Here is a 143820-nt window from a genome sequence, read left to right on the forward strand (position 1 = left end):
AGCCAAGCTCTGTGCCTTCTGCTGGTGCTCTTGACCTTCACCTCACAGCCATCTTTCCTTCACTGATGGAACAATATCCGCACCTCAGCAATTGTGCCTTCCCTGACAGCGCTCACACTTGCCAAGCATGACTGTCAAAGCCTGAATGCAGGAGCAGAGCTGTATGATGCATATTCAGGCACAGGATGCATACAGGCACAGTTAAGTGTACATGGTGCAAGACATCAATGTACATTCCCTTTGATACCATATATCTGTGCACTGACTTAGGGTTTTCAGAATATAAGTAAATACAAGCCAAGTACAATACATTTAGCCCGTGGGCAAAAGAGATGGCAAAAGACTCACCACTGGGCAAAAGCTTGAAAGGCAGTATTATTTACTACACTCTCTGGCTGGGTATGTAATTATGTCAGTGTTCAGTCTGAGTGTTGTGCTACTTTTTGTAAACAGTTGGCAGAAATACTCCTACTGAGATGAGGGGCTGGGTTGCTTCTCCAGTGCTGAGAGGAGCAGGCTGAAGAGGACATGGTCTACTTAGGGAGAAAGAAACTGAGGTGAAAGAATGGATTAAGAAGGAAAAGATGAAGTAGAAGCTGAAGAGTGAAGTGGGAGAGGTGGCAACCGACAGACAAAGAAGAAAGAGGAAACGAGAAAGAACAGAAGGAGAAAAGCTGTATGATGCACACTTACAAAGAGAAGCTCCAGAAGCAAGGAAAAGCAGTAGCATCCCAGTGCTAAGCATGTGGACAATACATCTGTGTATCCCCATGCACTGAGCTCCGCTGTGCGCGGCAAACCAGTAGGAGATTCCAGAGGAAAGGATGCAGCCTCCGGCCAAGCATGTGCCAAGGAGGTCATGGTGCAGCCGCAACCCCCCCAGCTGCCCAAAGCTCTCTTGGAAAAGAGCAGGAGCATCGGCTCATGCACTCCTCCATCTGTGCACGCATGTGAGCGCACTGCAGGGCACCCTGCCACCACAGGCACAGGCTGAAGGGGAGGCTGGCAAACACAACAGCATCACCACCTCAAAACAGCCCAAAATCCTTTATCCTCCAGGGTAAAGAGAAAGTTAAGACACTACAGAAAGGAGAGGACTTGCCTGAACCACACGTAGCATCCTCTAGTTGTAGGCTGGACCTGTCTTGCCACCTGTTATTTATCTTCTTCACACTCCCCACAAGGAAGCTAAAGAGGACCAGAGATGAGGGAGCAAACCTGCTGCTGCCTTCAGAACAACTCAGGTGAGCTTGCTCTTGCTGGGGCTGAGTGGCTGTTCAGAGCCTCACCAAAGGGTCCCAGCTCTCTCTTTCTGCCTGAGGACGCTGCTGTGTTTGCAGCCAGACAGCAGCAGATACAGGGGATAGACTATGGATGCAGTTGTCCAGGGAAATGAACTATTTGTTCAATTATACTTCTCTTGCCCAGATGAGAATTGTTCTGGCAGAAGGCAGTGTGAGGAACAATGGATTAAATGTTGCAGCGCGGACTGTCTAATGCTTAATTGTATTATGCTACTTCTCAGTCCTAGTAACTCGGGGGGGAGGAGGAAAGATCTGGAGCCTTTTTTCCCCTCTCTCCCACCCCCCCCGACACAGCATCAGTGCCTATTAGGCCTGGCTGCAGGATTCAGGAGGAAACTTGACTTGACTTTAGTATACAGCTCTCCCTGCTCAGCCCTTTCCCTTCATTCACCTTTCGGCTGTAGCATTATCCTCATACAGACATTTTCTATCACAGCCGCTTACACCTATCTCCACTCTCCAGCCGGCAGTACCAGGCAGGCGGGCTGCAGCCCTGGGAGTCCCCAGAGCAGGGGGACCCCTGCCCGGCTCGGGCGGCCGCTCTGCTCCGGAGGGGCACGGTCCGGAGTTGCTGCGGAAGCAGAGATGCTCCGACTCTCCCGAACCCTCATCCCTGGGGGATGCCAGCAGGGACGAGCCGCTGCTCCCCGCATTGTTCACTGGCCCTTTGACAACAACCGGCGGGCAGCGCAGCGCCCGGGAGCCCCATCCCCGTCCGGGTGGTCCTCGCTGCCTCCCGCTTCCCATTAACCCCGGGCAGGGCGGGTACCCGCCTTTCGGTGCAGCCGCCGGGGCGGCGCGGGGAGACTCCGGGGGAGCCAGGACGCGAACCGCCGCCCCGCCCGCACTCACCGCCGCGTCGGCTGCCCCAGAGGAGCCCGGTCGGAGCCCGCTGCGCTCCTCGGGGCTGCGTGCCCCGAGCCGCCGTGCCGGGCTGCCGCCGCCTGCGCTTCTGCGGCCGCGGAGAGGGAGGGAGGGAGAGAGCGAGAGCGCGATGGAGGGAGGGAAACAGCATCCCCCCGCCTTCCTCCTCCTCCTCCCCGCGCCCCGGAGGAGGATTTACCCACCCGCTTTGTGCGGAGCTGCCCTCCCCGCAGCGCGGCTCGCTGCCGCCCTCCCCTCCCCAGTCTGGGGCCACCACCCCAAGCGGTGCCCCACGGCCCTTCGACAAACCCCCGGCCATGCAGAATCCTTCTTGCGCAGGAGGCTGAGCACGGCTGGCTGCTCCCAGCTTCTACCTGTTGAAGGAGGGGGAGAGCTCTCCATGGCGCTGGTGCTCTGAAGGGAGATGGCAAGCAGCCCGAGAGGTACTCTGTACCCCAGCTCCTGCCAACCTCCTCGCTGCAAGGCCTGGCCGAATCCCAGATCTGCCAGCGGAGCAGGGAAGTTTGGCCTGCAACTTCGAATTGCCAAGATTTATATCACAATAAGAAAGCACACAGAGGAAAATAAATGCGGGGGAAGGGGAGGAGGGAGGAAGAGAGGTTAAAACGCACTAAGAAGTAGGCAGTGAACTCAAGGACACATTCAGCGTGGCAATGTAGGGATCCCAAGAAAGTGTGATGCAAGATACACTGGACAGAGCTGGCTGGGCTTTGGGTGCTTTGCGGAGCCACACACCAGTGAAGCTGGGAAGGCAAAAGCTGACAGTGAGGCGCACTCAAAATATATTGTCCCTGCAGAGCTCTCCCTATTGCACACACACTGCAAGACTCAGCCGCAGCTCTGACTCCAAGGTACATAACCATTCCTTCATCCCTGAGGACGCAGGAGGACATAAAAGATCATAACTGCAGGCATTATTGACCACCCAAAAATCCCTTTTAAATACTTTTGTTTCTGAATACTTACAATAACATGCTAACATACTTCAGGGAAAATGTCCTCAAGGCATGAGTGGTTAAATTCAATTTAACTGTAAGTTCTCTGCATTTTGATATCAGAAAGTGATCCAGTTCTTGTTTCCAGGAGAAAGTTTAGGGTAATCGCTGTTCTACCTTAATCCTACAGACCACAACTCATCCCAGTTTTGGTGAGATAGAAGTATTCATCATGACTTGTTCCTGCACAATAGGAAGAGAACTTAGGCTCTCTTCCAGAGCAAAATTTCAGCTCCCTATGATCTGAGCATGGTCTCTACTAATACAAGCATCAAGACTTGTATCTGTTCAAATGCTGGTGAGTTCTTCTTTCCTCTGCTGGACAGGAGTCATAGGCAAGACCTCACATGATCTGAAGGCCAATGTCTTAAGCAAAACTTGAGCTTTGTCCAACACAGTGCCCCCTCACTCAAACCTGGCATCTCTTAGACCAGAGGAGGAAGACTCCTTAGTGTTACTGCAAGACTTGGCTCTCTTCAGAAACTTTGTGGCTGCCACAAACCATGAGTAATCAAAGTAAGTTCCTCTAGCCCTCAAGACCACATCCAAGCCTACTTGATGGAGAGTAAATGCTCACAGGACAGTTTTAAATCATCAGCTGAGTCTTCAAGTTACTATTTTCTGATCTCCAAAAGGCATTTTTGTCTGTACTGCAAGGACCTTACTTTTGAGATCTCACATGGATAGCTAGAATTTTAGTTGCCCTTAGACTGCTCATACATGAATAACAGCAACCAGTACATGGTGTTGGGCTGTTCCTGTTTTAAGAAGTATAAATCCCTCTGCTGTAATCTAAAGTATCACTCAAGACAACAGGGGTGTGTGTGTGCCAGCAGAGGAGGGCTTTTGCTGGTCTCCACAACTGGGGAAAATCATAGGATCTTTGGAAAATTCACATTGGAAGACATTTCAGGACATCATCAAGTCCAAACTCCTATTTCCAAGCATGGTCAGCTAAGGAAAAGTGACGTGAGCAGCACATGTTGGCCATGGTGAGACATTGGCACAGATTGCCCAGAGATATTGTGGATGTCCCATGGAAGTGTTCAAGGTCAGGCTGGATGGGGCTTGGAGCAATGTGGTCTAGTGGAAGGTGTCCCTGTCCATGCCAGGGGGTTGGAACTGGATAAGCTTTAAGGTCCCTTCCAATCCAAACCATGCTGTGATTCTATGATACTCACACTAAATTTCTGCTTCCATCTAAGGTTCCTCCAAAGCACATCTTCCATTCCTGATTTACATGCTTGCAAACACAGGAGTGTTGGCAAGGGAATGAGGAAGAGCTCAGGGAGTCACAAGGCACAGCCATTCACTTAACAAAAAGCCCTAAGGATCTGGTCCAACATCTCACTGGAGGGCAATTCTCCATTGGAGAATATCACCAAGACGACCATGCCAAGAGGTGGGATGAGATACAGGACCTGGCTGACTGAAGAACATTGGTTGCCTAGAGGCTGAGAGAAGAAGAGGCCCTAATACTTGCTCTTCCTCCTTTCCAAACTGACTCAGCTTTCTGGCATGAACTGCCTTGGATATAAGAGGCATGAAACAGAATCGGAGACACAAGCATATCCGGAGACAGAAATTACTCAGGATTTTTAAATGGCTCATATTGAAGAACATTCCAACATTTACAGATTTAAGTAGTGCTAACAATAGTCACAGGCAATGGAAACCATGCTTTTCCTGGGGCTTGTTCATCCATGAGCAACAACGATACAGACTTCCCCAGGAGCATCTCACCCCACTCTGAGATGCCTTCTCAAAAGACTGCCTCCTCCACTCAGAGATCTCCTCTGACAGTGCCAGCAGCGTGAAAGAGTCTTGGGCATGAGGCCCTTTATTGGAGAAGTTTTCCCAAGAATATAAATATCAAATGAAATCCCTCCCCTTTTAGCCACACCACAAGTTCTCCTTACAAAAGTATGGGAAGTGGCCATAATTGGGGTCAGACAAGAAAGAAAGCACAAGGTAAGGAATTAAAAGGGTGTAGCCATATGAACAACGAGTTGTTAAAAGCAGAACAAGAGCTACAGAAACTAGAACGCGCCCTAAATGCGGAGTTCTGTGGACATGTACATTGCAGCCCTTCCCACCCCTCCAGATGTGCTGATCCACACCATAACAGCTCATGCAAATCCTGGGCAGAGCAGGGCACCTGTGCACCACAGCAGGGCCTGCTTCTAGCTGCCAAACAGCAACAACCAAGATCTCCACCAGTCAAATCCCTCCTAGATCATAGACGCTGCTGCACCAGACAGACTCCAAAGCCTTGCATGATCTGTGCTCCTTATGGTTTGGGTGCAACAGCAAGGGCTGGCTGGCTCACTCCACCAGCTAGCCCTGCAGGGACATCAAGGGAGGCAGTGGAAGTCCTTCTTCATCCCAGCCAGTGCCTAAAGCCAGCTGACCCATAAGGAAGGGGAGTACTCCTACCATCTGGATAGTGCATGATGACAGAGTTAAAGACACAAGGACTATTCACCAGTAACACAGGGTGGTTTTGAGCATGGGATGCTGTCATGGTCGGGAGGCTTTGACCAGGGAAGGAGGCAGCTCAGGCAATCCAGCTTTAGACAATCTTTTCTCTGGAGGGTAGGGTTATCTATAGGTGGCATTAGCTAGCTGGAACTGTTTTGATATCTGCTCTGTCCGGAAGGAAAGGGAGCCCTGCGCTATGAGCATCAGTCTCTGTGGATACATCCATCAACTCAGGAGGCATAAAAACATCTTGTGAAACTTGTAAGCAATTATCTTTTAATGCATCACTCCATCATAAGGCTTTTTATTTCTTTCTTTAAATACATAAGCTTCCACCTCCCTTAACCTGCTGGAACACCTGCCTGAACTCTGGCTCGCTCCAGGCTGATGGCTTTCAGGCAAAGCCTTCTTATGGTGATCAAGGTTAAAATATGGCTGTCACCATATTACGGAGGAGTAATCTCTCAAAATGGAAGTACAGCAGCTTAGGAATATCTCACTAATAATTAGCTAAGCCTTCCCCTCCCATCACCCTACCCAACTAGCCAGAGTAAAAGCAGGCTTAGTATTAGGTCCATGCTACAGTGCCCTTGAACTGAATGGGATTGCAGTTTAAAATTCTGCTAGCAAAGCAGAGCAGGTCCATTCTGAAGGTGCAAGCTGGAGCAAGAACTTAGTCATGTGCAGAATAGCTCCAATACACCCATCTCTTTGGAGGCAAGTCCGTGCCATCCCCATTCATCCCACCCAACACCCATACATTTAAAAGAGCTGGCTGCAGTTACATTGCAATGGCTGGGATGGAGGACCAAGTAAAGAAGAGGTGACCTTCCCCAGTGCTGAAAGGTAGAAGGGCAGCATGTCAAGGGAGACATGCTCCAGTAACACACCGTTTCACAGGGTGGTGCAGACCTGCTCTGAGGCTGAAGGCACATAAGCACAGGGCTTGCAGTTAGAAAGGTTCTGACTGCTTGTGTGCAGGCATCTGCCTTGGAATGGAGCAGGTCCAGTTTTCCCTGCACATAAGCCAACACTAAGCACTGCAGTGCCCTTTGCACCAGTCCTGCCTGAAGCAACCTCTGGAAGCTGGCATCCACATTTCTTTCCCTCTCATGCTGCTGGGGGAATCAGCAAGCCTACAGTCACTAAGCAGACAGATGGCTGATATAGGCAGTAGACCAAGACAAAAGACACTTCAGCTGCAAAGGATTCCAACCCCTTCTCTGAAAGCTGTTGGTCCCACTTACCACCAAGGAGGACCATGCTGACACCCTCCTTCCAAAGAGCTGAGAGAAGAGACTCTCTTCTCCCATCATCCCTTCCTTTCTCAAAGCACCCTCAACAGCCCTACAGACCCAAGTCCTGTCCCACTTTCCTGGTGCTACCCTGTTCTCACTCTCCATCCCCACCAGCCTGCTTCTTGCAACCGTAGCAGTGTCAGAGCCGGCTGCTGCCTGGTACTTTATTAACCCATCTCCATGGCAACTTGTCTACAGCTTAACTCAGAGACCCCTGTCTCGCCTTGGCTATAAATCAGCCACCCGCCTGCATCCTGGGTTGGAGATGGGGGTTTTCGCTCACGGTGCGTGATGCTGGGAGCCCTACTGCCACCATCCTATCCTCACATATATATACAGAGCTGCTGTTTGCCCTCTGCAGCACCATGTTTGCACCCCTCAAGCAATGAGCTTGTGGTCTTACTCCATTGGGAAGGGAGCAGAACCCTGGGCCAGCCCCCAGCAGATAGGAATAGCATCGGGCTGAGGCAGAAAGATACCTCCTTCCCCCATGGTAAGGCATACCCCTCCCATCCTTGTCCATGGTGAAACCCTCAAAGCCTGCTAGGAGGGAGCAAAGAGCCACCTAAAAAGCTGTGCTGTCCCTGCTATCCAGAAACAGTTCAAGAGCAACCTTTCCCCTAGCTCAGTTTAAATGCAAGGCTACCCTTCAAAGTGTTTTCTCATCTGGACTGTCCTTTGGGCACCACCTCACCGGTAAACCCACTGTTATTGCCCATGTGCTGGTGAGTTAAAGGTACGTGATTGGTAACGATCTGCTGGTGTCCACAAGAGCAGACTTTTCCCACATGTTTTTTCCCCTATGGCATTGGGAAGGGGCTGCAGGACACAGTGCTCTTTTCACCCTCTCCAATACACAGCGAAAGGTGCTCTTGCTGCTGAAACTGTCCACCTCTAACACTTAGAAAATAGGGGGAGCTTTTACTTTGTATTCGATATAGAACCACTTAGGTTGGAAAAGACCTTTAAGATCATTGATTCCAACTGTTAACCCATCACTGTCAAGCCACAACTAAACCGTATCCCTATTGTGCACTAGTGGAAAAGATGTTATTTTTTCCTCTACTTTCCACATTCCCTGAGAAGTACTGATACACGCATATAACCCCAAGGGATGCTTGAGGCACAATGTGGTGTTTCTGTACAAGATCACATAATCCTTGCCACTTTAGATAAGGGCTCCAGCATATCTGGGGGTTTATCCATAGCTTAGACACGCCCAAGGAAATCCAGAAGTGGGCACGGGGGTAGCTATATAGCTTCATTTTACATAGATGCTCAGCATGTACACTCACGCAACAGCTCAAAGAGCTAAATCACCCTTCCTGCAGGACACTGCAGAGCTCAAGGTCTATATGTCAGCAGATCCTGACAAAGCAAAGAGCTGGAGCCTTGCTTCTATGACAAATGTCCATCTGGATCTCCAGAAGCCAGGTCCAACTACATGGAGAAGTACCAGAGCTCTCTTAGCAGAGATGGCTCTCTTGAATTTCAAAACCTATATGCTGGCAGAGGAACAAATTCATAAAAGCTAATGGGCCTGAAAGGTACTGTATCTGTCCTGCAGTCCCTTGGCAAGAGCAAAAATAAACCTGGAGAGAAAGACCTGTTCACATATTCTTTCTTCTCTCTTCTGCAGTTACAATAGCAGCATCAGTTCAAAAATGCCCCTGTGGAGCCATAAGGTTTTGGATGCCTCAGCATTTCTGTTTCTAACATTGCGCATGCTTGTCAAGACCAGATATACTTAAGCAGTTTAGGTACCTAACACTCATCTAAATCAAGTGCTTAGGAAGGCTGGCTTTAAGAGTCCTGCTTGATTGCTTTTCTGATGCAAGGTCCTTCTCAGCTTGCCTCTGCACCCACAAAGCTGTGAGCTCATTTTTTGTTTCAGAAGGAAGTGGAGTGGCATGAAGACAAAATCTGGAACTTGAAACAGGGCCAAATACAATGAGTTTCACATTAGAAATTGCAGGAGTTGATAACACTAGCTGAAGTGTTTGGAAAACGCCCCATGTTCGTATTACATGGAGTATATTATTACAGGACTTCCCTCCGCTCTAGATACCTTCCTCAGCTTTCTTTGTCATCCCAAAGATGTCCCTGGTCTCACCATACCTTGATAACTGGGCTCAGTTTATAGCTGCACACCAAATAACAGTGAGCCTTCTGGCACAAAGATGTTGATGATTTCAGGTGCAAAGGTGATTAGGAGAATAAATACCAAGGGAAGTATGAACCCTGGTGCACTCAGAGACCTACCACACCTGGAGACTAACTGTACAGACCGTTCTTCAAAATAGCAATTTTAGGATCAAGACGGGTAGTTAGCCACATAGTACGAATGTGGATAGAGCCTGTCAGCATGAAAGCAGAAGGTTCCTATAGGCTTCAGCTGAACCTGCTACTTTAACAGGAGCTTCAAATGTCACCACGTTGCCTGTGCTATGGTCCCTGAAAGGATTAATATCTTGTCGTGTTTGGTAAACTTTACAAGGACCACAGGAAGCTGAGGGACAAGCAAGTGTCTAACACAGAGTGGATCTCATCAGCTCTAATTAGCTGAAACAAAACAGCAGAGACCCAAATACTAAGAACTCTTCATGATATTAAGGTGAGTGGTGGCTGCAGGAGACAGGACACTCCAACCGCTGGCTCCCAAAGGCAGCCTTGTGGGAAGCTGAGGCTGAGACAGAAGCTCAGTAGTCAATAAAAGGAGGAACTGTTCAGAAATGTTCATATGTTCATGTTGTCCTGGCATGCTGCTGGGCACAGAAAAAAAGGGCAGTTCAAAGCCCAAAGGCTGTCTCCCTGTCACTCACACAGCTTCTTACGCACACAGCATCTGCACAGGTAGTGCCAGGGATGGAAGCATGCTTATCCATCAGTCCAGGTCCTGCCCATCTGTCCTGGGTTTAGCAGTAGCAGTCATTTTTTTCTCCTTCTTAGTAGCTGGTGCAGCACTGTGTTTTTGACTTTCCACCTGGGGATAATACTGATAAAACCTATGTTTTTAGTTGCTGGTCAGAATGTTTACTCTGACCAAGGACTTTGTGAGTCTCGTGCTTTGCCAGGGAGGAGGGGAAGCCAGGAGGAAGCAGGGACAGGACACCTGACCCAAACTAACCAAAGAGGCATTCCATACCACAGCACGTCATGCCCAGGATGTAGAACTGAGAGTTCCCAGAATGGCTAGATTACTGCTGGGTGGGGGCGAGGTATCGGTCGGTGGGTGGTGAGCGGTTGTATTCTCCTCCCTTGTTCTTTCCTTTATCATTATTATTATTGGTGGTAGCAGTAATGACTTGTGTTATACCTTAGTTATTAAACTGTTCTTATCTCAACCCGTGGGAGTTGCATTCTTTTGATTCTCCTCCCCATCCCTCCAGGAGCGGGGGGAAGAAAGGGTGGAGGGGGAAAGTGGACTGTGTGGTTCTAATTTACGGCCTAGGCTTAAACCACGACACCATCCCTAACTTCATTAGGATTGACAGTGACCCCCACTCTCAGAGACACCTTCAGACACACGCATTGGAAACCACTACAGCAGCTGTCTGCCAGAACTGATCCACCACTGAAGCAGACATTAGCCTATGGGACCCAAGGCAGGCATCTGGGACTCCTTCCTGGCACAGTGCTTTGGAGAATCCAGCTGTAGTTTTGCCTACAAACATACCACCAATAACCAATGCTCTCCCAGGGCCTGTCTGCTTCAAGAGGGGTTTTTAGTGTAAACAGATGAGAGGCAAACAGCAAGAGGAGTTGTGCATTTGATGATAGGAAGGCACAGGGCAGAGCAAAGCAGCTAGGCACAAGAGGAAGAGCCACAGGGCAGAGACAGGCAGATGTTCTACTGCTGCTATCAGCTGTCTGGCAATGGGACATGGATCCTTTGGAAATGCAGTCAACCTCAGCCAAATAGGAAAACACAAGATTAGGGAATTAGAGGACACTCAAGATGAGAAAAGAGATGATGTAATCGGGAAATTTGAAACAGCAACTCTTCCTAAGTGTTCTCCCTCTCATGCCAGCTGAAAACAGGCAGAACAAGACAGTCCTACAATGGCTTGGTCAAACACCTACCAAAGATTCAGGTTAGTTATTTCCTTCATAGGCCTCCCTAGTCCCAGGTCCTGTGCAGCAGCCAGTCAGAGCCAGCGTTACCCTCTGTTACTCTGAGTTACCCCCAGTGCTGGTAAACTTCATGTGCAGGGCTGGACTTGGGCCCCAGTTGTTAGAAGGCAGCAGCTGCAGCACCCAAGCATCAAACTTTGCAAGATTTACCATAGAAAGCTTTACATTGTTCCAACTGATTGGAAGGGACAGGATAATAATTAGCAGGATCCATTCCTGTTTTCCTAGTCCAGCCAGCCCCACCATTAAAGAGGGGAGCTTCTCCTGTCTGGGAGCCACTGCACATGCCACCCTCTTGATTTATAATTAGTGGAATAAGACTGCTCAGTCAGCTGGGAAATCTGCCTGAGTAAATGACATCCTCAAGTGCTTTCTAATCTGAGGAAGGCAGCCTCTCACTTCACTGCTAATGGGCTGCAGTGGGGAGCACCAAAGTTTCTGCTGTGGACCCACATGCACCCAGGAACACTTCCTTAGCTCATTCACGCCAGGATGCATGCCAGCCACCTGGGAGAACCTGCTAGGTCTTGCCAAGAGCTTGTGTCAGTAATTAAACTGCCTCAGTATCACAGCATTTGCTCCTTCTTCAAGGCACATACTGCTTAAAGAAATAGTTCAGGCAGAAAGGTCAAGGAATAGGGGAGGTATGGAAAGCCCAGAGCCAGGTTCAAGGACAACTGCCGTGCTATTTCCGTGGGCTTTAGAAGTGAAAGAATAGTGATTACTGCTCAAGACAGAAGCTGCACAGCACCTGGCAAGTCACACACTGGAATATTAACTAAACCTTCTGCCTCATCTCTTTTACATTCAGATGCACAAGGGAATCCATCAAGGTAATTTATGGTGTGTAGCTGCTGATATGCCAATCAAAGGAAGCCCAGAGTTACAAGTGTGTTAAAAGAGACCTCATTGATCGTTATCTCCACAAACACAGGCTTAATTCCTTCAATCCCAGTTAATCAGGCTACTTTGTTATATTTCTTATACAAAAGGGTAAGTGATCAGTGGGAAGCATTAGATATGCAACCCCCAGATAGCTTCCCTTGTCTGGAGGGAGGCTGTGGAGGTGGTGTTTAGAATGTGTTTAGGTGGTGTTTAGTAGGGCACATGTTCTGTAGCAATTCTGAAAGGGCCCCAGCCAGAGGTTTTCAATAGGACATTTGTTTCTTTCCTAAGTGGAAATTTCTCCATGTACAAGGCCCCAAGATTTTGATGGAAACCTGACAATTTGCAGTCCTAGAGACCATAATTAAGAAGGCAGAAAGAAAAGAGCTTTGCTAAATTCCAAAGGCCCACAGTCAGCTTCCACAGAGGGAGCAGGCTCAGCAGCAGCAGAGTGAACCTTTCTCTATGGATTGCAGATCTGGAGCCATTCAAGGTGCCAGGAGCTGCGGCAGGAAAAGTACCATTACAGCAGCTTCTCTTTCTGTTTAACAGCATACAGAGGTCTCTTTCTAGGTCTGATACTTTTGTTCTTTGCTTGAAAACCAGATTGGTAGGGACCTTCTTGCATGGAGTGATGTGCTACTGCATTGCTGTAACATCATGGCAAACTGCAACGTGTTGAGAGAGCAGGAGGTAATACATACTTCAGGACTAGATCTTAAATGCAATAATTACTGATTTGGAAGTGGGAATAAGCATCACATTAATTAAGATTGAAGAGGATCTGAAACAGGAGCTGCCAATAACAGAATTGAAAGAAGCATATAAAGAGGAGGGACAGAAAATCAGGTGCGGAGAAAGCAGAACCCATCAGCAAAGGAGAAGACACCAAAGAAAGGCTGGGCAGGAGGGGTTCACCCCTACCTCACGCCTCAATAGCCTCACAAGTCCCTTGCTTATCTCTATCTTTTTCCACAAAGACAAAGCAGCCCCAAGGCAGAAAGGGCTTCTGTGCATCACTGTAGGCAGTCCTCCCAAGTACTATTAGGAGAGAATGATGGAAGCTTTGTCCCCAGGTAAGATGGGAAACTCATACACACTTTTAGGTAAGGATCATTATGGAAACCTGAAAAGACTCACCCAAATTCAAGTCTCTTGCAGCAGGGCGTGCCAACAAAGCACAGCATCCAGCCTCACACATAGACCAACACAAGGTCCTTGCAAAACTTCACCACTTCCTAAGGATAAAAATGGGGAGGTTTGGGGTTTTTTTGAGGGGGTTCTTCAAGAAGTTCAGAAGCTACAAAAAGCTTTTAGCAAAACAGTTTTCGGATGCCAAGGAAACCAGGGCAAGGCTGCAGTGCTGAGCAGCAGCATAAATGGATGACTTTTCCACCTCTACAGGACAGAGATGCACTCAGAAAGCCCAGGTGACTACCCTCAGAGAGGCACAGACATGCACTCCTCTATCAAGCTGCAAAACAAAAGGGGACCAACAGTGGCAGCATGTCCAGCTCTGCTATGGCTGTCTTAAAGTTGCTGCACATTATAAACTTTCATGCAGATTACTTTGTTGAAGACTATAACTCCATCCAAGGGTGATGTTTCAGCGAACAGGATGACATCACCACTAATGGATCAGCAGCTTCTGTCCTGGGCACTTCCCAAGCTCCCTGAATTCAAAGCACAGCAATCAGTCATGTATACCAGCAGGAAATGCCACCTTTTTCTCTTGCATTCCCTTTCCCATTTCTTGCTTGCACACATGCTCTGTAGTTGTGTTGCATCCATCCACAAGGAAAATAATCACATGGCATTTCCTGAAGTTCGTATTTGCCTTGCCCATCATTACCCCTGATAGTATGTTGGCCAACATCAATATTAACAAAAGCAGAAATGCAAAGGACAAAGAAATAAGTATCTCTCATACTCCAGCACAGAGCTGGACTCCACTCAGCTCCCAAGCAACCTTTCTTAATGCCCTTCGAAAAGCAAGGTCATGAGCACAAATTGAACATGTACAATAGGAATTACAAATTAAGAGGGACAAGAGGGAGAGTTCGATGGCTGACAGCTCTTTCTGTCTAGTCAGGGATGTTGGGTCTGGCTGGGCGGGTAGGAACAGCTGAGATAAGGCCACATCGGTCAAACGCTGGACTGAAGACATAAGACCCTGGACCATAACGAGCAGCCAAAGCATGTGGGGAGGGAACCATAGCCCATAAACACTGCTGTATCCCCGAGCATCTGCTGCTAACAGTCCGTGAAGCCTCTTCAGAAGCAATACCCACAAGGTTGTAGAGTCAAGCACTCAATCAGGAGCACTAGAATTCAGAGCAGCCCTGATGCCCTTACATACAGATAAAAGGGCAGCAAATTTGGTAGTGTTTAATTTTATAATCCTATTACTTCACTACAGGACTTCCAGCTCTTTCAGCCAGCCAGATGCATCTATCCCAGACTGAATTAGCACAATGAAGTAGCAGCAGTTCCTGTTTACAGGGAACTGCTATTTGTTGCCCCTAATGAGGGACAAATAAAGCTGCAGAGAGATAGAGGATGCTCATCTTGTGAGGGCACATTGTGGGAGCAGGTGCTGCCTCTGGCTCTTACAGAGCACCAACAGAACCACTCAAGCCCAAGTTTCCATAGGGAGCCACTTTGGTTCCCAGTTATATGAGATCTCCTGGGTCTGCCTTACAGATGTGCCAGTCACCCACTACAGTTAGTCAGGAGCAGCTGCACTGCAGAGAGCCCCCTGGGGTTAAGCATTCCGAAATCATGACCCTAGATATCTTCGGTTTGACAGCCAAAAGCATTCACTGCTTTTCTGCTTGAAGCTCTGCATGTGAATTCTCACAGATTTAAAGAGAGGATAAAAATAACCTGTCTTCCAGTAGCGGTGGTGTGAAATTAAATTCATTACCATGTGTGATGCAGTCTGATACAATAGTGATGAGTACTACTGTGCAGCAAAGCAGCAGATCCTACAATAGGCAAAAGAGAAAACCTAAAAGCCACATGGAACGCAAGCACTGGGTGTCCTGTGCACTCAATGAGGCAGAGGTGCTTCAAGAGAAGATCCAAGGGGATCAGGTAATTGGGCTGTATTGATGCATATGCACAGCATGGGGTGAGGTAAGGTAAAAAGAGACAGATTCAGCTTCAATATCCCAACTCCTCAACATCAGGCTTCACTAACAGCACATGATCATGAACATACATAAAAGCTTGGTTCAGAGGAGAAGGTTAAAACGAAGCTAAGAAAAGAAAAATGTTTGGCTTAAAAGACTAATGAAATCAAGGCGGACAAAACCAGGGCTGCAAAAATGCTTGGCTGCTTACAAGGAAACACAACTTCTTGAAAAGTCTGCTCTAAGAGCCAGGGCTTCATTCAGTCTATATAAACCATAGCTACAAAGAATAACTATACTGTAGAGGTCACAGGAAAGGGAAGGTGGGCAGGTTTGCATCTCTCAATGGGAAGGCACACACAAGAGCCTTTTTCTGCCTGGCAAGAGGGGAGGTACAACTGTCCCGTTTTTCCCCTCCTCAATCTGAGTTTCCACACTGAAGCTTAGATGAGTTTTTGGTCTAAGTTTCACCTTGCCTTCACTCCAAAGCACCTCCATGGGGCATGGCACTGAAGCAGCTCTCCTGATGCTTTTGGGGCATGCGGACAAGGCCAACAGGAAAGGGTGCTCCAAATCTCTTTGAAGGAGAGAGCAAGGGAATTCGGAGGAGGAGACACGGTACAAAGGCACAATGGAGATGAGGAGCTACTGCCAAGAACCAAACAGACCTCATTGCCCATCAGCTGCATCAGGCTTCAGCACCGCTCTGCTAGGAAGAACCAGAGTTACAAGGATGTGATGTTGGCAGCCTTTTAAAGTGGCTTCTACTGAATTTTCTACCTTTTTGAAAAAACAACTTTAAAAATGTAAAATGAAACTTTGAAAAACTACATTTTTATTCAAGGTCTTACATTTCCACTTTAAGCTCTCTACCAGCCAGAACAGCAGCAAGATAGATAAATTTTTCAAAGGAAACAGAACAATCTCAGTTCTTTTCTCCTCTTTATCCTTCTATCTTCACCCAAGTGAAAGAGAAACCAGAATATTTGAACAAGTAGCTAATGCCTTAGTCCCTTTTTTCACTCCTATTTTACCCACAAGAAAAGCGATGAGAGGTTTCCATCACTTTGAGGGAGGTGGAAAGGCCTGATAAGCTTTCCCAATAGGAAATAAAAAATTAAACCAGAACAAAAAAGCTTTGTTAGGTGCAAATGGATGAGAACACTCAAAGAAAGAGAAGGTCCTCACCAAGGAACCACCAATTTGAACCAGCTTCAACTCTTGAGCTAAGACACTTCTCAAAGTGGAGTTTTTGCTAAGCAAAGCCCTGTGATGAGGTAGTAAACAGAAACAGTAAAGCTGCCTTCAGCCCTTCACAGACAAACCTCAGAGCCTCCAGAGCCAGGCAGCGCTGTACACTGATTGCCATGCTGCAAGGAACAGACCCAGACCTGGTCCTGACCATGAGGACGGGGCCAAGGGATACCACCGCAATCTGCAAGAGGTGTTTTGCAGTGGGATTAAACACCCATGAAGGTTACTCAGGTACTGGGAGATTATAACCTGCATGAGAATAACTGCACCTTTTCCTAGAACACTGAAGGAAAGAAAGCCACAACTGGGGTGATGCTGGCTGTGCAGATCAAGATCTCTTTCTAAAAGGGACTGTTGTCCTTCAGCAATGACTAGCACCCAAATATGCTGGTTTGGGAGACCTAGAAAGAGGCATTCATAAAAAGGAGGTTACAGAGGGATTCCCTCAGCTATTCACACATGGAGATATTTGGCACAACACTCACTCTGGAAACTGCAAAGATACAGATGCTGTGCAAGCTCCCTCTGGGGCTTTTAAGAAGTGTCTGACTCAAATGAAAATCAATGAGAGGCTGGAGTCAACTACTCTGGAGAGAAAAAGCTCCATCCAGAGCCAAGCCCAGGCCAGTCCCTTTGCACTGCCCTGCACAAGAGGCAGGGTCCTAGGCTGGTGGTGAGGAAGCAGCACACCAAGGAAAGCCCAGGGGTTTGCACCAGGACCTTCTCTTCACCACAGCACTGAGCTCCCCCCCACCCCTCAGTTCACCTCCCTTCTGCACTTTATTTTCTCAGTCCCTACCCACAGCCTGCGCTGGTCGCACTCCCATCCCTGTGCCTGTGGCCAGCAACCTGCAGTGGTGTCAGCAGAGCTCCTCCTGGGCATCAGTGCACAGACTGACCAAGGGCTGGGAGATTTGTTTTACCAAAACCAACCACTTCCCTCCCATGCCCAGAGAAGGCTGGAAGCGGGGATTACTTGTAGTGCAGGGAAAGCTGTATCAGGAGCCATGCTAGGAGGGTTAGCCAGTCCTGCAGTTATACAATCACAGAATGGTTTGGGTTAGAAGGGACTTTCAAAGTCCATCTAGTTCCAAGCCCTCTGCTGATTGCCAACATGGGACAGAAATACATTTGCTCCAGCTGAAATCCTGCTGTTTTCTGTAGCTACAGACCAGCAGAAGGCTCACTGCAGACAGCACAGACCCTCTCAGCGGGCACAGGGATGAGGGCAAGAGGCATTGCTGGCAGCAGCAACATCTGCCTACAGGACTGCCCAGGGAAGGAGCCTGGATGAGCCCAGTGGATGAGCCAGACCGGGCTAAGGCACCAGCCTGATCCTGACCCTGTTCCCACCGCCACTGCACAATTGCCTCCGCACCTAACCCGGGCTCGCAGCCTGTTCCGCGGCTTCTGCTGCCCTCTGCCAGTCACGGGAGGGAAGCGCCGCTGCTACCGGGCCGGGATCCCGGGGACTCCGGGACCGGACATGGAACGCATCCCTCTCACTAAACCAGAGCGGACCCTCAGAGCAGCACCCTGAAGGGAGACACGCACCCATGTTCTCACCCGTCCTGCCAGTGCTGGAGCTTGGAGAGAACCAGCCTCAGCCCGGCCACAAGCACTCATGTGGTTTTCAGATAGAAGTCTCTGCACCTCCACCAGTGGTAGCAGATTGCCAGATGAGCACTGCAGCGCAGAAGCAGCAGCAGTCTGGGTGCACAGAAGTACGGCTTGTTTTATTTATGCATATTTATTCCTGCAAAGAGCGATCAAACAGCAGGCGGGGAGCTCCCTGGGAATTTCTGTGTACACCAGCACCTGGTTCCTAAGGAGAATGGTTCAAAAGCCACTCTCTGGACCCCAGCAAAATCCAAGCAGCTCTCTAGTTAGATGGACACAGTCCTGTCTTCTCAGAGGCTTCCCTCCATCCTTTTACACAGCCTTCTAGCAGCCCTTAATGTGTTGTTCCTGCAGGGTCTTCACTAGGCTAAGCTGCTCACATGCTAAGAAAACCTGTAAAGCAACAATAGTGTCACTGGCAGACATGTGCCACAGCCTTTCAAGTCAACCAGTGCGTTTCTGATAAGTGGACATGTCCACGGGAGACCTCTGCTTTCCCAGATGAATTTCCATTTTAAACTGAAGCTTATTCAAGCATTTGCATTCCAGTGAAGCATAAAAATGCCCTTCTGCAGGTAAGTGACTGTAAGATGGCATTTTAGTGTCTCTGGGCTTTTTTCTAAGTTGAGCTATGGATAGTAACTGAGTCACTGCTTTTCAGTAGAGCTTGTGTTTGAGCTTCCAGCTCTACTGCACCAGACAGGCCCCAGCCTGTAAACCTACCCAACAAGGTAAGGAACAAAGCCATGGGGCTAAACCCCTACCCAGCAGGTGCCAATCTGCAGGAGCTCCCTGTCTACACAACTGTCCCAGTTGGACATATGAGGAAACACTGGGTTTGGTTTAGAGGGATCAGGAGTTCAGGCTCCCTGCACCTTTGTTAACATCCCATGGACAAGCTGGCAGCTCCTCTCACCCTGGCTCTGGTGGAAGAAAGAGCTTCAGCACAAACAAGCTTCATCCCTGCAACTCCCAGCCATAGCCAGGAACCAAGCATTTGCCAGCTTATGCTACTGCAGACACACAATGGGCTCACTGCAACAGGCTCATGCCTCTCCTTCAAACTCCCCTTGCCAAGCAGGCAGCAAGGCCCATCACAAGACAAGTCAGTTCACAGCCCTCAGGGTAGTCCCCCACCAACCCACTGGGGACCTGTTTGCACCCACCACAAGCCACAGAGGCACAAGCCCTCTCTGCCATGCAGTGCTATGAGCTCTGGAAAGGCTCCATAAAACAATGCGGTTTGCTTTTCTTTCCAATTAGAACTTCTTGGCTAGTTACAGCTTGTGGGCAAGCAGGTTGAAGAACAAGGAAGATCAGCTTTTAAGACACTGTTCAGACAAAGTGTGACATAACAGCTTATCTGTTTCTTCAAAAAATCTGCTTCCCTGCATTTGTTTGAAGTCTGACCTGATTATTCTTGCAATTGTATTTTTAATGCTCATCAGGTATCCTTAGAGGAATTGATATTCACTTTTTTTTAGATCATGCATATGCAATCAAACAAAATATAGCTCACCTGCCTTGTTCTTCCCCTTTAGAGCGAAAAGCACAACCTTCACAATTGCTCCAGTGAAAGCAATAGCTAGTTAGATGGGACAGAGCACCAGTTTCTGATTTGCCCTGGGCACATGCACCAGAAGTGCCATCTGCCTTCATTGTAGGGACAAATAGTTACCCTTATAGTGGAATAAACCAAAGAAAGTTGTTTGCTTGTCACCCATGCAGTTGTCCAACTCATGTTAGGAGTCCATGCATACTGTGTCTTCCTCTAGTATTGCTCACACATGTTTGTACAAGTTTAGCTAGACTTTTAAATTGGGAAGTTCAGCTCCATGAGTACTTTTATTCCTGTTTTATACAGCCTATTAACCATTGCCTAGACAAGACAGAGGCAGGGAGAAGGTACTTTGCAGTAGTGACCTTGTCATGAATGTGCTACTAAAAAAGAGGCGCACGAATTCAGTAGATGATGCAGCATCAATTCAGCACTTCGTGGCTGGTGAGATGCCACTCGCATAAGCTGGATAACACACCCCCTACCTCCCCCAACAATATAACATTGGAACTGAGGTAATGAGGAATTAAAGCTGGAATACCTACTGAGAAGGCAATCACAGCAGCTCAGCCAGCCCATCCCACAGTGTGAACCTGGGACATCAGCTCCAACTTGTGGGCACACCCCAAGCCCCTCTGGTCTCTGAGGCTTGGCAAGTGTTTCAGTTTTAGGGCACACAAGACCCATAGGCAGCTCCTGACGTCAGGAAACACCATCTCATTCAGCTGCCTGATCAGCTTGGCCCCCAATCCTTGGTGAGCCATGGCCAAGGCTTCATCTCTCACCTTTGCTTTTGAGCAGCTGCTCTGCCAGAGATCAACTTTCCTTCTCAATTCCTGCCTCAGCACTCCCAGCATTCTTTTTGCTGCTATTAAGCCTCCCAACCAGGCAGGTTTGGGATTGGGGTCAGCAAGCCTGGGGTACAGGGGAGCTCCACACACCAGCTTCAGCAGCAGGAGCCATGGGAACACCCTCTGAGGCCTGAGTTGGAGGCAGAAAGTTTGAGATGCTTCAGAGTGCTGCCATAAGCAGAAAACATGGACACAGACAGCCTCTAAATCTCATACATCATCAGGAGGGGGCAGAGAATTAGCCACCATTTCATCAGTTAATTACAACTGTTAATCATATTTTCATTAACCTGAAATGAAACTGCCAGCATCCCCATTATTTCTACCCCATGCCCCAAGTCCCATTTCTCAGATGGTGATCCTCTGTCAGGCAGGACACATGCTGTCCTCTGCAACATGCATCTGGCCAGCTGCCTACATATAGTAATTTCTAGATCCTGCTATCTTGCCTCTTTTCCGCATCTGCGTATGCACCCCTCAGCAGGCACACATACTGCTTTTGCTGTACAGGTAGTAGGTTTAATCCTCTTATACTCTCCTAACCCTGCTCCATGTAACCTCGTAGCTCTGCTTAGGATGGCAAAAGCCTTCAAGGTCCATATTCCTGACTGTCATGATAACATATTGATCATGATGCTATAGTAGCATGCCTCAGTTTCCCCTACTTTTTAAAAAGGGCTGTTGCTGTAAGCCTGCTCCTGTAAAGCATTTTTAGTTCTCCTTGGATACTTGTAAATTGAGCTGCTCATGCCAGGTATCCCATGGGATAGACAAGAGGGACAGGGAAGCCTTCACCCTCTTCACTCTGCTGGGGATGAAAAGCAGAGTCCTTAGCTCATCAGTAATCTTGCAAGTCAGGTCTTCCTCCTCCATGGATACAGCAATGTGCTGCAAAGCTCAGTGCCCCTCCTGCAGTCACAGCAGCTTCCATCAGAGGCTCTGCTCCCCTGTCAGCTTCCACTCATGGCTCCCCATGAGAAGGGATATTGATTAATATTAATTAGAGACTTCAGGTGCTACATCTTTCCCCAGGGCTCAGAGACATAGCAAGCAGCACGGCATTTGAGATCCCCTTTGCCTATGCAGATACAGCAGTGTGCCTCAGCCCTGCTTGAGGCAACAACTCACCTCTGGGGCAAGACGGGGATTCAGCATTCACATGCCTTAACTGCTCTCCCTTCTCTGCTCCAGCACTCAGCCCCAGGCGTGGAAAACTCCTTCCAGGCTGAGGTATCACATCCCTCATGTCTTTCTGCTCCTGGGAAAGCAGCCTCTGAGCAGAGCCCAAACACTTCCCAGAGAATCAGTGCTATCTCCAGCCCTTCTGAGCATAGCGCACCACAGCAGTGAAGCAGCACTTACTGCTGGTGGAGGAGAGGAAGGACATGGAAACAATCCCAGAGCTTAAAGCTTCTTGCTAAGCTTGCTCTGGTTCAGTCTTAGTCTGAATAGATGCCTTGAGAGAAAGTGGGGACCACCTTGGTCCAAAACAAGCCCTACAGGAAGCAGGACAGCACTCCCTCGCCTCCAGAGCTATCCCAGACTTCTTAGATGGGGATGTTGCACTTCTTCCTTCATTTGCTTCATCTCTTCATCCACTCCTAACATTCAAGAGTTAACTCAAGTCTTTGCTTGCTTTACTACCTGTGGGGCTTGAAAGGAGGTCAGAAAGTGAGCCAGGAAAGGGAGGAGAGCTTCATTAGACACCAGGACCAGAGGCTCCAAACTCTGTAGTTACATTTGCCTCCCTCTCCTCTCTCACACCCTCCAGGAGCCTCAGATGTGTTAAGCAGCCTGTAAAGGTGTTATTGGGGAACGTATCACCTCTGTCACAATTGCAATGCAGCATGGCACCCAGCACAGAAACGAGATATAAAAAGTGTACTTACTCTCCCAGTGTGAAAACTGCTGGGTTAAATATAACAGAGGCTTGCTGGCTCCGGGAAACATAGCTGATCTCTTCATTTGATGACAGAGTGCTTACTTTGCCAAACAGCCCTCAATCTCCATGAAGCAGGGGATTTCTCTTGTGTTAAATGTGTATGTACATTACCAGGTATGACAGAGGTGCATAAATTGCCCTTGTTACATATATTTCCATGGGAAGTGTCACAACACCATGTCTCACCAGTCAAGCCCCGTTTTTTTGTTCAGTGAAGCTTTATTAGGCCCTAGTGGTACTGGTTTCTGCAGATGCATCACTTAATTAAAGAGGTGTGCTGCAAAGAGGGATCAGCAAGCCTTCCTGGCAACCTCAAGCTGAGACACAGCAAACAGGACACAAGGTTGCAACCAGTCAGGATTTGCCTTGAATCATCTTCTGCCTTCCAGTTAGAGCTTTAGCCACAGATTTCTTCTCCTCTTTGTGCTTACCTGACCCATTAGGTCCCAGGCAGTAAGAAGTCCCTTGGAGTAAGGATAAGCTGCATTTATAATACACCATCACACTGACAGCACAGACTACTTTGCATTCACATTAGGTCTTCCAGAGGATCATCTGTAAACTCAAGTCCAACACAGGACATCCTTATCAGCTACCACTGAGGAGAGCTTAAATGCCAAATAAACATTCCCATGAGTTACGACCTGCTTTCCCAGCTAAGCTGCTCCCGCACCTTGCACCCACATTAGGAGATTGCAGGTACTCACCGTCATCAAAAACGAAGCTTCAAATGCAAACCCTTCCAAATTCAGCAATAAACTGAGTTAGTTTAGCCATGGGGAAGTAGGTGAGAAACAAGACTTGAGTCTGCTTGCTTCTAAAATCACCTTCAGAGTTTGAAATTAAGCCAGAGTTAAACCAAACACTTCTAATGGCAAGGGTAATTAAGTATTGCATTCCCTGCAACTATATTCCTTGTCTGTTAGGTTGCATAGGAGCTTCTGTTTACAGGAGGTCTACAAGTCAAAATACCACCCTTCTAACAAGCTGGCCTTGCCAAACACCTACTCTGCATTCATCCAGCTGAAGTTACTGGGCCCATCAGCTGAGGGGTGTTAACTAGCTGAAACTTCAGGACATCCCAGATAGAACAACTAATCAAATAACAATTCTGGCCTCAAACTCAGAGAGCTCAAACCCTCATCAAAAGTTAAGGCACTATAAGCCATTTCTTATACCAGACAAGCTAACTGCTAGAAACATAAGAACACACCACCCACCTTAAAGTCAGCATTAATATTTATTAACTGAATGCAAACTACATAACAGCTCTTATCTGTGCTGCTTATCTGTGCCAGGTTTAAAAGCAGCCCAATAAAGGCATGTGAGCAAGGCTTCTTTTTTTGAAACGGGTGCCAAGGGATCTTCTTGTAAGCAAAGATCTTTGAGGAAAGTGAAGAGATTCATTGCATTAAGTGCATGGCATAAAACTGGGTTAGACAGGACTGCTTTCCTGAGGGAGCTGGCTTTGCCAGTCACCCTGGGGGGAAGTATCTTTTAGAGAGAAAACCAGACAATCTTCAGTATTACCCAATGCATTTAAGATCACGTCCGTTACCAACCCAGTTTTCCTTCTCAGCTGGGAGCTGGGTGGATGGCACCATCAGCCCCCTCTGTGCATTACCCTAGCTGGGTGAGGGTGTACCACTACAAAAGGCATAAAGCTACCACCCTGCTAACTCCCCTGCCACAGTCCACATCCTCATGGCAGCCACAGCTTTAGCATCACCTTTGCAGTATGTCAAGCTAATCCAGGTCATTGTCCATAGAAACTCTGAAGCTGCTAATACCTCCCGCCCTATTTTCAAGGGAAGCCCACACACAGGGTTTGCCAGCTCTCTCATATCTAGGATAATTTTATATCACTTCATTTTATTACCTAGGCACAGTAACACAGAACAGTGCAGGCTGCAGCTGGAACACCATGCCCAAGTTTGCAGCAGCATCTAAGACTGTAGACTCACTGACAGGAGAGCTGAAAAGCAAGAGACTTATTAGCCTTGTTTCTTCAAGCTGAAAGAAGTGCTTTGAAGACACAGGCAACAAAGGGGGAAGTTTCAACTCACCTGAAGCATTTTGCTAAAAATAGCTACTCTATCCCCATCACAGGCTTGTGTTAGACTGTTATAGTATTTTAAAAGAAAGGTTATACATACAGCTTTCTCTCACCTCACTAAATTCATGCTCAGCAGCTGCAGCACACACACACAATACAGTATGTACAGCACCCTGGCAATCATTCTGCCTTTAGGGTTCATCAGGTATTAAGTCCAGCTCAACAGGCAAAACCTAACACATTTGCTATGGGGCAGTAATTGCCCAGGTCCCTTCAACACTTTGCAGAGGAACCACAACACTCAGCAGCTCACTGGAGAAGGAAGGTGGCTAAAACAAAAGGTAGAAGCAAGAAATAGTACCTAATCAGGGCAGAGACTAAACAAATACCAGAACAGGCTCTGCAGTGCCTCAGACCCCTGTCTGTCAGGACATCTGGTTTCACTGTTGACGCTAGATCCTTCACCAAGGTCCAGAGCACTCTGCCCGAAGAATGAACCAAGTCCAACCACAGGAACATGCCCCCAGCAGTCTGTATATTGGGATGTGCAGGTGATGAGTTGCAGATTCCCCTGCAGTCTGTGGGGTGGATGCAGGGGCTCCTTGCAGTACCACAGGGGGGAATGATTTACTGTTGGAGGCTGGCACCTCCCCGTGGCTGGAGAGAAGAGGGATGCTGACAGCAGTGCCAAGGCTGCTGCTCCCCGGCTCAGGTTTTGCTCCTGCTCAGACTGGGAGTGCCCTTGGTGAACACGGCACTCTGCGAAGGTAATCAGTGCTTAGAATAATTCCTCAGCAAGCATCCCACCTGGAGAGCAAAGTCTTCCTGTCTAATGCCCTGGTTTTGCAACAAGATGTTTTTGCAGGAAGGTTTTAAAGTCATCTAGTCTGCTACAGATCACCAGTGAGAGATGATGCTCAGGCTAATGTTCAACTACATCTCCTAGGGCAAAGGCCAGGAAGAAATACTGCAGGAGAGTGGAGAGGGAGGGAGCGGAATTCCCTTAGCAGAAATTATTTTGAGCAGAGAGAGCTGCAGAGCGGTGTGGAGTGAGGCAGAAGAGATGCAGGAGAGGGAGGTGGCTGTGCAGCGGGAGACAAAGAACAGAGGAGAGAGGAAACTCCAAAGGTTCCTCTGGGGAGGATGAGGGAGGTAGGGTGCTGCTCACTGAGGCTCTATAGAGGATCCCTGTCAGGAGCTGGCTAGGCTCAGCAGTGCTTCCCCCTGCAAAGGGATTCCCTCTACCACCCGCTATTGGTCCTGGCGCAGTGACGAGCTGCTGGAGTGGATGTCTCATCCCTGCATATGTGGTAGAGGTATAGGAAAACAGCAGCCCCATCCCCCTTCACAGCAGCAGGATTCCTTCCTCTGCCATTGCTGGATGCTCTGCACCAGCACTCGCACAAAGCCACACAACCTGTTCTCAAGGAAGTCCATGGGTTTGTGCTCAACCTGTCCACAGGCTACAGAGGGAAAAGGTTGTTGTGCTAGCAGGGCACTGGAGAAGGGACTCAAAAAGCTCAGTATCTGGTGAGAAGCAAGGTATCATCTGATGCTGGCACCCCCCCAACCACACAGCCATGCTGGGGTCCTGTCTGTCCACACAGAAACAGACACAAATTGGTCTTGCAAAGCTGTTGTGCTCTTGCATGTGCAGAAGGTGCAAGCAAAGCAGCCTGGATGTGGGACATGGGCTGATGCTGACCATTCTGCCATTGTTCTTTTTCCATTTGCAAAAAAGGGACACAACTGCCTACCCACCTATTCAGGAGCACGCCCAACCATACCTGAATGCAAGACAATGCCTAAAACCCTACCTTAAGTTAAAGGTAAATTTTAGTGACAAAGCATTGATTTGACATAAACCTCCTAAGTGACCTTAGGACACTCCTTTTGCCAAAGGAAAGACCTTCACTTATTGCCTCAACAGATGCTTAGGAGCGGGAGCTGGCTCCTTCTCTGCCCAATTCCATAGAAGGCTCTGCCAAGCTAGGAGGTACTGCAAGAGAAACTACAGCATAGAGAACTCAACTAGTATCTTCTTTCCAGGAGTAAAGCTGCTATCTGCCTTCCTGCTTCGATATCAGTTACAGAAGGTCCTCAGAGAGCTGCTACCATTGAGTGCTAGGGAAGAAGTAAGAGCAGAGCTGCTCCATGGAGCAAGCCAGGAGCCAAAAGCAATCACAGTACACATAGTGTCTTTACCAACCTGGGCGCAGCCCCACTGTACCTGAACATGGTCTCCCACGCAAAGCAAAGCAACAGACCAAATCCTGGTAGTCCAGATCCAAGCTAGGTGTGACAGACCCAGTAACAACACAGCCCTAACCACTGTGGGACTGAGCTTAAATGGAATCACAGCCCAATGGTTGGGTGGCTGTCGGTAGAGAGACCAGGGTGGAGCTGATAGGGGCAATTGGGGTCTGGTGGTTCACTCAGGGGCCTGACACAGCTGCAGAATCATACCGCAGAACTCTCCAATGTGGTTGTCCTGATGGTTGGGTAGTTTTAGGTGTTACAGGTGGCTTTGCTTCTCATCACATGTTGCTTTGTGCTGTTTGTGGTTTGCTTTTTTTAACCCTTCTATCTCTTCACTCCCCTTTGCTCCTTAGGGAGCACTTTGCATGGTTTCTAATAATAAACAAGAATTACCTAATGCTTGACAAGCCCAGGATCTTAAGCCATTAAAAGCCCTATCAGAGTCATCCTCTCCGTCCTGTACTGAGAAGGGTAAAAGCAGTCCAGAATGATGATGAGATTCATGGAATATCATGGCACAAACAGAGCCTGGGTCTCCTGCTTGCACCCCACATCCCTGTCCACCGCCTGTCTTTGCCTCCCCAGGGAGAGATGTTGGGAAAAAAAAATGAGGGGATATCACGAAGCAAAGTGGTTAAACCCTTTGTAACCCCTGTCCCTGGCAGCCGGGGCACAGATTACACTGTTTTCTCCCACCACAATAACATCGTTATTCAACTTGGCAGCACAAGGTGGAGTGAGTGAGTGCGAGAGGGAGGGTGCGTGCTGTTGGTGTTTTTTAATCTATCAAACGTTTCCCATTCTGCCATTGCAAACTCCTGCCCGGCCGTCCCCGCCGCAGCATCCCGCGTTGCCATGTCAACAGCGCTGTCATCACTGTACTGGGAAGGAGCGCTCCGCTATCCTGGGGGCTGGCGATGGAGGGATGTGCATATGCCTGGCTGATGCTGACCCCTAACCGGGACGGCTTGGGGTAATTTTCCCCCAGAGCTTCCACTGCTGGGAGATGATTTACCCCTCATCAGCCCCTTTACGATGTCATCATCAGTGCTTGACTTAATCAGGACATCTTGGCATGAAAAACAGCCTCCTGACCCCTGCTCTTCCACTGTGAACTAAGTATAATAAAGCAAACAGCTTTTCCACTCCCCACAATGCCTGGCTGCTTTCCTGACCTCACTGCTACTGCAGGGAAGCAGGCAAGGCTGGAGGAAGCTCATAGACCAGGCTGGGCTGTAATGCCGTTGCCCACTTATTTCCTCTATGGGAGCTAAAGCACGGCAGAGGAGCCCCGTGCTACCATGATTTCTTTTAGAGTGTATTTAAAGCCCCAGCTTCCCAGGAAGATGTCCTGCAGGGCTGGTCAGGAAGCAAAGAAGAGAAAGTCTGATGAGCATTGCTTCTTTCTGCCAGGATGAAGATGCTTGTGGAAGAGTTGTGGATGTAAATGTGAGTGCCACCACCAGGAGATAACTGCCTCCCCCAGGGTGATGGCTGATTCCAAGGACAGGGAAGCAGTGGATCTGCTGCCTGGACATTCTCCCTTCTGTCCCTGAGGTCATTATAGTGGTGGGAAGGGGTACAGGGCTTGTGCTGGAAGAGAATGCTATGGCATGTCAACCGGCATTTACTGAAGACTGGGAAAACAAGAATCCCCTTGGATCAAGAGTGCTGCCTGCTTTGCCTGCTGGTTGCAAGGTGTGGATGGCTTGCAGTGTGAGGGGAAGTTGGACTAGATTGATCTCCAGAGCTCCTTTGGAAGCAATGTTTCTATGCTTGAATCTCTGGGTATCACCAACATGTTGGTTCCGTTTTCTCTGCAGAACTGAGCAGACATTGCTGAAAGATTTGTTAAATTGGTGGTCTGGAAAACAACCTCACAGGCAGAAGCTGGAACAGGAGGCTGGGAAGCAGGCTGGGAAGTTGCTGCTTCTCCTGTGCGGTTGCTGGCTGAGGCACTGAGGCTAAGGTGCAGGTTTCCCGGGGACACAGGCATCCAGCTCTGTCTCTGCTCCTGGGTTTGCCTCTGGTTATGTCTTATCTTGTCCCTTATGGTTGTGTCTACAAAGTGCTTTGTCCTTTCCAGCTGTGGAAGAAAAGTGGTCCCTGCTCTGGGAAACAGAGACTAGAGGAAGGTGATAGCAGAAATACAGGTCACCTCACTCCAGTGTGAGTAGCAGTGTGTTACGTCCTCCTTTTTAGAAGACACAAGAAGATATGAAGGTCAGGATTTAGCTTGAGCTGAGGGTTATTTAGGCTTTGCTGTGGACTTCCACTGGGTCCCCCAGGGAAATGCATCAGTTGGATTTGGTTTTATCCAATTAAAGAAGAAAACAATATGCACCACTGATATCTTCAAGCCCCACAAGCCTAGCCGCTGACTTTGGAAAATCCAAATTCCCATTCATAAAGGAAACTGCCTTTCCCTTTTGGAGGAGGTTTGTTCTGAGCAGCATTGCAGGAATGGTTTATACTTCCCCTTCTAGTTTTGTTCTCTTGCCTCCCTGCAGTTTCCTTGGAAAAGCAAATTTTCCCTGTGGATTTTAGATGGAAACATTTCCCCTCAATGAATTTGGCAAGCACAGAAAACACCCATTTGGAACCTGAATGGAAACAAGTTAAAGCATCTTGTTGAAGGAAAAATGGGCATGCACTGATGTTGCGATTTAAATCCTGCTGAACTCAGGACAACTGAGAAAGCTTGCACCCCTATATCCGTGCCTCAGTTTACAGTAGACATGAGATACAGCCTAAATTTATGTCCATAGCTTTCCAGAAGCTCTTGTGCTAGCTTCAACTCACTTTCTACTACCTCCTGCAACAGCTGGCACCAGCATAAAGCAAATGTAACGTGCTATCAAAGTGTTATGTCTTTGCAGTCACTTTAGGCTGGTGCTAGCTGCAGCAGGAGATGTTGGCTGGTGGAAAATCGGATGTTTCAGCTATTGCTTCAATTATAGACAGGCCTTCCTGAGAAAAGACTCTTCTGCCCAATAAAAAGACAGTGGAGAGAGAGGGACAGCAGCCCAGCACAAGGACAGATGAGGAAGGCTTCAGAGCTCCTCTCCACCCTGCACAGGGAACACGCTTGTAACCCTCTTCTCTGTCAAGATTGCTGGGTATTGCTCTTAAAAAACCCCACATTCTTTTCCTTACAAAGCTCAGGCTATGGCAAGGACAGCCACGGTTATCAGCATAGCTGACACAGGCAAACTCAGTGCAATCAGGGCAAGTCCTGGTCTCGCAGCTGCTTCACCCTGTGTGCACCAGCCCCAAGGAACGCTGCCTCCGCTTGTGCCCTCAGATGCAGCGCTGAACCTGAATTTTTAAAGAGAAAGCAATAGATTAATTTTCTCAGAAAACACAGTACAAAATGGACATGTTCTGCGAGGGGTTATTTTTTCCTCAATACTCACAATAAAAGATTGTAATAGACTTTGTTCTAATAAGTGCTGCAGTCCTTATCAGTTTAAATTTAGTATCGCCTCATATTGGAAATGGAAAGAAAGGTACAGCTAAAACAAAACTTTATCCCAACATCTCAGTAACAGCTGTACTTAGGAAAAGCATTTTGCTCATCTTTCCAGATCAGGATAAATCTATTGCTGGATTTGAGGTTTTCTGCCGGGTTGAAGTCCTGTTGCAGCACTGTCTTCTGTGCTATCTTCCAGGCTGGGTGGAAAAGCATCAAGATGGAAAGAACTGAGCTAAAAGGTTTACCTTAATTATTAAGACTCTAGAGCTGAGCATGGGGAAACCGCAGTCTATTGCAACCCTACTACTCCATCACTGTGTGAGTGTGAACAAGATACCTTGTTTTATGTGTCCCAGAGGCAGCATGGATGAATGCCTCCTCCTGAGGACACTGCGAGATAGCGCGGTTACTCTAAAAAAGCAAAAGGGGAAGGCAGAGATGGCCAAAGAGATGGACGATGTCCTTTTGACAATGTTCAGGGATAGTTAAAGGTAGAGGAAATGACATTAGACTGACACCCTCTGTACTGACCATGCCTGACCCCTTAGTTGGAGTGTGGTCTGCTTGGAATAGATGAACTGGGAGTGCTATCCTTTCAAGTGGTGTTATTCACTCTGCAGTCTTCTGTGGAAGCTCCTTTTGCAGAAAATCTCCCTTAGCCCAAATCAGTGCAATTAGTTTCAAAACTTGTCTGAGGTCTCCTGGGGTTGTAAGGGCAGCAGGACCATGTGAATCCATCACAGGTGAAGAAATACTGCTAGCACTTAGTGGAAAACTGCATTTTCCTGCAGTAATTGGAGTCAAAGCTTGGACATATCTGAAGAAAGACAGCGTCTCTCCCTGGGTGATAAAAGCCATGAGCCTTTGCAGCTCAGTGGCTGCCCAGATGTCTTCCAAGTTCTTTCCTTTCCTCTTCCCCTCTCTGACTTCTCTTCCTTTACCCTCAGTCTTTCATCTCCCTCTTGGTTATTCTCACATTTTTGTGCCTGTGCCTTTACTCCAAGAAATGTCCCTCTTTGCTGGATCACGCTCCCCTTCTCTCTGCTAAGTGCGCACACACAGAGGCACTGTGGATGGAGATGATCCTCTCCAGCTCAGCCCTGGAGAAGACTTACCCTGTGCTCCATCACTCCCGGCCTGTTGCCAGGCAACACAGCATCACATAGATTTCACTCCTATGCTCTAAAATAAACTGTATATACAGGGGATTTTCCTTCTTTTCCTCCAAAGAGGGACCTCACAGACATGGGGACTGGCAGGGCTGAGGGATCTCCAGCAGTCCCTACTGACTTTGCTATGGTGCTGCTCTGCCTGGAGCAGGAAAGCTGGGACAGAGAGGGGTGGTGAAGGCAGAAAGGAGAAACCTGTAAGTCTGACTGGGACCAGCCATGGTTTCCTTGTCCCTCCTGTGCAGCTTGCTCACTCTTGACATCCACCTCCCACGCTGCAGCCACAGGGGATGGACAACAAGACTTGAGCCAACCTGTAGGACCAGTGCTGTGTTTTCTGTAATTCTGAAGGCAGTTTCTTACCACTGTAAGAGGGAACACCGAGATCATCTCAGTTGGTTTCTATTCCAAGGCAGAGGCACAGGTAGCACACAATTCCTGCCTTTACCTTCCCAGTTCTGCACCTGGGAAGTCCCACACCGAGTTTTGTTTTAAGGTAACAGCTTCCTCTGGGCACAGCCCCACAGGCTGGAAGCCGGACACTTGGGAGCAGTAGGAAACACTGGAATGATCGTTGTTTCCCAAGAGGATTTGTTTAACAAGTACCCTGCCTTCAGCCTGCACAGGACTTGCAAGCTGCTGGCTTTCATTTGGTACTCTGCACACTTGCACAGGAGTTCGATTTTCACATCTGAAGAGTGAACACTAAAATGACTTCAGAAGTCGAGGCATGACCTGCGCTTGCTTGTTGTCAGCAGCCTGATGGACTGTCAGACCTATTTCAGGAGCAAGACACACATCTCACTGTCTTACATCCTATAATGTACAAATTTCATTTCATGACAGCCATATAACACTCCTGAGAGCAAATTTCAGCACAATTATCACCTTTTTCAGGTCGTAAAAGTCACTCAGCTCTCCGTCACCTGTTTTAGAGCTGTCAGCCACTGCAGTGGTTAAACACCATGGGAAAGCACACACAAATTATCTCACATAAAATTCTGAGTTTAGGAGCACACATCCTGTTCCCAGTGAGAATGTATTGCAAATACCTTGTCCCAGGCAGGAAGAATCCTAGAGGAAGTAATTGCCTTTCCCAAAGCAGCATGTGCCTTCAGAAAGCACATTTCCAATGTGTCCTCTCACATTTCCACACTAAAAACTGGACTTGATATACTGGCTCCATCATGGAAACAAGGCTTAGGTGTTCAGTCAAAACTAAGAGAGACCAAATCTGGAAAGTCAGAGGCATCCCAAATGGAAATACGGCACTAGCACTACCAGTGTGGACCTCTTGATCCAGCATGAAATTTGGGGGTCCTGGTCTACTCAGGAACTGAGCAGTGTGGCTTCCTGGCATGGTGCGACACTGGAAAGCTGTAGGTTGACAGCGCTGCTATCAAGACTTTCTGCTGTCAGAATGTCCCTGGCCCTGCCTGCAGGGCTGTACTGTGCTAAACGCTCTACAGACACTGGGACACAGGAACCCAAGCGCCTTCCCTGAAGAGGGGCAACTGTGGTGCAAGTCCCTTTGGAGGGAACAGTCTTTGGGATTGGTGATGCCAAGGGAGTTTTTCCACCCGGTTTTTCAGTCCCACATAAATAATCACTCATTAAGGGTCTCTGTAGCTCCGAACAAAATCAGGGCCTTTCTGAGGACCCAGGCATGGCAAACCCAAACTGGTGACCCAACCGGCCCCTGCTGAGCAGGAAAGTCATGGGAGAGAGCCTCAGCTGTCTCCAGACACCCAGGGGGAGACATGGAGGACACCACAATGAGCTTTGCCGTGGGATATAATACAGACAAGGACTCATCTTCTCCTACGTGCCTGGGACACAGGAGATGTGGGCTTGACCTCCCTGAGGCTGATGGGGGGATGGAGTGCAGGTGCCCCAGGGTGTGCGGGAACAATCTCTTCTGTCACATTGGCTGTGGCCCCTCAGTGCAGGTGTTGTGTGCTGCAGTGCTTGGGAGGACACAGCTCCAGGTGGCACTTGCTACGAGAACACATCGTGCCCATGGCCAGCAGGGGCCAGCAACTGGATGACAGTGTTGAGCCCTGACCCTCCTCGGAGCAGAAAAGTTGCAGGGACAGAGGGGAAGGAGGAGCTGGAGCCATCCATACCTCCGTGTGGTGGAATTTTTTACCTAGGACCTTGCAACCCGTTTCACTGCTGCTTCGAGCAGTTTTTGTTGGATCTCCTTGGAGCTGGGCAAACAAAGAGCTTTGCCTTAGAAGAGGACTTCTCTGCTGGCGTAAAGGGAATCAACATCCATAGGAGCAAAAGTTGCTATACCCTCTGAAACAGAGATGCCTCATGAGAGACATGGGCTCAACAAACACACTCTGTGTCAGAGCAGATCTCCATCATTAACAATAATTAACAGGGAGGCACTTTTTGGCACTTCAGAACTGTTTGCAGGGGCTGAAGGGCCTTTTCCTTCCCTTGTGCCCTTCACACTGCCAGTCATAATAGATCAGAAATGCCAGTCCCAAAGGCCATTGCTGCTGCTCCTAACCACCGTCGTGGAAATGATAAACTTGGGGCCTTTCGTGTGCTAAGCTCAAACCTGAGCAGGCCTTTGCCACAGCTCAAGAGTTTGTGTTTACAGCCCCAAGGTGAAATGTGCAAGCGGGTAAGTAGATGACACACCATTACAGTAAGCAGGGCTGAGCAAGATGACACCATAGAGGAGTTGACCCCCATCTCCATGTCAGTCTGTGACCAGGGCACGCACAGCCAAACATGCAAGCATGACTAAGGCTCTTACATCCCTCAACATGCATGCAGGAACAAATTCACACCTCCCGGGGTACCACAGCTCCTTTGTGGACTCATGTCAGCCCTAAGGCTGCCTTGCAGACCCAACTCACCTGCCTTACTCATCACTAGCCTTCAGGTATGGCTGGAGGAGATTGTCCCTGTGCCACAAGCTCAGCAGCTTGTCTGCGCATGGCAGAAGAAGGCTGTGGCATGAGAAGCTGTTCTTGCATTGAAGAGATGGGACAATCACAGCTGTCACAGCCTCATAATCAAAGGGCCTTCATTTGGCCATACCATTTTTCAAGTGATAGAAGCCCAAACTTAGACTGTGTCTGCAACCTCACAAGCTAAAAGACAGGTTAGAATGGGAGCTACTGCATGAACCCATTTCCAAAGACAATCCTTTCTCCTTTCCCTCCACAATCTCCATCCTCTAGTTAAAGAGATTTGGGCACAGAGAAGGTACATGACTGCGTGCAAAGCTCTGCTCACCAGATCATCCATTCATGGTTCCTAAGAATGGTCAATATTCCCACTTCCTCTGAAGAAGTCTGCACTATCCTGGAACATGATGAAGGATCTTAACTGAGAAAAGATGGGAAACCCTGTATATCCACTATGTCTTTGGAATATTTCCTCAGGAACATATAACATTTAGCATATAGTGTGCTGAAGCAGGAGGGGCTTCCAGTCTAATACATTAGAAGTGAGTCAGAAGACACGGAGTTGCTGAAATGCCAGCACCCTCTGTCCAAGGAGCTGCTGTCCAAGGTGGCTGTCATTCCATCAGTACATTGGGATGGCAAGTTGTGGTCTCCTCCTGTCAGCACCCAAAGGTGGTTAGGTGGCCCTGTAACTGCTGATGGAGCATTTGTCCCATGGGATAGCTTGAGGGAAAACCTTTCCTGCTGGAACATAGAGATGGAAATGTGAAGGCCCTGTGGTTTGCTGAGTTCAGTTGCAGCAAGAGACAGCAGCTGTTTGCTACACCAGGTGGGAAAACTTCTATTCCACCTCTCTTTCCACCTCATGAAGGTACACTTCATTTACTTTCAGGGTGTTTTCCACCTTCCACACAGAAATGCTGGCTCCAAGACTGTTCTCCCTTCCTGCTGGGCTGTTATTAAACTTTAGTGCCTGGTTTGTTTTGCTTTCCCTTCTCTTTTCTCATTCTTTTTTTGCTTAAGAAGAAAAACCATCTTCTGCTGTGAGTTGCTGGGTTGGCAGAAGAGCCACCCTGCCAGCAGGGAGAGGTGACCAGAAAGATTTTACACCTTGATGGTAAGCCCTTGGTAAAAGTAGCACTTAGTGACAATCGTGATGGCAAGGGAAAGAGCTCCTCATTCCCTCCTTCAGCAAGAGGAACACATGAAACCTCCTGGGGCAGGAAGCAACACAGCTAAGTGGTACTGGTACGCCTGTGTTCTGGGTGCTCCCTAGCACTAGTTCCAATTATGGTATTTCCTAATGTTAGATACTTTCTACTGAAATCTATTTGCTGAGTGCATCTGAATGCTTGGAGAGGAGGTTTAAAGCATCCTTTGGTGCTGGTAAAGCTCAGCCTTCCTCTTTCCCTATTTTTCCTAAAAGGCAGAGACACTGATTCACTGTCTCACTGCTTTACACATGCAAAGCTCTCAGGACAGCACTGATTCTTCTCCCTCATGCCATGAACCCAAAGGTGGAGGTAGGACACAGATGAAGACCCAGCAAGCGCTCAATTGCTAGACACCATAGAGAAAAGAAGAAAAAAAAAAAAAAGAAAAAGGGGGAAAAAGTAAAGAAAAAAGGTAAAATGCCCTATCTCTGGTGGCTATAGACCATAAGCCATAAGACCATATAGACCATAAGAGGTTTTTGGCACAACACTGTCACAAGGACTCTAACTTGGAGTCAGTGGAGGCCACAGGATAAGAAGGGAGGTCAGCGTGTGGAGCTTGCAGCACAGCAACAAGTAAGAGAGGAGTGAAAACAAATGATTTAATAGTGGAGAAGAGCAAACGGCTATGAACACAATCCTCCATGGCTTCTTCAGGGTGATTACAGCCACAGCACATCATTCCCAGCAGTTTCTCGAGCTCTTTTTAGACTCAGAATATGAACCTTATAAAAACCCTTTGCTGGGCTCTTGTTAGAGAGCAGACAGCCCCAGAGGGGAGGGATACCCAGCACTTGGGATTCCTAGAGGGGCTCAAGGATGACCATCTTCCAGAGGCAAGAAACAAACACCTCAGCAAGCATCATCATGTGTCAATGTGCATCAGCCTTAATGAGACTCAGCAGAGATGGGTGACTAATTCCGAAGCAGTACTTTGTTTATGAACATGGCTTCAGGTAGATTATTGAAGAGCACACCACAGCTGCTTTGAATGCATTCACTGTTGAGCAACCGGCTTTCCAGAGTTTCCCGTTGTGGCTGAGTGGTCAGACAATTCATGTGACACGGTTTCCGCTCCCGACTGGATGAAGTTGCAAGCACAAATGTCACCATTTGTGAGTGTAATTTTTCCTCTTCAGGTATGCCTCTGGCATTTGCTTTCCCCTTACCTTTTAGCCAGTAACATGCAATCATAGCTGGTGGGAGAGAGCAGTACTAAGGGGCCAGAAAAGGGAGGACTAGAAGGACCCAGGAGGGGCTAAATGGGGTCTCTGGTGCCCAGAGCCATCGCAGAAGCAAATGCTTCTCATTTCCCCAAGAGCTTCTCCCTGGTACCCAGCAGCTTAATTCAGAGTAAGTGTTTCAGAAACACTCTGCTGCCAGGAGACCTCTGTGCTGGCAGCAGCGGATGAGGTAAATACTGTACCTGTACAATCACTGGCACCCGAGAGGCACTGAGGCAGCTCATTCCAGGCTCAGGGCTCCCAGTTGTACCCATGTACTTGAGGAGATCTTGCAGGACCCTGGCATATTTGTGCCATGGCTGGCTGTACCTTGTGTTGCAGAGCCAGGAACACCAGGTGAGGCACAAGTGATCACACAGGAGACAAATTGCCCTGTGGAAATGTCTGGGGTTGAGCCTGGCCAAGCACAGTCCATGTCTGCTGGGCTGGTTCCTCTTCTTCAACAGGCATAAAAGGAAACTATTGTTTTGGCTCGATTTCCCACAGCCCCTTAGCAAAGATGAGCCCCTCAGCTACAGGAACCAGGGAGTCACAAGCTTTGGGGAAGTTGGCAAAACATGTATTACTCTTGGGACCAGGGCATGTCAAAGCTAGGGCACATCTGAGGGCATGCACCCTTGGCACAGCAGTCAGTCCAGCACCAAAAGCCTAGGCAAACAGGCAGTGATTGCTTGGGGCTACGAAACAGCTAAAGACCACCAGACATAGCTGGATGTCATGGTTGAATCCCTACATCTAACTGCAGCCTGGGAAGCCCCAGTGAGCGGTGTGCAGCCAATGCCTGTGGGTAGCGTGCTTCATCCCAGCACCCACAGACACATTCGCTGGCATGTGACAAGTGCCATTTATCTGCTCTGAGCTTAACTCCCAGGGGTCTGAAGGAGCAGGAGTGGTCCAGGCTCTAAACCAAGCAGAGATCATATTCCGCCAGCCTCAGCAGCAGGTGAGAAGATGCGCTCTACCACAGCTGTGTTGTAGATGCAAAACCTTCCCTGAGCCTTCCTTGTCCCCACAAGGTTCACATGTTGGCTGCCCTCAGGACCTCCCTGCTGGGACAGGGCCTGAGCTGTGACACCAGCACAGTGCATCACACAACCCAGCTTTTCCTTGTTTTAATGTCTGTGCATTGCAACAGCTCCGTCTGGCCTGCAATGGTGGGGCTTTTCAAAGTGGTCACTTTCCATCCCCCTTTTTGGGAGAAGGAGAGGCAGAGTACTCAAACGTTAGGGAAGAGAGCACTATGAGCCCCAGAGCCAGGGCTGCCACTGATCTTCCTGCAGGGAAGGGCAGGACAAGGCTGCCGCCCAGTGGCCACTGTGCATTGCCCTGTGCCTCTTCAGAGGCATGTTGGACCTAGTCGTGCCCAGCTGCAGTGACACATCAGATCTTCCCTCTTGGCCAAGAAGGGTTTGGAGATCATTCACACACAGCTGCCAGCCAGCACCAGGGGAATGGAGACTTACCTGCTTAGAGGATCTGCCCTGGAGCTGCCAGGCAGATATAGAGGAGATGGCACATGGGATGGTCCTGGTGCGAGAGCTCAGACATTTCCTCCTTCAGCCACGGCTTCTGCTCTGCGTTCAAAGTGCTGCTGGGTCTCTTCTTTTTTCTAGGAAAAAATTCTCCATGGAAATACATTACTGCTTATGTGATGTAGAGGTCTTTAATTATATTACTTTTTTTAAGATAAAGATGAGAATCTGATGCACAGGAGAATGTGACTGTGAAGATTTCAATGGCTGTTACCATGTTAGCAGGCAAAGCCACAGCACCAGGAGATGGTCCTCAGCAGCATTTCTGGAATTTCAGGCTTCCTATTCCCACAAACTGTATTGTACCCATAACAGCACCCTTCAGGGAAAGTTGAGCATCCCTGCTGAGCTGGGCTTCCCTGACCTAGGGAAGTTTCCAGCCCCATCAGAGGCTTCAACTCTTCCCCAGTATCCCAGGAGGAGGCCACTCTGCCCCCTGGCATGGAAAGAGTCTCAGTAAATCACCTTCCTTCTTATCTCTGTGGCTGAAGGAAGAAGTTCAGCCTTTGCTGATCCCACTATTTCAGGCAACCACAGCACCCATCAGTGCTTGCAGCTGAGCTACTCTTTCAGAGGCACGTCCCCCCACTTGCCCAAATGCCAGCACCTTTCCCATCTTCTTCCCTGCTCCCACCTCCCTGGTCAAAAGAGAAAGAAAAAATCCCCTCTGCAAGGCAGCAGGGGTTAACGTTGTCAGCCATGACGTCAGGATCCCAGTTAGTCGGAGTGTCCCCCTCCCCATCCACAAACTCCCTTCTCTCTCCTCCCCTCCTCTTGTGACTTTGCAATGAGCAGCAAAACTCCACAGGAGCTGCGGCAACAGCACTAGGGAGACATCCAGTCCTCCCTCGGAGAGCAGCTCTCTCTGCAGACAGGGATTTATTCATTTTCTACACATGCATAGATCTATTTATTTCTTTTCTGGGTTGCATTTGTTTTTCCTTTTCTTTAACCCTTTTAGAAAAAGCCCCAAACCTTCCAAGTGACAAGGCTGAGATTTCCCTATAATAAAAGAACTGCACAGTGGGGCTGGATTGCTTCCCTTTCCCCTCGGAAAATAAAGAGGGAAGGGGGAGCAAGTAGGTAAAATCCAGAATAAAATCATATTGCTAGATAACGTACGCCTCCCCCCTAACACACACGCACACACACACACACACACACACACACTCTTTCTCCTCCTCCTCCTCTGAAGGTGGGTAGCAGGAGCCATGCAACATCTGCAGAACCGGATGGCAAAAGAGCAGGAGGAAAAATAATCCAAGTGGAGTGCTCGGGGGACGCTGAGTTCTTTTTTCTTTTTCTTTTTTTTTTCTTTTCCTTTTTTTTCTCCTTTTTCCCCCTCTCCCTCGTACCTGTGAGATTCCACTTCGCGTTCTGCTGAGCCCATTTTGGGGCAATTTATTTTTCTTTCTCTTGGGATTTTCTCCATTGCCAGAGGATGTCTCTTGTTGAGAGGATGCTGAAAGGAAGAAGAAACGAATTCTTTGACTGGCACTGAAGGAAGGGGGGGGGGGGGGGATATTTTTCCCCCATATTTTTTAGGGGTTTTTTCATTATTCTTTTTCTCTAGGAAATCATTGCCTGGGGGGGGTTGGTTTCTTTTTTCCCTCCCCCCCTTTTTTTGGAGGGGGATTTCAGAAGATCCATCCTTCTTTCCCCTCCCCTCCAAAGATTTTTTTTTCCTCCTTTGTCTTTGTGGAAATGTGGACATTTCAGGCAGACAGATTGAGTGGAATTGTCTCTGCTTTAGCAGCTCTTTGTCTCGCCTGCTGTGCGCAAAGGTAAGGATTGCGATCCCAGGCTGCAGGGACGGGGGGCTGATCCAGGGTTTGTTTAGTTGGGGGTTTTCTCCATCAATCTGTACGGGGGAAAGTGGAGGGGGGTTTCTTTCCCCAAATCGCTTCCCCTGCTGTCTACTGTTGTTATTTCCCAGCCTGTGTCATTTTAGGAGGAGGAGGGATGCTCATACATGAGATGTGGTACAGGCTTTCTGCAGATGGAGCCCACCTCGCAGCCCACTTGCAGCGCATCCTCCCCCCTGGTCCCAGTACGTGACCTGAGGGAAAATGGCAAAATGAAACGTTTTGCTGTGTAACATGGTGTCTGTGGGAGCTGAAGGAGTGCATGGCACTGAGCTGTGTGCATACGCACCCGGCACAGGGCTGTCTTGGCTGTGCCTGTGTCTGCACACACAGCGCACACATACAGCACACACGCACATCCAGCCTGTAACACAGCCCTGGCTCTGCGGTGTAGTGAAGGCAATGTCTGTGCCTCCCTGCAGGTTTACGGCATGCAACATCATCATCTGTGGGTGCGAGGCGTTCAGATACATCCCTGCATGTGTGCATTCATCCATGCCTGTTCGAGTGCACACACATGTTTCACAACACACCTACAGAGCACAGCACGCTTGACCTGCTCTGCGTGTAGGCATGCAAATCTGCACTAATACCCCGCATACTCAAGCTGCAGCTATTCCCGGCTTATGCCTGGAGCACTCCGAGTGATCCAGGCACCCATCCAGCCTGGACAAGGTGTACGGAGAACACCTGTTTGCTCCGACACAAGCATTTATCCACTGCCTTCACACACAGGAGTAGCACTGCCTACTCCTCCTTGTCGTCCCTGCTCCCACATGCAGGTGGGTTTGTACCTCTGTGATGACGGTGTGCATGAAGCCTGCTGGGAGGGGAGCTGTGGCATTTCCTTGCTCAGCCGGGCACACTGAGCAGTGTGTTCCCGACGCACACACGCAGGTCCTTTGCAGATCTCTATATACAAAGATTTATGTTCCCATAGTTATAAACACGCACATGCGCAGATTCGTGCCACTTTACCCACACCATTCATGCCTGGTTCCACTGTGTATGGACACATACACCAGCATGCTTAAGAGGCAGTGTCCAAGCAATGCCCATATCAAAAGCCTGTGCTCAGACATGACCTTGCATGTGTGTTTATATCTGCTTATGTCCAGGGCTGCTACTCACCTGTAGTCTGCATGTATATCTGTACACCTTGGAGACAAAACACTCTCCCGTGCGCACATGCCTTCAGCTGCTCCCACACATCCCAGACAGCAGCACAGTGCACATGTATGTAGACGTTTGGCTGCAAGTGTATGTGCATATGCAAAGCACACGCACACCCACAGAGTCAGGGACACAGCATTAAAAAATCCAGTTCACGGGCTGGATGAACGTGCTCCCTGAGCGGATGCAGACCCACATTTGCCAGGAATAGCACTTAAATGCAGCTGCTTGCTCGCAGCTGGGCTTGCCTGTTCAGCAGGGGGAACATGGCCTTTTGGATCAAAAAGAGCACCAAGAGGCAAGAGGCCTTGCCCTTGTTCAGGGTGGCAGTGGATGTCCTCACTGGGCCAACTTGTAGCTGATGAGGAGGAAAGAGGCCCTATATCCCTCTTCCCACTTTTCCGCTCTGCAGGGCCCCTGGCACATTGGTTACTGCCTCTGTCTCAATTTCCCTGCCTGTATTAAGGAGGTGACACTGATTCCTGAGTTTATGTCCCATGTGAAGCTCTACCGAAGTGTCTAAATCCCTTGAGAAATACATAGTGTCTATATTATGAATATGGAAATTATGACTATGTAAATCTATGTACCTGGGAATGACGGTCTAGAGATGAACAGATACTGGTGCACACTATCCATCCACGATGATCATATGTATATAAGCATGTTGCAAAACCTCACATACCTGCATAGAAACCCACAGGTGAAGTGGGCCTTGCCAGCCTAGACACAGTGTGGTGAAGATGTTCACCTGTGTGCCCCTCTCTGGCCTTTTTACAGTGATTAAAGCAATGCAGTGAAGAGCTGTACCCCTCTGAGTTGCACACTCAGGAACGTTGCTCAAACATTCCACACACACAGCCTTCGTCACTGAGCTGAATGGTTTGTCCATGCACCAAAGCTGGCCTGGGAAGTGTGCTGTCTCACATTTGCACATCCCTGTTCCGTTGAGAAATCCCTGCACATACACGGCCTGTGCATCCAGAGCCTTAACGCACGCCCAGACTTCCCAGTGGTCCCACATACCTCCACCTACACCAGTATGGAGAGACTGGGTTGGAAGGGACCTTAAAGCTCATCCAGTTCCAACCTGCCTGCCATGGGCAGGGACACCTTCCACTAAAGCAGGTTGCTTCAAGCAACCTGGCCTTGAACACTTCCACAACCCAAGCAAGATCTGCACCCACAGTAAGCTTCACACAGACTTGGGTATCATCACACGCATGTACACACATTTGTGCACTTATCACAGCTGTATCCTAGAGCTCCAGCACCTTCATGTGTCTGTATCTCTGTGTGTATAGGCAGGAGTCCAAACATCCTTCGTACCATCAGGAGAGCAAGTCTGTGTGTCTGTCTATGTGTGTGCAGACACACGGGCATGTCAGTGCAAACCCCTGTGTCCAGTGAGGCACGGGGCTGGCTGGCAGTGGTAGTGCTATGGTGCAGCTTTCCAGCTTGACTTGGATGGATGTGGGAGGTGGTGTTGACAGGGAGACATGCTGTTGTGGTGGGTGACTGCAAAGAGCAGCAGTTATCACCAGCAGGGTCTCTATTCTCATGCAAAGCAGGGAATGAGGGTGGCACAGAGGCTGGGTATTCAGGCAGAAAACCTATATACCCCGCAGTGCTGAATAGGTTCATTAGTATCCTCTGCTTTCTGGTTTCCCACCTTCAGTTTTGCTTTGGCTCTTGGGCTGTTTTTAGAAGAAGCTCCCTTCTTTCCGAAATGGCTGGATTGGTGTTAGGGAGGACAGATGCCCCTCCTGAGTGCAAGTCATGGGGTCGGCAGGGAAAGGATCGCTGCTCTGGCACAAAGAGGGGAAAATGGACTCTCCTCCCCTGCCTCTGTCTCTTGATTCGTGTTGCTAAGAAGCCACAATGATGCTGAGTGACAGAAAAGGCATTTTTGCACTCCAAAGATCAGCTGTATGTTGAGGCCGTAGGACTAAAGTAGCATGCTTTTTTCCTTTACTTCAATAATATAAAGAAATACCTGGGTGCACGGAGAAGCAGAGATTGCACTGGGGTGTGTGACAGTGCAGGGTAACTGCTGGGGGGGACTCATGTAGTGGAGAACTCATTGTGTGACCAGTCCATGCAGTGCAGGGTGAGACCAAGAGCAAATGCCCAGCACGGAAGCCAAAGGGAGTGAGCTCTGCAAGAGATCGGCTGAAGCCACCCAATGCACACCTTGGTGGAACAGAAAGGACAATTTCTGCCTCTGTGTGTGTGTGTGTGCACCCACGCATGAGAAGGGCACAGTGAGGCACCCCAAATGTGTGTGTCAGTGGCCAGGAAGAGTGAGTGTGGTGAGTGGTGCCCACATTGAGGGATGCACCAGCCTGATGGCACTGCTGGGATGCAGGCACACACCGGGCTGGAGTGCAGGGGGATGGAGTTTGTGGTACTCAGGAGTCAGGGTGAGCCACAGAAGAGCCAAAATACTGCTGAGACTCCTGTGTCATCCCCCAGGATGGCTTAGGAGCCCTAACAGCCCGCTGGGGCTCGTGTGCAGGCCAAGACCTGTGCAGGGACATTAAACATGAGTGAGCTGGGTGTCTGTAGCACACACAGGAGCTTTGGTGCCAAGGGGCACAAGGGACGCTGCGGCAGTGCTGCCGGGCCAGGATGGCACAAGGGATGATGAGGACTCTCTTCTTTTGTCTTTCAGCCCATCCACTGGGAATATTTCTGTGGTGAAAGAGATTGTGGACAAACTGCTGAAGGGCTATGACGTCCGCCTCAGGCCTGACTTTGGAGGTATGGTGATGGCCAGTCGCAGGGAGCAGAGCACGGGGGCTGCCCTGTGTCCGTGCTGCCAGCTTGGCCTCCTGAAACACTCCCATCTGACATCTCCTCCCTTCATTTGCTAGCCCTCAACTCCTTCTTGCCTTCTCCCTCACCTTTCCTTCTTCTCCCCTGGTTTCCCTCCTCTCACTGGCTCCTCTCCTCCCACTGTCACCCATTCCTGCACACAATTGGGTTGTCCATAGCATGATGTCCCTGAGGACATTTTGCTGGGACAGAGACCCTGCTTTTCCTTTACTCCAAACTTCCCTCCATCACAGACTCCAGGTCATCACTTTCTCCACTTCTGTTCCCATTGCCATTTATTTTGGCTCTTTTCCCTGCAGAGGATTGGGGTGAATGCTGGGCTGTTGGTTGCTCTGCCAGGCTGCCCTTTCAAGCAACAATATGGGATAAAATATTCCCTGGGAGCTGGTGTCCTGGCTGCTATTCAGTAGGAGATGCAAGGATCTGCAATTCCTCTCTTGAGTCCTGTGAGCAGAAAGGAGAATGGGAAGGGCTTTCTCTTTCTCATCCTGGGGGATAAACCTTGGGTTCTGTCATATTCCCGGGTACGTTTGAGGACCATTTGTTGGAGAGGAGTGGGCAGTGGAGAACCACAGCTGACAGCACAGGGAGGGGGGTTTGGAGGACTTCTGTCTCCAGCCTGCCGAGCTTGGCTGTTTTCAGTCTTTTCTGGGCAATGCTTTTTCCTCCTCACAAGGAGATGTGTGGGACTGGGAGATCTTCAGCCTGCAGGAGAACAGGAACCACGTAGAGATGTCCTTCTCCAGATGACTGCTGGGAAGCAGATTCATGCTTTTGCTCACAAGGAGGAGAGATGCCAGGGCCAGTTCCATGGTGATGCAAGGGAAGAGTTTTCTCTCAAGGGGTCTAATCCAGAGTTCCTTGAAGCTGGGGGTGGAGGAATATGGTCATTGATTTAATCAGATTTTAAAGTCACCCCAGCGTATTCCAGTTTCTCATGACCCCATGAACAAACCTGTCTCTCCCTGAAGCTTCTGGTCTCCCCGCAACCTGCTCAAACTTCCCCCCATCCACTGACTGCCCTTTACCCTTCATCAGAGGCTGCATTCTCTCTACATGTACACAGTCCCCATCACGCTCTATCCTGGGGTGGAACAGGGGCTTTCAGGTGGCAGCACTCAGAGCTGCTGGACCTTGGCTTGATGGAGGACTTTGGGCTTTGGGAGATGTTCATACCTCTGTAGCGCTCAGGGGCATCTGGGAGGTCACTTCAGTGCAGTGGGAACCGTTTCAGAGGGGCTTGTAGTGCTCTGCAAGGAAACACGAATCCCCCCACTCCCTTCTCTCCTTTGGATACAGGATATGGGTGGATTTGATTTATTAGCTCTGTTTAAGAAACATGAAATGTCCCTATTAGCTCAACAGTCCCAATCACAGGAATTGGTGCAGTCACATTTTATGAGGGGGAGAACTGCAGAGATGACATAAAAACTGCAAGAAAACCATCTTGTAAGCCACTGAGATGATTCTGATACAGTAAAACAGTAGGTGGTCCAGCTCCGCGGAGGCACAGAGCAGAGGGGTGCAGCAGGGAGCCATGCGGATAGAGGTCCATCAGTTCAGGTGCATTTCACAGCCTATGTGCTCTGATGGCAGGTCCCTGCAGCACCCAATACACAGACCACCCCTTCCCTCAACCTGGGCAGGGCACACGTGCTGCTGACCCTGCATGGGTCTGTGCAATGAACATGCTGGGCTTGGCATCCTTCTCAGCTATAAAGTGCATGTTGTTGGGCAAACATTGCAGTTTATTTGATTCTACTTTGAATTCCCAAAGTACAAGCTACATTTTCATATACTCAAGCAGAGAAATAGAAAAATGATGGTAACCCCCCTTCCCGCACTCATCTCACTGTTGCCTTTCACTGTTTCTTGTCCTCTTTGCTCATGAGTGCAAAGTCCTGGCTGGCAGCACCAGTGGCCATGGTGCTTGGTGTGCAGGGATGCCCTCACTCTTGGCACATTTAGTCCCCTTCCCTATTAAGATAAGCTTATCTGGTTAAAATTGTCCCCACAGCATTTACAGTTGAAGGTGGCTTGAAAGGTGATTCTGAAAGCTTAGCAAGAGTTACAAGCCTAGGGGAAAGGGGGGGACGTTTCATTGCTCCACTGCTATCCCAAGTGCTCACTGGTTCTCTGTGATTTTGGGCCAAATCCGTTGCCAGGAGAAATCCTGTGGGATCATGCCAGGATCTAGAAGCCTTTGCAGCTTCTAGTTCATCCAAGAGCCCTGCTGTGGTGAAGGCAAAATTTCCCCCCAGAGAACTGCATGCAGCTGAAAAAGACACACTTTGGGCAAAACCCTAGAGCGTGTGTGTATGTCTCTCAGGGATGCATGGGACTGGGCTGGACCTGCTTTCCAGCACCTCGGGCTGTTTTCCAGGACACTGCCCTGCAGCCCACCTCATGTTCCACTTGGACCAGCCTGCCACCCTTTGGCTGGTTTCTAGCTGCGCAAGATGGGTGTAAGCCATCTCTGTTGGGGAAGGAGATCACTTGTGCTCTCGTCCCAGGAAGTCCACTCAGGGTGAGCTGTGAATGGCCAAGAGAACATCTCAGAAGGGTGACAGGTCCTGCTTGGATCTGCATGCCCTGGAGGAATGGCATGGGGGTGCCTTAGGGCTGGCCCAGCAGTGATGGAGGGCTCTGAATGGACGGGCAGCTGTCTGCAGCTGGAATGGAGAGGACTGGAACAAAGCAGATACCACTCAGCTGTCTGTGAGCCAGGCTGAGCTGCTCCAGAGAGCACCTCTAGAAAACAGAGCCCTCAGCCCTCTTCAGCTCAAGGATGAGGGCTTTGGGGGCAGAATGGGAGTGCTGGGCTCCCCAGAGGTGTGGGCAGAGAAAGGTCCTTCCCAGATGATTCCCATGTGAGAAATTCAACCCACAAAAGCAATAAACTGGGCTCCCCTCCCACCTCAGCCTTTTCCTTGCTTACTTTCCCTGTATCTTCCTCCTATAGGAGAGTTGTTTCCTTCTTACCATCCTCTCCCCACATCATCGCCCGTGCACTATCCCTGCCTGCTCAGCTCTACAGGCAGGGTACCACCTTTGTACCCTGGGATGCCTCCTCCACGGTTGCTGCTGGCAGAGCAAGAGGTACCTTTGGATGCAGAGGCACTGGAAGAGCCTATTCCCATGTACCATTTGTGCTCCTTCCCATGGTGAGGCAGATCTTACACCTCACAACCTTTCTAAGAGAGCCAGTACTTCCACAGCCTGGCCTCTTCGTTTCAGCATCCCACAGCATTCCCAAGATGTGGTGCTTCGATGGCTTCAAATGCAACTCGCAGCTCTCCAGTCCTGTTTTTGAGAAAGAGAACTCCGACTAATGCCAAAAGGAGGACAGGCCTGCTGGGGATTGCAGTTCACTTTTTAATTTGGAGATGCCTCGTTAGCTCTGGGCCGAGCTGAGTGCCTGGGAAGCATCAGCCACACTCTATCCTCCCCTCTCCACCACCCCCTTGGAAACCCATTAGGCCAATGAGCAGGTCGGCTCTCAGGGGTGGTGCTGTGGCAGTGAGCGTGACGTGCTCATGTGGGGAGCTGGGCTGAACGGGGGGGACACATGGGAGAAAGGGGGAGAATTGGAGCTATGGGGATGTGATGGAAAAATCTGGGAGCAACTCCTCCAGAAAGACATCCCCGTTCAGTGAGGGCAGTCTAAGGGGGTCAAGCATCAGGTGAGGTGAAGTGGAAGAGTTGGTGTTGAAGGTGATGCAGGTACATCAGTTCTTGGGGTGCACGTTGTGTATTCTTCCAGCCTGGGGAGCCCTGGACAGTCCCCCAAGCCATAGAGTAGCACACCATGTTGAAGAGATGGGGAACATGTAGGGACCACAAAACACAGTTTTCATGGGCTAAGCAAGGAGATGGCCTGGGACTGAAAGGGCAGGGGGTCACTTCAAAGCAGATCTAAGGGGTTTGGCCAGGATTGTGGTGAGGATCTATAGCAGCCTTGGAGGACGGATTTACAGGGTAGAAAACAGATGGAGACAACAGCTTTTGGTCTGCTAAAGAGGGAGATCTCTGTCCTGGTACAAGAAAAACAATCATACAGAGAGAGGTCTTTTGGCAGGGAATGCTGGGGACCCTGCTCAGCTCTAGGGGTCATGGCAGTGTATCTCAAAGGGAGATCAAATCCAGCTGGCCCTGGCTTGGGGATGGACAGTACAGGGGCAGTATTCGGTGGGTATATTGCGAGCACAACAATGACACCACAGTAAGCCAAGCAGGATGCTCACCAGTTAGGACTGGATGAGGAGAGGATGCTGCAGATCAGGTCTGGGAAGCATTGCAAGGCCACGGGTGGGGGAGAGAGGGAGTTTTCAGAGAAGCATCTTGTAAGTGCTCTCAGGCACTTGCTTTCAGAAGCATTAGTTCCATAGGAGGAAAAAAAAAGAAAGCAAAAATACAGCAAGCAACTGAAGACTGTATTGCCCCAGGGTAGAGAGGAAAATGAAGGAATGGCAGGAGGATCCCACTTGAGCTCAGTGACTCAGCTGCTCTCTGTTGGTGCAACATCTCCAGCCCAAAACTTTGTGAGAGTTTCAAGGACTTGCTTCTGTTTCCCAGGCATGGATGGAAAGGGACCTTTTATGGTTTCCCAGCACCGATCACAGATCTTGTTAGCCAAAAGCAAGGTGAGAGCATTGTCTGCTCCTTGCCTGCAGCCCACCCAGAGTGCAGGGTTCATATTGCTTCTCTTGGGTGGTGTGCACGGTGTCTGAAAATGCCTGGTGAAAAAGGAATGACCGAGAAGCCCTCAGGTTTACATGCTAAATCTAATGTTTTCATGCCTGTCGATCCAGCAGCTTTCCCTGCTCTATTTTTAATTCGCACTTCCCTAAGGACAAATAGCTCTTATGGGGTCTTGGATTGAAATGAGCCTGTGTCCTGCTCCTCATGTGTTCTGAGGCATGGACCTGGCTTCCCAGGTCTCACCACCTTTGCCCAGTCTCACCCCTCTCTCCCTTGACACCCAAACCGCGCTTTAACCTCAATATTTTGGACTCCCTCCTTTCTATCCCTTGCCTCTTCTGCCCTCAGCCCCTTTCTGCTCCATCACACCTCCACCCTTCTTGGGACCCAGCCTGTCTCCACATCCTGCTTGTTCCTCAAGGGTTCCCCTTCTTCAAAGGCCACTCCAAATTTAGTGGACCTGGGGATGAAATCCTCAGTCCTTCCCTGCATAACAGCATCACCTGAAACCTCGAACTGTGGAAATAAATGATTGCTGATGCATAAAGTGTTGCAGTGAAGCATCGTCAGTAGTTCAGGGCTCTGAAAGTGGCTGCTTTGGTTGGCATGGATGCAGCGGGAGCTGGAGGGGGGCCGAGCTCTGCCCCACCAATCCTGTGTGTCTGGGAAATGGCTGCTCTTAGTGGATCTGTACTGGGGAGAATGGGAATTTGGATTCTTGCATAGCCAAGTCTGGTGATATCGCACATTGTTAAGGCTTCTTGACAATGTCCCTGTTTTCTACTGCATATAAGATTCAGCCACAGTGGTTGTGGTTTTTTCCATGCAGCTCGCTTTGTCTTTTTGAAGGGGAGGGGGGAAATTTTAGGCAAAATGATTCAGAGTTTTCTGGGAACAAGCCGATGCAGGTACCTGCTGGCCTTTTTCCTCTCCTAAGATGTTGGGGGATGAAACCAGCAGCATCTTCAGCAAGGCTGGCCCAGGTACATGCTCAGCAGGCAGGTTCCCAAGGCTGCCGGTAACCAAGGTAGGACAAGAACCATGGTCACTCTCTCTGGTGCTGGTGAAGCATCCCAGAGCGGTGGTGTTGATGTGGGAGGGCCAGGGTGTGGGTCTGGGAAGGGGGCATCCCGCAGGTCCTGGGGTGCCTGTCCCAGGGTTGTAGGAGCTGCAAACCTGCCCTTCCAGGGCTTAGTCCTCAGCTCTCCAGCTCTCTTCCCCTCCACTTCTGTAGCAAAAATGCTTAAATCTCAGAGCAGCCAGATTCAATTTTCCCAATGCTTCTGAGATGCCTTGAGCCAACTCTTTTGCACGCTTCAGGGCAGGGAACTGAGGCTTAGCAGGAAGGCACTGCCCCCACCAGGGCCATCTCCTTCACTGTACACAGGAGAAATTGTCCAAAGCTGGACACAGGGTTAGCCTCGAATGCTGCACTTCAAAGAGCCTTACTACAGTGGGAAATACCACCCTACCTGCTCTATACCCTGGCAAGGCAGAGGATTTGAAAGCAGAGGGGTGAATATGGACCAGATTGGGGAAAGGAGTAAATTAAGGAAGGAAAAGCAGGAGTTGTCTGGAGAAGGCTGCAAGCCCCAGTGTCTGAAGAAAAGCTGGATATGCCACCGAGGCTGCCTGTAGTCCCAGTTTAGTTCCTGAGAAAAGGATGTTCTTGGTCAGTAAAACTGTATGCAGCTGTGCAGCCCTCAATTCCTCTCTCATTTATGTGACTCCTGGCTTCAGACCATGGGTCACATCCTCTCTAGGACTAATCCAGAAGGAAGATGACAACCTCCCGCTGTTGTGTCTTTCTTCATTAACTGAAGTGGCAGGAAACGAAAGGATCCAGTCCTTCTTGGGACATGTGTGGATGTTAGCACATTGCCACATGATGGAATTTCTATTTTCTTTTCACTTTGCTCTTTTTATAGGAAATATATGCTGTGAAAAGGACTTTGAGGCTGTAAAGTCAGACTCTCAGGACTTCAGAAAAGCCAGAATTGAGGTTTCTCGGTGGATCTATATTTGGTCCCCTTGTGAGGGTGCATCAGGAGGCAAGGTCCAACAGTTGCTTGCTCCTGAACACCTCCTCAGAGCACACAACAGATACCATTTACACGTGGAGCTGATCTTTCTTGTTCCCTCATCCAAGAAGGGGACAGGCTGGGAGCACGACAATGGGAATTAGCTGAGGTGGTCATGGCAGGTGATTAGGACAGGTTGAGTCTGCCTGGAGTGAGATGAATGTCTGATGCAAAGCCTGTGAATGAGCAAGCAAAGACCATCTTGGACTGATACTTTCTTGACTGGTTCGCATTCCTACCTGCTCACAACACAGAATTAATTGATTTTATATCTGTTGTCAAGCTCACCAGTGCTGTATGAACATATACACGTCTCCCCTCCAATGATCCGAAGGTATCCCCTGCTGTGGGGGGCCTAGCTAGAACACTTGATTCTCCAGAATACTTGGCAGCATTAGCATCAGCACACTGCATATTGGAAGCACAGCTCCTATTGATTCCAGCCGTATCTCAGTGCTCAGTGTAGTGCCTCAAGAGAGAGGCATGCAGAGTTCACCAAAACCTCTGAGGTTTAGGTGACTTGTGTAGGAAGGAGCACTAGGAACCTCTGTGACACATCCAGCCCCTTAGAACAGGACTCAGCTACACAAACATCTTCTTCCCTTTCCCAAAGGCCTCCCCCTCACTCAATGCATATCTACATCAGCTTCTTCAGCAAATCAGTCAGGGACCCCACTGTCAGCACTATCCTCTGGTATTTAATCCTGCGTCATCCTCCCAGCAAATCCATCCTTCATCAAACAAGGAAAAGGAGTGAACAAGAAGCTTGTGGACTGTTCAATTAAGAACTGGCTCTGTAACACCCATTCATCAGTGGGCGTCCTTCCAACTGACTTTAATCCATAGAAATTTCACATATATACTTTTTAGTGTAATAATATTTTATAATATTAGACCCTTCTCCCAGTGTGATAGAGCTTGTGAACTTCTTGCTGCATCTTGGACATATTTGTGCATTCATCTATGGCCTCCCAAGATTCTTATTATCCTCCTTCAAAGACAGGAAGCTCTGACACAAGAGCAGTGGAGGGAGTTTCGTGTGGCTCAACTAAGATAACAATGAAGATGAGTTACCCTGAGTTTCAGCCCAGAGTCAAATTGGACTTGGGTTTCTGATCAATCTGCGTGCCTAGAGCTGTTCTTGGTGGTACCAATCACTGTTTCTGGATTGGGTATTAGGTGGTGGGCACGAAGTCTTGCTGCCATCCATTAAGCCAGTTTACTTTCACAGGAACTGGAGGAAATGCTGATTCTTGTGTTTGTGCCAAAGCCCATGTTGGATAATTGTATCAGGCTGCCCTCCTCCTTCCTTTTCACCCTCGCCTGGTGCACTGTTTCCCTGCAGCTCAGCCACTCACTGACACAGTCACTTTCCAGCAGTTCTGGAGCTGGTCTTTAATAGTTCATGGGGAATAATGAGGGGCTGTATGATATCTCTCTAAAAGAAAGATGTTATCAGTGTTTTAACAAAGCATTTAGTCCATGAATTTTGCTTCTTTTCTTAGTCATAGATTTTTTATGCCCAAATACAATGCATTCAACTTTCTGATTAGTAGAATAATTCCTATATATCTTAATTAATTAACTCATTAAAAGCAGATTGTTGCTTATAGCCCGTCAGGAGGCTGTTTGCCATCTCACCTGGACCCATCTTCCTCCTTGAATAACATCTACAGAACACTTACCATTTCTGAGATTATTCCTGCTGGTAAACTTGCCTTCAAGGGACTGCCACTGAAAGCACAATGTAAAAAGAGTGTAAAACCCATTAGTACAAGTCCTTTTGATTACTCAGAATATATTCCCACAGCCCTAGAGCTGTTCATCAGAGCAGCTTTACATATCTGCATTGTTCATTTCCTGAGACTCCAAATATCCCAGTTAGGCAGAGAGATATTTTTAACCCACATAGCACAAAATATAAAAGCCAAGGAATGTGCTGTAGTTTTACTGCTACATGAAACACAGGCTGTGTGTGCATGTCACTTTTGTCACCTATGTCTGCTTCAAAGAAAAAGAAGTTGGAGGCTACTGAAGTGTCAGGCTGAACTGATGTAAGGTGGTTCCTCAGCAGTAGTGATAGCATTTGGTGCGGAAGTCTGTAAGATCCATTCTTGTGGATAGCTCTTGGTGGGGCTTGTTAAATGTCTCTTTATATCTTGATATTTCATGTGAAATATAATAAACCTGTTAACACATTGCTAGAAACATGGAGAAGGCAAATGATGTGCTTAATGTTGGCATAAAGCCTGTTAAAGGATTTCACATCACATATGTGAGAAAGAGGAATGTGGGATGGTGGAGCCCTATAGCAGGAGCAGATCAGTCAAATAATAAACAGGTATTCTGGAGATCCAGCAACTGATCCTGTTCCCATTAAATGGAAATAAACAGCTCTTCTCAGTCAGCCCTCCCTCCCAGGGTGTAGGAGAGCTGCTGTTTGCTTTGAGCAAGGTATGAATTTCAGGCTGGTTTGGGGAACACTGACCATGCAGTTCCTATAGGCTATTCTTCTGGTTTTGGCATTTATCCTTGGTTCTGTGTTGAAGATAAAAACCTTTTTCCTCTCTGATCTTTCCCCCCTCCAGTTCCTGTTTCTCCTGCTCTTTGTAGTCCTGCAGGAATAGTGCTGTTAAGTAGTTGTGCACTTACAGATGTCTCTGCTTGTGACAGGGGTGAGCCTTAACCAAAACTATCGTGGCTTGAATTTCCTTCCTCAGACCTCAGGACCTCTTAGCTCAAATCTGGGATGGCTCAAAATACCATTATAGTCGGAAAAGGGCCTCTGTAAAAATTACATCTTGTTGTTCCATATTTATTCTCCCTCAGTGGTTTCCATGTCAAACTTGCTCAGTTTACCAGTCAAAACAAGATATTTCTACCTGCCAGCTCTGCCAGCTCAGCCTGGGCTCTGGAAATCAAGCTGTGCTCTCTCTGCTCTGGACATCATTACAAGCCAAAAAGGATTCTCAAATCAGGGCTGAACTGGATGTGATTTTGATTATGCACGAATATAATTTGTTCTCAGGTGGTATTATGGGCTCTGTGTGACAGATAGCAGCAAGTCTCCCGAGCTGTGCAAACACTGACTAGCAAATCTTCCTTACTACCCGTGGGATGATGGACCCCCGCTAGGTCCATTTTACATCTAGGGGACTTCAAAAGGGGGCAGCTTGGTGGAGATGGCACAGAAAACCTATGGCAAAACAAGGAATAGCTTCCTGATATTGCTCTTTATTAATGAGAATAGACCTGAGCACCTTTAATGCTCTAGTCCACTGCTTGGTCACCAAACCGTGACCTTTTCTTCGACTGTGAAATCCTCAAAAGGAACAGGCAGGTGGGCCCCCTTCTTGCTGCAGAGAAACGACAGGGCTATAGCCATAGGAAAGGTTCTCACAGGCAGTGGGCATTAAGTTTGTTCACAAACAGTTCCCCTTCTGACTTATGGAGCAGGAGGGCATTCCCTATCATTCTTTTCAGAAAAACTGAAATTCTGAGGATTTGATCCTTGGCTGAATGTTTCAGGAAATTGTATGTGGCAGCTGGCATGTTCACTGTGTATGATCATGTCATACAGGAGAAAAAGTGGGGAGGATGTCCTGCCTATTGCACTAGTTCCAACCTTCATTCTTCTTGTGCTTCTGTAATGAATCTCACCATGGGCTGTCAGCAAGAAGGGACACCAGAGCCTTCCCTGCCCCAGTGCAAGACTCCGCTCTCTGAGCCCGCAGGGTCATTTCAGCCACTAAAAGCCATGGTAAGCTTTTATCTACTCCACAGACCAACCCCTACCAAGAGCAATGACGCAGAAGCAGTGTGCCTTACTTGATTCCTTTGACTGTTTATCATCCTGTGCTTACATTCGTGACCAAGGCTCATCAATCAGCTGAGATGTGAGAACACCAAACTGCCCCTTCATCTTCCACAGGTCTTAACAGCAGCTACACCACAGAAACAGGATGGGTTTCCTGATCAGGACATCTTTCCAAGCACATCCCCTCAGCTACCAAGCAGCTTCCTGGTGTTCTTCTTGCTCTTTTTCTACACACTGGCCATAGCAGAACAATCCATCTGCAGACTTCTTTCTTTAAGGAGCTTTGCATTAGTGAGACCACAGCAGATGACTTCTCCAGGTTGGGGGAAACTTGCAATATGGGAAAAGCCAGGTCTGGGGGCTGCACTGGGCAGTTCATAGGAATGTGTGAAGAAGAGGGCTGTCCATTGCAGGTGTAGATTCAGAGGCTGTCACATCAGGAGAGGAAGACACTCATGTTAGAGGTGGGAGCTCATTGGTGGGGCATTGTCACCTTCAATTCATCACTGAAGAAGGAAACCTCCTCCTTCTGGGGAGATCTGCAGGAAAGCCCGGTCTGCCTCTGGGGAAGGGTCTCAGCTTCATAGGAAATTTATGGAAGTGAGGGACAGGGTAAGTTATGAGCTGAATTTTTCTTCTTATCCTCCTTTCATATCAAAAATAGAACACTCATCACAAGCTCCCCTACATGTTTTTCTTCCCTATTGCATACTAGCTCCTTGCTAGTATTTGAAGCTGGAGAGAAAAAAAAGTGATGAGTACTCAAGTTAATAATGCGTGATTATTATGTTGATGAATTGCTGGAGATGAATATATATGTAAAAGCTCTGCAAGATTTGCTCATCCATGCATCCTGAGTGAAAGCAATTATTTTGGTGAGCAAACGGCAGTTAGTTCTAGATCTTAATAAGAGGTGCTGGGGTAAAATGTAACCTTGTAGCTTTTGACCTGCTGAATTTCCAGGACCCCTTTGCAAATCAATCATTGCTGAAATGATGGAAATACCAACACAGGGCTCAGTCTTTCAGAAGTGACTAACTTACAAACTTGAATTCTTCTTCCAAACCCCCTCAGTCATCACTGAGTTTTGTAAGATTTTCTCTGTCTTGAGACAGGGAAAAGCGAAACAACCTGAAAAAGACACATCCAAGTGACCCAGAAACCAGGAGATAAGAACATACCATCCCATGTATAACATTAGGAAAGAGGGAGGTTTGTTTTTGTGTGTGCTTTGCTTCTCATGATTTCTAACTCAGACTCATGATTTTAATGTGAATGTCATGATATTTTCAGGCTTGATCCACTCTTTTTCTTCAATACTTACACTGTAATGGTCCTGACTGTCACTGAGTGTAAGCCTTGGGCACTGTACCCCAAAGCTCTGCCTTCAAGCTGAGCTAAAGGGCCATGTGCCCTTCATAGGATAAGGAAAGTACTGGGTGTGCAGACATGGTGGTGGGGGGCATCTATAGTCATCATTAACAAGAGCCCCACTGGCAGGGTCTGTCAGTAGGGATAAGGAAGAAACTGGGAAAAGGCTCTATCTCCACAAAGTAACAAGAAAGGATTGCCCTTCTCTTCCTTGGGTGCTCCAGCCACTGATTTTGCATTGTGTTGGGTGATAAAGGACAATGTTCAGAAATCATCTCATGGAGGTATAGCAAGGGGACCACAGCAGGTCTTTCCCCTGCTGCTCCTGGATGTCCCAGCCCTGATTTCAATATCTGTGCAAGTCTGGCACATCCTGACCTGGCTGTCTTGTTTCTTTTCTTTTTTCTCTTCATACTGCATGTGTCCAACTGGATTCTATCCAGGAGTTAGGTGTTTCGGTATCCTTTAAAGACAAGTATGTAAACAGCGATGAGGAGGTGTGACTAACTCATTAAAATTTGAAAACGGGGAAAAAAGGAAACCACCTTCTTGTTGTCATTTTGATAAAAATTACAAGTCCAGATATTTGGTTGTTCCTACAAATATTTCCAAGACAGAGTAATGGATTTGGTATGAACGGGGAAGCTTGTGTTAACCCATTTAAAATAATTTGGTTCGGCTCATTTTCAGCTAAGGGGATTAAATGGCTCAGGATTTGGTAATGTGTGAGAGTGTTTTCCCAGACAGGTCACATACTCAAGTACAGGCCAGGTCTGCAGTTGTTTGGGGATGCTATTTCCAGTGCACATAAGAGACAAGCTCCTCTATGTGGCAGATATTTACCGGTAATGTGCTAGAGAAACCCAGCACTGAAAAGGTAGGTCAGGACCTTTGTGCCCTGAGTGGGAAGACGAGAAGTGAGACAGGCTGATGGGAAACATGGGAGATCAAGGAGGGTGGAGGGTCCTGTGGAGGGAGGGAGCCAAGTGGTTGGATCTTGGTTGGATCAGTCCCCAGCAAGCACTGGGAGAGGATGAGGTGGGATGGGATATCCTACATATAGCATCACCCCGCCATTAGTAGCTGTTTGGTTGTGGATAGGAGGATAGTGCTATGGTTTTCCCAGGTAGTTTGCTGCTCTCCTGACTCCTTAGCTGCTGCAAGGAATGTCATGGTGCTGGGAGGGTCCCAGCAGTAGGGTTTCAGCCTTAATCCTACTTAAAAATGTATGGGTGTTTATGGACCTTGTAGCACTTGTGCAGGTGTCCAGCACTTTAGGTTACAAAAGTGTTTTCCAGACTGAGGAAGCCCTGGGAGAGGATCTGCTCTGAGGCTAAACTTGTGAGCTGGAGAAGAGGCAGGAGAGGGCAGCTGCCTGCACTGAGGCTTGTGATGAGTGTGTTCTGATGGAAAGCTGTTGGTATGTGACTAAATAGCTTTGCTCCCTTTTGCACATTTACCTAGGGTTCAAAATACTTAGTGTCTGTGTGCAACCACTCTGAAGGTCTGCCCTCTTAAAAAGCAGGGTGGCAGGGAGTGAGGGTAGGAAATGAGGAGCAGAAGAGTGCCAAAGGCTTCTGAGCCTGCCTGACCTGGGAGAGTGGTAGCTATGGGCATGCAGAGAAGTACCCGGGTTAGCTGTAAGGTGATGGAGCAAACACAAGCTCTGAGGGCCTGAACAAAAGCAAAACGGCTGGACTGCTTCTGAGTTTCCCCCCAGCTTCTGGGTAGGAGGGCAGAGCTGTGCCCCATGGCTGCACTGGCAGGGCCTACAGGAGAGATGTGCTCATCTGCCAGCATCCTGACAGAGGTAGGAGGGAAGTCTTCTCAGGTGGAAAAACATGGGGGTGGCTGATCAGTGTGGGTCTGATGCTTCACATTGCAGCTGGGGAAAAATTGCCTGTCTTGTGTTGATCTGCTGTCAGTCTACAATGTATGCTTGCTCAGGAGGCTCTCTTGCCCTCCTGCTGCTGCTCTTGGTGGAGAGAAAGAGCTGAAGGGATCTGGGGTGCTCAGTGTCTCTGCTTTGCCCAGGGATAGCTCAGTGTAACCACAGGGAAACGCAATGCTTCCTGGTGCCCAGCTCTGCAGAGAGGGATGTAAAAGCAAAACACACAGTGCGTGCCCTGCAGCTTGCAAAGCTACAGAGCTGGTTTGTGTGGATACCCTGGAGGACACTAGGAGGAATGTCCCTGGGAGGGGAGAGCAGGTGAGAGATCCTTGCTCTAGCAGCCCAGTGCACCAGGAAGTCAGGGCATTGCCTTCATCTCCTGATGGTCAGATTTGGATCTGCCTTCTGCAACCACCCTGCTCCAAGAAAGAAACTGATGGCAGTGGCAGCCCTGCAAAGTAAACTGGCTGCGGTCTGAGCTGGGTGTTGCCTGCTTCAAGAAATCAATGGTAGTTGAGAATTGGTGCTCTTAGTAAAGCTGCTCTTAAAGAGTTGATTGCTTGGGACACACTGGTAGTGCTGGGTTCATAATGAACAGGTCTGGTAAGGTGATGCAGTTGTGTATGTCTGTAAATGAGAGCAAATATGCAGTCTGACACACCTGGGAACTTATTTTCCCCTCACTTTGCTATAAAATTACCAAGTGAGCATCACCCAGGCAAGAGAGATGAATATGAAAGGCTATCTTCATCACTGAGGATGAAACAGCTTTAAAAACCAATGTCTCCTGCAAGTTGACCTAGGCCTCTCCCAAGAGCAGATGGCATTCTGAGCAGTCAGTCATTTTTCTTAATGCTGGAAGCCCTGTGTGCGTACAGGTGCTTTGCTGAGCCCACCAGTAGTACAGATGATGTAAGGGTTGGTGTCTACTCTCTTGTTCCATTTTTAAGACTGTACATTTTAGACCTTGTTTTTATTCATCTTGGGTAGCTCTCTACCAACATCTTTTAAAATCAACCCTGATTTAGCTTCGCCTGTAATCCTTCGATACCTCTGGGACAACCTTTACACTGTTCTTGCAGCCAGTTGATTGTTCCCTCTCACTTCCAAATTTCCACGGGATATTTGCAATATTCCACTCTAATACCTACTAATCCATTAAAAATGCCCATGAGATAGATTAGGTAATCCACTGCGCCTCACAGATTGTGCTCCTTAGCTTTCTGCTTTCCCTAGAATAGTTACAGAACGAGTGCTACATCTGCACTGGGAAAGCATTGTTCCTCCATAAGGATCCCTCAGCACTGACTTACAAGCAGCACAGCTTGCTTGAGAAAATGCTCTGTTATCTATTCAGATCTACAGGGACAGCTTCATTTGACAACATGCTGGAAAAGTGGCTGCCTTTATCGAGGTTAACCTGTGTGTTTGCAAAGAGCATCACAGGATAGCAGTACTTGAGTGGTCAGTTCTGCCTGCTCTGCAGGTGCTGTGTCTCTTGGCTACTTGAATTGGCCTCATTGCTTGATTGGAGGAAAGCTTGTCTCTTCCTGGAGCCCTTGATTTTTTCAGTGTGTAGATGTCCCAAAAGTCTGCTCAAGAGCTCTGCTATAGTTGTACCCTCTCTCAGATACTCCATCAAATATGTGTGCTGTCCCTGATATCACTGTCTTGGTGAGAGCTTACTCTAACTTTTCATTTCTCTTTTGGAGAAATTTATATTATTTTAGAGAAATTTATATTATTTATATTATTATTTCCAAATAGAGAAATCTATTTGGAAGTCCCTGGTATTACCCCATCTTAAATGAATAGCACGCACTCAGTCATCTGACTGGATGAGGTGAAAAGCCAAGCTGCCAGGAGAACAGAATGGTAAAGGCTGGAAATCTTCATTAGCCTCCTTGCACAGGGTGACGCTGTGTCTGGTCTGATGGGGATGGATGGAAAACCTAGCAAGGTTAGGCACAATCTTGTTCTGTGCACAGGCTCAGTGGCTTTAAAAGTGCCAAGCATTCCCTAAAGAAGCATGGCAAAACACAGCAAACCTGTCAGGCAGAAGAAACTGTTTTCTGCCAGACCTCTTTACAATCTCCATGCCCCTGCACAATAATGAATCCATGGGGAAGCAGCAGGTACTGACAGCCCCAGATATTTTGGAGACCAGGGCCTTTTTTTTCTGCTGAAAAGTATCACATGTGCTTCATGTGGAGAAGATTCCTCAGCAGCAGCAAGTCCCTAATAGCTCCCTGTTCCCCCATAGACAAGAAGGCAATGTCATATTTGCTGACTTGTCATGAGACCATCTCTCTTTCTGGTACCATGTAACAGTGGCCAAAATCATAATGTCATGGTATGCTTTGCTCTTTTAAATCCAATGGATGTCATGGAGTGATATGCTAGGAGTAGCAGCCCCTGAATGTGTCTGATGTCCCTGGCTGTTGTGCTGAGCCTGGCAAGATAAGTGTGCAGCATTGGCTGTGGGTGGGGGAGAGGTCACGGAAATAAGAGTGAAAAATCAAGTGGGAAAAAGGGCCGGAGAATATTTAATGGGCATTTAAACCTAGATTTTGTTGGAAAAGTGTAAGTAGGTTCCTAAGAGACCCTGCTGAACTTGGCACTTCCAGATGTCACCGCAAATCAGTGATGCTGGGTGAAAGTGGTTCCCAAAATGTTTCTGCTTTCGTGATACAGTCAAGTTTTCTCACTCCTCAAGCAATGTTAACACTTAACTGAGTATGTGCCTGATGCTGTGCATAAGCTATAAAAAAATAAATAAATAGGAAAGGAACAGGAAGATCAGTGTTGGAAAACTTCTTTGTGATTGGCTTGAGTAGCCTGCTGGGATGTCATCTTTTAGACATTCTCTTATTAACTGCTATAGCAGAGCCTCAGTCTTGAGATCTGTGAGCACAGCTATTATGAAGATACCAATTTGCGAACTCTTCTTACAATCCTCCTATGTGGTGAAAATCCAGGAGCATTTCCATCCTTCCTGTCCTAGGGTGCAGGCAAAGACTTCTCCATTGTGAATTTGAGTATCCTTTGAGTTATCTTTTGGGTGGGTTAAAAAATCTATGGCCCAGGACTAATTAGTCCATCAGCTGAAAATGATTCAATTTTCAGGTTTGGGAGGCACAGAGTGGAACTTCTTAAGAGATCATATGGTTGCATCCAGGCAGCTGTTCCTCAGCTAGTGATAAGGCTCATAAGAAATGTGTGACCTTCTGCATCTCTGATTACCTGGGAGCTCTTTCCTCCTAACTAACCATGTCTGTTAGCCCTTGTATAACCAACTCATCGCTGCATGTAGCAGTGATGTGGGTCATGGTTTTAAGCTGTAAACATAAAGCCAGGGTGCCCCGAGGTTCAGTGCTGTGAACAAAGCAGAGGCAGCAGCTTGGGCAAACCATTTTCTGCAGAAAGAGCAAGCAGATACCGAATCAAGGGATACTGATTCACTTGTTCAGGAATAAATGGGGATAAGACTGAAAGAAAAAGTCCTGGGAGTGAAATTACAGTTTGTCTATTGATCATGCCTTTCCCAAGCCTGACAGTATCCTAACTGCTGATCCTGTTTGGGGTGAGGATCATTGAAAATGCAGATAAGGCGCTGCAATCCTGCAGTTACATTTATTGTCAAACCTTGCCCTCTTCATGCCTGCCTGTATTACCCTGCATTTGCAGAAACAGTTCTGCCAGCCTGTGCAGGGCAATCATGTCTGGGACTTGCTGTTTCTGGGCTCTAGTACCACTGCTGTCCTCTGGCTTCTGAAGAGCTGCGGATGAGGAGCAAAGTTTTACATGGTCTTATGCCTTATGTGGGTATTTACCATTGCAGGGTAAGGCACAGACCTGTTCTATAGGCAGGTTTAGTGGCTGAAGCCTCTAATATCTCTGGTTGGGTTTGTTTACTCAGCAGAAGGCCTTAAAGCAGCCTTCCTGCTGCTGCAGAGATCTCAGAGGCTGGTGATACCACAGGCAGGGTGCAAGCAAGGAATGCTGGGGCTCATGCACAAAGCTGTCTTGAATAATCTTTCCTCTTGTCCTAAACAGACAGTACTGTACTCCCTCTTCCTGCATGCATGATGCACTCTACTGGCAAGAGCTGGGCTGCCCCTTTAGCATCTCTAACCTCCTACACGAAGTGAGCAGCTCCCGGGGTGGATGCAGTGGGTTTGGAGATGCTTCTCCGATGCTGTACACAGGAGGTTGCTTTTTCTTTTCTCTGTACTGGTGACGTTCGCTTCTGTGGCTGGTTTCTGGATACCATGCTTTAAAATAGAGATGTAGACAAATGGGCAAAAGGCCGGGCCAGAGCAGCACTAATTGTCAGAGCTTTAGAAAACATGACCTCTGAGGAGAGGTTGAAGAAATCAGGTGCATTTAATCTAGTATTGGTGGAGGTAGGAGAGGGATGTCATGGTTTCTCAGTACATAAAAGCTGTTGTTAAGGAAGGATGATTGATCTATTCTTTCGCTGTCACTGGGGGGAAATGATGAGATAAAACTGCATTTACACTGCAGAGAAGTTTCAGTTTGGATATTTAGAAAAATCTTTCAGTGCAGTGACATGCAGGATGAGCTTGTCCAGCGGAGCTGTGTAATTCTGACACTGGTGATTCAAAGGAATCTCTGGTCTGCTTCAGTGGAAGATATGGGCTATATAGCCTCCCAAGATCCCTGTTGGTGCATTTGCTCCTGTAGTTTAAGCTAAAGGGTAGGTTTGAGGCTGATGCCTGTCCCTTAGCAACCGCAAGCCTCAGTTCTGCCAACATTGCCAAGTTCACGTGGTCAGAAATGCATCAACCAGGCTCCTCAAAGCATTGGCTGTAGTTCACAAAACTGGTGTGGCTTCTGTAGATGATGAAGTAATCTCTGTTTGTCTGCCCTGGTTTTGAGTCTCTTTTGGCTGTATCTCTATTGCAGTTGGGGATCTGATGGCAGAGAAACCCAAGCTTGCTCTAGTCTAACATTCTGGGGTAGGAGTGGAGAAGAGGGGAGCTTGGACCTCAGTACAGGGCAGTTGCCCAAGTAAGAGCACACTGTCTGGAGACCTGTTACACTGAATTTTATGCTATGCCTTTGCTGCTTCCTGCAGCTGCGGTACCAGGCTGACATCTGGAAGAGATGTCTTGATCCAGGCTGCCACGACCTCTGGTTGCAGTGCAGGCAGACACAGGGTGAAAACAACCTTTCCTCTGCAGTCGTGCCATAGGAATGACTTCTACCGTAGCAACATGACTCTAGGTTCTGGGGCTTTTAAGCATTATAAAATGTGAAAGTAATAACTGGTTGCTGGGAAAATATTGCAGATTAGTACAACTTGTTCTCTACCTTGACTGTTTTTATATATGACAAGTATCATTTGCAAAAAAAAAAAAAGACAGGGTTTATTATAACTCTTTTGTCTGCTTCCCTTCCAGCTTCCCAAGTACATTTTTCACAGGCATCAAACTAATTTCGGGACAAAATGTTGGTAATTCCTCCAGTGGCAGTGTGAAAATGGGATGTGCGAGTGTGCCATTCCTGGGTGAATGTGGCAGAATTTCTCACACTCCCTCACTCGTGATCTTGCCTACAAATCTTTCCTAGGCATAAGCTTTTTCTTTGAGGGGAGAAGGAATAAGTCTTCGCACCCACTTGGCAAGGCACAGATAAAAACATGGACCTTTAATATTAGGTTTTCCTCTTTTGCCTTGTCTCGGATGCACGAATGCAGAGTCCTGCCTTTTTGGATAAATTCACAGATGACATTATCCCATATTTAAATACCCTACTTTTGTATTCCTCTTGCCTGAAGCTATTGTTGTTGGCAGAATAGATGTCCTTTGTTTATTTTGTGTACTACTTACAGCCTGAACATTGGGCACTGACAGGTCTAGTTTATTGTAGGGCTGCAGTAGAGGTGGGACATGCTTTTTGTGTTGGCTGTGTGCATGCTCTAGTGTCCCTGTCCTGAGGAGACTTCAAGCCAGTCTTCACAACAGGAATGGAGAGGGTGAAATGGCTTCCCTATGGTCAAGCTAAGAGTAGGTCCAGTAAAGGCTGGACTTTGCATACCTTCATCTTGGGAGTGTTTGCATGACAGTCACACACTTCTGCCTGTGGGTTGATGGGCACACACACCAGGCTTGAAAGTAGGCAGCAGAGCCTCCCACTTGCTGTGATGGATGGGGTTGTGCTCAGAGTAGCCAAGAGGAACATTGCTGACTGTGCATGGGAGCAGGGTGCAGCTGAGCCCAGGGTGATGGGGAGCAGTGTAGCTGATCTCCACTCCAGTGTTCGCCTTGGAGCTGGGAGTCAGGAGGTCTGGGTCTTATCCATGGCTCTGACACTGAGTCACTGCATGACCTCCGGCATTCAGATACCATGGTGATGAACACAGCACAAATGTCTAGACAGATAGATTAGATTGGATAGACTCGGTATTTGACAAATATTTGTATATCACCACTGTCAGTGCTCCCCTGCTATAGCCACCCAACCTGCTGGTTTCATTGGGTCTCCTACACAACAGCAGGGGGAAGACCCACTTTTTGCACTGAGGAAGGAGGGGACATGTAGCCACAGTGACAGAGGTACCAGTGGTGACAAACTGAAAGTAAAGCAAGCAGTAGGGCAACTGCTGGAGGAAACAACACGGAATGGCAGAAAGACTCCAGAGTTATGGGCTGGCTTCACCCCAGCTCTGCTGTAGCCCTGCGCATGGCCCCATCTTTCCTCCTGTAACCAATTAGTCTGTAAGATCCTCAGGCAAGTGGTGACTTCCTTCTCCTGCCATGGCTTCTATCACAAGGCCCAAGTTTCAGGAAAAAAGGACAACCTACCAAAGTAATACTTCCTTAAAAGCTTTCCTGTGGCACTGAGCCTCTGGCACAAGGGAGGATGCAGGAGAATCGGCTTTCCCTGAAGTGACTCTTGGTAATTTTCCCACCTGGTTCCCTTGTGAAAGATGAATGTAGCGTACACCAAAGATGTGGCTGGGACTGTGCCTGTGTAGGGATTCTCAGAGGCTCTTCAAGGTGTCCTGAGCACCCCCACCAGTGAGCCAGGGGTGCTGGGGAAGAGCACTACTTCTTTAAGGACATTTGCATAGCAGGGCCTAATTACAGTTGTTGATTCTGATGTTTTCAGTGTTGTTCATATTCCATTAAAGGATAATGCAGCTTAATTTGCAGCAGAGGGTCATGGTTAACAGTGCACCCAATCACAAGACAGCCCTAATGACACTACTTCCCTACTTCTGGTAACACATAATTAAAAAATCACTTCATTTCCAGTTGTGTGGTTCTCCCCTCTCCCCCAATCTCCTAATTACTTTCTAAGCCATTTCATGATTATCTGTAAATATTTCAACACTTGTATCTACTAATGAGTCCATGAAAGAGTTAATACCTTGAGTGGCATGACTGTTCGCCATTCCCTTTCTAGTGCTGCATTGCAAGGAGTCATTTTCCACCTTGCACATGTGAGAGGAGGGGCTTTGCCTGCAGTGGGATTGCGTTTGTTCTCTCATAGTGGGGATTACAGGAAAGGGGTAGTACTCAGAAACCTCACCTCAAGTTAGAGGAGGGGTTTTGTAGTGAATGTGTATCTCTGCAAATCGTTTTACATGGCTTCAACCTCATTGAAAGGAGTGTCCTGTTGGCTGGCTGTGGGAGCTGCCTGTTAAAGGGGCTTAGGTAGAACTGGGCGTGAGGCTGGATCTAGCTGGGATGCTCACACATCTGGAAGAGTTGTCTGAAATGTCTGTGTTGGGGTTTAAACCCAGCCACGCAGCTCGCTCTCTCACTCGCCCCCCTTCCTCCCCTCCGCTCCCAGGGGGATGGGGAGGAGAATCGAAAGAATGTAACTCCCACGGGCTGAGATAAGAGCAGTCCAGTAACTAAGGTATAACACAAATCACTGCTGCTACCACCAATAATAGTAATGATAAGGGAAATAACAAGGGAAGAGAATACAACCGCTCACCACCTGCCGACCGATACCCAGCCCGACCGAGCAATGATCTCACCCTTCTGGGTATCTGCCCCAGTTTATATAGTGGGCATGACGTGCTGTGGTATGGAATACCTCTTTGGCTAGTTTGGGTCAGGTGTCCTGTCCCTGCTTCCTCCCGGCTTCCCCTCCTCCCTGGCAGAGCATGAGACTCACAAAGTCCTTGGTCAGACTAAACATTACTGAGCAGCAACTAAAACCATCGGTGTTATCAGCGCTGTTCCCAGGCTGAAAGTCAAAAACACAGCACTGCACCAGCTACTAAGAAGGAGAAAAATGACTGCTACTGCTGAACCCAGGACAGTCTGATTTCTGCCTTGAGTCTAATACAGGTAACACAGCTCTTGCCCTGAGAGAGCAATAGTTTTGGCCGTGGCTGCCCTTGTGTGGTGCTCCTTCACAAGCTCATCTCGCATGTCACAGTCAGTGGCACTTACTGCAGCATGAGGTTGGCTTGGTCACTGGGTAAGGGAAGACCTGAATTTCCCAACAAACCTGTGTTTAGATGTCTACCTGTGGCTGCAGGCAAGAGGATTCGGAGTGACATGTGCCCTGATGCCTGTTGTTGAAATAGGGAATCTGTTCTCTAATCCAAGTGCAGGTCTGCTCTGAAAAGCTGCTATACTAATGCTGCTTTCTCACTTCATAGATCTGCTTCCTGTATTTGTCTGGTATCTTGGGTATTAAAATCCACTTGGGGTTTTCAGACTGAGCACTCAGAGCTGACAGAGTGATGGAGGAGTGAGCTCAAGTATCTTTCCAGCCAGTGTGTTGCATGGGCTTGATTGCTATGTTCTTTGTATGGTCAATCAGTAACACCTTATGCAAGCCCACTGGGAGCCTACTGATGGTCTCTGAAGGCATTATTTGGAATAACCAGAGATAATTGTATAACTAGGGGGTAATTAACTTCCAGGAATTGAAGAATCAAGCCTTGGCTGCACTGCTTCTAAGGGTGAGCCTGTAAAGCCTGGAATTAGAGAAATGTGTTCAAATGATTAGGAAAGAGTACATGTGACTAGGAAATTTTGATAATTGGGGAATGTGAGGCTGTTTAAAACCACATCCATGCATTTCTAGGCAATTCTTTAATAGCAGATAAGGGAGGAAGGCTTGAATATGGTCCTAACACAATCCCTTTATGTTTCAGGTAACCCTGTCACAGTGGGAATGAGCATCCATATCTCAAGCATTGACCAGATCTCTGAAGTCAACATGGTAAGTTTGGGAACAAAAAAAGAGCCTAATGAACTGTTCTTCCCTTTTCTGTTTGCGATATGCTTCCAAGACAATGGCTCCTTCGAGCCACCTCAGAATTGAGGGTGCATTCTGAAAAGCAGGGTAGTCACACCCCTGCTTCCTTCACCTCCTACTACAGATCTTTCCTGCAGCTGGGAAGGTGTTGGAGGAGGAGTGACACTTCTCTGGTACTGAAGAAGTGGTTTTTTTCTTTTGCTCTAGACACAGAATTTTGAGGGGTGATGGGAGCTCTGGTTTAAGACAGAATTCTTCCTCACTAAAGCATCAGGGATTCAAGGATGATTTCTCCAAGTATGATGAAAAAGACAATCAAACACTCAACTGGGCTCTAGAAATCATATTTTTCTCCCAAATTTCTTAGCAGGCTTGTTTCAGTCTGAGCTTTGCTCCTTTCTCTCCCTGAGTGGCCTGTGTTACTGACATTGCCTCTCAGTTGTCCCTCATAGCCTCAGCCCAGCCTCAGGCTGAAACAACCCTGAACTCACTGAAACAACACTTTGCAAGACAGGACTGGCGTGTGGGACCTTTGTGGTACACACCTATCCCTGCTGCTGGTACTTGTGATGTGGTTGGACATGCTGGAAGACTGTAGTTCACTTCCTAATGTGGAGTAAATTCCAGTAGGGTCAGTCAATGTCTATACCAGCACAATGAAGTATCCTTGTGAACATGTGGATGGAGGAACTCTGCTGGCATCTCTGGAGTTAGTGGCATCTTATCCAGAGTATATTCACATCCCTTATACTTCTGTGCTGATTGCACAGCCATCTTGCAGAGCCGTTAATGCTTATGCCTTAAAAGAGTAGATGAGAATTGTACTTTTCAGTTGATATGGAGGCAGTGGTGGCTTTACAGTCAGCCTGTGCCTGCCCAGTTGGGAAACAGTTGGTGGCTTTTCATGTTTACTGGTGATCATTTGGCATTTCCTTGGAGATCTGTACTGGAAAGGGAGACATTTAATGGAGCTCTGGTTTTGGGTGGCATTGGTGGGCTGGAGTTTTTCATACTGCTCAAATAGCAACGGTTTGTGGTGATGTTTTAAACTTACATTGGTCAAGGTTTGGTACACATCCAAGCCTGTGTTATCTGTATCTCAGAAGCCCTAGCACCTAGCAGAGGACATAGATTGCACTGATCATTACCTAATCTTGCCTTCTCCCTTCCTACCCAGAGGCTTTTCCTCCAATCCCCTTTCCAAGAGGCTGAGTGGAGTGGAAGGCTGGTGAGGATCTCCTGGCAGCAACTGTCCTGTTCTTCAGTTCCTTACCCATTCAGGAGAATCCTAGGGTAGTTTAGAGCTCTTGCTGTTCAAGTCAATTAAAACCTTGGTCTCCCAGTGCTCCTGTCCTATTTAGCTGTTTCTGGACTCTCCTGCCCTGTTTCCCTGGCCCACCAGCTATTCTGCTGTTGCATGGTGGGGAGGAGGGGAGGAGAGACAATCTGAACAAGTCATTTTTGTTTCCAAACTGCTTGAAAATCCTGGATGCAAATGACTCAGGGTGAAGGGCCAACCATAAACATCCACGTTCTCATGAAACAGTTTCTTCTGCAGGCTCTTTGCTAGCATCCCACCATTACCATAATTATCTGCATGGTATGTTACTCCTTGGTCTAGTAACAGTGACACTGGACAGTATGTACAGTCAGAAATTCAAGTACAGACCTATGTCCCCATTGCATTGGTTAGTTGTGTTTGAGGTTAGGCTCAACTTAGAAGAGCCAGATGGCTTAACCTAGTTCCATCTATCTTGCCTGTCAGGCCAAAGCTCAACTTTGAGTCATCTCCTCCCCCAGTCTCAACTTGGACCTGAATCTTCCTATGTGATGAACCAGCTGTCACCCTCCTTGCAGAATGAACAACTTGGGGTCTGAACCTGTAGCTTAAGACCCCAGCTTGCACAAACATAAAAGAGTGAGGGATTTAGTTCTCACCTTACCTGTACCACCTGCACTGATCATCTTCTCTAGACCTGAGAAGATAGCTGAGCACTGCAGAAGCAGGATTAGGATGAATCTCCTGCTGGAGATGTGTCTGTGGACTACAGAGGCTGATGAAGTGCTTTGTCATACCTGTTGTGAAGATCTGTGGCCAGGCCTTAGCAACGCTTTCCAACCCTTGCCATGGGAATGCGATGCTCTCCTCTCTCCAGTAAACAACTGCTTCCTTCTGCCTGAGAATGGCTGGAGCAAATGTGTATGCATGGGGCTGGGCAGAAACAGCAGCAATAATGTCTCTGTGGGATGCATGGGAGAGCAGGTTTCCTGGCATGGACCTTTATCCACATGCTGCTCTGGATCTTGCAGAATTCGGGCAGCCCTATTTATGAACATTATGTGTCTTAATGGTTGTGGCATGGCTGCAATCAGGCTGGGCACCAGGCACTGTTCATGCCGTGCTCTGTTGATACTGGAAAGGCATGTCACTTCTGGGCTTCTCATTATCCCTCCTGATTCTCTGTTTTACTTAACAAGCATAACCTGCCATGCTTCTTACATATATTAGGGCGAGGAGGGAATGGGGAACAAAGTGGCTGTATGTGAGAACTTACACAAGATCAAGGTCTATAAGCACCATGGAGAGGTGGCTTCAAAAAGGGGTTAAAAAATCAGAATCATCTTAAAGAACAAACATTTAGGGAGCAGAAGAATTCTCATGTGGTATAAGTTTCCTGAAGAGATTTTCTGGGAATCATTCTCCTATGTGACAGATGCTCCAGGGAAAGGGCTGTGCCTTACCCCTGCTCTGGACATGGATACTGGCAAGAAAAACAAAGCATTTTTTGGCATCCTGTGTGATTGGGAAAAGGACTGTGCAAGGAATAAATTAAAGGCACACAAGTGAAGCTGTGTTGTCATGGCAACCAAATAGCTTCTATTGTTCCACAAGGAGTGTTGTTACTTACTGCCCCTTGTAGGATAATTAATTAATCCTCAGACATCCTTTTGGGAACAATGGCCCTGGTGCTGGGGCTGGGCAGGCTGAGGAGAGCCCCCAGCTCTCCTGTGTCTTGCCCTGGGACTTGCAATGCCTGCTGGCTGTGTGATGGCAAGGAACAAGTGCTGTCATTGATTAGCTGTTTCATGATTCCAGAGTTTGTTTTCCACACAAGTCCAGCTGGATGTGGAGGAATACAGCTCCACTCATGATCTAAGGAACACTTCTTGCCTTCACTCCCATAGGAACTGTATTCCCAAAGTGATGATATAGTGACATTTCAATCCTGGAGGATACAGGACTCTCTACAAAGGCAACACAGTTAAATCTTTATGCTGAAAGTTCCCAGACACTCTGATGTACAGAATGCTTTCCATCTGCCTGCACATGCTGTGTGTTTCCTAGTGCCACATCATACAAATTTGATGCACCTCTATCTCCTTGAGGTCGTGCCCAGATATTCCTCAGAAGATGGAGTCATGAGAGAGTGCAGGATGTACTTAGGTACAGTACTGACTTTGGAATGGTCTCCCAGTGATGAGGGAACAAAAATACTACTAAAAAAAATGGCACCTTGTTCATCATAGCTGCTGCCTGTGTGTGGTCAGCCGTATGTTCAAGCTCACCTGCTCGAGTAATACTTTATTACTGCGTACTCCCCTTAGCCCTGCTAAGCAACGCTGAGCTGCAGCCTCAGTTCTTGTCAGTGATTAGAAGGATTATTTGCAGAGCCAAGATCAGTGACACCAATTGAAATGCCTGGGAAAAGATGCCAAGGGCCAGGCCAAATAGGTATTGGGGAGGGCATGTTTGACTGACAGACCCTCTGGGAAGTGCTGATCCATGAAGATGAAAAGTCTAGCCGGGAGTCTTTTCATATCCTGTACAGATTTGCAAGTTGGGGATTTAAAGGCAGTCTGCAAAGAGGAATATCTTCATAATAATGTTCAGTAGCTCAGAAGATCTCGTAGAATGGAAGGATGGTATATCCTAGCTCTCCTTAAAGAAAATGGGCTGGATGAGTTATCTGCTGAATGCCATTTTGCTACAGATAGTTGATCGCAGTAAGCATGGAACACATGCAGGTATTTATAGATGCTCATTGGTGTAGTGGTACTCGGACAGTGCTATGTTCAGACCTCTTAGTATGGTACCCAAGTTACTGGGGAGCCTATTAGTACTTCTGACCCAGGAGAATGAAGAGCACTGGCAGTGTGGACCTCAAGACACCCTGCAGCTGAAGCAGCAGGCAGGTGTCTGTCCTTGTGGTACATGGTCTGAGTATTGCCCAAAGTCACTATTACCTTAGTGGTCTGCTTCAATCAACCTGCTTTGGTGGATCCCATTCTAACGATATCTAGTACTAATGGCTTCAGAAGGAGCTGAAAGCTTTTCCCCAGTCCTATCTGTCCTTTCAGCACACAGCTGAGGACTAGCCTGTTCAGGGTATATTGTACTTGCTCTGTGGTGGGACGAGAGGCTAATACTTCCAACAGCAGCCTTTCCTCTCTCTAGGTAATCTCTGGGGACATACTTTTCTAGTACCTGACAGTACAGATTCAAGCGTTGATGAACTATTTCAATAAGAAGAACAACAGAATTTCTGTATGCATTTGAAATACGAGATGGTTCCCCTTCATAATGCTTCAATTTTCGTGCCCCATGATCTGTGCAGTTTAAACCTGCTCTCTCCCGCATATCTGCACACCGTAGACAGCTTGGAGCATCCAGCCATGTAGCTGTGATTTCCTTGTGCCTCCTATAATTTATTCATCCCAAGATGCTCTCCTACATCTGCAATAACATCGTTTCAGTTTGTATAGCACTAGCTTTAAAGTTTTATAAACCTGGTGACAAGTTGAAAAGTTACAAAAGGATTGTTGTAGAGGGATAGCACAAGAAACAAGGCTTCCAAATAGAAATGTTTGCAGGAATATACGCATTAAAGGAACGATGCCTGTGGGATTGGCAATACGTTTTACAGTGTAGATATGTTAGAGGTTGGTGCAGGATGCTTGGCAGAGTTGGCCTTGATGCTTCATGGCTTCCTGCTTCCTACTCATGTATGACCTGTTGCCATGCTACTGTCTTGTCAGAGCAACTGCACTTGCGCTGGCGCAATGTCTGTTATTTCCCAACTTCCCAAAGCTTGATTGAAATATAAACTGGCTTGTTTGGAAAAGAAGTTTTCTCCGTTGAAGAGAGATGTAAAGCACATCCCAAGACAGCGATGAGCAGCAAGGGTTTCAAATTGGCTTTTATCTCAAAAGAAAGTGGATCAGGTTGTGTGTAAGAGTGATCTTGACCAGGACAGTTATGCCATCATCAATGGGGCATCACTTTTCTCACTACATCAAATTTTCCTTCTGTTAATTAGGCATGCTTGAGATAGCCTTTGTGGTGGAATCTGTCCTGATCAGGCTTTGGAGTTCTGTTTTCACTGAAATATGAATAAGCACCAAGTAGTTGAATTTCAGTTCCAGTGTAACTCATGCACAGTAATATGTGCGCTTGACTGCTGTATGCTGGGCATATTTGATGAAAGAAGGCAGTGCGAATGGCCAGGCTCCATGAGAGGCTTTCTTTGGTACCAAACACGGCAACCTCTTAGGCTCTATATTCTCCTTTTCAGAGCTCTTTGCCTTTGGACCTTTTCAGGAAAAGAGAAGGGAAAGGCAGAAGAATATATATCCATGTGAATTGCTGATCTGGAGGCATGATGTCCAATCTATTCTCAAACTGTTCTGACAATCAAATTGTGTATGCAAAATGCTGGTTTCCTTGGGGCTGATGCAGCTTTGGCAGTAGCCTGTGAGGACTCTCAGCATACCCTCTGTATGCTTGCAATAATGGATATAAACAACTCTGCTGCACTATGCCCCTGAAAAGGATTTTCCATTGGTATAGATGTTTGGAGCTTTAAAAACCAAGATTTTTTAAGAAGAAGCTTCTGCTATTGTACTGTATCTATACTACCATATATATTTTTTCAAATATATTAGCATTTTTCTTATTCTTAACTAAGAGTGTTCTGTTTTGTTGTCATCCCTTTTCAGTGGAGAAATGACATACAGATATTTCCCAGTCGGTCTATTCTATGTCCCTGGGTATACAAAGGTTTTTAAAAAGCAAAGGTTAAAGCATTTAAATCCTACAGTCAGAGGTTTCTGGAGTTATATGCTATGAGATACGAGTATGACATGACACTCTAGTGCTGTAAATGTTTCCATGTAGCCTAGGGTATCTCCAGCCCGGTAATACTTTGGTATCTACACTGAGCCTGTGCATATATTACATCTTGGTATTTAAGGCTGAATATTGAAGACTGCCAAAATTTGGTGAAACTAAGAGGCAGTTTTGATGCTGAGCTGTAATGGAACTTCAGGGACTGTAGTCCTGTTGGGTTGCTGTAGGTTTCTGGGATGGTAGTGTGGCAGGTAGCAAAGGATGCTGTGGAGTCTTAGTGCTGGAGAAGAGCCAGATCCTATAGTGTGGCATGGTAAGACTGGTAAGCTCTAACTTAGGGTGAGATATCCCCAGGCTCTGTGCTGACGTGGACAGGTAGGGGTTATGTGCTTTTTTCATATGCTAGGGCCTTCTGTGAGCTGTGATGTAAACTAAGGTATTGCAAACATGCAGCTGAGATAGAAGGTTTCTTCAGAGCTGGCAAGTGTCTGCACCTTCCTCTGCCAATGACTGTTTCAGTACAACTTAGGTCTTGCGGATGTTGTCACTTCAAGTCCTGGTGTGCAGGGCTGCAATGCATTGGATGGCAGTTTGCTTGGGAAATCAAACATTGACAGTTCTGTACATGTACATGAAGAGGAGAGTTACCAGGAGATGCAGAGGGCAGTCCCACACAATGGTTGTGTGCAGTGTCCTGTGCACGCTGTTATCAGTTACTTATAGGCACCTCAGTGACCTTCTCATGTCTCTCTTTCTCCAGCAATAGGAAGTAGCTTGTGCATAAACATACAACCACTTGGCTAGCTGAAGGAAATCAACAGCATCTTGATGCTTTCCCTCTGCTAACAAAAGATAGTTTTAGCAGGGTGAAGAGTAACCTCCAAACCTCTCTAGACATAGCAGCTTTGAGCTGGTCTCTTTTGCAGACTGCCTGCTCTGTGGCTCACCTAGGTATATGGGAAGAGTAGAAATTGACTGAGCTTCTAGAAACATCTTTGCAACAAAGCAGATATCAGGAACCCATTTTATCTGCCATTTCCAAATTTAAGGTTTCTTTGTCTACCCTTGCACTGGTGACATCCTGCTACTGCTAAGGCTCTGATACAGTCTAAAAAGACAAGAATCGGGTGTGGGTATCTGCTCACCTTATTGTGCTTTTCTTTGACAGAAATCCCACAGATTACGCTGAAGGATCCCTTTAACTAAGGTAGCGCATGAGGACAAGTAAAGCATCAGCCCTCAGGGGTGCTCTGCAGTGTGATGGTAGAGGGGTGTGGATGCTTAAGTTTAAACAACCAGTGGTCCCCTTTCTGCCCCAAAGACAAGAACGGTCTTTCCATAAGAGGGTAGGGCTCCTGCACAGAATAGTTAAGAATAAAACAAACCTGTGAAAAGGCCTGAAGTGCTCTCCATTCATTGGTTCTGAAATTGGTTGCAAACAGATGAGATTGTCCTGGCTTAAAAAGGAGAAAATAGGTCAGTGTGACTCATGTGTCAATATTTACTGCATTTATAGCAACTTGAAGAAGGGAAAAATCTTATCTGTCTTCCATAATATTTCACAGATTATCCCATTCCCATGACAAAATTCTCCCTATGCCCTTGGTCCTGGTGTTGCTTGGCTGCACAGAACAGCCCAGTAAATTCACTACATCTTTGAGCCAAGTTGCTAAGTAACAACTCAAAGATCACTGTAGAGTTTCTTCAAATGTTGTGGCCAGCTGAAAGCTAGGATCTGCACAAAGGAACAGGAATTCCTTCTGAGATACAGGTCTCAAGGACTTGGTGCATGTGTAGCCTGGTAAAGCAGCAGTCCTGCCAGGTCCTTGCCACTGTACTGTCTGGAGATGTCCTCATGTGGGAGGGGACACCTCTATCCCTTCCCATATAAAGGGGTCTCCTGTGCTTGTGCTGAAGGGCTCTGATGCTTTGAACATTAATTATGTCCTTGAATGAATGTCCTTGCAGGCTGAATTGAATGATTTTGCCATGTACATAGACCATTAGACGGTGAACTGTGGAAACCTAGCTGAAAAAAGCTCTCTGTTGAAGAAAGACTGTGAACTGCTGGACTAGAGAATGTCTCTCTGCCCCTGAGGCTTTCTGTTCTAAAATTCCTAGGAATTTTGCAGCATTCACATGATATTTTAATGGGAGAATTTCCAGAAATCTCTTTGTCTGCATAACTGGAAAGTCTTGGTTATGGGAAAGCTGTTGGGTAGACTGACTGGTGCTTAGCCTAGACCTTGGTGTTTGCAACACAAATAAAAAGTATCACAGTATCACAGTATCACAATATGCTAGAGATTGGAGGGGACCTCAAAAGATCATCCAGTCCAATCCCCCTGCCAGAGCAGGAACACCTAGATAAGGTTACACAGGAATGTGTCCAGGCGGGTTTTGAATGTCTCCAGAGAAGGAGACTCCACAACCCCCCTGGGCAGCCTGTTCCAAAGTGGTGGCAATGCTTGTTCCAAATGATTCCCCTGTGTATCTATCCATGATGCTGTTATCCCTAAGAAGCAGCTTTTGAAGTCCTCCAGTATCACCAGTTCAAGCCTCAGGAGGACTGAGTCAACCCTGCTCCAGTGCTGAGAAGCGGAGTTCACACGTTTTGCTCACTAGGCAATTTCCCAAACGAGAGCATCTCTGTGCTCTCGCTGAAGAGGCTAAGTTCGTTCTGCATTTCACTGGGTGACTCCACCCCACAGCAGGAAAGAAGTCTTGTTGGAAAGGATGAGAGTCCATGGCTATACAGTTTGCAGCATGCTTTCAGCTGAACAGTGCTATGTATTGCAGTGCTCCATCTGTTCCTGTATCAGCCAAGTTATCTTTAGATCTGAACTTGTCACTGTTGTATGGTGGTGGTATGAACTGCTTCAGCTTGCATCCTGGCATTCCTGTAGTAGTTAGAATTGCTACTGCAGCAAACTTTGCCCAGGATAAAAATGTCATCTTTTCTTTTCCTGCTTAAGTTTTATTCAGGTTTTTACACAGGCAGAACTCCCACAACCTTTATATATATTTTATATATATATATATATATTAAAAAGCTGCCAGTATTTGCGAGCAATGTTTCAAACTGCCACCTGTTTCAATAGCAATACTGCAGCATTGGAGAGAATTACTGCAGAAGGTTGAAGTATCTTCCCACAAGTGAAACCTTCATGTGGTTTGACTGAAAACCAAATTAGATGCTGAGAATCTGACCTTCTGACATCTTGTCACATACACATTTAGAGCATCTAGAAGTAGAGAGTGTATGTGCGCAAGAGTGCCAGTATCTCAATATAGAACCTAAATCCAAATACAAGAGTGTGCATGTGGTGTTGCTATTTGAATATGTAAATAAATGGGGCTATATATAGCTCTATATGTTATGTACATGTTAAGTGAAGGTGGCAGATATGACAGCTGAATAGCTTTGCTGTTTCTGAACGCTGGTAGAGGCTCCCTGCATGCTCCCTACCTCTCTCATGCTTGCTCTTACCCCTCTCAGCCTTTCTTCCATCACATTTTTCAGGCCTATGGAGAAGACTGTGTGTGGGGACAGGAGCTGTTAATATTCTGAGTCTGTGCTGAGTTGCTAGGCTACAGAGAAAAATGAACATTCAAGGAAAAGGGATGGTAAAAGGAAGAGGATCTGCTGAGCTGTTTGGAGATCCAGAAAGGTCCTTCAGTCAGACAGAAAGGATCTTTTAGGGCAAGGAAAGTGTCCATGCATGCGGGGTGAAATGTGGGTGATTTCTGCTGCCTGACACACGTAGACTCTCAGGTCAGCTTCAGCCAGAAAAATGGCAGAGGAAGGAGTAAAAGGGAAAATGCACTGGCCTCTTCTATGTCACCGCTTGCAAGGTATCCACAACTCGCCTTCCAGTGTCTGTGCCAGGGTGCAGTGGGTCACCAGGTTGGAATATTCCCTCTTTGCCCCTCTTCACAGGGTGTGCTGAGCTCCCATCTGAGGCTATAGTGAAGGGAGAAGCAAACCCAAAACACTCACTGCTCACAGGTTGGACCTCATCTCCTTTTTCCACTGCAGCAAACTGCTATCACAGTATCTCCTTTAACTTCAGAGTGACTGCAGAGGAAGGCAGCCATTGGCTTGTATTTCTCTGTCCATCCCCTTTGCTGCTGCACTCCTAGGTCATGAATACACTGTTATCCATAAAGAGTTTGCAGCTAAGGTTCAAGGGGACTTGAGGTTTTACAATATACAATCTCCTGGCCAAGCCTAGTTTTCCTGAGTCTTAGTCTAGTTCCTGAACACAAAGCCTCTTCGTTTTCAACTGTCCCCCCATGAATGAGTGTCAGCTATTTAGCTGTACAGGCTGTGAACCATCAGACCTACCTTGTGTCTACTCTTCTTGGAAGGATGGTTTTGCCCTATGCTCCTGTTCCTTTCCGCCGGATTTCTGTACCCTCTCAGTATTACTGGCTGTATCAGAACCCTCAGAAAAATCAAATAGTGCTTTTGGGTATTTTTATTATCTGGATACTTTATTTACCAAGCTCGCATGGGCTCCCTGCCAATAACTTTCAGCCAGCTCTGCAAATAGAGCTCCTTGGCTCCAGGACTGTTGGTCCTGGTACTGCAGAGAGCACTCACTCAGCATGGACAGAGACTGCAGCTTGTTCTCTGCCATCCAGTTGGCTGTGAAGTCAAAATCTGCTTTCTGGTGGACCTCCACAGCCTGCTGAAATCTCCTTTTTGCTTCATGCATCCTGTAATAACCTTGACTTGTTCAGCAGAATCAAGAGTGTTTCATACAGCTGCCTTTTGAATGCTATTGTCAGTTAACTACAGTGCACCCATCCATCAGGTTTATGAACCTGCAGTAAAGACTCGGGTTGCTAAAGTGGGGGAATGATAATATCGGCCATATTGTGTTCACTGCTGCTGGTGTCATCCTGGATTGGTTCCTTTTGCTTTATCCTGACTTAACCAAGGGCAGACTAACCCAAGGATGGAGGCAGAGGTAGATTGAGGGACCACAGATACGGCTGTGCAGAATATTCCTATATAGAAGCAGTCACCCCAGATCTACAATTGGGTCTCTGCAGGCAGGAGTCTTAGGGTTTTCAAGTGCCATAGGTTGCATTCCGTTTACTTGGGCTTGTTGAAGAGTAGGCCTTGTTTTTCAAAGTACGGGGCTGTTATTCTTTACCCTTTGGAGAACACCCTTGACCTAACTGTTCTATTGCCAGAAATAGATTTTACTCTTCTGCATTTCACCATCTTATCTGCTTATGCCCAGTTGTCCTTCCTACATCATCCAACTTTGCTTTCTACAGGAAATAAACTCATTCTAACTGTTTGGTCAAGCCAGTCTGTGTCAGCCTAGTTGAGGTGATCTGCTCAGGACACGTTAGTTGTCTTACATCATTTAAAGGATTTGTTAGACTCTGGCTACCTCCTGGGCAATGACGTCTTTGTGACAGTTTTCAGAACCTGGAATGTCAAGCTTTCCTTCTCCAAGTTAAAAGTGTCTTTAAATTACTGCGTGTCTTGATAGTTGTTGCAGACCGCCTCATGGTTTCAGTGCTTAGAGCTGTGTATACAGCATTTTATTCACCATATATAGTAGTATCGCTTCATTCATAACATGATTCTTTACTCTACAGCCCCAAAACTGCATTGGTGGTCTTGACTGCTGTAGGGAATTACAAGCTTTATTTACTTAGTTTTTTTTTTTTCCCCAGGGAGAAAAAATAATTTCTCTTCATTACACACTTAGCACTTGCCCAGAGATGTGGGGATCCCAAACTGCTGCATGAAGGCAAGTTAGGATCAGTGTCTTATTTTTACACATAAGAGAAAATGAGGCATAGGTGAAAGTGCCCAAAGTCTTCTACAGGATTAGCATTGAGATGAAATTGATACCCAGAGGTGTTTTCAAGAGTTCCTAGTTCCAGTGGGCTACTAAGCTGCTTTGATTCCACATTCTTCCAGCCTTTTTTCCCCATAATCTCTACTAATCAGTGTCTGTGTGGAGTACTGCAGAACCTCTCCTGCTTCGGGCAGAGTCTGACTTGATTGGTGTCCAGTAAAGCTCTTGGCAAGGTGAAGGGGGTGTTTCATTTAAATATGAGAGATACAGAGGAATGAAAAGTTCTGGGAACGTTTTGGAGAAATTACATTTTTCTGTTTCCAGGTTGCTCCTGCTAGAAAGCCTATTGAGTTTTAATCTCTTGAAGTGAGCATCTCAGCAAGCAAGAAGTAAGAAAATCACCACCAGGTGAAAGTTCTCTGATGATACATGCAGAGGCCATGAAGCCCCTTTGGAAAGCTTTAAGGAGCATCACTGGTCTTCTAGCATCACCTTTCCCTTGACATGATCCAGTTTTCTTCCCCCATCCTTCTGAGGGCTTTAGCAACTGATGTCTTCACTAGTCACTGTTCGAATGTCTCACTCAAATTTAATTTACCCTATTAGGCTAGTTGTTGCATGTTTAATTAAATGCAAAGTGATTATTAAAAACATTTTTTAGCTTTAATGGCTGTATATTAGATATGCCAATATGCGTATGCAGGAGGACACTTGCGACATGCTGTAAGGCAGTAAGGGTGTCGCTGGGAAAGCACAAAAAGATGGGTTGAGAGAGGGGAAAAGAGGTGGGATGCAGGCATCAGCTCTGTCCTGTGACTTCTGAGTGTGCAGAAGGCAGCTGTGTAGCATCCTAGGTTAGTGCGGGCAAACAGTGAAAGGTAAAGATGGTCTTTCTGAAGAAATTACTCAGCTGGGGTTTTGCTGCCTGAACTTCCCCTTTTTTAAGTGAGCATCTTGCCTGTTTTTAGCTCTCCTGGTATTACAATGAGTCCTTAGCAGTTCTCAGCCCATCTAGGACAAGAGGATAGTGTAAGCACTATTCGTTTTGACTTTCTGTCTGAAAACTGGTCATATTCATGCACCACCTTTTAATGAATTTAATGTATAACCTTACTTTTCTAGCCTTACTTGGCTGTCTGGACAAAGCATGGCTTTCTGTGCTGGTTTGGCATGGGAAGTAATTTCTTAAGTTATAGTGATGTTTGGAGTGGAAACTAGCTAGTGATGCAGAAATTGGAAGGTCAAACAATCCTGCTTTGGGGGTAGAATGGGCACTGAGTTTTGCTCAGCTTACAGGTTTATGGACAACCTAGGGAGGAGACTAGTCCAGCAGAAATGGTATGTGGTAGCTCACAGATTTTATGTCTTAAGAATAGAAACTGCCTGGCATTGTTTTCTAAGAGCTTGCTGAGGAAGATGTCAGGCTGCAGGTGGTGATTTTGGTATTGCTGCCTGTAACACTGAACAAGGTTGCTGTGTTGTGTGTGCTTATAGAGCAGGTGATATTCATCCCTGTGCCCATCAGGGTACAGGCTTTCTCCTCCTGACCTCTGCTTCCACTGTCACTGGGGCTGTTAAGCAGATGACACGTGCTGCTGCCTCCTGCTCAGATAAGGCATTGATATATAGGCTGTGAAGTCTGAAAGTCTTGTCATGGGCAGATAATGCCCTTTTGGCTTAGGACCCATCTAGGTATGTCCTCTATCACACCTGCAGGATCAGTGCCAACCCAGATGTTGCAGGGCTAAGGCATGGCAGGAGAGAAATAGGGCAACATAGTGATGCTTTGCTTGCACGCCCTCAGTTGTTGAGAATATAGCTGATACCTGTCCCAGTTTCTGGACATGCATTCAGCAATTAAACACATGCAAATTAATACAAAAGTAGATCAGATTAGTGAAGGGAGCATCTCCATGTAAAGTACTTCTCAGGTCCTAAAGGAAATGAGTTCAAGAGCACAAAAACCTGTGGCACAGGAGGGCATAGAGTGATCCTAGAAGCTAACTTTTCCTGTCACCTTACGTTACTGGCAGAGAGATTGCAGGTGGAAGATGCTCTTCCTGATGCCCAAGTCAGTGCTGACATCTGGTTATTCAAAAATAGGGGAGGTTGAAAGAGATTGTGGCTTGTGTGAAGCACAGGGGGAAAGGCAGTATCTAAAACAGTTGTCACTTTATGTATAACAGTTATGCAGAACATCAGACTTGTAAACTGGGCACTGGCTTGCACCAAAAGAGAAATTAAAAGCAGTATTTTGGCAGAATACTCTCCCCACGAAAAGTACAAAAAGTACTTCTGCCTCCTGCCCTTAGCAATGGTAAGAGTCTGAACACACTTTGTGCTGTCTTAGAGCTGGAAAGACTGCCATCAGGTATTTACTTATATCAGATTTATTGGTACTTGTTAAAGTCTGGGACCCATTGATTCATCTGCATGGAAATGGACAATCCCTTATGAGGGCAAAGTATTTTTTTGAAGTGAGCTTGCTAAGGAAGAGATGTGGCCCTCTTGCTCTGTCCTTCATGTATTCTCCTGTACATTTCACACTGCTCCAATTCTTGGCCACTGATTGCAGACACATCCTGTCTCCTCCCCTTGAATATAATTCCTCTTATTTCCCTACCATCTCCTTAAAATGAAACATACTTGAGGACTACTTTGTCCTTTAATTTCTTTCTCAAGAATGACGGGAACAGAAGATGGTGTTTAATCATCAAAGAAGTTGAAGCCAGAAAACTGTTCATTAGTCTCTGGCAGTGGCAGCTTGGTTTTTACCAAGTCAGATGTTCCATTTTTCTCCTCCTTTCTGGAGCATCTTGGCTTTCCTAATGTTCTTTTTTGATCTTGGACAAGGAGACCATATGTCATTTGCTTATATGGGGAAGGACTTCCATTTGGTCACCTCTCCAAAAGAAGGTGTTTTATCAAAGTCAGGGTGGAAGAGAAATAGGGAGGAAAAAGTCAAGTGGTGCAGCTAACGCTAGAGGCAAGTTGCAAAACCTCCTTTATCTCTCAAGCCCAAAGTAATGCAGCAGCAGAAAAGCAGTGTGTGCCCTCCCCTGCAGAAGAGTTATTGCTTCCAGTACCTTACAAGTGCTTGCTGAAACACAACCTCCACTGACAGCCTGAAACAGTCAACTTCACTTTCAAAGCCTCCAAAAGGCATCCAAGTCATTTGCCACCCACAAAATGGACTAGGCACAGGCAACACCCAGGTTGCCAGAAATACTGTATTTTGAGCAAAGATCTGACCCTTTCACATACATTATTCCTTCCATTTCTAATCCTGACTTCTGAATCTAGTGTAGCCCCAATGAGCATGCACACTTCTGCCTCCAGACAAGTTTAGTAATAGGGACTCTATAGGTCACAGCACAAATGATCTGAGCCAACCTGCCAATGATCTGCATCTCCTAGGAGATGTGCTGAGCGTTTATGAAACAGCCTGCCCGAGGGGATGCTCCTGGTGGCTTTCTGTTGGGAGATGGAGCCCCTGCCTTGCAGCAGGAGGTTCTGCTTCCTTAGGCTGTTCCTTCCTGTTAGTCGCTTCCTTTTATGACTTTGACTGTATTTTCCACATTAATGCTTAGACCTCCCAAAATACTGTTATGTTCCCGCCTTCCTGCTTTTGTTCAGCAAATTCCACAGGCCTTGTGGGAGTTATTTTCATTACTTTGCCTTGCACAATGTCCATTGCAGGATGTCAGACACTGTCATCATACGGCTCTGTCCTGTGTTTAACCCATTCAGCAGTTCTCCCCCAGTGACAAGCTAAACTGTGGAACTCACTTTCCATAGTCACAAGATTGCAGATACCAAAGGCTCAATATTCTGAGAGATAAAACAAGCTCTCAGAAGAGAAACTGAGTAGCTTCAATTCAGGAGCTGCCAGCTCTAGCTCAGGAGATCCTTAAGCTTCAAGTAGCTGGAGAACTAAGGATCACAACAGAGATCCTCTTTTGCTTATATTCCTCCCTGCTATTCTATTCACTGTCCCTGAAGACAGGCTACAAATGTAGAAAGACTTTTTGGTCTGACACTGTACCATTGTGTCTCCAAATGACTGCAAGCATGCTTGTAAGAAAACCACTTGGGATATATACCGTGTTTGTTCTGCATGCTGACATAAAACTGTGCAGAAGGGTAGGTCTTTCTGAAGGAGGTGGGGTCCTTAATTTTGGACCCCTTCTTCCATTGTGGTGAGCAGAAAGGGACATATGATGCTATCCTGAAAATGGGCCAACTTATCTCCCTTCTTGCTGTGCCTCAGCTGCTGTTGTTCCCTTAGACTTATCTCTCCTGTCCTCTGAGAAACTGGGGAATCCCTGTGCATGCTTCAGTGAATTTGTCACCTCTGGGGTCCTGCAGGAAATACCTTCCTTCATCCATGCCCTCTTGTGTCAACGTTTCAGCCTTTCACTGTTCAGTTCTCCTACATCATCTTTGGTTTGGGGTCTCTGCTGAGTTTCAGAAAAGGCTGTGATTATCAGTCTCCTCCTCTTGGCTGGAGATGGATGCTAGCAGCCCTGTCCTCAGTACCTGGTGGGAAACACTGTCATTTCAGCACGTGAGGCCACCAGCTAAGTTCCTCTTCCTTCCCTGGGGCTTTTGTGTGCCTCTAAGTGACCTGTGCTCCCTCCTTATGTGGAGGCACCTCTACAGCATGAGCTTCCGTTGGCTTCATGTATTGCTCTCACCTCTGTTTGTGTGCATCATACAGCAAGAAGGCGGAGAGAGAAAGAGCAAAGCCTTTGGAAAACCTGGGCACAGGGGAGGCAAATGAGGTGGGACTGACAGCTCGCAAGGAGCTGCTCGGCAAAGCAGGCTGAATGGAGGCGTGAGAAGTGGGATCCCATGGGGATGGCCATGCTGAGCAGCTTTCAAGCAGCATCAGGTACTATCTTGGCTGTGTGAGGAACTGGAGGGGAGCTGTAGAGTGGTCTCACACATAACAGGGACATGGGATCTGCCTTGCAGGGCAGGGAGGGCAGCACAGCAGTGCTGTGGTAAGTGAAAGGGCTGGAAACAGCGCTGGAGCTCTGCAGCTTGTGAGCTACTGGGTACCAGACTTCTGGGACAAACCAAGGGCTAGTGGAGATGGAGGGGAGAGGAACAGCTTTTTTTGAAGCACGCAAGCTCTTAGCATAAGGGGCATGTGTTCTGTAAGTCAGTGAGGCTCGGCACAGCTCATCTGGGTCTCAAAACAGGCTTTCCCCTTGCCAGTGCTGTTGCCTACAGCATTTCAGCTTCCCGCAGTGGGATGCTGGTCAGGGTATGTACAGGCTGGCACTGCCAGTTAAGCTACAGTAACAAAACCTAGCCAGAGAATGTCTGCAGTTATCTTTGGAAAGCTTGCTTTTCCTGGGGGTGGAAAATGGAGGACCAGGTAGAAGATAGAAGCACAGAACTTCTGCTCCTGTCCACCCTTCAGAAGCCCCTTTTCCCTTGCTCCAGTCTTTGTCTTTCAGAAACGGAAATCCTAGTTCACACTGAACAATCCCCAAAGGTTAATGCAGTGTAATGTTGCACAGAGCTTCTGATGACGAGCCGTATCTCCCTTCTTCCAGGCTTGCCTCTGCTTCTGTAGTAGCCACCAGATGAAGCAGGAGTAGCTGGGGTAGCCTGGAACATGCATGCTCCCTCCAGTGTGGGTCCTGATGCAGTAGGTGTACCTACCAGGGAGCTCTCTGCTAAGCTCTCCCATCCTTGCCGCAGCAGTAACTGGCCTTGGCCACACTCTGGCCCTGCCTGAGCATTTTACAGTCCTCTAGAAACACCTCTGTAGGACGGACACTTCTGTTCTTTTCCTTCTGCCCAGAAATCCTGCCCACTGTTCAGCAGTGTGATGGGATAGGGAGAGCAGGAGAACGTGGAGTGGAGCACAGGAATCAGCAGAAAGAGAGGGGCTGAGGGAAACCTAAGGCACTAGATGAACCATGATAATGAAGTGCTCCAGACTTCCATGATGCTGCCCAAAGAAATCTATTGTGCCAAGAAACCCAGGAAGATTGGAGAACATTGCTCCACTCAGGGTTAGGCTGGCTGTTCTTCCCCAGAAAGGTCTCTGCACCTGAAGAACATCATCAGCCTGATGGTTAGGGTGTAGGCTTTTATCCCTGCACCATTCTGAGTTTGTTCCCATCACTTTGTAAGTACCTTGTCCCTTTTGTCTTCTAGAGAATCACTGCCACCTCTTCTTTGCTGCTGCTTGAAGGCTGGCAGGAGCCTGCAGTGACAGCAGGGTGGCCCGATGAGGGGTGAGGTGTTGCAGGGCTCAGTCAAGTGTTAGGGAAATGCAGGTCAGTGAAGCAGCTTGCCAAGATGTGCGGGTGGAGTCCTCGAAGGGGGAGGATGGAAATGATGCCTCTTCCCACAAGCTTGTTACCAAGGAGGGTTAGAGGCTCCAGGAACTCAGACATTCTGCTCCTCTGTGCTCTCACCGCGATGCAGGTCCAAACACCTGGGAGGGGAACCAGGAAGAACATTTTGCTTTGCAAGGTCTTAACCAAAATGAATATGTTTGTGCCCCTGAGAGAGGGACTGAGAGGCTTCTGAGGCAGGAGTTTAACAGTCCTTTGAAAAGCAAAGCAAAACCGCTTCTTGGCCAGAAAGCTGTCACTGTGTTTTTGTTCTTTCCAATATGACACAGAAAGTGACAGATATAGCTTTTGTATCTAGTTTACACCACAGATTTTGTTCTGTGACCTTTTGGATATGCATGTGGTTCTAGATTTCTGAATCACGTTTAGATACCCAAAATCTGGCATACCCATAACATGGCATTATTTGAGCTTGTTTTCAGATGTGTTAATCAAACCTGGCTTCAAGTGAAGTCAATGGGAGAAAACAGGCCAGCAGGATACTTCTGTGCTCAGCCCAGATGTTACTGCATGAGCAAAGCCTTCACCAGCCCCTTACACAGAGCTGGAATTTGCAAAGCAGAAATGCCCATCGTGCAAATCTGTGTGGTCAAAAGGATTCCTGTGGCACTGTGGGTATCTGCTTGGGAAAAGACAATGTGTCTCTGGCCCCCCTATTCTAGATCATTGCATGTGTTTGCAAAAATGCTTTTTATTTAAGGGCTTCTGAAAAATCACTGCCTTCCGTAAGGCCACTATCAGCAAGACTTTAGCCCACTTCTTTAGCAACATCCTGTTATTTTAATGTCAGTTGTTTTACTCCCAAAAATCTTGGCTCAGAACCTGTTTAAGACCTGTTGTGAGAATGTTTTCTGTCATTGGTGTGTACAAGACCCCTTCCTGTACTACTCGTTTACCTGAGAAGAAACAATTGTTCTTTTACTTTGGTGCCACAATACTGTGCCTCTGAACAAGCTAATCTGGGCCCTCTGGCTCTCTCCTGGATGTCCTATTACCATCCAGCAACTAGTATGGTTTCTGTAGAGCTAGAGTTGTGGGCCACCAACTAGTTCTCCCTGCCTTCTATAAAATTCTTGTCTTAGCAACAGTGTCAGCTGAGCAGGAGAGGAGCAGGAGATATGTATGGCATTGTTCTAGCTGGGGATAGTTAGGAAACCGCCCCTTTACTGGTGGATCATGCTCCACTGATGACAGATTTCCTTCACATATGTCCCTTCCTGAGAATCGTAATGAGCTCCTGACTTAGATCGTATGACAAGGCAAGTGATAATAGCTTGTCACGGCTGGCCTGGGTTGACTTTGAAACCTTGGCCTTGAGGTGAGATTCTCCATGTGCCCTTTGGAATCTCCAGAGTTTCTGCTCAAACTAAAATTGGCTTTTACCGACTGTGTGGTAAGAAGCAGTGGCTGAGCATGACTGCATTGTATCCAGACACCTTTATGTGACTTAACTGGGAGATCAATCCTCGAAGTCTTAAGCACAGTGTAGCCCACTGTTGGTTGACATCCTTTAGAGCTACTGTAGTCAGAACTGTCAGTACCTTTGCAGGCAAACTCTACACAGACTGGCACAACATAAGTGGAATGCAGTTTTGTTTAATCGGAGTCACGTAATCTCTTTTCAGCCCCTACAAAGCTCAGTCTTGTTTCCATTTTCCCAAAACAGAGCACAGACCCCACCACTGGAGGTGTGGGCACAAACATTTGGGTGCCCAGAAACCTGGAGACCCACTAAGCTCTGGGAAGTGGCAATAGTGAAGGGACAGAGTTACGTCCCTACCCTGGAGCCAGGCTGACGCTTCCATGTTTCTGTCCCAGGACTACACCATCACCATGTACTTCCAGCAGAGCTGGCGGGACAAACGCCTGGCGTATAACGACCTCCCTCTCAACCTGACCCTGGACAACCGGGTGGCTGACCAGTTGTGGCTGCCTGACACCTATTTCCTGAATGACAAGAAGTCCTTTCTGCACGGGGTGACAGTGAAGAACCGCATGATTCGGCTCCATCCTGATGGGACTGTCCTGTATGGCCTGAGGTAAGTCTAAGGGGAATCTTTGTTGGTTGTGGTCAAGAATGACATCTCATCTGAACTTCCCCCATTTCCAAAGATATTCTGTTAAGGCAAGGACCCAAAAGACCATAAGATACTCGAGCGTTGCACAGTTTTAAGTATCTGTCCTTACTCCAGGTTGAACATGGTTGTTTCCTTCAGGTCTTCAATGTTTCCTGTACTGCTATAGACAAATATTGGAGATGGGAATAGTTTGCTCTGAGCTTTTCAAGTCACTGTCATTCACGTTGTGTAATACTTCCATTTGAAAGGTTCATTTTCAGTTGCTTATGATTTTCTGTACGTTTGGCCTACTGAGATGAGACTGTGGTGCATTCATACTTAAAACCGAATTTCTGTAGCATTTGAGTCAAACCACTTTGGTCTTCTTTGAGTATGAGATAGGAGACATGTTTTTATATGTTAAAAAAATTGTCTCTTTATCAGTGTAATTCTGGAGATTGGGGCTGAAAAGTTGATAAGTTGATATCTAGTAGGGAAATGGTACTCAGTGATGAGGCTTTTTGTAGTGTTCGGAGTGAATTAACATAGGCAAGTCCACAGCCTTTGAAAGTGCTGTGCTTGTGTGCGGTGGAGGTGGCAACGCTTGGCATTATCTGGATATGGGGAGATGCCAGGGTAGGTACAGAAGTTAAATGGAGGAGACAGGGGGCTAAAAGGGGAACTTGCACCTATAGGTAAGAGCACTGGGTTTGGATGCTGTAGCTGAAATCTTGGCAATGATTTTCTCAACCCTGTATTTGTCTGTTTTGTGCATTTCTCCTCTCTGTTTTGTGGTTTGTTTTTTTTTTTTTTTCCTTTTTGACTACCAGAATTCACAGCTAGCTTTTTAGACCTGTCTCCACACTCACAAATGATAGCGATAGCTCTGGGCTCACATCCCAGTGCAGCAAAGGGGGAGGAAAGACCTTTCTCCTTCAAAGAGAGGGTACACCCACCCTTCCCATTTACAGTATCAGCTCCTCTGCTGCTTCGTGTTTTGTGGCAAAGTCTGACTTGTTATGACTTTTTTCCTCTCTTTAAGTAGCAGGGATGTTTCGGGGAGGGTAGGGCTGGGTGTAGGCATAGCAAAGTAGGAGGCTGTCCAGGGCATCATCCTGCCAGGGCAGCAAGGTGGCTGCACCCTGTGCTTTCTCTATGGCAGAGCCCTGGGAAGCCAAAGAGCAGCAGTCACTGCTGGTGCTGAGGGACAGGCTGCGATATGTGGAGTGATGTATGTACTATTTTTTTCCCTTCCAATTAGTGGATGCCTCTTGCTCCAGCCCCACAGACAGCAAAAGGTGCAACAGGCCTCACTTGGTGACTCCATCCCAGTTCTGCTTCTCCCTTCCTTGGACAAGTACATCCATCTCCCTGCCTTGGGCCAGTGGCGTTGCTCAGCTGATGCTACCAGGGAACACTGAGCCAGCTTTACTGACCCACCAGCAGCCTTCCCACAGCTAACTGCCCTAAGTTCCCTCGCTGTATTAAAACAAGAGGCAAGGCTAAGCAAGAAGATGCTGTGGCTTGGGGTAGGCAGGAGCATAAATTCAGCCTGTTGGGAAGGAGGAGGTAAAGAATGCTGTTAAACTCGGGCTTCTCTCTGCTGCTGAGCCAGCCCACCTGAGTGCAAAGCTGCCTCTCCCATGCTGGTGGGAAATCTTTGCACACACCTGCCCAGCAAAAGAAGAAGAAATGCCAGTGTATTTTTATCAGCTGCCATTTAGTCAGCTCAAATAATGAGCACTATGAGCCCTGCAACACAGGTAGCAGGCAATGGAAGTCCTTGGAGGGTTTGTGCTCGGGCTGGGACACTATGCAAGCATCTCCTGCACTGTCCATTCCCTTCCCATGGGGCCCAGAAGTGTGGGGAACGGAGCTCAGCTCTCTCTCATGACCTGTGTTAATGGATGAGATGAGGAAAACTGCATCCAGGCCAAAAGAAAGAGCATGGCATCTGTTTGCCCCTGTTATTTCCAGGGCCATTGTAAGAGCTGCCTGTGTTGTTTTAACTTTTGGCTGGTTTTCCTGAAAGCTGCTCTCTTTCCCCTGGAGAAAATGGCAATTGCAAAGACAAAGCACTGAGCAACTGCAGCTCCTCTTCCTCAGCTGTACCTCAGGACAGGGTGGCTGGCTTTGACTGTCCTGAAAGCACTGAGGTTTGGCGGGGGTACAAGCCAGGTGCCCTTAATGCTTGAAGTCCCTCTTAGCTTTATTCATAGCAGTATGAACAATGATTTCTCTAGGGCTGCTTTCTGTACTGATTCATGCATCTGTGACTTTGCTGACAACAGAAGTATTAGGTCCAGTTTTGCAGGTGCAAATAACTGTGATCCTATTCAAAAATACAGCCTCATGCACGGCAGGTGTGAGCAAGTAAGAAAATAGTCATTAAATATTCACCTTTCCCTTAATCTTTGCAAAAAGACACCCACGCTTGTCTTGCAAACAGGAATAAAAGTGCAGGTCCTTCCTGTATTTTGAAGCCTATTCTTGTCTTTTCCTGCATTTTTCAGGAGGATTCATAAAATGGAGTTGCCCTGATGGAAGAAGGCCAAAGGAGGCAATTTCTGTTCCTTTTCCTTTGTTCGCCTGTTTATTTTTCTCTGAGTGAGATACCACAGCTCTGCTCCTTCTCCTGATATCTTCTTGCCAGTCATTTCCCCCTCCTTTGAGCTGATCCTGTAGCAAAGTGACTCAATCATGCTATTTGTGGTACAACAGTAATTTTTCTTTCCAGCAGCCTCTGATGTCAGAGACCAGTAAGAATGACACCCTGGCAGGCCCCTGCCTTCAGCAAGTGCTCAGGATCAGGCTCAAGCTCTGGATCAGACCCCAAGGTCCAAGTTAGCTCACACGAGAGTCAATGGGTATTTTGTTTCTGACTTCTGCGAGAATGAGATCAGGCTTCAGATAACTTGTTTATATGAGTAAATAAAGTCCTTTATTCCTCCGCTCCGCTCCATTGTGGAAGTTGTGTGTCAGGAAAGCATACGCTTGTTTTTGGTAGAATTAGCAAATTAATGGATGAAGGCAGTGCAGCAGATGTAATATAGCTACATCTTAGGAAAGCGTTCAGTACAAGAGCTTACTCCAAAATTAATTCCCACTGGGACTGGATTAAAAGCTGGTTGCCAGGTCTTCAACAAAAGGAATGCATAAACAGCAGTGGGCTGTGCTGGGGCGGTGATGCTGGGCTGCTGCGGGGCTGCAGTCAGGACTGGAGTTCCCTACCGCTTTCCCAATGAGTTAGCAGATGGCATACATCCCAAAAGCCCAAACAGGGGTCTGGAGCCTAGATCCATCCCAAAGGGCATTCCTGTCTCTGCAAACACCAAGCGGGATGGGATGATGCAGACTGGCAGAGGTGATAGAGGTTTTAGGGTGGCATGATGGTGCCTGAACTCACCTGTCCCCCAAACACCTTGCAGGAGTTAGAAGTGTCTGTGAAGCATAGGAGGAGAGCTGGTCAGCTGTGACATACAGCAGGAAAGTGTTAAAATGATGTGGAAAGTCTGCAGTATGAAGGGAGGCTTACAGGAGCTACCCACAAAGACAAATCAATCAGCTATGAGTAGTGGAGGGACGTGGATGAAATAGTGAAGAAGAGCTGGCTAGCATTGGCTGAATTCCGTGTGTCTTTCCTCCAATGGCTTTTTGCCAGAAATTGCATTGATTTCACCAAATTTTAAACAAAAATTTAGGGTGGAATTTTTCTTTTAAGTAAAAGCATTTCAGAGACTGCTGATGCTTCACTCCTAATTTTATGTAGAGAATTTTTCACCTCTGTCAATATTTTCCTCACTATTTCAAACCGCTTTACTACCATTAGCAACATCAGAGTAACACAGAGAGTCATCAGAGGCTTTCTCTGGATCTCCAGAGACTGGTCCACTCCTGCCACAATGTTCAATAAGCTTTACATTGTCACACATACAAGCTATGCATCTCAGTCTGAGACTTTCATTTCCTTTTCTAGACCGTGTAGCATCCATTTGGTAGTGAAAGAAGCTGACACTTGTCAAATGCTGATGTCATCAGTATTTTGCTATAGACCTAAAAATAGAAACAACCGTAACAACGCTGAAATTCTCATAGGAAAACTGGAAATCATTTGAAACCAGCTTTAAAAGATGCTTCAGGGAAATCTTGGGGCTATTTGGTTTCATACTGAAATGATGAAGGGATAAAGCCAGATTCCAGCAAAACAGGTGCTTTGAGGAGCCCAGACTGCATCCCTGAGCTCACAGGGGGAGCAGGATGCTGGGAAGCAGGCACGAAGCCGGGTGGACAGCAAGCGAGATGCAATGCCTGGCTGGCGAGGAGCCCAGGCAATGTAAACTGAGCAACTGAAAAACTGCAGAGGAATTTGATGACGGAGACTAAATCTTGTGCAGGAAGAATGAGGGATCTCCTCCTGCGAAGGTGGTGGTGGGGAGCGTGTGCATGTGTTAGTGATATTTTAGTTCCTGTCCATGATTCCCACTGCAGTGAGGTGTGTTTTAGAGATGAGGCAGTTTGGATGCATATAAAGGTGCAGAAGCATAGCAGGGTTCTGAGCCCAGTGAGTGCTGTCTTAGGGAAGCAGACCCCAGCTCTCCTTATAAGTGTAAATACCTGTTCAGTACTTAAAGTAAGGGGAAGAGAACCTGGCATACTTCGAAGAGCTCAAAACTTGCTGTTTCAGACTGAGGGAAGCTGGGTGTATCTGCTTCATTTCTGCTTTTCATGGGGTACGTTCCCATCAGTCAGCTGCTCCCCACAAGGTAGCTGCTCCCAGGGGACATCAGCCCTCGCATTGCAGGAAGCTGCTGCTGACCCGACTGTGGGCCAGACTTTGTGCCCCATGGTTGGGGCTTTGCTGAAGCCCATCTCAGGGACTTCTTCCCATGTCCCACCTTCAACCTGCTTCTTGATCAGGACCCAGCCCTGTCTGTATTATATTCCCTAGGACCCAGTCCAGGATTATTGGCTTCTCCAGCTGATAGAAAGGTTTCTCTTGACACCTGCAGTTTGCAGCCATGTCCTTGTTCTTTCCATAGGTGTTACTTGATTTTCTGCAAAGATGGCCTGATGGGTTAAGACTGAGGAGATTTTCCTGTGCTGAAGTCACTGAGCAACTTTAATTTCCCCAGAAAATAGACCAGAAGGGAAGAAATCAGCTATTTTTGCTTCCTTTTACCTCCGTGAGAGAGGTTTCTCTAGAAATGTGAGAGATGATTCAGGCTCTACCCTGTCTCCAGTAGCTCTGCCTGCTCCCTCTGCAGGTTAGGCAAAGGCAATAGAAATCTCTCCTTTGGCAGCCTGGGTGAGAAGATTTTGGCTTGTGTACATCCAGCCAGCTCTTTGGAGCTGGTCCTGCAGCCTTACCTGGCTCCCATCACAGAGCTCTGCTTTGGGCCAGCCAGGCTGAGAAGGGAGTATTTGAATGGGAACTCAGCTCTTCAACTGAGGCTAAGGGCAGATCCCCTTCTGCATTTTTCATTCCCAGGGTGGAATGGGGGACTTAGCTGGAAATACTGGAAAGAAGCTGAGGAATATGGAATTTCAGAAACTGTGGAAGAAATTGGAGCTCACTGAAACAGGATAAAGCAGCAAGCCAGAGCTGCTTCTCCATCCTTAGTGCTGTAAGAACAGAGGCAAACATCATCAGGGCCTGGCTGGAATTGCTGCCTGTGCTACATCTATAAGTCTGACTTTGTTAGCATAAGTTGAGGTTAAGGAGTATCTACAAACAGCTGATTCCTACTGTCTCCTCACAAATCACTTGTGTGCTCAGAACTGCCGGCTCACCCTGGCAGCATCTCTTTAGTCTTCTTCCTTATCCTATCCCAGCCATCAGTCTAAGCCCATCCTTGGACCTTGTCAATTCTTTGCCAAATCCCACAGATTTATGTTATGAGTTACTATTAATTCAACTTCATCCCAGCCTGACGCTGTTGAAGGAAGAGACCTCCTGCTCTGTGCAGTGTAGGTCACTCTTGCCTGAAACAACTGTAACAAACCAATCTCTCTTAAAACATATTCTACTTGGGTCCCTCTTGTTCCCCAGTCCACTTGACAACTTGCCAGATGCATAGCACATTTAGAATAGAATAAAAAGGTAGAAAAGTAAAACCTTGCAGCCAAGGCAACTTTGCAGGCCATAAAAATTAGTGATTTAAGTGACTGGTACCCTGACTACTAGTTTAGAAGAGTTTTTTTTCCTTGCCCATCTGAGTGCAGTGCACACTGTTATTTATCAAAGGATGCCTATGCAAGCACAGATGCTTTTGGAAACAGAGTGACCTTAGCAGGATTGTGCCAAGGCTTATGGAGTCAGTTTTAGGCAAGCGGACACAAGGGGGAAATATTCCGTACCCTTGCCTTGCTCTTGGTTCTAACATGACCTCCAGGAGTCTGCAAAGATCAGGCAGTGTTAAAAGAATGGCAGAATTCACCATGGGTTTATAAATCCCTCCAGGCCCTTCAAAGTTGGTGTTTACTGCCAGGCAGAAGGTGACATTTGCTAGCATGTTTTTATGGCTGACTTGGAGAATGTACAGAGTAAAAAAAAATCGTTTGTCTGGGTTTCTTTTTCTCCCTGTTCAGCAAAACAGCATTTTTGCCTCTCTCTCTGCTCTTAGTCACCAGAATTCCCTTACAAGTCGAACTTCCCCCATGGGGTTAGCCTGCGCAAGTCCTGCAAAACCCGAGCTGCTTCCGTCCCTTCGCCTTATTGTTACAAACTATTGGGAGCTCTGGGAGTCTGTATCCCTGGGGGGACAGGAGCATCTTCAGCTTCTTGGGAGATCTGAAATCCAAAAAGCTGCAACCAGCAACTTAAGAAAATGTTTATCTTTTGCTGTGGAAGTGTTTGTGTTAGTCCCTGTGTAATGACACTTAATCCATAACTGCAGAACAGGTAAGTGCCTGAACTGCTAGCTCTGTCTCTCCTTGAATTAGGAAAGCAATAGCGGGTATATTTCTGCTATACTCCTCCTATTCTCATTCATACAGAATTTTAGGCAGCATCCTTTTGAAGCCAAAGGTGTCAGGGAACATTCCTGGGCACTGGACATCAGTGGCCCACATAGTCAATTTGTTTCCTGTTTTTGTCTGTGTCCACAAACAGTTTCTTGGGCATTTCCCGGTTGGAGCACAGCAGAGGCTGGTAACCATGCATAGTGGGTATTTTGCATGCAGCCAGACCCTTCTTCTGAAGGGTAAGAATTTAAGTGTAGACAAAGGCTGTTTCTTATCAGTTGACACTGGCCCCAGAAACCAGTGCCAGGTGCGGTTAGTTCTCTGGTATAGATGCAGGTATGGTGCAAACAGTGCAGCTTATTTTGCAGCGATGAGCTTGAGGGAAATGGGAGGCCACTTGCTTTAGGAATCCCTCAAAGGTAATAGTCTTCCCCTCTCACCCACCCAGTCCTCCTCAGAGAGTCTGGACCTGCTCAGTTTGAAATCAGATTCTGCTTGGGGGGAGTAATTTTTTGCTCCTTACACTTGTAGCTGGTGAATTTGGTTCTCCCAAGACACTGGAAATGATCTAGAGGATGAATGGGTGGCTGAAGGCCTATAGAGCTGAAGTTTGTTAAAGGGAGATCTGACTCAGGCAGGAGCTGAAAGTGCAGCTACCTTGGAGGCAGTCAGCAACAGAACAAGGAGGAGGTGGAAATAAGACATTTAACCATGGCAGGTTTTAATGACAGTTTGAAGCTCTATGATGCTCAGTCTCTGCGAATTTATATAATCATTCTAAGTAAGACAGAAGAAGCCATTAACAAGTAAACAGTGATGTGGAGAGTCAGAGAGGGAATGAAACGGCTGGTGGTGTTCATGTCAGAGAATTGAAGTATCTGTGGAGAACAGAAGTATTTCTATTTGCAGGAAGTTGAGCATTCCCTTTTGAGCTGCAGCTGTGCTGGGACAGTCCTCTGCTGCTGCTGAGTTCAGCTGCAGAGCAGGCAGAGGGACAGACAGGTGAGGTTCATTACCCTTTCTGTGCCAGCATTTGCTTTCTCGATAAAAACTTTAAGTGGGCAGAGCTTTCCTCATAGTAACAAATGGAGATCTAGCACTCAGATTGCTTCATGGCTGCTTTTCTAGAGATGGTTTGTCTCAACCTCTCCTGGGATTGAAGATGCTCTCCAGAGTAAGGTGTCCACGCTACTTTGGCTTTGCTTGGATCCACTGTGTGCTGGTAGAGAAGAGGGATCTCCATCAGCTCACAGCCTGCCAGAGCTGCTTGACATCTCATGAATACATATTCCTTTTTTGCCCCCCAGTTTCTCCACAGCCCTGTGTCGCTCAGATGAACTATGTCCACCTGCCAGCTGTGCAGCCAAGTAGCAGAGCAGTGAGGACTTGGCTGCTTGATAGTATGAATCCCTACAGACCTCGGAGAAAGGATGAGGGCAAGGGCATGAATGTCTTTCTTGGGGAAGAAGGTGTAAGGGTTGCGACATGTGAAGGGGCTGCACTGGAGGTCTATGAAGTGGGCAGAGATTGCGGGAGGAAAAGGGAGGTGGAGGTGGTGGCTGGGCGCAGCAGCTGGAGGGAGCGAGGCCGCTTCATTGAGCGCATCGTGCACATCGTTTCGGATGCAGTGTCTCTGTGAATCGCCGTCAAAGCAGATGAGATTTCACACCACACAAATTTCTGAGTTTGAAAGGGGAGGGAGGTGGGTAGAGGAGCCGGAGAGGAGGAGGGGGAGGGAGAAGATGCAACCTGGCCGGGTGCCAGCGCCTCTTGCTAACGCCACGGGGAAGGTGGCATCCTTCCCTGGCATTCCCTCCGGCCCCCGCGCTCCCTGCTTCCTTTCACTTTGGTTGTGTCTTCTGGAGGCAGCGTGCTCTGTCTAGAGCTGTTTACAGGGTGATGCTTTGTTCTCTGTCTCCTCATCTCCTTTCTCACAGAGCGAGTATCCACTCCTCCTCTGCTTTCTGTCTTTCAACCTCTCTTTCTTCTTCAGTTCTCCTCCCCCAGGCTGCTTTACCCCTTGCTTCCCCATATCCCTCTTCTATGTTCCCTTACCCTGGTGGCCTCCTGTCCCTCACTATCTGCTCTCCTGTCACTCATTTTCACTCCTGCCTCCTCCATCAGTGCTCATGCCATCATTGCTCTTTGATCTTCTCCTCATTTTTCCACCTCTTACTTCCCTTCCGCCTTTACTGCCTTGTAACACTGCTGAGACATGCAGGAGCTCCCCAGTGTAAATCCCCACCATCTATCTCTCCATCCAGTTTTCTTCATGCTGTCTTCTATGTGCCAAGCAAACACATCTCACAACAGCTCGAAGTGTAACAAAGTACATCAAAGCATGAGGCAGAGATTGGTCCTGTGGCCCCAGAAGATCACTGAGGAGCCTGAGTTTTGCTCCCATTGTCCTCTGGCTGCAAGAGGTGCGTGGAACCTCTCATCCCTTTGAGTCCCACTTGCCCATAGTACACAGCCACCAAAGGAGCTAGAGAAACCTCTTGACCTAAGAGCAAGTGAATGTTGGGTCATTCACAGAGGCCATAGGTGGACATTTCACCAACAGTGGCAGGTGCTGTGTATAGCAGTAATGGTGCTGATGCTGTGAGTCACTGAGGGACCACAAGCAGGGTATGGCAAAGGGAAGCTGGGAAGTCCAGGATGCTTTTTGACATCTGAAGTCTAAAGAATTAAACACCCCCTTCCTCTCTGGGATGCCACTAGCTTTATCCCAAGTAGAGCTGGTTCATCAGAGTTTAGGAAGCCCAGAGGCAGGACCTGAGCTGAACCTGGTGCCCCAGGCCACCTGCCCCTCACATCTTGTCATGCTGCAGGAGCCCCACATCCCTGTGGTCCTGTGGTGCTGGTGTCCCTGGGCTTGCCAGGCACACCTCACTGTGGGTACTGCTCCACAGCTGAACTGCTCCAGATGGGTGTTTCCTGGCATGTGGCTCTGCAACCTCTACCCTGAAAACAGAACAAAACCTTCACCCTATGTGGTCCCAGATCTCACCTGCCTGAGCAGCATTGCATGGGCAGATTACCTGCAGCTAACTGGGGTATCTCTGGAGGATGCTGAACTATACAGTGCAGATATGCCTGCCCTTCAATGAAAAAAAAAAAAAGAGAAACTGTGTGCCTTTTGAGGACAGATGCCTTCTTAGTCTTGTTTTTCTCCCTTTTGTCCCACCTGTCCTAAGGTTCCCTTCTTTTTGAACCAGTAGGGCTAAATTCTGCCCTGATGTAAATCTCTGCTGAGATAAATTGGTGTGATCTTGCAAAAATCATTGGAGTGGCTCTGGATTTATGCTGGCTGCTACTGTGAGAAGGATTTGGCGCATGGAGTGTGGTAGCCATAGCTCAGTGTCGTGCTCTGCATTTCCAACCAGCACTGCAGGTGATAAGCAAATCCTGGCAAGAGAGAAGAGGGTCCCTCTGGAACCAGAAAAGGCTTCCTCTGGATGTCCTTTGTGGGGCCAAGTTAACCAACCAGGCTGCAGGTTTGGGGTGGACACTGTGGAAAGGTTTTAACCTGCAGGGTTGCACAAATGGGGTGGGAAAAATGTCATTTTTGCATCTTGCACTTTGCGGAAAATGGGAAAACGTGTTTGTAACTGCCATTTCCCACGGGTGCAGTACAATATATATATAGTATATGCCTTGTGCAGCAAAGGGGGATGAGTCATGCCCGTGCATGACTCTTTGGTCTCCGTGCCTGGCTAGGATGGACTCTGCACCTGCCACTTTGGGCAAGGTACAGCTCCCTCCCAGGGATGCTTCAGGTCTGCGTCTCCACCGTTGTCTCCTGAGCCCACCTACCCTGGTCAATGAGGATCAGGGTAGAAGAGGCATTGCGTTTCCAGCAGCCTTCGTAAAGGTGCCAAGCTGGGAGGCTGTAATACCGATGCATGCAATACCAAAGCCATGGCGATAATATTTAAGAACTCCATGTCCCGTTATCCTTCTCCCCCCTCCGAGCTTTCTCATCCACCCCAACCGCATTACCGATAAAAGGGTTAAGAGCTCACTTGGGCCCCCTGCCCGGAGAGAGGGCAGTTGCAATGTTGTATCTAGACTCAGTGAGGATATATATAAATTCCCTCCGTCTCTTCGGGTCTATTTATAGCACGGCAGGCAGTGGCAAAGGCTCTCCTCAAGGCTTCATCTCCTACAAACAGACTTCACAGACAGCAGAGAGATAAATTTAGCACACGAGATTTCTTAAAGAGCCAGCAGCTCTGCGGGGCTGCTCACCTGCCCTGTGCAGCCCCTGCCCTGGTACCCGTGGGATGATGCTGCCCCACTGGGGGTGCTTGCCCCCCCTCCTTTTTACTCCACCCTTTCCAATTTTCTGTCCAGCTTCACCTATTCTCTCTCTCTTTCTGGTCTCTTTTCCTGCCATTGGAGGTTTTTTCTCTTTTTTCTCCCCTTTTTTGCTGGTTCGCCATCTCATCCTCTCCGCTTTCTTGATTTTCCTCCCTCCCTTTCCTCTCTCCCAGGCCACAGGGCTCAGAAGATAAAGCTTTCTTGTTAACAGTTCACTGGTTATGCCTACATAGTAAAAAAATGTGTAGCTTGATTAATGCCTTCCAGATGGTTAATTGAAAAAAAAGGGGGGGGGGGGAATGCACCAATCTCTCCCCCATCTTCAGTACTCTGCGCACATACATCTCACAGGAAGAAAACTGCATTAAGGGGTAAGGGCAGTAATATATTTGATAAACAGAGACAGTCTGTTAACGTTGCCAAGCAGGTGAGTTAGGTGTGGATTTGCTCTGTTCCTGCTTCATGCCCTCTTCCTACATTTGTGGGATCTGGGCTTTTGGATTTGGCAGTGCTGAAGTGGGTGTGATAGAGAGGGCATGGGTGGAGGGGAGAGGGCTGCAGGTAGGTCATTGGGGCAACTCAGGAGGAAAGAGGAATGGTGATGTGGCCAGCTATTCTTCTCCATACGTTGTTGCTGGGCAATTTAATCAATACTTGTTTGGTTTTATGGACACGTATTGTCACTCTCACTCTTACAAACTGACATGCCTCTCTTATTCCCCGCTCTGCCTACTTCTGGTTTCTTTGTCTCTCTCAAGGGAGAGACAGAGGAGGAACACAAATCCCTCCCCACCCTGTTAATAGAGATACTGCCTTGCTGACGTGAGTCACGAAGGGTTTATGCCATAGAGTTGAGGTTGAGCAGCATCCAGCCCCCCACCCCGCACACCTCCCACCATGGATCTCCCTGGTTTCCAGGGAAACAGCAGCCCCAAATGCTGCCTGACTTTCACGTCTGCCTTTCATTTCTCCTTTTTCTCCTTTCCTTTTCTTTTTTCTTTTTTCTTTTTTATTTTGTATTTTGTAAGGAAAAACACAACCAATTTTTTCTTCTCCCTTCCCCTTTTAGGATCACCACCACCGCCGCTTGCATGATGGACCTACGGAGGTACCCCCTGGACCAGCAGAACTGCACACTGGAGATCGAGAGCTGTGCGTATGCCTCATGCCCATCCTCTGCCACCCAGGGTACCTGATGCCATCCAGTCCAACCCACAGCATCCTGCTCCTGGGATGCCTTCCAAGTGTTTTATGGGCTACCCCTCCTGCGGTGGGACCAGGGTCCCTGATTCAAACTCCATCCTGAAGGGACCTTGTGGGTGAAATGCCCAGGACAACAGAACTCTAGCAGCAGGCTGGGCATTAAAATCACTCTCACTCTCAGAAGAGGGGTGGAAGCCTAACAAATCCCTGGGAGCCTACCTTCACTCGTGGCTGGCCCTGCTCTGCGTGGGAAATGGGAACCAAGCCCTCCCCCAGTCCCTCCCCACCTGGATCTTCCCTTGGCTCTTATGGAAAATCTCTTTCAACCATGCTGGTGGAGGAGATTCGGCTCTCCCTCATAAAAATGCACTGCAGTATCCCCACAGGAGCAGTCCAGAGCAGCAGATCTCACTGTAATGATGATGCAGTTTCAGCAGTGATTATCAGAGAATTGCTTTCTTCATAAAAGAGGTCCCACGGCATCCATAGCTGGAAGGTGCCGTGCCACCTCCCAGCCCTGCCTGTTCCTGGGAGCCCCCTTCCTGCTCCAGCTCGCTCGGGTTGCTCGGGATGCACAGCACTTGGTGTGGCGGGTAATGGGATGTAAATTAGGTCCTGCTGGAGGCACTAATGACATGTCATTTCTGGCACTCCTTAGCATTTTGAGAACAGTTTACGGTACAACCAAGAAAACAGAAGGCAGAGAATTACCCACAGTTCCCCACGTTGCGATTTCATTCTTAATGGGACATGTCAAGCCAATTTGTTAGTCAAAGCTATGTTTCCTTATGATATTTCTAAGATCCATGCTGAGATGAAGAGATTCAATAGTTTCCTTCCTCAGAGCTTTTGTCTTTAACACACTTGCACATTTGAAATCTGGAGGGCTCCATTTTGTTTGCTTCCAAGTCCACACAGCTCTGCAATAACAGTCTTTTTATGCTGGCATAAAAATATTATATATTAAAAAAACAAAACCCCAAACCCACCAAAATAGCCTTTTCTTGGTGCAGTGGTGCTGGGTTTGGAAAGCAGCAGCAGGCAGCTGGGGTCTCCTTCTCCGCAGTAGCTCAAGACACTTACCTGTAGGAGATAAGCCAGTGCTGGCACTGCTTGTTGATCCTATCCTTTCATCCCACAAATCGTCCTTACCGCATACCCCTGCCTAGCTGTGTGCAGGAATTCAACAAAAACTTGATGAGGCAGGCTCCAAACAGGCTGTTAATCTGACATTTTAAGATGTCGTATCAATACTTTATGATATTCAAGGTTGAAATGTGTTGTCTTTGTGCAAGTTCTTTAGCTTTTTAAAAGTAAAATGGAAATCTGGTTTTCTTTTTAAAGCTAGAAATAAAGCAAAGCATTTATTTATAGACTGAGCAACCTTTCTCTTTTGAATCACTTTAAAAAATGGCTTCCTGAAAAACATGTTTGATTTCATATTGCTTAATGCCATAATAAGAAAAAGATACAGAAAATGGTACCCCATAGCAGCAGGTCATGGAATAAATGGAATAGAGCTGGTTAACTGCGAGATCTCCTAAAATTAGTTACTGTAATTTGGCATTTTCATTGCAGATCAGGAAGTAAATTTGAAGTCACTGCTGTTAAATATGTGGATGATGAAGATAGCAGTCCGCATGGCTTGCTTGCTGCATGTATGAATACCTCCCAATCTGAACGCATCCAGAATGCATTTGGATGCAGCTAAATGCAAAGGTCTGTGCCTGGATGCAGGAGCACAGGCCAGGTTGACACTCTGAGGGACTTGTACCCCCATGGCTATTGACCTGGGGGAATGATGAAAGGATGGTGCCCCAGAGCATCACTGCTGGAGGGGTTGTAGCAAGATTCTGGAAAAGGGCTGGAGTAAGTCTTGGTTATATAAAGCAAGGAGCCACAAATCAGAGCAAGGAATCAATTGGCCTCTGAATATGTCGCTCGTGATCTGGAGAAAGGGGCTCTGTCTATGTTTGGGTATGAAAATAAAGAAAGGAAGTTGAGAAATGAAAAGATGTTGAGAAAAGATGCTGGAAAGTGTTTCAAGGGCTAGAGCAGATGTTTTGCAATGAGAAACCTCAATAGCTCAATCTGGTTTGTTTACTGCAAAGGAGGTAGAGAGGTGACTTGTTTACAGGCTGGGCACACCTCTGCAGAGGGGGAGTGCTGGGTGGAAAGGGCTTGGTAACCTCCTAAACAAATTCGGAACAACCACCAGAGTCTGAAAGTCTGAGCCAGATGAATTCAAATGTAAAATCGTACACAATGTTTTCAGCTGAGAGTGTTTGAGCTGCTGGAATCAGCCAGCGGGAGGAGTGGCTGTTTCTTGCTGCTTGCCACACTTGGTCTCAGTGCTCTGGGTGAGATGCTGCAGTTTCCCCTTCACAGATGATGCAAATACCAGGTCCTGTGCACAAAGCTGGGGTACTTGAGGCAGTGCAACACCATGTGATTACCCAGTGTTTGTGGCAGATGAAATGACAGCCTAAGGGTCCCAAATCTCTGTGTGCTCGTAGGTGTGGGTGCTTTACCACTCACTGCCATGGGAGCAGGATCATGCCATGAGGTGAGGAGGTGGAGCCCTGGCTTGGCTGTTTTACATCAGAAGCAGATCTGGCATGACATTTGGAAGATCATTATTATTTCTTAGCACCCGTGAATAAGCACAGTAATGACTGAGAGCACAGGATGTGGGTTTGGAGGCTACACAGTCATCAAATAATTCAGTTTGGGAAAAGACCTCAGGGTGTCTCTAGTCCAGACCACAGCTCAAAGCAGGGTCAGCTATGAGCTCTGACCAGGTTTCTCAGCTCTTTCTCTACCTCTTGCACCATCCTCAAAGGTTCAGCTCTCATCTGTGGTATCCCTTGGCTCTTAAGGCTAGGTAGAAGAATATCTCTTCCACGGTGCCTTCAACAACCCATCATTCCCCAGATCCCACTGATGCTGGTTTTGGTGCCAGCTCTCTAGTGGATGTTAGCCTTGCTAGGTATCGCCAGCCAACTGCCTCTCCGCTGCAAGGGCTTGTAGACAAGGCTGTCATGTTGCAGTGCAGGCTGTGAATTAAAGTGGTCTATGGGCATAGGTGAAGTTCATGTTCTAAAGGAAGCCTTTCACTGTGCCATACCAAAGCCTGTACGTATATTACTGCTTCTTTGCACACAGAGGTTCTCCTATGCAGCTCTGCACTTTGCTTAGATTAAGAGGCCACTCCACTTGCAGCAACAGCCACAGTGCCTCAAAACGCAGCTTGCCACAAGCGGCATTAATTTTTAAGTGGAGATGAATCTTTGCTCACAAAGGCAATGGGCAGGACTGTAAACATCACACTGATGGGAAGGGAGTTGCTTGATTTCATCCTCTGCACCTCACTCCCTATAAGTCTAGAACATCTCAGGAGTCTTTCTCCTGGGACTGTGGCTATGGGCTTCTCAGCACTTCTACACTATCTGGCATGTATAGGTTGGTAAGATGCTGTGCCCTTGACTGAATTAAGATGTACATTCCCCTGAAACTTTAGGGAAGAGTATGTGTTACCAGCCTGACTCCCTCTGTTCTCCTATTAGCACTTTTTCAGCCAGCACATGGTGAAAGCAACCCCTGATCTCAGAGACTCTGCCCAGTTCTCAGCTCCAAATTTTGACTGATGGTACTTAGAAGGAGGTTCTCTGATGTTCAATTTTCTTTTCAACTGCTGTTGTGGATCTTTTTCTCTCTGGGAATTTTTAGTACCTAGATGCTCTGTTTACCTTGTCCCCACCGGAATGTGTCGTGTGATCTCCCCCTTCTGGTAAAAGGAGGCAGATTTTACAAACCAAAATGCCGTGTTTGGTGCATTTGACAGGCTTCTGATGCACAAGTCGCTGTCATACCAGCAATGGAGATTATAGAGCACCAGTCAAGGCTTAGCCACTTCTCACCTTTTTCTATTGAATTCTAGCCAGAAGTGGGAGCTCTGACCACTTTTTTCCTCTTCCCCTGGGGACTGTACTGCCAAGCTCAGCTGAAGAAGAAAAGTACGTCAGCAGGGAGGAGCTATGCCTGCTATCTGATGGTGTGGGGTTCCCTTTGGATCCTCTTCCAGATAACTTAGTGAAAATGGGGGTGTTACCAGCTCCAGCTTGTCAGCTTAGTTCTCACTCTGTGCTTCTTCATCTCTGCAGATGGTTACACGGTTGATGACATTGTCTTCTTCTGGCAAGGAAATGATTCTGCTGTCACGGGGATGGAGGTGCTAGAGCTGCCCCAGTTCACCATTATCGAGCAGAGGCTGGTCAGCAGGGAAGTGGTCTTCACCACCGGTAAGTCTCTGCTAAAGGGATGCCATGGAATGAACAAACCTTCTGCTGATCAGCATCAGTGTGGTTGTTTCTCTGATTCAGATGCTGAGGCATTAACTTAGGATCTAGGCTTCAGCTTAGGGTCCCATTCATTTGGAAAAGAGGCATTTTCTGTGCCCATCAAATCATCAAATTTGTTTTGGTTTGGGTTTTCTTGGGTTTTGGGTTTTTCTGGGTTTTTTTGTGCTTCTTCTCTTCAGACATTTTTGGGAACATTATTTTGCTGTAGTTTTCATTTCTTAGTCAGAACAGTCAAAACACCAACTGAGCTCAAACCAGAAACTCTTTAGAAAATTCTCAGCCTTTACCTTATCATGTGGTTTTCAACTTGCTCTCGAAGCTACTGTAGGTTCAATAGTAAGCAGAAGAATATATCAGTTGAAAAGCAGGTGGTCTATGATAGGATGCAAACCCATCTGTGCATGGCAATAAAAAGATCTGTGGAGAATACCTTGGACGATTCACATACTGCCAGTTGGAAAGTTGGAAGGGTTTGGATTTTGGTTGCTGTCTTCACTTTGATCTGGCACAGAGTTCACTGCCAAAACAGCATGCCACACACCTGCTAAATAGGACAGTTTTTGAAATGCCATGAAATCACAGCCTGAGTCTATCAGCAGTGGTGGCAGATGGTAATGTTGCTACAATAGCGCCTCGGGGGCATGCTGGGAGCAGGGTGCCATTGCACTGGTGATCTGGAGACCTGCAACAAGAGGTAGTGTTCCTCCAAAAGAAATTTGCAGTTTAAGTAAGACCTTCATGAAAAGACTGGTGAAATACTGTGTTCAAGCTATGCAAATGGTACATAATGTTGAGAGAACATAACCTTCTTTTTCCCAGTCTACTTCCTTGATCATTAAAGACTGCCTTGCTATTTTCACTGCCAACCCATGATTACACACATGTTTCAGGCTGCTGTGTTGCCTAGGGGAAGGAAGAATGACTTGGACTTTGGTTGACAGCAATGAGAGATGTCCTGCTTTGTTCCTGTTAGAATGACCCTGCTCCAGTGAAAGAACTGTAGAAGTATTAGTATCCCCATCAGGTTCGAAAAAAGATTAGGAAGAAGTTGCAACAACTTGGAAAGAAGGAAAAAAGACCTAGAGATTAACTAACAGTACTGTATTTGCATATGAATTTACCCAGTCTGACCATAACCCATTTTTAGAACAGCTAGGGGAAAATATGATTCAGATCTTCATTGCTGTTTGGAGGTAAAGCTAGCACATGAAACATTGGAAAATCATCTCACTGAATCCACATATAGGGTTAAAGTCTCCTGTGTAAGCCTGTATCAAATTGGCACACACCATAATAGCAGTTTCAGTACTGAACAGACATTCTCCAGTGATGTTTGATATAATAATGTATTTTACGTAGTTTCCTTTCTTTTTAATATTCTGAGCCATCTGAGCAGACTCTGAAGAGCCCCTTTCCAAAAACTGGTGAGTCTGCATAACTAAATGAAGAAAAAAAAAGAAATTTCTCATTATCCCTGCCTCTTGACAGCATTTTCCAAATAAAATTTCAATTTCTAACCTAAGCTTTTACCATAAATACAGCCTTTCCCTCCTCTCAGACATCTCCCTTTAATATCTCATTGACAGGTTCATATCTGCGCTTATCATTGAGTTTCCGGATTAAGAGGAACATTGGTTACTTCATCCTGCAGACTTACATGCCATCTATTCTCATCACCATCCTGTCCTGGGTCTCCTTCTGGATCAATTATGATGCTTCTGCTGCACGAGTGGCATTGGGTATGTACCTTTCCATTACATGTTGTAGAAGGTGCTTTTTTGAGGGAGATCAGCTAGGACATCTGTAAGAAAATACCTCTTTTTCATGAGGTAGCAGCCAAGAAAGTCACATAGGACTGTTAAGCTTGTCATCCCAAAAGAATTACATTTTTTTCTGAAAACAAATTTTCATCCAGAAAAGCTGCTTTTTCTGTTTGGAAGTATCAGTACTTCCCAAGCTTCAATCTGTACTATGTGAATCAGTAAAAGTTCTCCCATGAATTTCTGTGGGTGCAAGTTTAGACTCTATAACAAAAGCATAAATGGTCGCAGCTTCTCATACGTGTAAGACTATAACATGCCATGAGCCCACCAGTTCCTTCAGTCTGGTTTGGACTTGTTTTCTTAAGAGAGATCTGGGCACTTCTTGGCCAACGGGTGTGCCAGGACCAGTTAGTTGGGTGATAAATGCTGAGGGTGGGCGGTCAAAGTGTAGGAAAGATGGTGAGTGAGTGGCTAAAAGATGAAAAAATAAAGGAAACGGCATTACACATTTTCATGATAGTTTAATCCCCATACAGACACTTTTTGTAGCTGAAGACCTTCATAATCAAGGCAAATGTGACACAGTAGTTAAAGTCTGAGTTCTTAAGCACATGTTCCCCTAAATAGGAATGTTTTCATATAAGAGGAAATAAATGAAGTCTTTTAAGCAACAGAAGGGAAGTGGGGGTGGATTGCAGTTGAGGATTTTGGAGAAGGAACAGGAGAAAGGGGGGATGGTTGGCATATGAGAATGGGGCTGTGCAACATGTTAGAAAGTTCAGAGGAAATAGGACAGCCAAGGAGGGAGAAGGATTTCATCTGTGAGAGGAAACAGCTTGGAGAGGCAATCAAGCACAGGTAGAGACCAGGTCTTGCAGAAAAGTTTGAGGGCATATATTGACTCTTGGAGAAGACAGAGTCTGAGAAGACCCAAAGGAAGGGTGTTTTATACAATGACATAAAATAGATGATTTGGCTGTGCTTGCTTGGAGAGGCTGGAGCAGGGAGGCAGGGAGGGAACAATGACAACATGGTAAATTAAAAAGGTAAGTTGCATTGACAAGAGTATAATCACTGAGAGAAGAAAAAAGAGACCACGGCAGACATTGCTGGCACAGTGAAAGCACAGGCAGAAGGATGGACACGGGATGCACAGCTGTTGAATTTCTGCTGACATCTGGATTCAGAGAAGACAGAAGAAAAACATTGCATATCAGAGCTGTAACAGCTCTCCTTGAACTATTCCTGACAGCTCTGTATATAACTTGTCCTTAAAAAGCTTCAAAGAAGGAGACTCCACAGCCTCCTCTGGGCTTTTTCTCAAGATTTGCCTGCTTATTCAATCAAAAAGCTCTTCTTTGTCTAAAGTCTCTATTGCAACTTGTCCAGTTCTTAATGGAGATGTGGATAACATTCTATTCCACCTTTCTTTGCCCCAGATTTATGGATATTTAGACTACTGTCTAAATATAGACAATATAATATATTCTGTGAGTAAAAATATATCTCACGTCTGTTTACTCTTCTGTGAACTGAAGACTATTAGTTCTTCAAATCTTTAATCTTTTATCAGGAATGACACTAAAGGGTCCATGAGGGTGAAAGGGAAACAGGACAAGCACAGCTCCAGGATGCACAAAGAGGTTTGAAAGCCATCACTGTAGAGGTAGGGCTGAGACCAGAATAACAAATTAAGTTCATTGAGACAAAGAGAGCTGCCAAAAGAGAGATGAGGAGGAGGGACACTAGAAGAAAAGAGATCAGCAAGGTAGTAAGAAAAGCAGGACAGCTGAGCTAGAGAAGTCAAAAAAGAAGATTAGGTTGAAGAGGGAAAGTTACTGCCCCCAAAAGAAGCATGAAGGCTCATTGCCATCTTAATGAAGTTGGCAGAAGACTTGTCAGAGACAGATCTCAGGCCACTCTGACAGTCCAGAGAAGGAAGGAGGCTGAGAAGAAAACGAGGAAGACTGAAGCTGTGAGAGTAATTGTGGTGCACCAGGCTCTTGGAGACTGAGTAGATGGGGAAAATGTGTTCAGTGAGACAAAGAAATGTTTATTTAAGATGTGGGAAATAGGAGTTAGACCTAAAAAGGAGAGCATGAGAACTATGGGAGGAGTGTGTACAGATTATAATTGAAGTAGTCAGTGGTAAAGCTGGTGAGAGGAAGGTGGGAATTGATGGGGTCAAGGATGTAGACAGAAGCCTATGATGTAGGCACAAAATGAAAACACCATGAAGAGGGAATCTTTTCACTCTATCTCCTATTCATGGCATTGGAAAGACACAGCCAATTATAAATTCATGTCAAGGATACAGAGGCATTCAGTAGCGTGTAGGGAAACCTGACATGTTCATGAAGTAGAAAAAAGGGAGGAAAAGAGGTTGAGAGAGACTGAAAGCAAAACTGAATGTTTCCTACCATGCTGAGGCAAAGAGGGAAGATCAGGGAGGATTTAAAGAACCAAGGTCCAGAGGATGTTTATGTCCATCATCCCAATGATACTCAGCTTTGACATTTTCTCCCACTGTTGGCATCTGGTTTATAGTCTGCAGTGATTTGCACTGGCAGCTGGGCTAAAAATAATGGCACTTTTCTTCCCAGCTGCACTGATCCCATCCCTTCTGAGGTTGTCCAGCTGGGAGAAAGGGGTAGGGTAACTGAGGGTAGCATTTCAGGAAACCATCCCACCTTTGTAACAGAGCACCTACCCTCTCCTTACAGGGGTCACCACGGTACTTACAATGACTACCATCAACACCCATCTGCGGGAGACTCTCCCAAAGATCCCTTACGTCAAGGCTATTGATGTTTATCTCATGGGCTGCTTCGTCTTTGTGTTCCTGGCACTCCTGGAGTATGCGTTTGTCAACTACATATTCTTTGGGCGAGGACCCCGGCAGCAGAAGAAACAGAGTGAACGGATCGGCAAGGCCAACAATGAGCGCCACCGTTACGAGGAGAAGAGGGTGAGAGAGCAGGTTTGTCGCTTTCTTTCATTGTGGCAGGAAACCTCAGACTCCACTGTTCATTCAGTCCTGGGTGAGCTGTGGAGCAGCCTTTCCCATCACAAGAGATCAATTCCACTTCCCCTGTCTGGTGATTACTGGGAATGTATTTCTCCCTGATCATTTTGTCATCATTTTCAAGCCAGTCTCGTCAGGACAATCCTCTCGCATAGAGTGGGTGTACCCAGAAGTACCCATGTGGCTTTTAGTTCTACTGTGTTGAGTAAATCATACTACCCAACTCAAAAGTCTGCTGCAAGCACATGTGGCTAGTCCTTTGACTCCAGCACTGGTGGACTACATTTTCAAAGGCAGAAATCCAGGTTCAGAGCTCACAAAATGACCCTGTCACTGGTATTACTACAAAGAAAACAGCTCAGCATCATCCCTGAGGGTGTGTCCCTGTGTGTTTTGTACACAGGATATCCCCCCTACCTTCTCCTCTGTCTTCCCTGTTGTAGGTCGACCCTTACGGTAACATCCTCCTCAGCACTCTGGAGATGAACAATGAGCTGCTGGCCACGGACATGATGAGCAGCGTTGGCGACTCTCGAAACTCTGTCATGTCCTTCGAAGGCTCAGGAATCCAGTTCCGCAAGCAGCTGGCCTCTCGGGATGGCTTTGGTCACCACCCAACCCTGGACCGCCACGGTCCTCTGACCCACCATGCTGCAGCCCGCAACCGTGCCAACAGCCGTCTCCGCCGGCGGTCATCTAAGCTGAAGCTCAAAATCCCAGACCTGGCAGACGTCAGCACCATTGACAAGTGGTCACGAATCATTTTTCCAATCACCTTTGGATTCTTCAACCTTGTTTACTGGTTGTACTATGTAAATTGATGCCTGCAGCCTCCGAGAGAGATAGGGACAGACACTCAGACAATGACAACACAGGAGTGTTGTGGTCTTTTGGGTTTGGGTTTTACTCTTTACTATCATTATCATTTATTCCTTTGATTCATTAGATTTATTCTAAGCTTACTCTTCTCTTTTCAGCACATGTAGAACCACAGAGTGTGTGTTGGGGGGGTAAGGGAGAGAAGGGTACATGGGAGGGGTTTTGGTTTCAGGGAGGGATGTGTTTGCCTTGATTTTGGTTTCCTGCTGAAGGACTTCAACCATTGTAAAAAAAACCAAACAAACAAAACCACAAAAAAAAAAAAAAAAAAGAGAACACTCAAAAAATCAAAAAAAAAAAAAAAAAAAGGAAGAAAAAAGAGAAAAAAATGACATAAAAAAAAAGAAAAAACACACAAAAACCAAGAAAAAGTTTTAAAAAAGGGGGGGAGGGAGATTTAAAGAAATTGAGTCAAAAGCTGGTGGGGCGATAGGTTATCTTTGGCTGTGCTCACTAATGCGCTATCCTCACTTCCATTTCACTACTGAATTTCATCTTTCTCTTCTCAGTGTTGTTATATTTTTTTAATCTTTCTTCGGTCACTGCTCTTAACCCCTTCATATTTATCCTTTCATGGATTCATGAGACGGTGGGGGTTCATTCTCATGCTATGAGATTTCTCTTTTCTTTTTCTCTCTCCCTCTCCCTCTCTCTTGCTTACAAGCCTAAAAGAATCTTTTAAACCAACAAATAAAAAAGAATATTTATTTTGGAAGAGCTGGGAAGGGGGGAGGACAAGGCAATTATTTGGGAGGGAAGGGGCAATGTGGGGTTACGGGAGGGGGGGGAGTGAGGAGGGAGCTTATCAAAAACAAAGGCACATTTGCAAGTTGCCTTTTTCCACCTTCAGGAGTTTGCAAACTGTTTTTCCTGTATGAGTGTGTGTGTGCGTGCGAAGCATCTGTGTGAGTGTATGTGCGCATGTATGTAGATATGGATGTGTGCGTGCAAGCATGTTTTCTGGGGAGGGGAGCTGGGGAGGGGGGTTTTGTAATGTCTTTTGTAGAAAGAGAACACAGATGACATTTAACTGGCAGTGTTTTGGGGGAATAGCAGGGTTTTGTTTGCTCACTGCAGCTTTGTGAGGTTGCAGGTCGGAGTCCCAGCTCATATTAGAGAGACAGAGCTGGGGAGGTAGACTGTGTGAATGTATACTTGTTGAGGAAAGAGAGGGCTTTGGGGGTCAGCAACAGAACAGTGCTGCTGTTCACTGCTGGCATCTGATCTCTCATAGACTAAGCTGATTCACCCCTGAAAGGAGGGGTTGTTCCCAGTCGTTCCCACCCTGCATCTTTCTTACTGAGTTTGGTGAGAAAGGCAGTTGCAGGACTCTGAAAACTCAACCCTTTCCCCGCATACCTGTTCCTTGTGCCAGACAAGGGACTTCACACTCCAGCCCACTGAGTGACCGTAGCCTATGGCAAGGTGCTGGAAAGGGTAGTTGTCATTTAACTCTGTGCTTTGGAAGGAAAAAGTCTGGAAATTATAACTATCCCCTTTCCTAAGAAGTTCAGAAGCAAACTGTGGGCTGGAACCCTCTGATCTGTACTGCTTCTATCACGCCTTGCTTTATGTCTGTTAATATATGTGGAGTGTAGAGAAGAGCACCCTCTGTCCCTTCTTGCAGAAGATGTAACTAAGGATGCTGTAGAGTTCCATGCAGCATCATCCTGCTGGAAGAAAACAATCTTCAAAGCCTGGGCAGGGTAAAGCTTGCAATGAAAATCCTGAGTTTGTCAGTGCTTATGGAAGCCCCTAAGTTTGCAGCAGCTTCCAGCCACAGGCGCTCATTATAAAGGTAAAAAAAAGGTAACTAACTTGGCCTTGGACAGCAAGGTCAACTTTTTCCAAAGGAGCCAGTGACTTTCAGGAAAATCACTGAATTATTTGCCACTTTGGCAATCACTGATGATTAATAATGTCCCTTATAATATTAACAAAAGCCATGAAAATAATAAATTCACAAGTGCAAAACTTTAAAACTAGGGTCATTCTGCCATTCCTGGAGTAAAGATGAGAACCTTGTTCTTACCTGATGGAGGTTTTTACATGCCAGACACACACACACTACCTTGAATCCAACCATCCCTTTATTTTCCTGCTAGCATTCCCTTCTTTTTTCTTTGATTCTCATTGTTTGGGAGAGCAGAGTGATCCTCTGAGCCCAGGGAAACTCCTGTTTTTCAGACAACAGATGAATTTAATGCACATCTTTTCATTAATTCATTCATTCATTCATTCATTCATTCATTCATTTATGTCTCTACAGAAAATGTGAATCATTTATTACAGGCCTGACCTAGTAGCACTGAAGTCATGAAAAGTTTTGCCTTGACTTGGATGAAGCAGGATCAGGGCTCATCAGAGTAATAAGTATTGTTATTTTTATATCAGTAATGTGTCTTATGCATTTTCTACTAACAGAATCCTAAGCATGGAAATAGGGCATCCATCCTTCTCAGTCACTCCCAGTCTCTTTCTCCCCCTCTCATGTTCATGCATGCACACATTTGGTCCAGGCCTCCTTGGACTCACCAAGGTTTTAGCACAATTGTTAAATCAGACTTAGATTTCCAGCTGACCTGCAGAACAGTCTCTTGTTGGTTTCCATATTCAAGAGTGATGCTGTTGAAAATGGGTTTTCCCAATATTGTTATAGTTTATGGTCTAGATAGGAATAAGTCTGAAAAGTTAATGGAGCTGGTTGATAGTGCTGGATTGGGTAATATTGTATACCCTGTACACATGAAGTTAAAGCCTGGTCAATGGAGAAACTTATGCTTTCTAGTGGAATTCTATTTGGAAATGGCTTTTAAAGGTTTTAATGGAAGTCATAAAATTGTGTTTTATGACATCAGCAGTATAATGTAGGTGGATATATGCATGTCGGATGAATACAGTTTCCTAATGGAGGCTGCCTATCAGCAGGTTCAGTTTTCAAGGGGAATCTAACCAGCTGATTGATGAATAAATACAGTATGTAAACACTTACCCTTTATATATGTGATTGCAATGTAAAGGGTGGTAAGAACCAGAGAAGGGAAAAAACGAGGCAGTTACAAGAAGCCTATAACCATTGGAGGGAGAACAAATAGCCATGTGGTAAGATATTATGAAGCTGGGGGAGATGACTCAGGACCTCCAGTGATTTGATAATTGTAGTAAAAGCCTGACAAATGAGTGTTAGGAGTTAGAGACCTGAGAGCTCTCTCAGCTGGTCTCAAAGACCAGCAGGAGCAACAGCACACAGATGATGCAAAACCCGCTATGCTCTTTGCTGCTTAGGCACTCAGCCCCACACAGAGTAGGGTCCTAACTGACCCCATCCAGCACCCTGCAGGTACAGCCCAGGGCCTCCAGCTGGAGATCGGACACAGCTGGGCTGTCTTTCATATTTGAAGCTTCAATCAGAAGTTGAGCCCAGAATTTCAGACAATCCAAAAGCTTTCCAGGGAAAAAGCTCAACTCAGCTAATTTTTTCACCTGCTGGGAATGGGAGCCAGACTCCTTTGCTATTGCATCGGTTCTCTGTTGACTGGGTTCTCTTTCTTATCAGGAGTCGTCCTAGTTTCTCTCTTTGAATGTTTCTGACCTGGTATTACCAGGTCAGTTTTACTTCATAGAGTCAGTCTTAGTATATTCAAACATCTGGACAATTTTGGTCCTACACAATAATCTTTGCCAAAGAGTGTGAGGTCAGGACTTTTCACAGTTCAGGAACTGTCTTATAATTTCTGGTGACAGGGCAGAAAGCTGGAGAACAACTGAGTGTCCTGTGTCTCAGATGAGTAATAGAAAATATGTTCCCATACAGGGGTGAGGGAAGAATGCTGAAGGCCTTTAGAAATGCCCTCCTCCATAACTGAGGTGGCATCCCCATTTTCACCCTCCATAGCCGTCCAGATCCTCCACTAAGAAAGACAACAAACCTGTGTCTCATTTTGAGGTCCAGTGATCCAGAAAGAAGACAGTGGAGAAAAAGAGGCATTTTGATCATACTTAAGGCTCAGAGGCTTCAAGTTATCACAAGCATGAGGAAAGGCATGAACCTCTCATGCAGTGGGTACAAAGTTCATCTTATAGGAAAAGTGGAGGGGATTTTCACACTGCAGCTCATGTGCCCGCTGCTGTCCACCTTTTCTTTGTAAAGGGAGAGTAGTGTGGAAAAAGGGAGGAAAGAATGTCCCAGAGTGGAGCTGCTTCTGACTTTCACTGCAGTGGTGCAGGAGGCAATTCTGATTGGGGCTTGGTTTGTTTGCAGCTTGGGGCAAGATTGCTGCTTGCTGGGTTGTGTTTTCTAGCAGAGACTGCAAACACGAGCATGAGGGATGCTCTGGGCTGCTTGAGGGAGCTGGGCTGGGGGAGAATGTTTTGCACCTTTCCCATGCATGACAGCCTAAGGCAGGCATGTGGAGGAGGAGAAGGAAGAGGAGAAACAGAAATGAAATCTTTCTCAGGATATACATGGCCAACACAACTCTATCGTTTCATTTTCTGATACTGTATAGTGCTGTCACTCAGGGACCTTTAGGAACTAGGACCTTGGGACTGTAATCCTACCTGTCCCCCTCCTATCCCCCCTTCACCTTGAGTATTAAGAACTGAAAAGAGAATGAGAGAAAGAGCAAAAGAGGAAAACAAGAGCCCTGCTAGCAAATCCCTGCTATTCCATGGGCGAAAGTAAAGCTTTGGTTACTAAGGTAAAAGGAAAATGTATACCTTTATATTCATGTCTTCAAGCATAAACCAGCCCGTAGTGTATATAGGTTAAGTTCACAGTGCATGAAACAAACAGGACTGTAGGTCTTAACTGGCATCCAGCTTTCTTGCATGCACATCTGACACCACGCCAGCAGCTTATGTCTTGCAAATAAGTAGGGAACCTGCCAAGGCTTGGCACTTCCTCTGTCCAATGGACAGCACATTCACTTCCCAGAAGCAGAGCCATGGGGGAACTGATTCGGCTGGTCTGTTTGACCAGATCTGCTCCAGAGGCTCTGGCAAGAGGAGATAAGGGGTGGGGGAGGAAAACTGGTTTTGTTTTCTTTTTTGTGGGGAGGAGGAAGGGGTTTTAAATCTCTGTTATCAGGCAGAGGAGAAACCTCTGGAGCTGCAGACCAAAGGCTTTGGGGAAGGTGGTTACTGAAATCTTAATAGAGAGGATGGGATGAGGGGAGAGTTGATGGGAGAGACCTGTAAGTTCAGAAGCAGAGTAAATAGGAGAGAGGTAGTGAAAATATATGTGCAATACAATAGGTTTGAAGGGACTAGAGCACTGAAAACTGGGAATCTCCGCTGAGTCAGACAGGCTGGGTATAGCTGCAGGCAGCATTAAAGGAAACCCAGCCATGGCAGCAGTTACTGGTCTCTGGGAGATGGTGAGGTCAGAAATGGGATAGATAGAGGAAGACCCATGGTGCACTGCCATCAGTATGAGCTCAGTCCCTTTAGGCAGGGACAATCATTTGCATCAGGACAGTGTTGCAGGAGCTGGACTGGGATGCGCAGGGGAGCGAGCGCCAAGCTGGGGCAAGGGCTGAGCTCTCCCCTGGTGTCAGAGATCAGAACCAATCGGGCAAGAAACACCGTGCGGGTTACCAAATGCTTTCTTGGAGATGCGACTGGGCTTACCAAGCAGGGTGGGATGTCTTTACAGTAGACATGGAAACTGGGTTGGGAGCATTGGTTTGGGTGAGAGATGTGAAAACTATGTGTTGGAAGCAGGACCTAACGCAGATGCTGGGAGGGAGGGTGAAAGGGTGGGAAGGGAGGGAGGGGAGCGGAGACTGGGGAGGAGAAGATGTATATAGTCTTGGGGCTTGGGTTTTATTTTTCGTTTGTTTTTTTGTTTGGTTTTGTTCTTTTTTTCTTTTTTCTTTATTTTTTTTTGAAAATGTTTAATTTCTAATGTCTTGATGTAAACCAAATAAAAATGGTTCTGTACATTCGGAAGTAAAGAACAGCTGAAAGGTGACAAGTGTAATAAAGAAGCACTGTCCTCCAGGCTGATACTATAACACATTTCCCCAGACTTTTCCCACAGGGGTTGGAAGGCAAACCCAGTGCCAGCACCTGCACACAGAGGTGCAGCCCGCTGGGATGGTGACCTTAGGGCTGGTTCCCTGATCCACCTCCAAGCTCAGTACAGAAGAGGTGAGCAGTACAGTTGGAAGTGATGGTATATAAGTAACTTCTAGTGTTTAATCCTACCACCCCTGAGGCCAATGGGAGGAGGAGGAGGCTGTGTATTGAACTCTAATCTCTTGCGCAGATGGTCTTTTCCTGGAGAGCCAACCTGCACTATGCCTTACTGTATCTTGGGATGTAGTGACAGGAGTGAAGACAATCTCAAGTATCACTTGCATAAATGAAGTAACATGGATGAAGGCAGTATGAGCCTGAGCTTACTTTGAAAAGCTTGCGCTGCTGCTGCTTTCTGCCCTGTGACTTAGTCTAGCATGGTAAGTGCTAGGAAATGTCCAGCTGCTCACAAAATGTGAAGATTTATCTTAAGATGCTTTGCAATTCAGTAGAATTTGCTGTTCCTGGCAAGTTTTGTGAAGGATGGGTTTAGAAGGGAGTGAAAAGCAAGGACCTTGTGTTAAGCTTAGTTATCTGGTTTAGTGGCCACTGGCCTTGCAGAGACAAATTCTTCAGCAGAAGTACAGGTCAGAAGTACAAATGTGTAGGCTCAAGTGTAGGGCACTGATTGAATTTGGATTGAGGGGCACCTGGTTTCTATGCAGCTTCCAGTTAGCAGAAATAAGTGACAGGGAACGTCAAGGATGATGATGGTAGTGGATCTGAGACATACAGGTGACCCTCTGTGTTACAATCCATCTTTGTCTGGACTGGGAGGCGTGTCAAGGGCAAAAAGTAATATGAGAAATTACCTGTCTTGTGTTTAGTGCTTTGGAAAAGCAGAGGACAGTCTTGCCTCCATGGAGCAGAAATGGCTTTTTTCTACAGCTGGGCCAATGAGTGTTGTGTTGTTTGTGTTACTGCAGTGAGGCTGAAAGAAAAAAAACTTTAGGTGGAAGTCAAACCAGAGGGAAGTGTCAGTTCTCTTAGGAAAGGCTGTTGTTCAGCAGTAAGGCTTCTCTCCACTGCAGATGCTACTCCAGCTAGAGTGCATCAGCACGGTGCAGCCACACAGCTCTGACTCAGCCATTTCTGCTGATGAGTGGGCCAAGCAGGACTGGTGGATAAGCAAGGACAAGCTTTTTGCAGAGCCAAAACAAGGAGTTGTGTGAGCATGAGTTCCTGCACCCTATTGTGCTCTAGACTAGAAAACCCTGGAACAGAATGCAGTCCCTTGCTCCAAGAAGATTATGCTGTCATCTTCTATCTCTTAGAGACAATGGACCCAAATCACCTCAAGCCACCTGTTCTCAGCTCTATGCTATGGGCTGCCTGCTCCCACCTAAGATAGCCAGAACTTGCCAATGGCACAGCCAGAAAACACTTATGGAATAGTATTGAATATGTGTGGGACAAAGTGGGGAGATGAGAGGAGGTAGACCCATTTATGATACAGGGATTCACATTTTATCATTTGCACAGGCTGAGATCAGCAATTACACTGGCAAACTTTTCCCCCAAAATGGTGAGATAGCACATGGTGAGTAACATTGCTTTTTTGGAGAGGGTGATAATTTCTCCTCCAGTATCTGTTTTAAACAGCAGAACAGTATTGGTGTGCCTTAAAGGCTGATGCCTCCCAGCTCTCAGTGCCATGCCAGCTGAATGAAGTGGGCAGCTCCAGGGCTAATTGCCATACTCAGATGCTGGGTCCAGGTCTTATTTGGGGATCCAGCGGACAGAGTGTCTAGGCAGGAGGGTCAGAGATATTTTCCCTGACTTTCCCACCCCTCTGGACATGTCTTTGGCTGCAGTGTGCTTCACTGGGTATGCTCTCTTGTGGCTCACGCTGCCCAGCTGCACAGATAGCCCTGGCACTGCTGAGCCTGGTGAGGAGGACTTGAGAATCAACAGGCTGGGAGAAGCCAGGCCAGCAAGAAAGGAAAACATGATTGCCTTTACTGTGATGCTGAAGTGTCTTGGGGACTCAGACAAGGGGCAATGACAGTTTTTCAGCATCAGGAACACCCTGTCTCAGATTAGCAGAGGCATTTCTCAGTGGATGATCTCAGTTCTTCTCTGCAGAGAAAGGAACCGGCACTGCCTCTTCACTGACAGATGCTTTGCCCCACACTGGGATGGACTCGCTCAACTCCACTCAGTCTTTGAGCAGATCCTCTTTATTTTTACCTATAGGGGATGGTGCATTTGGTTTTTCTCTTCTTTCTCATCACCATTCCCTGGCTGTGTGCAGGTCCACGGAGCCTGTGCTGCTGCAGCACCAAGCTTTGCTGAGGCAATGGCCATTCCCAACCAGACCAGAGGGTCTTGGTGGTGGGTGCAGGAGGTGAGAGGTAACTCCTCACTGCAGCGGTGCCTGTGCACAATATTATGACATGTCAGGTGGGAAGCCAAGGAGGAGGTGCACCTCACGAGAAAGCTGTCACTGGCATATCTGCAGATGCTTATCCTTGTTTCTCCAGAGGCAGTGGCCCACAGGACCTGACAGTTCTGGAGACCCTTGAGATACCTGCCTCGGGGATATTTGGAGACCCATGAGGGGTGTTTTGAACAGGAATGTATCTTTTGCTACTGCAGCTTCTAAGCTGTTGTTTAAGATCTTGCCAGTCCCATGATTTTGGGGTCAGAGAGATGGGAGACGTGTTCCAGAGCCTCTCACAAGCAGAGACTGAGCAGAAATCCCTGAGTTTCAGCCTCTGTCAAGGCTAGGTGCTGATGAAGGAAGAGGTTAGAAGGGGAGGTGAGATTGACACAACTTTCCACTCTCCCATTTCAACTGCACCGAAGCAAGAAGGGGATGGACAAAGCAGAGAAGCATGGGGAGATTAAACCCACACAGTGTGCCAGTTCAGCAAAGCCCCATCCCTTGCTCAAGTCAGCACAGGAAGAGACCTGATGACTGCACATCTGCTTAAAATCGTGCCTGAATCTGACAGCTTCACTGGGTTGGAGCCAATGTGCTTGGCAGAACAAAAAGAAAGATTCTTACTGAGCAACCCTCTAGAAAGGCTCAGTAATTGTCACACAGAAGTTTCTAACATCCAGAAAGATGAATAGCTGGATGCCAGAGAAGAACATGGAAAACTGAGAATAAAAGAAAGCCTCAAGAGTTACCCAGAAATATCTCATCCATTGGGAATTGGGAATACACTCAACCCTGGTGGCAGAACCTTTGTCCAGTCTGTGATGTTTTTTCTTTCCATTGCCTGGCATGTCATAATATTGTTTCTTAGTGTGAAATCACATCCCTTTTCAGAAAGGAAACCAGTTTCTGAGGGATAAATGCCCTCTCACAATGTGCTCACTACAGGGATGTTATTCCAAGAGGTATTTAAGTGAACAAAATGAGACCTCAAAGGCTTGGGCGTCCTTCCCAGGAAAATCTAGACCATTTATGCCAATGTATCATCCTCTTAAACTGCACCCTTCCATCTTCCTCTCAAAGATGAAGAAGCGGCAACGTCTTTACTGACTGGGGACATCTTATGTGGCCTGAAATTCAGACAAACAACTAACTGAACAACAGTGACAACAAGACAGGGAGATCAATGTCAATGTACTAGCAAAGGGACTGCTGTGAACCATCTTAACGTACTCTGAGTGGCTGCGTTGTCTCCTGTACAGCGTTACAAAAAAAAAAAGAAACAAAAATCAACAAAAAAAACGGGAACGAACCACCCATTTTTATGACCTTTAATTTGCATCTTCTGCATGAAATCCTTGATCCTTGTCTTTTTTTCACAAAAGCAGATTCTGCTTTATCTGATGTAAAAAAAAAAAAAAAAAAAAGGAAAAATAATGTTTCTAGAAAGTGATTTAGATGTAGAAATTTTTGTAAAAAAGAGAAAAAAGGGGAAAAAGGAAAAAAAAGGGGGGGGGAACCAACAAAGAAAATAAAATGACCTAAAGAGCCATCTTTGTCTACTTTAGAGGCAGGAAGGTGTGATTGGTGAGTGGCACTCTGCTCTCAGAGCTGTCCTGTATCAGCAGGAGCTCACCATGCAGCAGGATGTGCTCACCCATTACTGCCGGGTGCTTTCAGAAACTGTCTCCTTCACCTTCTCTACGGGGAAGGGTGGGAAGGGGCAGGGAGAGCTGCCTTGGTTTGATTTTGGGGTTCCATGTGGCGTGTTTTCGTTCCTGCAGCAACAGTTTTTGAAAGGTGATCACGAACAAAACAAGCAAACTTGACAATAGTTTACAATTTTGTACAAACCATTATAAATACTGACAAGAAATGTTTTTAAAAATAGTCCATTCCAGTGCCAAACCAATGTAATGTGTACATTCATTTCTTCTCTTCTTCTTTTTCTTTTGTTTTTTTGTTTGTTTTTTTTTTTTGGAAAAAAAAGGTGTTGAACCACAAAAGCTGTTTCTTTTTTAACAAATGCTGTATGTGGACATAAATGTACTTGAACACTGTTAATTATCAATTGGTTAGGAATCTTTCTTGGGCTTGAGGGTTTCCTTTTTCTTTTTCTTACCCAAAACAAAAGTAACACTTATAAAATACAGCCTTTAAAGGAGAAACAGTCAACCTTTTCTCTGCTGGTTTGAATGTTCTTACATGTTTCCATTTCAAGGTGCTGTCTTTAGGCCAAATCTGTGTTACTGGCCTCTGAAAGCAAATTGACCTTACCATCCAGAGGATTCTCACTCACTGAGTCCTTAACTTAGAACATAACTGTAGTGATGCCACTTGAAATGTGTGCCCAAAGAACTTAAGACTTTGCTAAGACATAAGCAAAGTTTTCTGCATGTCCAAGCTTTCTGCTGAGTTTAACCAAGAGCTGGGATATGCACTAGCTCTGTGACAGTTCCTAGAGCGGAAGGGAAAATTACAATAAATCCCTAGTTTTATTCTTTCACCATAAGGTAAGTAACTTACCCTAACTCTGAGGAACAAAGGTCACAGATTACATTTTCAAAGGCTCTTGAGTCCTATTTCCACAAGCGAGTGAAGTACTCAAGCATTTATGGACTTCGTCATGTTAACCAGAAGTGAATTGGACAGGACCATTATCAGAAATGGCTGATGCACTTGGAGTAAGGCATTGAGGTATTTTATGTTAACAGGCTCAGTCTTAAACTCCCAAATTTCATTTTAAAAGTTTAAAAGGCTTGGCATTTTGGGGTCATCTAGAAGTTTTTTGAATGTGCAATTAAGGTTGTCTGAACAACCATGGACAACCAGTGCAGAGCGGGCAAATGTGCTGAACAGCCTGGTGCACCACGCAGCAAGGGGCTGTGGGGATACAGGGGGATGCTGTTAGGGAGGTGCGATGCATGGTCAGCTGTGAATGCAGATTAAAGGAGGGGAGCTGGCTTTGAATCCCCAGTTCTCTGTGATGCAAATTGATGATACCGGCCCAAAGTTGCTCACTGCAGCTGCGCAGTGTGTCCATGCTCCACCCAGGCTGTGTTCTTTCACAGTTTAGTCTGCTCCACCCCTCTGTGGCTTTACACTGTAAGCATACATCTAAAGGCTAAAAATATAGGGAAAGTGAATAGTGCAGGAATGCTAGTGGGATGCTGGAAACCTGTTTGCCACTGATGGAACCATCCTTACATCCCTGAAGCTGAGACATGCTCTCTCTGCCACACTCAGGCAGGAAAACAGGAAGATTTACACTGTCTGATATGTTCCAGCTGATCATTCAGGTATCTGAATCTCTTCTTAACTAGGACCTACTGCCAATGGCATCAGTGTGGGTGCTAGGATGAAAAGTCAGGATGAAAAATCATGCTAGGAACTCCATTCAGCACCCAACATGTGGAATCCAGTTCTTGCTCCCCTCTCCAACACTGAGTGAAGCCACCATCCGTTCAGCAAACCAACTGTATGACATTTGGCAGGTACTATCTTTGGATATTTTTTCCACTGAAGTCTATGTATAATATAAAACCATTACCTTCCTTTCTTCAAATATTACAATGCAACTTTTAGCTCCCCCCAGCAGCCATTAGGACAGTTCTTGTCTTTAAAAGCCCCAAGCCATACTGAGCTGAGAAGCTGCCCTTTCCTGTCAGTGGGGAGGCCCTGGGAGCATTGCTGCCCTTTCCTCTTGGAATTCCTTGCCACTGACCCCATATTTGTTTAAAGCTGAAGTTTTTAGAAACCTAACATGTGAGCTAGACATCTGGTCCACAGTCTTGGATGTCCAAACTCTTGAAGGTCTCAGTCTCACCAAAATCATAGAGGCTTTGCCTCCAGTATAGAAACAGTAAAAGCCAGTTATTTGGTAGCTTTAAAAAAGAAATGGCAAGTGGATGGTGTCTGCCATATTTACACTTAAATAATAAAAGAATAGAGCAGAGGGGAGCAGCAAATCAGAAATCTTTTCAAGCTGTGATGGCAAGTTACAGTTCCTGTAACCTGCCAGGCTGGAGAGCTTCTGTGATGCTCCTTTTACCCCTCCTTCATTTTATTAAAGAGATAACTGTGTGTATGTTTAGCTGCTGTAAATAATTCCTCATCTTGCCATCTCATTTAATTTGAAGTGAGATTTTAGCCCTGTTAATCTCATTCTACCTTCCTGTTCTCTCCTGTTTGATCTATTGTCCCCTGGGTTTCCATGAGTAGACCTCATACTGACACAGAGAATAAGCTTTAATGGTTTCTTCTAGTCATAGTTTGGGACAAGGTGCTAATAACTGCTTCACATCCATAGACAGTCTCCAGGGTTCACACCTGCCCAAGATAACTATCCTCTGTCCTTTTTTGAAGAATATTTTGTCTAGATTAAAATTACAGCAATTTTGCTATATTAACGCACGTCCTTAGTAAGCAGCACCAGTATTCACCCAAAACCCCTGGAAGCCCAGAGAGGGCAGGTCTACAACGCTTGCAGCAATAAACACCCCATTAAATTCAATACCTGTCCACCTTTGTTATGGGATACTGAAAAGACTTTTTGCTAATAACAGCAGGGATATTGTTACCATCAGTGGTGCTGATAAACTTGCTGGATATTCAAATAATAAGAGCTCCACATTTTCAAAACCCCTTAGTCATTAAAGCATCCAGGCTCCTCTGACCTTTCAATGGCTTGGGAATTTATATCCAAAATAATACACAAAGTTTGTAGAAAGGAATCCTCAAGATCAGTGTGTGTAACAGTGTGCAGGACTATCAATACACTCCTTCCTAACTGTATTTGCAGAAAATACCTCTGCAGATCAACCTCCCAGAGTTCGGAAGGTAGCAACTTGGCAGAGTTTAGTGCGTTGCTCTGTCGACTATAATGCGTTAAAGCAAGTATATAACCTCTTAAATTTGGGAAAGAACAGAGATTCTATATAGAGAGTTGTTTAGGAAATTTCATACTAATGTCTTTAATGCATGTGAAATGTTCAGTGTCAAAAAGATTTTATTTTTTCATTGATATATCTTTGGAGTATTTTGTGCCCAAGAGTAGATCATGTTTTGATTTCTATCTACACAATTTTCATTGACTAATTTCAAGCAGGCAGAGGCAGAAGGAGGGAAATTCAGAGAAGTTAAATTAGAGTGCAAAGTGGACATTAAAACTTAAATGAAATAAAAGATTTTATTTCAAGGCAGCTGAAATCATTGCATTCGAATGAGCATGATTTCACTTTCCTTTTACAGATTTTGAAAAAAAGGCAGATTTTTTGAAGGAAAAAGAACAACAAACATTTTCCAGCCAGTTGTCTCGCAGAGTTTCATCTAACAGAACCTGTGCTGAAAAGCCCTTGTAAGTGATTCTCTGCCTGGAGAGTAGACCCAAGCCAACTCAGCTGCAACCAAAGCATGTGGTTTGAGGGAGCCTAGACATTTTGTGCTGGCTGTTTAGATCATGCGGCTTTCCCCCAGACAATTCACTTCCCCAGATGAGGGTGACACTGAAGCAGCTGTCTAAATCGGGCACTGTGTCAACAGTTTAAATATTAACTGTTCCGTGTGTTCTCACCAGCCCCTGGGAAATGCAGTGTCAGCCAGAGGATTCAACCTTGAATCCCGCTATGGACTTTTTAGCCCCATCAGAGCTGTTAAATCATGAACAGTGTGGAGATAGCCCACATTCCTTTCCAACAGCCAGCTCTGACACTGTTTCTTACACCAAAACGGCAGTGTAGGAAGACACGGCTGCCGCAAACACGTGGCAAAAGTAACTCATCATCCCAGGACATATCTGCTGAAGGAATGAAGGCTCCTCCATAAAACTCAGGACCTCCTACCTCCAAAACAGCTAGGCTTGAGGTCTTTGGCTACTTGGACAAAATATCCCAAACCATCAAACCCTCCTGCGAACCACCAAGAAGCTAACATGCTTGAGATCAAACAACCCAGCGATGGATATTGCTAACAAGCATCATGTCGGGGTTTGCACCAGCTTTGGTAAGTGGTAACCGTTCTGACATGATGCTAAGAGCAGTGCAATACTGAAGGTACAAATTATGATAGCAAAGACTGTGGCTGGAATAATTGTCTCCAGAGGAGTTCCTGGTTAAAAATGTGATTTATATAAACTGTTACAGACAGTGTTCTTGTATTATTACGTCAGCTTTAGGACTGAAAATTCACCTCTATAGCCTGTATGTTAAATATCAGTCTCATTTGCATTGTGTATTTACAGGCCAAGTCCTAAATCAGGATTTAGAGGAGCTCACTAAAGCTCATTATTCTGTGTCAAGGAAGTGTCTGACTTTAGCCTGTATCCATTATATGGAAGAAAGATCTACCCATCCCTTTCCCCTGTACTTGCACTCATGTGACAAGAGAAGAGTTCAACTTTAGCACTCCCACCATTCTCTTAGGAGATGTTGTCAGGTAAACATGCAAGACCAATTAGAAAGTATAAGTTGTTGAAATAAGAAGCAGTATCAGCAGATATGGCAGATACAAGGCTGTACTCCTCAAGTTCCATGTCAAAAATCTCTGCTGTACAAGCCCTAAGGAAAGAACTCTCCCCCTGTGGAAAAAGCCAGCATTTTGGTGGCATGGTACAGAGCTCACAGCGGTGCTGTTTTGAGACGGCCCATCTAACATGTACCCGATCTCACAGGGTATATCCATCCTCACCCACCCACATCCTCACACTGTATATTCTTTCACTCTGTGGGTTTATTGGTGAATGATGAGTATATTTTCAACTGGATTCATCTTTCAGTTGCTATGCGGAGATGCACCCTCCTCAGGGAGCTGTGAACAGCACAACAGGAGCTGTTGCCCAGTTTGTTGAAATACTGAGTTTAAATGTGGGTGCTGCAGGTAAAGATGGAGTCTTTTTATAGGAAAGGGTCAGAAAGTCAGCACTCCGCTGAGCACCGCTGGTTGCAATCCTGCTGGAGCAGAAACCACAGTGGCATCTTGGTTCTGCACTTGGATGTCATTGTCATCTGACAAAGACATCCCTCCCCTGCTGTGCACCTGCAGGCAGAGCGCTGGCAAGCCAGTTTTTCTGCTTAACATGGGATGAACAAGGAGAATATAAAAATACTATTATTATTTCATATTTCTATTTCTAGTCTCTGTTCCTTTTCCCAAAGGCAAGCTCTTTTCTTTTTTTTCCTCAAGTTTGAGCAAAATCCATTCTGCCATTTTGAAGTCAGATGGGTGAAAATGAGCCAACTTTAAATCAGAGTTGCCAACTGGTTTAATTTAATTTGTTGAATTAACCATGAGCCTAGTTCTAAGTCCTTCTTCAAAAAAACAACAACATGTTCTTCGATTCACGGGAATACATCCAGGGCTGTGTTTGCATTTGAAAACAAAAAGTAAGTTTCTGACTTGGAGACAAGCTCTCATAAATGTGAGTGCTGGAGCTGGTTACCAGCAGATAAATTAAGGGAATGTGCTAGTAAGTGTTTATTAATTAGGTAATAGATTTTGAGTCAAAATCAAGATTTTGCAGAAGTGAAAAGGCAAATAATTAACAATTATTAAATATTTGTGTCTAATGGTATTGCTGTACCAGGCCCCAAATCTCCTCAGCATCCTTCCCCTGCAATATACATGTATGCATATATTCAACACCAGTCCCAGAAGAATTCAGCTTTCTCATCTAGGACGGTTTCACAGCAGTGCTTCTGGTCAGCTTTGCTGGAGAAAGAGAAAAAAACACCATAATTTATGCTCTGAAAACAAGGATGGCATAGAAGTCCATGACTGCTCGTTGTTACATTTTTGTTGGATAAAGTGTCCACCTGGCTTCATGTTATGAAACAGCAATGATGATTCATGCTACAGGAGCACGTGAATGCCCCAGGAGGTATGTAAACAGAGCAAGAGGGAACACCCAAGAATGGTATAAACAAGAAAACCAGAAACATAGAGTTCAGGTCTCTCGATCCCCTAGGTGCTGTACCCTACCCACTGGAGCGTGGCAGAACCAGAGAACATTTGTGGTCCTTACGGGGAATTTACAAGGATTCCTGCTGCAGAGCAGAGCTTGCTCCCCGTCCAGTGATGGTTCAGAGAGACAAGACAGGACTGTCATCCCAATCAGCTGATGTCATTTACTGGTAGAGCTGTCCAGCTGGAGTGGTGGGAAGCATCATAATGTCCTTGGAGGCAGGATAAGGGATATGGTGTGCAACTTAGGGAGAAATTCCTACAACCTGTTATGACAATGTGAGTGCTGCATTGGCAGAAGCTGTTGTGAACCCTGGATCTCCCTAACTGTGTGAAAAGCTTGTCCACAGAAGGGTGTCAAGAGGGTAGAACAGAAGAGGATGTTTCACCCATCTTCTCACTGCCCTACAGATTTGCACACGTCGACCTACACGCCACTACGCAAAGCTCCTAGACACTCATGTTGAGGTACTGGGGTCATGAAAAGCATCATCTCCACAGATCTTAGAGGTGAGTGGACAGTGTTTTACAGAAGACAATCCTTTCCCTGAAAGTGTCTTCAGATCACCACTTTATCATAATTCCTTACAGCAGGAAAGGGGTTGACAGGCAAAAGGAAGATGGAACTGCTCATTGCTGAGGGAGTCTTTTGCAATTTCCCCTCAAATATATACCTAGTACCTTTTCTTAAAGAAGGTAATTCACAGGAAAATCCCCTTCCATATGCAGCTCTCTGGAGCTTGCTAGATGCTCCAGTATGGCTCATAAATCATAGAGACAGCTGTTACCATCAGCATTTTTCTTCTCCCTTGGAGTAGCAGCAGCCACAGCAGCTGCTGAGTCTGAATTTCACAAATTAACCTAAGAGTACTACACAGTCCCAGGACAGAAACCCTACCCGCTCCATGCTTCTTCCTGGGAGGAACAAAGATGCAGACTTAGCACTTCTGTAAGCTTTACAGAAGGAGAGGAAAGTCTTCAGAGGAGGAAACCTCAGCTGGTTAGGTGTTTCAGCCAGAAGGCAAACGGAGAAGACAGGATGCACTATACGAAGTCAAACACAGAGCAGAAATAAAAATGAGAGAGAAGAAAGGCTCCTAAGAGTATGAATGAAACAAAGGACATGCACAGATATCAGCTGAAAATAGTTATCACTTAGAAAAGACTAGGGCTGGAAGAAGTTGGTACTAGTGACAGCTAACCAGATTATAGGTGCCAGTTTCCCTTGGCAGGTTGAATACCTTTGTTTCGTTTAATGTGCTGTGAATTATTCAATACCATGGTGTACTCATACACAGACTAAGCTTGCCCATGGAGATTTGGGGTTGCTGTTTAGTGCATCTGAGGTGTGTAAGCTTCTTGTGAACCAGACCTACATCTCCTCATGTCAGCTGTAGGGAGTAAGCCATGCAGCTCATTATTGTGTTCTGCCTTTTCTCCACTTCTTTTATCAACACACCTTCAGTCCCACCAGATGTTGGCATAGGGGACATTAAAGCCAAAGATAGAAAGGAAGAAGAGTGGCTTTTCTCTCTTTTCTTGGCAGATATTTGAAGCTGCTGTGCTGTACCAGTGAGCTGCAGAAGGTGCAGGGTCCTCCCTCCTGCAGCAGGTAAACCCACTAAAGCAAACCAGGTACCTGCAAAGAATCCATCCGAGTCATTTTGTTTGCTATCCTGTATCAGGGCCTTGCCTGCACTAACAGGTTTTATGTTGCCTCACCTGAGACCTAGTCCTGATAGGAGCTGTGCTGGGCTCTGTCTTGGCTTGCTGGTGGAATCAGCATTGGGTTTGTCTCACACTGTTCTGTCAATTAATCTCATTGCTAGCCCTGCTCTGTTTGTGTACTGTGGTACTGTGATTGCTTTTGTCACAGCTCATGGAGCAGCTTTGCTCTTGCTGCTTCCCATCATTGCAGAAGATCTAGTGGTTTTAGGTAGCAGGACTGCTGCGACAGCTCACTTTAGAAAGGTAAAATCTGAGACAGCCGAAACAGACCTGATGAAAGCCTCGCCCTCTGAGGCTGGGATGCAAGACCCCCTGTGTTCTAGGAGTGGCGTGGCAGAAGTTCTCTGAGGAAGCCTTGAAGTGTGCAAGGGACTTCCTGGGATGTGTTAAATGTCTTCCATGGTGTCCAGTACTTCAGGTTTGCACAGGCTGTTTCTTGACACTGAAACTGCTGAGATCTATTGTTTTCTTATTCAGGAAATGGTGGAAAATGTGAAGGCAGTGGACACTGTTAAATGCCATGCATGCCTCCTGCAGGCACTGTACCTGGGTGGTCCAGGGCCTGGAACAGCAGGCAAATGCATTTGCTAATGTAGATGAATGAATAGTGAGCTCCAGTAATTGATTTGAGTTTCTGTCCCTAGAAACACAGCCAGTGTTAAGATCCATCACTATCTGGGGTTTGTATTTTTCCTTTAAGGCTGATTAATTAAATGATTTATTTCTGTAAGTACATAGCAAGACGGAAGGAAAGTATTTGAGAGAGGCTGGAGCAAATCAAAGGGCTCCCTTTGATCACTGATTTCCTCACCCTGGCTGCATTCTAAGGGGAGTCCTGCTTAATCAGATGAGGGATCAGCACTGCAAAGTGTCTGGGTTGCTCCTCAGCTCTTCATAGACCAAGTAGCTCTTTTTGGGGACATCGGCAGAAAGTTGGAGTTGTTGTCCCCTAGGTGTGGTTAGCTTTTAGTGTGCATGGTGGAAGTCTCGTGACTTGCTGCTCTGGCTCCAGCTGGTCTGTGGAGGTAGAAATTTGGGCAGTAAATGTGGCCTTTTCCTGAGCACCTTGAGATTTACCTTGCTGAGTACCTTACCCCAATGAGCAGGGAAGGAGTGCTTGGTCAGCAAGCTCCTTTGGTCAGGACCTTTTCTGTATGGTGCATGGTGCAATCTCATTCCACCTGTGAGGAATTTTCCTGAACACACAGCCAAGAAGGCCTTAAAGGCAGGCAATAAAATAGTAGAGGGGGTAGTGATTTACTTGCCATTTCCTTATCCTTTCCTAGGCTTGATGTGAAACCTACTCTATACCTGCTGCTAGAGAATATGTTCTAGGGATGCAGTCCATAGTGTCCAGCTCTTGTAACAGTGAACATTTTATTCCTCATGTAACTGAAAGTCATCAAAATGGGAGGGATGGAGCAGCCTGGTATGCCCTCCCCACCCCAGGGATGTTGGACCTGCTGCTTCAAACCCCTTTGGGCAGAGGAGGGGCAGTCTTCTCCCATCCTGACTGTAACTGCTGAGCCTATGTTAGGATCAGGGTTTTTTCCTGCTGCCTCAGTTCTGTGAAGCTACTTCATTTCTTCATTTCTTTTCTTCATGTGGGACTAAAAAAGGAATTAAGTCTTCTGTCTGACTCAGTGTAAACCCATACACTCTTCATGTCCCACCCTTCTGTGGGAACTGCTCCATTACTCTAACTAAAAATAGCACGATTGTATGAGCACAGCCCTGCTTACAGGAGGAAATAAAAGTTCAGCATTGTCTGTAGTGCCGGGCTTTGATATTCTTGAACACAATGTACTACACATAAATAGACTGAGCTATCCCTTCTACAGAAAGGGGATGTGTTTGCAGTACCTGTTTGGCTATGTAAGACCTAATCCTGAGTGCGGCTGAGCACCTGCAGAATTGGAAGTGGCAGAGACAAGGTGACACTGTGCATCCCTTGTCCCGTGGAGTGCTGGTGACCTGGAACCTGCTTCTCCCTTGCTCGTTGGTGTGAGCCGTGCTGCATCAGCCCCTCTGCACCCAGCTGCAGGACCTGAGAAGGATGTGTGTGAGAGGAGAGCCTGAGCCCTCAATCCTCAATCTATTTATACTTTTGCTTCCAAGAATTGCTCATAGGTAAAGAACACGTTGATTAAAAGAACTAACTAACGGAGCAACAATAAGAAAAGAAAACCCTTCAGTGAGCTCTGTACAAGAGCTGCAAACCTCATAGCTTCTAAGCTCAAAAGACCAATTTGACATTTCATGTTGTATTCTGTGCTAAAGCAACAGGAATAATGGGGACCAGAGAGGTCATGCAAACCTTCGGTCCTCTGGGTCCTTCAACAACTAGCTCTTCCTGAGTAGGACCATGGTTATCGCAGAGCAACATCTTGTCATGGAGCAGCGGGGTCCCAGTCATTCTACCCTTCACATTCCACTTTAGAGGGAGTTTTCTATGTAATGTCACATTGCATTTACAGCTCCTATCTGCTTCTCAATTCTCTTCTTTAACAAATGTGTTACAGGGCTCTGTACTAGCCTCACACAGTTTTCCTAGTTCTTTTTCTTCCCAATGTCTGTCTCAGCTTTCTCAGTCAGGACCTTCAAAAAGAATTGCCAGTCCCACAATTGAAGATACACACCTGGATCTTGTTCTGATACGTGACATCCCCTGGCATCCTTAGGACCTGATGCAGGGACAATAATGCAGAGTCTGACACAGTGTGTGCAGCTCTAGTCTTTGGTTCATCTTCACATGTCCCCTTCTGCGCTGTTCTGGTATACATGCAACCCTCTACTGCATGTTCTTCCACACACAGAGTTGCTTTGGTGATGTTAATCCAGCTTGTGACAAGCATCATCAGCTTTGGTCTCCATCCTGACTTTTTACCTTAGGTGTCTGGAAGGAGAGCACATCAGGGTCTAACAAAGTCCCAGTGGTGAAAGGGGTAACTGGTGGCACTATGTGGTATAGGAGGTGGGAAGAGTGCGCTGACCATCCCAGAAGATCTAGCACCATATCTATGCTGAATATTGGAAAGGGGAGCCCCTTTTTGGGGAAGGCTGTGGAGAGGCTGTTTCTTGAGAGTTGTATGTATTGGTATATGTAGTTACACACATCTTGATCTGGAGCTAAATCCCCAGAAAGTCTGAATCTGCAGCTTGGTTTGAGCCTGCTGTGCTCAAAGAAGAGGCTGTGCTGTGCACTCTGCTTTTCACAGAGAACTGAGAGCTCTTCTTCTGTCTGGTTACTCCCTTTCTGATTTAATTTGGTCCTAATTAATTTTCACAGTAATAGGATGAGAGACAGAATTGCAACAGAGGAGATTCTATTACATAAAAGAAAAAAATTTCCATAGGGAAGGTAGTTAGTCATCAAAACACAGGCCCAGGTAGGCTGTGGAATCTCCATACTTGGAGATACTCACTATTTGCCTGGAGGACATAAGTTAACTTCAAAGGTGATCCCGCTTTGGTCAGGGGTTAAACAAAGACCTGGAGAGCTCCTTCCCACCTGAGTTATTCAGGGATATTGTGAATTTTGTGTTGGCTCTTGCTTTCCTTTCCCCTGCTCCTTACCCCACATCAGCAACCTTCAGTACTGGGGATGTCTCTGGCACCGTAAGACCCAACACCATGGTCCAGACCAGGGGAAAGAACTTGGGTGTGCAGACATGACTCTGGAATGGGATTCAGTGAAGCAAACTGATGTGAGTGGAGGAGAGTAAAAATAAAGCTCTGCCTTTATCAGCAGGCTGCGTCCAGAGGCCAGGGAATTAAGCCAGAAACATACACAAGCACTGGGATGGGGAGTGACTTAATCAGCTGGAATTAGCTGTGGGGTTTGTCGCTTCAGCTTTTTGTGTTTGGACTGATTGCAATTAACATGCAAAGGTTTGACTGCTTAAGTGCTCGGTGCTAATTGGGGGATCAGTGCTTTCTTTTTCCTTTCTCCTCTAATTTATCTTAAGGCTTTGTTTCCAGTGCAGAAGGTGTGGAGAGCCTCAGGATTTGAAATGAGGAAGAGAGGTTGGAAATACTAAATCAAAACTGTGTGGGCAATTCCTCCCAAGCTGGGGAGGGAGGGAAGAATGGGGCTTTCCCTGCATAGAAACAAATCTTTCTAAAAGGATGTGATAAACCTGCTTTCCTCTCCCTTGGATACTTTTTAAGTTCTAGTCCAACAGCTTGGGATTTACCTGAATGAGATGGGCTGGTCAAGAGTTTGCATGGGTTTGCAGCTAGGGAGCTGGAGCAAAGCGCTGTTCCTTAGAGCAGCCAGGGGCCTTTTCTTCACCAGTGGGTTCTTTTCAGGGGTGAGGTCCCTGGATTTTGGAGAAGGCAGCTGAAGAGCTTTTCATATACTCTCTTATCATGTACTCTCATACAGACAACTAGGAGCCCATGTCTTGCATTCATGAGGCAGACGTGGGCAGAAATTAGCACACCCACATAGCTGCCCCAAATCAGCATGGTTCTTCTTGTGCCTTAAGGGGGAAATCTCACTTGGGTTACATGAGTGAACAGTGAAAAGGAACAGTCTAAGGTCTCCAACATGCAAGAAAGCACAGAGGGGATACTTCTTCATGCACAAGTGTTGTTTGAGGAAGAGTCTTGAACATCACTGCAGTTGTGGTAAAGCCAGTTACAAGTCCATCCAATGCGCTTCTGCTCCTGATTCCAGCTCTACTTTGGGCCATATATAAGGATCCAGCTGAGACCAGCTCTGTGGGGGGGTGAGGATTCAGGGGCATTGAGGCACTGGCATCACAAGAATAGCATCGAGTGCCATTATGGGCAAATGCAACTATTCCCACCCAAAATTTGCCTTGTCAGCTCTGCTTTGCAGACAGATGTGGTCAGCAGTGATGGGGAGTTTGGCAGAATCACTGCAATCCACTCAATTCATCTTTCAGGCAGCTGAATGTTTCTTGATATACTTCTGCTTGTGCCCATCATGGCCCCTTGACAAGGTGGTATGTTACCCCTTCCTTTTTGATGGAGAGGTGAGGCCCAGAGCCTGCCTGAATTCCAACAAGGTGACTCCGGCATAGCAGGGAGCAGAGCTAGAAAAAGCCTTGATAACCATCGTGTCAGAGGCAAGGGGTTTGCAGAGCACAGTGGAGATGAGCAGAGCGAGGGCCAGGGATGCAGTGAGTGGCAGGATGCTCTACCAAACACTCAGGAGAACGAACCTGGAGAGCCCCTCCTCAGAGGAGGGTTATAGTGATCCTCTGCAAATTCATGACAAGGCTCTGCAGGAGGGCAGATATTTCGCATGCTTTCTATCTCCTTACTGGGAAGCAGCTGCAGTACTTAAATAGAAACCCAGGCTCTCCATCTTAAATTCTCCTTCCCTGGACAAGCTGCCCGTGTGCTGCAGGGCTGGGGTGGACAACTGAGAAGCACCTGTCTCCAGCTGGAGACCAGGGTGGCTCTGAAAGCGTTGAAAGGAGATGAATCCCTCTTCAGAGACATGCAGAGGAGAGCGAGTGAGGGGTGTGCTGACGCTGTGCTGCCTGCACCACGGTCAGGGCCAGCAGGACTCCTCCATCCCTAACGAGCCCTATTCATGCCCAGCCGAGCACGTCAGCGGAGCAGCCCCATCCCCAGGGAAGGGGAGGATGGTTCCCGGGAGACCTGCCGCAGAGTACCCAGTGATGCAGCTCTGGCTCTCACTCCAGTGGTCTCCAGAGATGGGCAGCTGTGTGTGAAATGTGCTCATCTTCTTGTCACGAATTCAGCAAGAATTGCCACTGGGAAGGGAGAGAGGAGAAAGGAAACCATCTTCTGATCTGGAGGTTGGGGAGGGGAACAGAGTTGCAGGAGAGAAGGTGGGAAACTGAGGAAGCCTGTAGCTGTTAGAGCAGAGGTACTGTAAACCCACTGGCTGAGGTCTATGATGGTTTTTCTTCCTTCATTGTCCATGTTCTCCCTATTTCCCCACAGGCAGAACTTGCTTTATAGATGAGGTACAGGAGCTCACCACTCCAAATCTTTAGCTGAGCATCAGTTTTGTTAGGGGATGGCTGTGGTGTGCATGTGTGACCTGGTCCAGCTGCACAAGGACCTCATTCAGAACCATGTCTCTACCCATTACTCCTCCTTGCCTGGGTTTATTCCTGTCAGCACATCCCTGTGCTGCCCATGTGCTGTGAGCTGGAGGCAGACACCGCTGAGCACAGGGTGTTAATGTACCTCATACTGAAAGGAAGTGTCTCAGAGTCACATCATATATGGTAGGCATCAAATACTTTCATGTTGAGGAAGCAAGATGGTGGGTGCAGATGTCAGCCTTTCTGTATTTTTCTGTTGTTTGCTGGCACCCCGGGGTCTGAGGTGCTGAAGGAAGGGGCCATGCTAGAATCACACTGGGCTTTATAGTGATGTCTTCCCTTCAGGAAGAGCAAGAAAAATTCAACCACTTCCTCAGAGGCTTTTTTGTATTGAGGCATCCCATAGTCCCATTTTTTGAGCAGTGAGAGAAATAGTCTCTTTGCAGTAATGTAATGTAGGAAAGCAAGAGGGCAGAGCTGGGATGAAGAGGAGACACAGGTGTCACCCTCATGGACTAGACCAATGTACAGGATGTGCCCAAGTTCTGAAGCACCAAGTACCTAAATGTGCTTATAAGGGAAACGTAATGTGCCTGCTCCAAAAGACCAGCCTAAGAACATCCCAGTCTGCACAAATGCAGAGAGAATTGCATCCAGAGGTGACACTTTTTGCAGAGTGGAAAATGCCATTAATGGCTGTTTTCTCACATGCAACAGAGTGAAGGAAAAAGGGAGCCACCTGCCCCAATTGAAGGTGAAACTGGAACTCCAGCTCCTGTCAAAGAGAATATCTTTTGAGCACAGCAAGCCCATGGGACTTCTCTTTGTGTCGGTTGGTTCTCTGCCTCTAAAGTAATTGGGACAGTAGGATGTGGTTGGCCTTGTGTATCTCATGCCCAGTAGGACACGCAACCTGAGCCACCAGCACTTGGTTATGCTTGGAAGAAATTTGGGAACCTCCCTGGGAGCCAAATGGTGCCTTTTGTTGTGAGGCATTGGACTCTGCTGTTCCTAGCACTGAGATGCTTCTGGAGCCAGGAGGGAGAAGAGCCGCTCAAGGAAAATGTCAGTTTTCTTGTTCTCCTGACAAAGGAATTTAAATTGAACCAGAATTTTGAGTGGAGATGATAATAGCTGTGCTATTTTAATCCATCCGTGTCTCCCTTGCCTCAGCATCAGCACCGACGTCAAAGGCTCCTCAGCCAGGAAAGACCCTGGTTGATCTCCTGGAAGCTGACACTCTCAGCAGCAGCACAGGAGGATTGCAGCGTGCAGGCTGCTGCAGCCCTGGCTCTGCTAATTGGCTCTGTTCCTCTGGAGGTAGCACTGAATCCGCCGCAACCAAGCATAAAATATATTGAGGAAGTTTCCACCTGCAGCAACAAATCTCAAACCTATATAACCTTAATAAATAAATAAGGTTCCCTGTTCTGCTCCCAGATGCCGCTGTGGAAATCCAGAATAAATTCAGCAGATGTATTCCAAAGATACCAGTGTCAGGGAGAGCTGAATTTAGCCTGAATGGCAGAGGAGGGAAATGGAGTGCTCTTGCTCACTGCATTGAAGCATAAACATAATTTCCCATGTGAAGTTTTTATAGTGATTCTCTGAAATATAACAAAAAGAGCTGTGGCTGTTCAGCATCATTTCTTTCTTTAGCTTCTCTTTGCTGATTGTACCAGAAGCAATGTTACCTGCGTGTCTGAGGTGGGCTCCCTGACGTCAGTGATGCACAGGGGAACAGCAAGATAAAAGTGACCCTGGCAGCACTCCCTGCTGTCTAAATTTGATCCCCACCTCTGGTAATACTCGAGAAAAATCTCTTATTTGCCATGAATTAGGGCAAAGCCCTCCTTGGCTTTTGCAAGAGGCAGATGAGATGAGCACAGGAAAATTCTAAGGAAAGGCAGAGGTGATGTGGGTTTACTCCCCCTTCTCAGTTTCACATCAGTTTCTTTGAGCTTCATTATTAGCTCCTTTGTTCACCCCAAAATTTAGCAGAAGGCTGTGTAAAAAAATAAATAAAATTAAATGAAAGCCTGCAAGCAACAGCAAAAACAAACTCCAAAGGAAAAACAATGCAAAAGAGTTTCTTGTAACCAACTTGATGTTAGCATCTGTGGAAATGAAATATTTAGCCTGGGATTCAGTGCTTATCCTTCTGGTGACAGCTCTAATCTGAGCTGCCACTTAAGAAATGAATAAACAAACAAAAAAAAATAGTCTAACCTTTTCCTTTACAATCCTAGTTTCAAAGATGCAAATTTGGGACTTGGAATTCATCGTAATGAGTTTCTCTGCTTATACCAGATTGTTCGGGGGAACTTGTGATGTCCCAGCATGGCTTCTGCAGCTCATCTACACCATTGCGTCTCTTCTCTCGCTACCCCCAACTTCCTCTCCATGTGCTCATCTCATTCCCAAATGCCAGTGCTCACGTGCACCCAGGGGAGCAGCAGCTTCAGGCTCTGTGGGATTCTGACTTGGTTATTCTGTTATTTGATAGAACCATAGAATAATTAGGATTGGAAAGGACCTTAAGATCATCTAGTTCCAACCCCCCTGCCATGGGCAGGGACATCTCACAGTAAACCATGCCACCCAAGACTCCATCCAACCTGGCCTTGAACACTGCCAAGGATGGAGCATTCAGTTTCCTTGGGCAACCTGTTCCAGTGCCTCACCACCCTCACAATAAAGAACTTCTTCCTTATGTCTAACCTAAACTTCCCCTGTTTCAGCTTGAACCCATCACCCCTTGTCCTGTCACTACAGTCCCTAATGAAGAGTCTCTCCCCAGCATCCTTATAGGCCCCCTTCAGATACTGAAAGGTTGCTCTGCGGTCTCCATGAAGCTTCTCTTCTCCAGGCTGAACAGCCCCAACTTTCTCAGCCTGTTTTTATACGGGAGGTGTTCCAGCCCCCCCTCATCATCCTCATGACCTCCTCTGGACTTGCTCCAACAGCTCCATGTCCTTCTTATGTTGAGGACACAAAAACTGTACGCAGTGCTCCAAGTGAGGTCTCACAAGAGCAGGATCACCTCCTTTGACCTGCTGGTCACACTCCTCTTGATGCAGCCCAGGATACGGTTGGCTTTCTGGGCTGCGAGCGCACACTGAAGCCAGCTCATGTTCATTTTCTCATCGACCAACACCCCCAAGTCCTTCTCCACAGGGCTGCTCTGAATCTCTTCTCTGCCCAACCTGTAGCTGTGCCTGGGATTGCTCTGACCCAGGTGTAGGACCTTGCACTTGGCATGGTTAAACTTCATAAGGTTGGCATCAGCCCACCTCACAAGCGTGTCGAGGTCCCTCTGTATGGCATCCCTTCCCTCCGGCGTATCAACCGAACCACACAGCTTGGTGTCATCGGCAAACTTGCTGAGGGCGCACTCAATCCCACTGTCCATGTCACCAACAAAGCTTGAACAAGACCGGACCCAACACCGATCCCTGAGGGACACCACTCGTTACTGGTCTCCAGCTGGACATTGAACCGTTGACCACAGCTCTTTGCATGCGGCCATCCAGCCAGTGCTTTATCCACCGAGTGGTCCACCTATCATATTGATGTCTCTCCAATTTAGAGACAAGGATGTCTCCTGGACCCTGTGTTTTCCCTCACTCTGGTATTGAAGGCATCCTTTCTGGAGCTGCTCATCTTGGCAAATGACCAAACGACCAGCAACCGCAGTGAGCGGTTGTAGCTTAGTGATGGATGGCTTTTGGCTCTGGTGTGCACCAGGGCAAGGGAGCATGTCTGCTGACAGGAAGGGAACTTGCACCTCTCCAAACCCATTCCAAGGTCCAGGCCAGGTTGCCCTAACACAATCTTAATAATCCATCTTACAGGGACTCTTTAAATTGACCTTTAAACAACCTCTAATGAGATTCTATTTGGGGCTTTGGTTTTGATTTATATTTGGCAGCAGTAATAACCAAACCCAAATAATATTTTTAGCTTGGGAGACCACGGGAGCCTTAACAAATCCAAAAATATTCCTGAAAAGCAAGACAGCGGTGGTCTGCTTTTCCCATAAATGCCACTAAAATACTAACACCAGGAGAAACATTTTTTTTTTTATGTTGAAAGCGAATATATTTTCAGCCAAAATAGAAGTTGATGTAATGGATTTGACCTTTCTTGCTTGATCTTTCACAGTGCCAGTGCTTCTGTGCTAACATGCTGCTAATCTGGGACCCTACCGCACCACAATTCAACCTTACTGTCTCTCAGACATAACATATCCTCTGCCGCAAGGTTGTGAGCCAAGCAGGGGTGTAGAAGAGCCCACCAGCTCCAGGATTTGCCCAGCTTGGAAGAAGTTTCTGTTTCTCTGCTGTTAACACTGATGAGAATGGTTTGGGTCTTACAGGGGTCTGGTGAGGGGTCCTCTCCAGGTGGCACCCCAGTTTCCATGCCTTAGACACTGGTGGTGGAGGCCATCCAGGCCAACCTCAAAATAGATCTGGCACCATCACTAGAACAGGTCAGTGTGGCTTTGTCTTGTGAAGAACTCATGAAACAGCAGTGGTGATGGGAAGCCAAGAGAATAACATGCTTTTGTCCCAGCAGAGGATCTTGCAGTGATTATTTATGTCTTAGGGATAGATGATTTGGTCTTCCCCTCTTCTCCAGGCAATGTCTGGGCTCCTTATGGGCAGTCTAGTCTGGAGAGTGTCTTCACCTCAACCCAAATACACCAGTTGCTCCCACCTCAGGAAAGTCATGGACTCCCTGGAGAGACTGCCGGCTCTCACCTTGTCCCTCGGTGGCAGTGTTGACGCTGGGAGTCAGTGTGTCTCACTTGCTTTTAATGACAACAGCAATGTTCTTATTGCAGACAATCCTGCATGTGTTTAAAGCAGCACAATGAAATACCCGCTGCCCCCCTTTCCCCAGCCAAAAATGAAAAGTACAGCAAGGATGGAGTGCAAAGAGCACAGGTGGGTGTCCTGCCAGCCCTCTGTCTATGGATACCATTCCTCCCAGTCACCTGAGCCCTGTCCCCCAGAGTTGGGGAGTGAAGGGGTGCTGGTGGGCAGGGGGAGACTGGTAGCAGGGTGGTAGCAAGGACACAGAAGAAGGAGTACAAGAACAGGGCCAAGTGGCTGCATGAGGGCGATAGCAAGGAAAGGCTCCAGAGCAATGGCCATATAACATCTCCATAAATACACAGCAGAAAGCTCTTCTCTCCCCAGCTTGATGTAGGCACCTTGTTCTAAAGCTGGGCACTGCTCTGCAAAGCAGAAAAGGCCTTTTCTCCCCAGACACTGCTCATGGTGCCTGCCCTGTTCCTGCTGTCCCTAGCAGGAGAGGGGGATGACTGCCACCATGGTGTGGTGGGACCAGGGGGATGAGGTGTTCCCAAGAGGGACACAGAAGTGCCCCAGGTGCAGAACTGGCCACTGCAGAGTGGGTGATGAGCAGAGGCAAACCTTTCAGAGCAAAGCAGTCTCTTTCCTTTACATCTGTACAACACCAAGCGTGTTTTGGATTTGTTTCATGGTTTCTTGGTGCTGCCCTAATGTTTCTTAGGGATCTTCAGGTGAGCAAAATGTAGACTGGTTCCCTGTAGCAAATGTGCTGTCTGGTCTTCCATCAGCTTTCTCCTCTACTATTATAAGCCAAATCCAGGCTTTCCCTGATTTAGGAGCTGCACTTTTAACCCACTCATGGCTTTCTTTTCGCTTTCAATCCCTGCCCCTGGATAAAATCCACAGAGCAAACGATGTCTGCCCTCCTTCACTTTTTATTTATGAAGCTGAAATTTAACCTTAGTTCACCCAGTGCTTGTGACCTGAGGTTGACCCTCAGGCCACAGGCCTCCAACTTTTTAGTTTCCTCTGGGAATCCAGATATAGGGTCCCCTGGGTATATGCATGTAATCATGGCCTTGCCTTATACAGTCCTTGCAGGAAAATAGAAGGGGCGGGGGGCCTGTCTGGGTGAATTTATTTCTTTTTTAGTAATCAGAGAACAAATTCTGTAAAGCCAAAAGCAGATGTGGAACAGGGAAAGTCTCAATAAAATATGTATTTTAAAAAATAAATAAATTTTAAAAAAACCCTACATAAATATGCTCAAAAAAGGCCATTGTTTTTACATGAATTTATATCCAGTCATAGTTCAAAACCTATGGCATCTAAAAAAATCACAGAGAAATGAAACACAAAAATTACCAGGACAATGTTTCAGCATCTCAGACGTGCTTATTTGGTCCATTTTAGAACCTATTTTTCCATTTGAAATTTCCATCCTCATTCAGGCTGGAAAAAAAAAATGCACATGAAACATCAAAACCACACCTGAACTGGAAAAAATATTTCCCTCTGCTTTTGAATGGCTCCTTTCCCCAGCTGTCAGCCACCCCCCAGCTATTTGTGAGGTCCTTTCGGACACAAGCAGTCTGCCAGCAGCTCCTCTCTGCAGTCACAGTGCTGGTGCTGTTCCTACAAAGGCCTGATCTCCTAGTGGGACGCCCCAAGAAGCATCTTGCTGGTAAGCTATTGTTGGCTGCTCCATGCATCCTGCTCATGGTGCCCCTGGTACCTACCTGCAGGGCTGAGCTCTGCCAGCCAAAGGCATGTGGTGCTGGCAGCTGGCTTTGTGCCTTGCCCTCCACATTCCTCTCTAGCTATTAAGGTAGTGTCACAGTTGTGGCCATGATGAGAGCTTGCACAGCCCCTTGCAAGTCCAGCAGTGCTACTTCAGCAACCCAGCAGAGGACAGTAATGGATGCTCCTGGCATCCTTCTCCTGAGCCTGAAGGGAAATGGGGCTGATCAGTACCTGAGTCTTGCTGTCCAATGGAGGCAAGAGTGCAAAGAAGAGATATCGACCAGTTCCCTTTCTTGGATCTGGCTATAAAGCCCTGAGACTAGCAATGCTATCACTGAGGAGCAGGAGGTGGTGCTTTTGATATTGAAAGCTTGCACAATGGGTGCCAAGAAGAGGGTTTGTGCAGGTGTCTGCCTTGGCTTCAACTCTGTGTTATGTAAAACTGATGCACCTTTCCTGTGCAGCAAAGCCTCTTCTGGGTAGAAAGGGTATATGAAAGATGCGGGTTTGGGAAAAGCAAGAGGAACAGAAAGGGGAGGGTGAGGCTCTCTGATTCAGTCCTCATCACTCTGGGAATTTCTGCAGCTGCAAATAAGCTCCTGCATCTTGGGGAAAACTTGTGACTTCTAACTCCCACAAGACCTGACTATGACAAAACTCAGCTGTAGCTGCAGCAGACTGAGCCTTGGACCTCTCTCTCCCTTGGGACTTGTTGGTCTTAATGCGAACCTCAGATGCTCCTTCCAGCCTCCTTGAGGAAAGCAGGCCGTTTCTTCACCACCACCCCCCCTTTACTCAGCAGAAGGGGAAGCCCACACTAAATTGAGTACTGTTTAAACTGGACATCAGGACAACAGGCCAGTATAAGCCCTATCCCTGTATTCCTGCTTCCTATAAACTACTGACAACCTAGACTGCTGCAAGAATACGGGGCAGACAAAATAGCTGGATGAGTCTTTATGTGGGGAGCAAACCATGTCCACATAGATCAGGCTCTGCCTGCACTAGTTGTCTGAATTAGTAGCTGATTCAAGGGAACAATGGCAGTCTGGGTACTCTCAGTTTGGGTTAAGAAGTGTTTATTTGGAGGCAAGGGAGTTAACTGTAATGTTTTCCTCACGGCCTCACACTAACTTGCAATAGGAAATCAGGGCATCCTCACAGCATTTACATCTGTCTAATGAAAGGCTTTTAAAAGCCTAGGTTTAAAGCTCACCTAGGAGGTTGCTGATTTTCTTTTTGCAGCTGGTTTAATTGTATTGATTTAGAAAACAAGGTCCTTTGTTACCATATTGGATTCTCCTGTGAAAAAGTTGCTCTTTGTCTAGTTATCTCACCAGAACTATGCTGGTACAAACATTTCTCTGAGAATATAAAGAACTGGAAAGGACTAAGAGAAGTATTCTAAACCCAATCAGGTAGTCGTCCACCCAAACCCCTCCAGAGGGTTTTTTTCCTGCTGGGCTCAGTCTATTGAGGTCAGCCCAAACCAGTACAGAGATAAGATGTGCTGTGTTTCTACAGGGAACACCATGCACAAGTCCCACTGGTCCTTGCCTCTCCTGAGATTTTTGGACTCCAGTTTCAGCACTGACCTAAGCTCAGAAACAGACATTCATGAACATATTAAGTAGTAGATATGTGAAATAAGCAAGTTAATCCATCCAATTGTATTACAGTTGAGGTAGATTTAGATCCCTACAATGTCTAGCACTGGTTCCTATTTTTCACTCACAGTGTTCTCTTCAATCTTAAAAATGGCTTTGATATGTGCTGAGTACTAGAGAGGCTGTGATAAATTTGTTAGAATGAGTTTATTAAAGAAGAGAGTTCCCAGGAGAAGAAATTTGGAACGTGGCACTTGTAATTATCTCCACCAACTGAGATGGATTCTGAAAACCTGAGCTTCTCCTTTCCGGCTTTGCTGCAGCTCTGGTATTTTGCACACCAACTGCATCTCTGAGCTGTGCTGGTTGATTTGCTTTTCTCCCCTGAGCACTGGGTGATTCCTTCCTCTTCCCTTCCCACCATGCCATGAATAATCAAAACAAATGGCTGAAAGATTGCTGAAAAATTGCCAAATTGCCGATAATTTTCCTTTCTGAGGTAGACTCAAAATTGGGTCAAATTCCACAAACAGTTTCAGCTGAAAGCATGCAGGACATTATTGAAACATTTTTTGGTTTGACATCAAAATAAAATATTTTGAAATGGACATTTTTAAAATCTCAAAACTAATGCAAATTTTATTTAGCCTAACATTAAAAACCAGACTAGACAATAAAGAAAACTTTTCCTGCTTAAGGAACCACTTAGGCTTGACTTTAATGATCTTTAGAGTTTTACTTTGTTTTCCCAAAAAGGTTGACCCAAATTTCCTCTGATTGCTTTAGGTTCACTTGCATAAAAAAAAGTCTGTTCAAGCAGCTGTAATTCATACATCTCTTCTAGTTTCTTGCCTTCTGCCCTGGTTTTCCTCCTACATAATCTGTTTGCCTCCTTTCCCCATCCAGTTTGATGCCAGTCCTTCCTAAACCCCTCTGCCTGTGATACAGTCCCTCCTCTCTAGGCTGTTTCTCAGTGGAGGGCCATTTAATTGTTTGGCATAATTCCCTTATTATTCAGTGCCACACATGTATGTACACATAATAGGAATGAATAATGGATGCTAATAATGCATAATTAATTCATTATAAGTGTCTGTTACGAAGTCAGCATCAGAAGTGGGATTACCGCAGGGAAATTCCCCATCCCCCACGCAGGCTCCTGGTGAGGGATTTGAAAAGACCAGAACTCAGTGTGCACCATGGTCCTTCCCTGAATTACAGAGCAGGGGAGGAGGAAGAGAGGAGGAGAGACCATCCCCATTCACTCAGAGCAGAGGGAAGGGCTGAAAACTGGATGCCAAGAGCTGAGATATTTCCATATAGCACTG

At 46.8% G+C, this 143820-nt stretch overlaps 1 protein-coding gene across 2 annotated transcripts; it reads left to right on the top strand.

Annotated features, from left to right (window-relative positions):
- The first annotated feature begins 39222 nt into the window (after positions 1–39222).
- On the top strand, positions 39223–110755 carry LOC308224829 (gamma-aminobutyric acid receptor subunit beta-4). Of its 2 annotated transcripts, none has more exons than XM_080625099.1 (9): positions 39223–40004; positions 43933–44021; positions 67109–67176; positions 87366–87586; positions 99960–100042; positions 104257–104394; positions 106041–106193; positions 108941–109197; positions 109686–110755. In XM_080625099.1, the coding sequence occupies exons 1-9, from the start codon at positions 39925–39927 to the stop codon at positions 110061–110063; spliced, it is 1467 nt and encodes a 488-aa protein (XP_080481225.1). In that variant the 5' UTR covers positions 39223–39924; the 3' UTR covers positions 110064–110755. The 2 variants fall into 2 exon arrangements, with proteins under 2 accessions (XP_080481225.1, XP_080481226.1); XM_080625100.1 differs by having other exon boundaries at positions 108941–109185.
- Positions 110756–143820: the final 33065 nt, after the last annotated feature.

The sequence above is a fragment of the Psittacula echo genome (assembly GCF_963264785.1).
Source record: "Psittacula echo genome assembly, chromosome: 8".
In the NCBI taxonomy this organism is placed as follows: Eukaryota; Metazoa; Chordata; class Aves; order Psittaciformes; family Psittacidae; genus Psittacula; species Psittacula echo.

Coding starts and splice junctions, on each gene's coding strand:
- LOC308224829 (XM_080625099.1), top strand. CDS start 39,925: ATGTGGACATTTCAGGCAGACAGATTGAGTGGAATTGTCTCTGCTTTA. Junction 40,005..43,932: donor CTCGCCTGCTGTGCGCAAAG/GTAAGGATTGCG, acceptor TTTGTCTTTCAG/CCCATCCACTGGGAATATTT. Junction 87,587..99,959: donor ACTGTCCTGTATGGCCTGAG/GTAAGTCTAAGG, acceptor TTCCCCTTTTAG/GATCACCACCACCGCCGCTT.